The 144,179-nt window shown below is 45.6% G+C and overlaps 2 protein-coding genes across 2 annotated transcripts in view; both read right to left on the reverse strand.

The window, feature by feature from the left end:
* LOC121550864 (noelin-2) overlaps positions 1-13,912 on the reverse strand; it is a 76,620-nt gene extending 62,708 nt beyond the window's left edge. Inside the window, exon 1 of the mRNA XM_041863258.2 lies at positions 13,365-13,912. Coding sequence (XP_041719192.1) covers positions 13,365-13,421 — 57 coding nt within the window. The 5' untranslated portion in view covers positions 13,422-13,912. The remainder of the gene's footprint in view (positions 1-13,364) is intronic.
* Positions 13,913-35,692: 21,780 nt separating this feature from the next.
* Positions 35,693-120,666, reverse strand: LOC121550865 (collagen alpha-1(XI) chain-like). Its single transcript, XM_045210965.1, has 64 exons — positions 120,446-120,666; positions 103,992-104,159; positions 102,719-102,932; positions 101,971-102,133; positions 94,845-94,967; positions 90,690-91,097; positions 89,585-89,704; positions 89,340-89,459; positions 89,117-89,170; positions 88,869-88,910; positions 88,643-88,705; positions 87,558-87,632; positions 85,370-85,453; positions 85,201-85,257; positions 84,916-84,969; positions 84,548-84,601; positions 80,074-80,127; positions 79,322-79,375; positions 79,095-79,148; positions 75,314-75,358; positions 67,608-67,661; positions 67,429-67,473; positions 66,700-66,753; positions 66,419-66,463; positions 65,297-65,350; positions 64,779-64,823; positions 64,255-64,308; positions 63,406-63,450; positions 63,083-63,136; positions 62,668-62,775; positions 62,246-62,299; positions 61,858-61,911; positions 61,637-61,681; positions 60,389-60,442; positions 60,040-60,084; positions 59,587-59,640; positions 59,381-59,434; positions 58,937-58,990; positions 58,683-58,790; positions 58,103-58,192; positions 57,648-57,701; positions 57,307-57,414; positions 56,879-56,986; positions 56,543-56,596; positions 54,686-54,739; positions 54,477-54,584; positions 54,258-54,311; positions 52,664-52,717; positions 51,323-51,430; positions 50,703-50,810; positions 50,484-50,537; positions 50,309-50,362; positions 49,546-49,599; positions 48,398-48,451; positions 48,102-48,209; positions 47,780-47,833; positions 47,403-47,618; positions 47,257-47,292; positions 46,759-46,812; positions 46,210-46,528; positions 43,554-43,666; positions 43,038-43,106; positions 36,976-37,209; positions 35,693-36,580 (listed from the first exon to the last, which is right to left on the reverse strand). Exons 1-64 carry the CDS (start codon positions 120,528-120,530, stop codon positions 36,434-36,436), a joined length of 5,637 nt encoding a protein of 1,878 aa, XP_045066900.1. The 5' UTR covers positions 120,531-120,666; the 3' UTR covers positions 35,693-36,433.
* Between the last annotated feature and the right edge of the window lie 23,513 nt (positions 120,667-144,179).

Raw genomic sequence — 144,179 nt, forward strand, 5'->3', positions numbered from 1 at the left:
GCATTCTCTGATATGGTATGCATGGCCAGTGTCCGCTACATGGCCAGTGTCCGCTACATGGCCAGTGTCCACTACATGGGCATACAGTGGGGAAAAAAGTATTTAGTCAGCCACCAATTGTGCAAGTTCTCCCACTTAAAAAGATGAGAGAGGCCTGTAATTTTCATCATAGGTACACGTCAACTATGACAGACAAATTGAGATTTTTTTTCAAGAATAATACATTGTAGGATTTTTTATTAATTTATTTGCAAATTATGGTGGAAAATAAGTATTTGGTCACCTACAAACAAGCAAGATTTCTGGCTCCCACAGACCTGTAACTTCTTCTTTAAGAGGCTCCTCTGTCCTCCACTCGTTACCTGTATTAATGGCACCTGTTTGAACTTGTTATCAGTATAAAAAGACACCTGTCCACAACCTCAAACAGTCACACTCCAAACTCCACTATGGCCAAGACCAAAGAGCTGTCAAAGGACACCAGAAACAAAATTGTAGACCTGCACCAGGCTGGGAAGACTGAATCTGCAATAGGTAAGCAGCTTGGTTTGAAGAAATCAACTGTGGGAGCAATTATTAGGAAATGGAAGACATACAAGACCACTGATAATCTCCCTCGATCTGGAGCGCCACGCAAGTTCTCACCCCGTGGGGTCAAAATGATCACAAGAACGGTGAGCAAAAATCCCAGAACCACACGGGGGAACCTATTGAATGACCTGCAGAGAGCTGGGACCAAAGTAGCAAAGCCTACCATCAGTAACACACTACGCCGCCAGGGACTCAAATCCTGCAGTGCCAGACGTGTCCCCCTGCTTAAGCCAGTACATGTCCAGGCCTGTCTGAAGTTTGCTAGAGTGCATTTGGATGATCCAGAAGAGGATTGGAGGAATGTCATATGGTCAGATGAAACCAAAATATAACTTTTTGGTAAAAACTCAACTCGTCCTGTTTGGAGGACAAAGAATGCTGAGTTGCATCCAAAGAACACCATACCTACTGTGAAGCATGGGGGTGGAAACATCATGCTTTGGGGCTGTTTTTCTGCAAAGGGACCAGGGACGACTGATCCGTGTAAAGGAAAGAATGAATGGGGCCATGTATCGTGAGATTTTGAGTGAAAACCTCCTTCCATCAGCAAGGGCATTGAAGATGAAACGTGGCTGGGTCTTTCAGCATGACAATGATCCCAAACACACCGCCCGGGCAACGAAGGGTGGCTTCGTAAGAAGCATTTCAAGGTCCTGGAGTGGCCTAGCCAGTCTCCAGATCTCAACCCCATAGAAAATCTTTGGAGGGAGTTGAAAGTCCATGTTGCCCAGCAACAGCCCCAAAACATCACTGCTCTAGAGGAGATCTGCATGGAGGAATGGGCCAAAATACCAGCAACAGTGTGTGAAAACCTTGTGAAGACTTACAGAAAACGTTTGACCTGTGTCATTGCCAACAAAGGGTATATAACAAAGTATTGAGAAACTTTTGTTATTGACCAAATACTTATTTTCCACCATAATTTGCAAATAAATTCATTAAAAATCCTACAATGTGATTTTCTGGAATTTATTTTCTCATTTTGTCTGTCATAGTTGACGTGTACCTATGATGAAAATTATAGGCCTCTCTCATCTTTTTAAGTGGGAGAACTTGCACAATTGGTGGCTGACTAAATACTTTTTTCCCCCACTGTATCTGTGTTTTATCATGTTGAGGAAGTCCCAAAGAGTTGAAATCAGAGAGAATAGGCTAGTGTGTTTCCGCTCCTGGCTACATCTTGTTATCTCTATGCCTACATCAAACATATGCTTTGACTGTATAGCTACTAGCTACCTCTTTACCTTCCCAAGCATGGGCCTACAGAGAGGAGAAGAGAAGAGCCTGGAGGAGCTGCTTGATATGCGCTATCAGGCTACAGCTCAGGGGCTGACTCCCCTGACTAGCGACTTTCAAGCCCCGGCTCCATCAGGGAGGCTCCCCTCATCAACGACCCTACTGAGTGGCTGTGACTGAGTGCCCGCTGCAGAAACACATTGATAAAAAGGTTCCTCTCGCCATCCACCCACCCACCTCCACAGCGCCATGCAGCACTCGCCGTTCATCCACAAAATGAAAGCTCTCCAACAGTTAGCTTTCAGCATGAGGGTAAGCACTGTCACATTCATAATGGAAGGTGAAGAGGACAGAAATCTCTAGGAAGAAAGGTATAAGAACTATGAGAGGGAGGGATGGAGGGAGAGAGAGATGGAGAGAGAAAAAGATGGAGAGAAGGAGAGGCAGCAGCATTCACGGGGGGTTTCAGTTTAGATTTCCTCCTGGTGTCTGGATGTAACGTTTTGATTTATTTTCATTCCGTGTCAAACAGCACTAGAGAACTCATCCCCAGCTGACTGCTGGTCATTGTACTGGATGTGAATTGTGTGATATAAACAGCTTCTCTCTGACATGGAACCTGTGTACTCTGAATGTGTGCCCATGTGGAAAACTGTACTGTCTGGAATGAAATGTGTGTCCACTATCCATTCCAATGATGACATCTTTCCACTCTAAAATGGAATGCATGTCTTGTGATTGGGAATGTGAGAGCACTCTGATATGGAAATGTGTGTCTTGTGATAAAAGAGGAGGGTTCTGTAGGATAGCACTGCAGTGCAGTCAGGTACACACAGCAGCAGCCCAATCTGCTCAGTCTCCTAGTGAGTATAAAAGCTTTGTATCACAGAGAGAAGCTGTGGGCTTTAGGTGCAACTGCCATATTTATATTCCAATCTTCTTCCCAGAAACCCACATCGCCAAGCTCATAAAAGATTCATTGAGCAGAGGAAAGCAAGGTCGTCCAGAAAACTGGTCAGGAGGTACTTACTGCTTACCGCAGCATTAAAAAAAAGGCTGTGTGATCCCATGGCTGCAGTTACTACGGTTACCCCTCACGTTGCCCTGCTCACGGTTGTCAGCCTGTCCTAAGATGCTGACCGCACACCTCCACGCCCTGACTGTCTCTGTCCATCAACTGTCACCCCAACACAGGTACAAGTAGCCTAGCGGTTAGAGCGTCGGGCCAGTAACTGGTTCGAATACCCGAGCAAGGCACTTAACCCTAACTTCCTCCGGGGGCGCCGTACTACTATGGCTGACCATGTAAAACAACACATTTCATAGCACCTAATCTGGTATGTGACAATACAACATCTTGTTTTTACACCACACGCTTGTTTCTATTCATCTATTTGTGTTAAATCCTCTCTGCGGCTCCAGTGAAACACTAATCTATTTGTGTGATAGCAGTAGCTAGCAGAGGACACAGGGTGTATAGTGTGTAGCCGAGGCCCAGCCCAGCTCTGGGAGGGTGTTGTCAGAGGGATGTCACATTGGGTTAGAGTCATCCTCCATAGACCTCTGAGAGCAGTGCAGCCTGCAGCGCAGAGGGAAAGACTATCTGATATTCATCCCACCAGCACCAGCCAGCCTGCCTGACCTGCCTGGTCAGCTAAGCTAAGGAGGGGAGACATGAGCATATGAATAAAGATACTACACAACCTTAACTTTCCCCCTATAACCCTATACTAAATCAATATAATTGGGATGAAAAAGTTGTTAGCCTACACTTACTAGAATCATTCTGTGACTGCACATGTTGAAAAAACAAACCAGTGACTGGTAATAAATGATGGAATGATGTAAATCAGTCATTCTGATGAGAGTCCTCTTTAGGTGTTGTTGTTGTTGTTGTTGTTGTTGTTGTTGTTGTGTAGACACCAACTATACAGTGGCCATAATTGCTTTTAGAGTTTACCATTTGTTATTTGAATATGGTCCAAGAAACAAGGTTGTCTGGAAAATAAAAAAAAAGGACCACCAAAGCTCTCTGTACATATACTTTCCAGTGTAATATACAGTACATGTTGTAAGAGACGGTACGTGTTGTAAGAGAGGGTACGTGTTGTAAGAGAGGGTACGTGCTGTAAGAGACGGTACGTGCTGTAAGAGACGGTACGTGTTGTAAGAGACAGTACGTGCTGTAAGAGACGGTACGTGTTGTAAGAGACGGTACGTGCTGTAAGAGACGGTACGTGCTGTAAGAGACGGTACGTGCTGTAAGAGACGGTACGTGCTGTAAGAGACGGTACGTGCTGTAAGAGACGGTACGTGTTGTAAGAGACGGCAGTGCGTGTTGTAAGAGAGGTACGTGCTGTAAGAGAGGTACGTGTTGTAAGAGAGGGTACGTGCTGTAAGAGACGGTACGTGCTGTAAGAGACGGTACGTGCTGTAAGAGACGGTACGTGTTGTAAGAGACGGTACGTGTTGTAAGAGACGGTACGTGTTGTAAGAGACGGTACGTGTTGTAAGAGACGGTACGTGCTGTAAGAGACAGTACGTGCTGTAAGAGACGGTACGTGTTGTAAGAGACGGTACGTGTTGTAAGAGACGGTACGTGTTGTAAGAGACAGTACGTGCTGTAAGAGACAGATTGCTTGCTCTTACTTAGATCCATGGTTGTCTTATCATATCAGAGACTGAAACTGGCTTGGGCCTTTTGTTTCTATCTTCAAACACAGTGAAAAGAGCCAGGGTTAAACAGAGTTTAAACTAAACATGAGTGTTTTTGCAAGATAAGGATTGATTGATTGTAGTACTCTGAACTTAATGAAAGTCAAATTTATTCGCCCTCAGAGACAAAGGAAGTGGGCGGAGCAATAAAAGAGCAGGAAACTGAAGAGGGCACTATATAAGATGGAGGGAGAGAGTAAGAGGGGGTTCCAATCTGCAGATTGACCTGGCTTTGTTGAATTAAAAATAAAGTCATTCTTGATGCAACAAAAACTCTGTAAGACCTTTGATTTTTAATAAAGTATAGTGGTTATTTTCCACAACAATGGTCACTCCAACACACAGTAATGCCATTGGTCAGTGGTCCGCTCGGGAGCCAGCAGTGGGCCTCTGAGCTGCTCTGTCATGGCGGTAACAGAACAACCAAAAGGTCAGTGAGAGCTCAGAAACACCCAGGGGGTCAGTAGTGGTCAGTCTGGAGCAAACAGTCTGGTCTGGTCTGGTCTGTAGAATGCCCAGACAGCCAGTCAACTCAGGACATACTGTTGATTAGTATACTTTGCCAGATGGGAAGCATTTGCACTTTTGAGACTACATCATTGGTTAAATTGTGGCCAGGCAAGTTCAATCAAGCATAACTGAAAGAAATATCCTATTTAAACCCAGAGCTGCTGTAGACCAGATATATACAGATCTAGAATAGTGAGCGTGACAGTCAGTTTGGGACACCATCTCTCCAGGTAGTACATTTACATTTTAGTCATTTAGCAGACAGTCTTATCCAGAGCGACTTACAGTAGTGAGTGCATACATTTTTATACATGTATTTTTTCCTACTGGTCCCCCATGGGAATTGAACCCACAACCCTGACATTTCAAGCACCATGCTCTACCAACTGAGCCACACAGGACTACCAGTTACAGATGCAGAAACATTGTAAGACACTCCCGTCTCGGAGGGCCATACAGGGACAGTGTGTTAGTGTGAGGGACGAGGAGGCCCATGACCTCACACACACACTACCCAGCATTCCATCTGTTCTGATGGTCCATTACAGCCCAGGCCGTTGCCGCTCAGTGCCCATCTGAGACGCTCAGTGCAGTGGTAAAAATCCCTCACCTGTTTAACTCCTGCCTCACAGCAAAATCACTCCCCTTCCTGTACCTCAGCCCCACACTAATATCACTCCCCTTCCTGTACCTCAGCCCAGCGTCACACTAATATCACTCCCTTCCTGTACCTTAACCCAGCATCACACTAATATCACTCCCCTTCCTGTACCTCAGCCCAGCGTCACAATAATATCACTCCCCTTCCTGTACCTCAGGCCAGCGTCACACTAATATCACTCCCCTGTCAGCCGTATCCATTCTGTATACTGACCTACTTTGTAGTAGAGGTGCACCCACAGATTCACACACGCAAGCACGCACACGCACAAGTACACACACAAGCACGCACACACGCGCTCACACAAACACTCCTCTCACGGTGGATGAGAAGACATGAAAGAGCCTGAGACATTAGGAGGAGGAATGGAGGAGCAGCCAGCACAATACCACCTCCTACTCCCTCCCCTACTTGAACAGACTCTCCTTGTGACATAACCTCCTTACGCTACAGAAACTCTGGCACACACAATACAGTCTCATTAGCTGGCACTGGTTCAAGCTCTACAGTAATCAGCTATGACACACGCTATTCAATCTCCTCAAGCAGCCATGAATCAAACACAATGCTAGCTCATTATCCGCGACAGATTGTGAAGTGGTATTCTTCGATATATGATTCTAAATGGAGAGCACGTGAATGTGGTGGCGGGCGTGAGACTAATCAATCTATCGCTGCCTGTTTGTTCACCCACACGCTGCTCAACATGATTGTTTCTGTCTGTCACCCACCACAACATTATAATTAGGTGTATGTATCACTACACCGGACAAGAGACACCATCTCACCAATCAGTGTGTGTGTGTGCATGTCTGGCCTGTGCCTGTATGTGTGTTAGCTGTATACTGTATATCTCTCTAATTGTCTGTGTGTATGTGCCTTCTAGCCCACTTCATTCCCCTCCATCCACTTCCATTGGCACAGCCCTACAGAGGAGGATGGAGGATGGAGGGAGGATCCAGTGTGGGTCCAGAGTGTCAGTGTCCGGGGGTGTCGTCTCCTCCAGGTTGAGGAGCCATGATGCAGGCCGAGCCTTGTGCGTGTCCTCTCCTCTTCCTGGGAGATTTACACCCCTCTCTCCTGCAGTTTTTCATTTGTCTAACTCCCTGTGTGGCTGGCTGGGAGGTTTAGGCTGCTGCTAGTCAGAGCACGTACTGTCCATCCGCCCTGCGCGGCCTGTCTACCAGCGTCCTTGGGTCCCCAGAGCGATGCAAGGAGGACTCTCGCTCTCTTACTTCAATGCCCCTTCCCTCTCTCTCTCTCTATTTGAATGCCGTCCAACTGCTCCCTCTGTCACTTCCACCGCAATTTATAGGAATTTTAACAGCCCAGGTTCACTGACTGTAAACCATTTCATTGTGGAGGAAAGTTAAAAAGGAGTGGTTTTATAAGGTTTATGTGTCCGTGTTGTTTTGGTAAGATGGTTGTGTAATCGCCTCCTGGCCGGGAGACAAGGACAGGAATTTAGCCTGTGAGTGGTTCAATCACACCAGCCTCCACAGAGCCCAGGGAGGGGTTTAAATGGTCATCATGCTGCTTCCTCTCATTGGACGAGCACCAGGAAAGGAGATTGACTACCAGGTCAGCGGGGTGCTGGGAGCTGATCGGGATTGGACGACAGCCATGCCAGCTGTTTGTCCTGCTGCCCTCTGATTGGGCCAAGTTCTGTCCTGGGTGTCCTCTCTATGTCTGGGTTGGACCAATTAAACGCCAAAAGACTGTCCTGTACAACAATGATTGGCTCTGTGTGAGTTTTGGCTCTGTTCAAAATGCCAGGATAATAGAAAACCCTGAATGTGACTCTGCAGGCAAAGGCTGCATGCAGAAAATTCCACTAAATCAACAATGCTTTTCTACTCCTTTACAGCGTCATTTGCATTTCAATGAAGTTGAAATTGGCTTCTTAAATATAATCACCTCAACAGCATAAACACCAACTAATTTGTGATGTAAAGTGAGACATACTGTACATTTCTGTGAACTGCTATTTTCACTCTAATGTGTAGCTAGCTGTTTACAATCGAATGACTCCAACTGTTGGCACGATTTCTGTTGCAATCATCATTTCCATCTCAAACAAGGAGGAGCATTTTAAATAGGTCTAAACAGCCAGTCTATTATAGCCAATTGTTTATCGGCCTCCCTGGTGCGAGGGGATAGAACAAATTACAGAGGGAAATAAAGCTTTTGAATTATTTACAGAAGTTTTGTCTTCCTCTTTGAGAATGACAGCCAATTAGGCGTTCTCGCCCACTGCACTCGACGTTTGAACAGGGAAAAACACCAAAGCAAGTGGTAACTTCCATCACTCACAGCCATGCTAACAGCTAGCCAGGCAGCCACAGTGCACACACAGTCTTCAAGGCCAGACTGTTTCAAACAGTAAATACACCCCCCTGTCTGCCCCAGTCTTTCCTATGGGAACACTACACTGCACTCATGCTCTCCTATCAGTAAGTAAGCAGTGGTGTTCACAGGTTGTTTCAAGTACATGTAAAGACGTCCTGCCCTCAGCAGACAGCCGCTGATTAAACCAAAATTATTGTAGAAATACTGAAGTCTCTCAAGACCCCCAAAGATCTACTTCCCAAGCCCTCTGTTTTGTTCAAAGTCATTTAATAATTAGATTTGATTTTGGTGTTGAGGAAACTCTGATCTGGATTTTGGATCTGCAAAGACTTGCTACGTGCTTACTGTGTCCTTTGGGTGGTGGACTATTCTTGATACACACAGGAAACTGTTGAGTGTGAAAAACCCAGCAGTGTTGCAGTTCTTGACACAAACCGGTGCGCTTGGCACCTACTACCATACCCCGTTCATAGGCACTTAAATATTCAACTTCTGAATGGCACACATACACAATCCATGTCTCAATTGTCTCGAGGCTTAACAAAAATCATTATTTAACCTGTCTCCTCCTCTTCATCTACACTGATTGAAGTGGATTTAACAAGTGACATCAATAAGGGATCAATGTTTCGTATACTCAGTGTATTTATTAAATGAAGGAAGTATTTTCTATTAAATCTTCAAACCAACCAAGTCCCACCTACTAAGTACTAACCAATATTGGTCCGTTCTGTACCTGTCTGACACTGCCCTGGATTACTGACCTCTGCTTGCCCTGAGCCTGCCTGCCGTTCTGTACCTGTCTGACACTGCCCTGGATTACTGACCTCTGCTTGCCCTGAGCCTGCCTGCCGTTCTGTACCTGTCTGACACTGCCCTGGATTACTGACCTCTGCTTGCCCAGAGCCTGCCTGCCGTTCTGTACCTGTCTGACACTGCCCTGGATTACTGACCTCTGCTTGCCCTGAGCCTGCCTGCCGTTCTGTACCTGTCTGACACTGCCCTGGATTACTGACCTCTGCTTGCCCTGAGCCTGCCTGCCGTTCTGTACCTGTCTGACACTGCCCTGGATTACTGACCTCTGCTTGCCCTGTCGTCTGCCTGCCCTGTTTTGTTAATAAACATTGGTGATTCGAACTGTCTGCATCTGGGTCTTATCCAGAGTTCTGATAGAAACATGCATGTAGAAATGTAGACTGTGGTTTAAAAGATAAGATCCTAATAAATGCTTCTCTGTGACATCACAGGGTATGATTAAACGTTTTTTTTTTTTTTTGGATTTTCAAAACCTGCATTGAGTTTCTAGAGGGAGGGTATGTTTTGCCACCACGAATCTCAGTGTTTGAAAATCACTTTTTATGATGTTTAAAACAATTTAGCTCTGCTCAGATACATGGTAACATTGGCAGCTCTTAAAGAGGCATTCTGAAGAACCAGCCTTCATCTTTTGGATGTTAAAACGTCTCCAGAAATGTAATTCTACTACTCATCAAAGTACCTGTTTTAAAAACACATTAGATATTTAGCAAATCAAAGAATCATATTACATATAATTTTGAGAAAATATTCCCATTATTTAAATTTGAACATTGAAACATGGGATGTCACAATCCTGACCCACGTCCGCCATTATCCATCTCTGGCCACACACTTGAGGTGGTGTCCAGCGCCAAAGCGCCCGGTGTGACATTCCAAGCCAACCTAAAAATGGGGCAGGCACATCTCCACCAAAGGGAAACAAAGGCTCTTCATGAGGAACCATCTTTGCCACTTCAACCCCCCCTCAAACTGAACCTTCCCCCTACTCAGAGTGAGAGATACTACAACAGCCTTACTTTATAAGACTGCTTAATGCTGCTTAAGATTTAGGCACCACAGGTTGAAATGAAATGTTTCCATCTACTTGTACATTTTGAGATTTCAAATGGACTTCATACATAATTTAAAAGCCCATTTCATAGAGAACGTTATAAACTTTTCTATATGTAGTAACTTACTTTGAAGAGATCATGATTGGGTCTAAATAGGTGTTTGGCGATTGGTAGGCTAAATTCCTTGTATTTCTCTTTAACTGCCATTTCCCGAAAGTCAGACTCTTCCCACACGCTAAGTAATTCTTCTCAGCTTTAGACGCATCTGCATTCACCAAATGTTGTGTGGTTATACTTAGATAAATTCCCCAGACTTGTGTAGAGGGAATTGTTTATATGTTGTCAAATATAGATTTTAGATAACATTTTCTTTGGAAATATGCACCCTAAATCCTGTTTACCTACATGCTTTAGTAATTTACAGATAGAAAGATGAAAAAAGTATATATATCCACAATCTGCTCTATACAAGTCCGGTCCTGGAAATATGCGCATATCTAATTAGATATAGCCTCATTTGCATATTTTAATACAATATTTCAGAAAAGTTGTAATAAAAAAAGTATTATGTTGGTGTCTTTATTCAAATAGAAAAGTTCATTGTGATATGAATAAGGCAAAATATTGTATACTACATCTCATATATTTTATTTACTTACTTAGGCCTATGTATGGTGCAATTCAGCTTTTAGCTGCAAATATGTACAATTTAAAATAAACCATAAATATATATGTATTGTGCTGTCATTTTCAATTCTATTTAATTGCTGTGCAATTTTCTCTAAACAGCATAATTAGGGTCCATTTTATCTGCTGAAATATACATGTATTCTCTGCTCAGCCCACAAGTAGAGTTCAAAGATTACCATACATAAATATGAACTGCTACACAGACGCACATTTGTAAAGTGCATGCATTGTGTCAGTCATCTTGTGATGCGTGATTTGATGCAACACCCCATAACAATGTCGTACATACGGAGGCAGTGCCAAGGTCGAGCAGGTGCCCGTCTGGATCACTGGCTGTCAGGACTCCTGGGTTATTGTGGGTACTTAACAAACACATGCAGAGAGCCAGCAAGTGCATGTGTCTCACTAAAGCATGGTGAATATTTCATGTAGGGCCCGTGCCAAGACTGTGTGTGGAGAAGATGTGTACATATGAGTGTGATATCCCAACTCCTCCAGTGTAGAGAGAGAGTTCCTATCAGTTGGGAGATGCACCAGAAGAGTTCATCAATTCTTTATGTCTGCAGAGCTAGGCTACATTAAGGAAATGGGTAGCGCCATACTTTTTTCCTCTGTAAGGTTGATAAATATTTAATGTAAACACTTACAACAAATTGTCCCCCAAGGCCAATTATGAGCCATTGGAGGCGGGGAAACAGTTCCACTGATAGAGAGATGATTGTATCTCCTGAGGGTAAGTCTGAGACACACACATCCTCAGGTCGTTATGCCTTATGGTTGGGTGCTCACCTGCCTGCTGTCTCCTGCCCTGTGACTCCAATGAGCATCAGCGCTACACAGTACACCCCTGTAAAGGACCATATTGAGTGGGTCAAACAGATGGCTAAAGAAGTCTCTCCGCAGGTGGTTTCATATGATAAGCAAACCAGGGTTTCTCTAAATACTTGGGGGCATACCATTGCAAAATGTTTTTGCAATGGAAAATAGGACAGGTCCAGGTAGTAGCTCACCATTTCAGTCTGTTTCTAAACGTTTTGTCACTACTGAACAGGACCCAGTTCTCCATCAGTAGGTCACAGACAGACAGACAGACAGACAGACAGAGACAGAGAGAGAGAGAGAGAGAGAGAGAGAGAGAGAGAGAGAGAGAGAGAGAGAGAGAGAGAGAGAGAGAGAGAGAGTGCACAAGGACAGAGATGAAGTCTTGTATTACACTGAGATACCACTGGCTGTGCTCTGCACGTCCATCCGTGTCACTGACAGCACCACCTGCTCCCCTCAGAAGGGTCTCATTGTCACCACCACCGTTTGAAAGGAGCATGGCCTCAGGACAGGTAGCATCGGTTCCATTTCTGGGAAAAGGTCAGCTCAAGTCTCAACGCAGCAAGTAGACATGGCAGTTAACATGGCACACTTCTGTAGTAGACACCATTTTCTCAGTGCTACTGTGCATTAGAAATTAACTACAGAGACTTTTTCATTCATGGTTTGCATACAGTCAGAATACTGTATAAATCTGCAGCTATTGGTCAATATGTTAATACAGTCATCCCATTCTCATAACATTCTTGGAGGTGGGCTTGGAAACTGTTACACACTAAAACTGTCTAAGAAAGTCAAAATGGAATCCTTGGGAAGTTCCAATTTAAGTTGACATTTAAAAGGGTTAAGGTTAGGGTTAGGGTTAGGGTTAGGTACGGGTTAAGGTTAGAGTTTAGGGTAGGGACGTCCCAATGATTCCAGAATAGCACTAACCCTGTTTTTAGGCAAAGGCGCGCTGAAGCGCTGTACATGATGCTGAAAGAGGCCGCATAGACTTCAACGTCAAATCGAACTTACTGTATTTTATGAGCTATCAGTTAGTGCAGACATCTTTTTGAAATGGCAACCTTTTTAAACATTTGACTGTTGAATTAAGCCTATAAACATGTTCTGGAACTTATTTTGTCTGAAAGCTGAAGCCGCAAGAACAAATTCTTCACATCTCTTGGACTTTCAAATGCTCTCTGGGTAAGATAATTTACCTTCCTTCACTTCAATTTACAACTGTCACTTCAGAGCTCATCGTTTCAGGGAAAGGTCTGTGCTTACTGCTTCTCTGGTCCAACATAGCCGCAAATACATAACTCCAGGACATAGGCATACAGATATGTCCATACACCATGGACCATTGGCTAACGTTAGAAGGGGCATTAGAAAAGCACTAATTACAATCGTTTTACTGACACTGAACCTGACACATGTGTCCACACATTCGCAAATCACACTTGGATTGTGCACAAGCTCTGTCAACGTTGACATTCATAGTAAAGCTACAGTTCACATCGCTCGAGCGTGATGTACAGTGACGGCATAACATAGACTTCTGTTACCAAAGAGAAGCCCCAGAGCCTTTCTGTCGCTTCCTCTCTCTCAACTTTTTCTCTGTTCTGCCCCTCTTAATCCATGCTGCTGTATTCCAGCCCAGGCGGCCGCAGATGTGAGATTCTACTAGCCTACACATTTTCCCAACGATGGAGAAAAAAAAAGAGGAATAATCCAAAATCATATTTGGAGTCATTGCGTCGCACGTTCGCACTCACACATTTTTTTTTTCAAGCTCATTCCACTAAACGTGTTTTTCTTCACACTTGCTCAAGTATTGAGTTTAAGCACATTGGCATTGGCCTAATATACGCCAGCATTTATGCAACGTAACAAATAAAGAGCATTTTAAAGATGAGATGTACGCGTGTTCTTACCTTGCTGGGCATGGCAGCTAACATCACTAGTAGGAACATGGCACTGAAGAGATGCATTCTTGCCGAAATGACAGCGTTCCAGCCGACACCAGCTATTCTGTTGCTCTTCCCCTCTTGCCTGTGTCCTTATTGGGGCAGTTTCTTCAGCTCGAGAGGGATTCTGTCAATGCTCTGTCGAGTGTACACGACAAACCTCATCACCAGCCGGTCTGTGCGCTGCGTTAATTCCACACACGGACGCAGAGTAGCCCTCTGGCTCCGTAGGCTGCAATGATCAGCGCTGTGCGGTTTGGACTCGCGCCTGCTCCTCCTCCCTTATGACCAACACCGATCAGTGGACCACAGACTTTTGTCAGTGAACGCTGAATCAAATACAAAATCTTTCACGCACGATATGTGTGTTAGAAAAAGGCTATGCCTTTAACCTGCAAATGAGCACGGGACTCAATGGTATAGTAGCTAATGACAGGGGAAGAAAGTCGCAGAGGTTGGAAGGTGACTTCTGTGCTTGCAAGGTTCGGACGCTAGGAGCAGCACATCGATGCTTTGGCAACTGATTCAAAGAAGTAGCACTCTGCTGCAGCCCAGCTCGCCCGTGTGTGCGTGCATGTGTGTGTGTGTGTGAGACAGAGAAAGTGCGAGAGCTAGAAAGTGTGAGAGCGAGAGAGGGAGGGGGGGTGCATTGACTAGACTGTGTTGTTTCCTGCTCTGTATGGATTTCCAGTAGAATGACAGATACACGGAACCCAAGAGAGGGGTGACATTTAACGGAACGCATTGCCATAATCGGATTCCTTGTTATCTGCGCACCAACGCTGATTGGGGCTGATATTGCGTTGTATAAGAGCCGGATGGGGATAGTCAAAACAACATAATTCCATCAATTTAGCTCCCATCCGCTTCTAATTTGTAAATTAAGGTGCCAATATAATTCGAAGGGATTTCCCAGAATTGGGGTTTAGAGAAATTATAAGGATGCAAATTATTTTATTATGTTGCTAATTGTGTGTGTGTGCATCAGGACTCTGGTGGGCGTCGGATTCTCCTCGTTTTTGACAGCCAGAGCTAGTGGCCTCTGGCCATCCTGAACACTGTATGAATAATATAACACCCTGGCCTGCACTGCCCACTCTGCTCTTCCTCCTCAATAATAGCACTCAACTTCACTTTCACATTTCACCACTTTCCAAAGTTACATCCAACAACAAGCCACTTCACGTCCTTGCCTATAATTACCTATGAATGGCTCAAGTGTTACTTAACTACATATGATAGGGCTGGAACCTTGGCAGTCTGCACTTGGCACATGCTGTATCCTCTTCACTAACCATAATTGTTAACGCTACATCAATCTCAATACATGACACGGCGTGTGAAACATTAAATCTATCATTATGAGTGCCATGTACAGGGTACAGTAGGTTACAGTATAGGGTACAAGCAGTGTAAGACACATCCCCCCACAGTAAAGTGGTGAGTTGGAGTTCTGGCTTCCTGCTGTTGCCCTCGGATGCACAGTGCACACCCCTCCATTTACCCAGCAGGAACACACAGAGGCCTGGAAAGAGCTTGTGGTTGAGAGAGAGAGAGAGAGAGAGAGAGAGCTATTTCATCCTGGAATATCCAAGGCCTGAGGTCATCTGCCTTTGGCCTAAAGAGCAGGAATCTGGACTTCACCAAATAAATCGGAAATACAGACATTGTCATCCTACAAGAAACATGGTATAGAGGAGACGGACCCACTGGTTGCCCTCTAGGTTACAGAGAGCTGGTAGTCCCATCCACCAAACTACCAGGTGTGAAACAGGGAAGGGACTCAGGGGGTATGCTAATTTGGTATAGAGCAGACCTAACTCACTCTATTAAATTAATCAAAACAGGAACATTTTACATTTGGTTAGAAATTCAAAAGGAAATTATCTCAACTGAGAAAAATGTCCTCCTGTGTGCTACCTATATCCCCCACTAGAATCCCCATACTTTAATGAAGACAGTTTCTCCATCCTGGAGGGGGGGAAATCAATCATTTCCAGACCCAGGGACATGTACTAGTCTGTGGCGACCTAAATGCCAGAACTGGACAAGAACCTGACACCCTCAGCACACAGGGGGACAAACACCTACCTGGAGGTGACAGCATTCCCTCCCCCATATGCCCCCTAGGCACAACTACGACAACATAACCAACACAAACGGGTCATGACTCCTGCAGCTCTGTCGCACACTGGGTATGTACATAGTCAATGGTAGGCTTCGAGGGGACTCCTATGGTAGGTACACCTATAGCTCATCTCTTGGCAGTAGTACTGTAGACTACTTTATCACTGACCTCAACCCAGAGTCTCTCAGAGCGTTCACAGTCAGCCCACTGACACCCCTATCAGACCACAGCAAAATCACAGTCTACTTGAACAGAGCAATACTCAATCATGAGGCATCAAAGCCAAAGGAACTGAATAATATTAAGAAATGCTATAGATGGAAGGAAAGTAGTGTTGAAACCTACCAAAAAACAATTAGGAAACAACAAATTCAATCCATTCTAGACAAGTTCCTGGACAAAACATTCCACTGTAATAGTGAAGGTGTAAACTTGGCAGTAGAAAACCTAAACAGTATATTTGACCTCTCAGCTTCCCTATCAAATCTAAAAATCTCTAACAGAAAACCAAAGAAAAGTAATAACAGTGATAAATGGTTTGATGAAGAATGCAAAAACCTAAGAAAGAAATTGAGAAACCTATCCAACCAAAAACATAGAGACCCAGAAAACCTGAGCCTACGCCTTCACTATGGTGAATCACTAAAACAATACAGAAATACACTACGGAAAAAGAAGGAACAGCATGTCAGAAATCAGCTCAATGCAATTGAAGAATCCATAGACTCTAACCACTAGAAATCAGCTCAATGTAATTGAAGAATCCATAGACTCTAACCACTTCTGGGAAAATTGGAAAACACTAAACAAACAACATGAAGAGCTATCTATCCAAAACGGAGATGTATGGGTAAACCACTTCTCCAATCTTTTTGGCCCTATAACAGAGAACAAACAGCAAAAAAATATACATGATCAAATGCAAATCTTAGAATCAACTATTAAAGACTACCAGAACCCACTGGATTCTCCAATTACATTGAATGAACTACAGGACAAAATACAAACCCTCCAACCCAAAAAGTCCTGTGGTGTTGATGGTATCCTCAATGAAATGATAAAATATACAGACCACAAATTTAGCTATACTTAAACTCTTTAACATCATCCTTAGCTCTGGCATCTTCCCCAATATTTGGAACCATGGACTGATCACCCCAATCCACAAAAGTGGAGACAAATTTGACCCCAATAACTACCGTGGGATATGCGTCAACAGCAACCTTGGGAAAATCCTCTGCATTATCATTAACAGCAGACTAGTTCATTTCCTCAGTGAAAACAATGTACTGAGCAAATGTCAAATTGGCTTTTTACCAAATTACCGTACGACAGACCACGTATTCACCCTGCACACCCTAATTGACAAACAAACAAACCAAAACAAAGGCAAAGTCTTCTCATGCTTTGTTGATTTCAAAAAGCTTTTGACTCAATTTGGCATGAGGGTCTGCTATACAAATTGATGGAAACTGGGGTTGGGGGAAAAACATACAACATTATAAAATCCATGTACACAAACAACAAGTGTGCGGTTAAAATTGGCAAAAAACACACACATTTCTTTCCACAGGGCCGTGGGGTGAGACAGGGAGTTTAAGCCCCACCCTCTTCAACATATATATCAACGAATTGGCGAGGGCACTAGAACAGTCTGCAGCACCCGGCCTCACCCTACTAGAATCTGAAGTCAAATGTCTTCTGTTTGCTGATGATCTGGTGTTTCTGTCACTAACCAAGGAGGGCCTACAGCAGCACCTAGATCTTCTGCACAGATTCTGTCAGACCTGGGCCCTGACAGTAAATCTCAGTAAGACAAAAATAATGGTGTTCCAAAAAAGGTCCAGTTGCCAGGACCACAAATACAAATTCCATCTAGACACCGTTGCCCTAGAGCACACAAAAAACTATACATACCTTGGCCTAAACATCAGCGCCACAGGTAACTTCCACAAAGCTGTGAACGATCTGAGAGACAAGGCATAAAACATAAAATTTGACATACCAATTAGGATCTGGCTAAAAATACTTGAATCAGTTATAGAACCCATTGCCCTTTATGGTTCTGAGGTCTGGGGTCCGCTCACCAACCAAGAATTCACAAAATGGGACAAACACCAAATTGAGACTCTGCATGCAGAATTCTGCAAAAACATCCTCCGTGTACAACGTAAAACACCAAATAATGCATGCAGAACAGAATTAGGCCAATACCCGCTAATTATCAAAATCCAGAAAAGAGCCGTAAAATTCTATAACCACTTAAAAGGAAGCGATTCCCAAACCTTCCATAACAAAGCCATCACCTACAGAGAGATGAACTTGGAGAAGAGTCCCCTAAGTAAGCTTGTCCTGGGGCTCTGTTCACAAACACAAACAGACCCCACACAGCCCCAGGACAACAACAACAACAACAACAACACAATTAGACCCAACCAAATTATGAGAAAACAAAAAGAGAATTACTTGACACATTGGAAAGAACAAACAAAAAAACTGAGCAAACTAGAATGCTATTTGGCCCTAAACAGAGAGTACACAGTGGCAGAATACCTGACCACTGTGACTGACCCAAACTTAAGGAAAGCTTTGACTATGTACAGACTCAGTGAGCATAGCCTTGCTATTGAGAAAGGCCACCGTAGGCAGACCTGGCTCTCAAGAGAAGACAGGCTATGTGCACACTGCCCACAAAATGAGGTGGAAACTGAGCTGCACTTCCTAACCTCCTGCCAAATGTATGACCATATTAGAGACACATATTTCCCTCAGATTACAGCGATCCACAAAGAATTCGAAAACAAACCCAATTTTGATAAACTCCCTTATCTACTGGGTGAAAAACCACAGTGTGCCATCACAGCTGCAAGATTTGTGACCTGTTGCCACAAGAAAAGGGCAACCAGTGAAGAACAAACACCATTGTAAATACAACCCATATTTATGTTTATTTATTTTCCCATTTGTACTTTAACTATTTGCACATTGTTACAACACTGTATATATACATAATATGACATTTGAAATGTCTTTATTCTTTTGAAAGTTCTGAGTGTAATGTTTACTGTTAATATTGATTGTTTATTTCACTTTTGTTTACTATCTACTTCACTTGCTTTGGCAATGTTAACACACGTTTCCCATGCCAATAAAGCCCTTAAATTGAATTGAATTGAATTGAGAGAGAGAGAGAGAGAGAGAGAGAGAGAGGGAGAGAGAGAGAGAGAGAGAGAGAGAGAGAGAGAGAGAGAGAGAGAGAGAGAGAGAGAGCTTACAGTAGAACAGAAATAAAGAACCACAAGGAAACACTGTCATTGTTACTGCATCTCTTTGTCATTACCCAATTGCCCATGAATCCAAGTAACAGTACTATCAGGGTACAGTACAGTTCTCCTTCCAGCCTGTCCCTGGATACATACAGTATGGTATGTGGTTGTGAATAATAGCTTAGGCTCCTGCCTGCAAGGAAGAGTCAAAGTGATGTTGAGTCATTGTGTGCGGTCATAGTGGCAGCAGCATAGTGGCTAATGGCCATGCTGAGGAAATCTACTGTACTAACACATTCATCTAAAGCTCTCTTCTCTCTTTACATCTCTCTCCATGTCTCTCCATCTCTCCACTCACTCCCCTGTTACTATCTACAGTCCTGGGGGCTGGAGGATATTTCTGAGGTAGGTGAAGACAATACATGACCCATTTGTCAAGGAGGCAGCGTTTTTCAGTTTTCTCCCCGAGCTAGACCAGGCAAGGGAAGAGAAAAGAGAAGAGGAAAAAACATTTACTGTAAGTCCTCTCAGGCATAGAGCCGGTCGGTCAACGTGTCTCTCTCCCTCTTTTTCCATCCCTCTCTCTCTCTCTCTCTCCTTCTCTCCCTCTCTGTCTCTTCATGCTCTGCTGCACTCTGTGAAGGAGATATGGAGCTGAAATCTGTATCTTCTCCTTCCCTCTGGCCAGAAGGTTCATGCTCTTTGCTTTTGTTTAAAATTACTTTAACCCATAGCATCACCCTCTGATGTTCATTTTGAAGTGTGCATGCGTGCGTGCCTGTGTACAACCATGGGTCTCAACAACCATGGGTCTTAAGCATTAAAACTCAGCGGTCCAGGTGGGCCTATTTGTATTGAACCAACGCTGCCAACCCTATCATTATATAGATTTTCCATTTCTATGAGTTGATTCTCTCTAAATAATGGGAAGCTGAGGAAAATTTAAATCTCTTATGAGGATGAGAAGGATAAGACTGGAGCAGGAGAATGAAGGGTTAGGTACTGTACTATAAACTGAAAGGAGGTGAAGAAACTAGAGAATTGAGTCAGTAAGTGAGAGCTCTATAGATCGAGAGAGAGAGAGAGAGAGAGAGAGAGAGAGAGAGAGAGAGAGAGAGAGAGAGAGAGAGAGAGAGAGAGAGAGAGAGAGAGAGAGAGCAGAGCAGAGCACAAGGACAGACATGAACATGGGATTTATTTGTGCTTTCCTGTGTCAGAGAGAGAATTCCTGAATTGACTGAATGGAAAACTGAACTGATCCCAACACTGAATCAGTCTGTCTGTCCTTTGTTATTACATCACTATTGTGATGAGGCTACTGTGGAGTCATTACGCAATGGGAGCTAGAGAACCAAATGCCTGCTAAGAGTTTCCAGAATGTTCCATCAACGTTATTAAGTATTCCAATGTGCACGAGGCGGATCAAGATAATCTGATGGAGAACTCAACTCTTTGGCATGGATTTACTGTCAGAGCCACTGTCACCCTGCTGCCAACAGGATGCAACATAACATGCCCGCATGATGCCAGCCACACACACACGCACAGACACACATCTTCTGAATGAAAAGAGTTCACTGTTACATTGAAATTCAAAACCTCACTTCTACTATTTTGTTCAAATTGCCGGTATCAACGTACACTATTTCCTTACAGACCTAGTAATTGTTTTCTTGAGACAACATTCTTCAGCTCCAGAGTTGTGTCCTTTATTTCAAGGTCAAACTCAACCAGCAGTGTAAATAGCTGAACAAGGTTACTCTATCTGTATCTGCATCTCTCCGGGCATTCTAGGTTGCCTATTACTCAGCCATTGAAAAATCTGTCTATTTATTTTTCTCACCGCTCGTATCTCAGCTGAAATACTGAATACTGCTATATCAGCCCTGTTGTTCCGTTATAATATTCACATACAGAGTATGATATATTCACTTGAATGCACCTGAAATGAATCCATAAGTCTCTGGCAGTGTTGCCCCAAAATCATCTGGGGCAGGAGGTTATAGAGTGCTTGGTTGCTTTAGCGATGGCTGTCTGCAAGGGCCAGGAAGGAGAAGGTGTGAAAGCCTGATTGCTCATTGGCCGGCTGAAGAGAGAATTAAACATGGCGTTTCACACCTTCCCCTGGGCTGTTTGGCATGCACTACCTGCACGTTACCATGGAAACCGGGGTAAGGACACGCCAGGTTCACGGGGAGGTGTTATACAGTGGTGCTGTAATGCTTTGTCTCTGAGTCCAGCCCAGCCCAGACACACAAATCAATCTTCATTTAGACCACACAGAATTCTGGTCAGAGCAAAGCTGCTGTGGATCAAAACAAAACAAAGCGTTGTCCTCTACCATCTACCTCCCAGACACATGGAGAAATGAGGAGAGACACAGACTGGGCTGCCAAATAGTCCATCATCTCAAGTTCAAACATCCCAGACACAGACACACACACATCCACATAGACATCTACTGTATGGTATACACACACAGAGACACAAGGCAAGACACAAACACAGACAGGCACGCACGCACACACACACACACATTCTTGCAGAATTTGCAGAGCTGAGAGATGCTCCCTGTGTTGTGCTCTGTAGCCTGTGTTTGTGTTTAATTGGATGAAAAGATGATGCATAATGCAGTAGGAGAGAAACATGTAGGAACCAAAGTCCATGTCGCCCACGGCAACAGAAACCAGCAGCTATTTGTTGTTGACATTTTTCTCCCCAGTTTTTTTCTGCTCCATTGAAACAGCAGTAGCTTCATGGTTTTTCATGTATCTGAAGCTTTTTCCTCTGCGAGCTCAGAGCAGAGTTCCTGCGCATGACAGAGTGTCTCTCTCCCAGCGAATGCATGCATACCCTGTGTGTGTGTGTGTGTGTGTGCAGGATAAGGGTTAAGGAGCTGGTCCATATAATGTATGTCACCCACACACATACACAGCCTATGCACAGGTATGAACATGCACCATTGATGAGAGGTCACATAAGTGGCCTTGGTAGGGCAAGGTGTCTGCTACTATACAGAGCACCAAGAACACTGAGTTCCTGGTTCAAACGTACATTCTCTCAGTGCTCCGTCTCTCAGTATTCTCTCTCCCTCAGCCATTTGGACTGAAACCCTCCAGCAGCAGCCTTTCAGGTTGGTTCCTCAGGCATGTCTCCTCCTCTCATTCAACACTGCAGTTCCGTGCACCGTGCCGGTTACATTGCAGGGGACAGAGAGAGAGAGAGAGAGAGAGAGAGAGAGAGAGAGAGAGAGAGAGAGAGAGAGAGAGAGAGAGAGAGAGAGACTGGGAGGATAAGGAATGTTTTTTACACAATTAAGCAGATAGAAGCGATTACAGCAGCTTAGCCGCGGAGCAGTGAACTGCTGCACATTCCTCATTATGAAGTTAAATACTCCAAACTGTCACTGACGGCTTACTTACGCTCTACTCGGAACAATCGATTTACAGCTTTACATCGCCGCCATCCACAAACCTGCTCCTAAACACACAGACACTACTGAAGAAGAAGAGAATACCCTGCCTCCTCTCCAGCCCTGGAGCTAAAACGCTGGTGATTACAGTAACAAAATGTCCCTCCTCTCCAGCCCTGGAGCTAAAACGCTGGTGATTACAGTAACAAAATGTCCCTCCTCTCCAGCCCTGGAGCTAAAACGCTGGTGATTACAGTAACAAAATGTGCCTCCTCTCCAGCCCTGGAGCTAAAACGCTGGTGATTACAGTAACAAAATGTGCCTCCTCTCCAGCCCTGGAGCTAAAACGCTGGTGATTACAGTAACAAAATGTGCCTCCTCTCCAGCCCTGGAGCTAAAACGCTGGTGATTACAGTAACAAAATGTCCCTCCTCTCCAGCCCTGGAGCTAAAACGCTGGTGATTACAGTAACAAAATGTGCCTCCTCTCCAGCCCTGGAGCTAAAACGCTGGTGATTACAGTAACAAAATGTGCCTCCTCTCCAGCCCTGGAGCTAAAACGCTGGTGATTACAGTAACAAAATGTGCCTCCTCTCCAGCCCTGGAGCTAAAACGCTGGTGATTACAGTAACAAAATGTGCCTCCCCTGTTGGAAGCCAGGAGGAGAACACTGGCCACACAACTGAGAGTGACCCAGAGACTTACAGTGTCTTTAACCTCTCCCTGCACCCCTTTGTGTGTGTGTGCCCCCTGTGGATCTCCTATCTCTGCCCTGGCCTCTGAAGTGTTGTCCCAGTCTGCAGGTGCTCCAGAGCCTGCCTGGCAGCCTGGCTGGCGGCCTCCACACAGGGAGCAGCTAGACCAAAGAGTGCGGAATGTGGACTCAGCACTTCTCAGGAGTTACTGTCTGAGGCCATGCACCAGGGCTTTTATTCTTCAGCTTACTTTTGCATTATTGAATCAGAGCCCTTCTCCAAACCTGTGACTGGACAGCCCTGGCCCAGAGGCTACATGCAGATTTGATGAATCAATATATTGCAATGCAACCTTGTGGAGAGGAGAGGGAGGAGCAAGGGACATTATCATGATTGGAACAGATACAATGGAGCCTCTTCACTTTCTTTCTTATCTGCCTTCACACACTTCTCTCTCTCGACTACGTTTATACACACACACACACACACACACACACACACACACACACACACACAAACACGCACACGCACATTGCGTGCACAAATACAAACCCACAAATCATAATTAGGTGAGTGCTTATATGTGTCCTATTTCACATACAAGTGTGAATTATACACATAAAATGGAAATCTGTTTTTTAAATATCCAAACTCCCCCGGAGACACCCTCAGAGAGTGGGGTCATGGCCAGGGTCTGCCATTATCAACGGCGACCCTGGAGCAATTAAGGATAAGCACCTTGCTCAAGGGCACATGGACAGATTTTTCACCTTGTCGGCTCGGGGATTCGAACCAGCAACCTTTCGGCAACCCTTGAGCAAGGCATTTAACCCCTAACAACAACTGCTCCCCGGGCACCGATGACATGGACGTTGATTAAGGCAGCACCTCTCTGATTCAGAGGGGTTGGGTTAAATGTGGAAGACACATTTCGGTTGAATGCGTTCAGTTGTGCAACTGACCAGGTATCCCCCTTTCCCTTTATTACTGTCCCAACGTGCTAACCGCTAGGCTACCTGCCGACGCTGTAAATGCAGGCCCACGCTGGTACACACACAAACTTGCACCTAAGCATGCACGCACACACACACACCTCCCTCCCCTCCCTCCCCTTAAGGCCTTCATTAGATAAAAGCTGCAGTGCAATTATTCAGTGTAGTCAAGCATGTCTCTGTGTGACAAAGCAAATTGCTTTTTCAGTTTGCTGTTCCTGATACAGATACGGCTTTCAGAATCAGAGAGGAATGTCCGCACCAGTGCTCCTAACGCCACAAGAGATACCACCAGCCCTCATTTAGCCCCAGTGTGTGTGCTCAACTGTTTGTTGAGTGATGGTGGCCATGCATGTGTGCCTGTTGATGTGGATTGGCATGCAAATGTGTGTTTGTGTGTGCATTTGTATTCTGTATGGTGTGAGTGTTGGTGTGCTATATTGTGTCTTGTGATTCTCCATCTGATTGCACACAGTACAGCACTTGTTTAAGCACATAATCACTGTAGAACAGGATGTGTAGTCACCAAACATAATGGGTTAGTGACAGGATAAGACTGGCTTAATTCATAAATAATAGTCACGTTGAAGAAAATATGCAATATCTAGGCTATGTTTTTGGGGGCGGTGTAGTCTGGTCGCAGATCTGTTTCTACTTCAGCCAACTCCTCCCCATTCAACATTCATTTCTTCAATCATATATTTCTTAGTTCCAAATGATTTGTCTCTGAAGGTCTGGAACCACAACCAGCCTAGTTTAGCTCAGGCTAGCCATATCCAAAGCCAACAGATAAACAGAAACAGAGAAACCCTCTGGGGCTCATGTCTTAAAGGGTTTAGACCAGAGATGTCTAGGGGCTGAAGGAAGGAGCCAGTGTGTCTAGTACGGGAGGTGCATCAGGTGCTTTGTGGTGAGGAGGACTGTATGGGCTCTTTCTCATGGCTGGCAGATTATTATCCTTCCCTTCATGTCAGGGTGACTGAGAGAGCTGTTCATGGCCATTGACTCACTATTTATCTTATATTTCTGCTCTGCACACTCAGAGACCAATCAATACACTGGGACCAAGAGAGAGAGGGGGACGAGAGAGAGAGGAGAGAGAGAGAGAGAGAGAGAGAGAGAGAGAGAGAGAGAGAGAGAGAGAGAGGGAGGTGGAGGAGAAATCCTCTATAGTGAATGAGCAGAGCACAAGGACAGAGAGGAACATGGGATTTATTTGTGCTCTCCTGTCAGACTGCGTGGCCACACACAGCACGGGGAGAGTAATGGCCATGCTCTGGTAATGGGAAAGGAAGGCTGGGGAATCTGAAGTGTTTAAATGGACCACACGGAGGAGTTTTGTAATGATTATTGATTTTGTAAGGCATTGATTTAGTCATATGGATTAGTCAGGGATAATGTACGTTTTATGTTGGTGATTGGGTTTCGGTTAAATGAAATGGTCTGTGAAAGAGCAAGAAATGTTTACCATTGGGATTGCACATGAGTTTTCTCAACACTCAAATTGTCATTTATTTTCTATGTTTGAAATGTCTTAAGGACTTAAGCTTTGCAGTCATGCATTTACACTAATGGATGTTTGCAATATGGGTTATATGGGTTGTTTAAAAAAAAAGAAGAGCCATACAGGAATGATGTATGAATTATCCTGGCCATGAGCGAGTTCCATGAGTGAGTTATTGATTTGGAGCGGCTAGCCCACCAGGCAGAGGATCTGGGGGAGGCCTGGAGCACTGGTACATGACCAGACCAGCAGCACAGGAATCGCCTGGGCACACCGTCGCCATGGAGACCTGTTGTTGTCATGCCGACACGCTAGATAGAATGCAGCGAGAGAGAGAGGGAGAGGGAGAGAGAGAGAGAGAGAGAAAGAGAGAGAGAGAGATTCAGTCAGAAAACTTTTTTCCATTGTTTACTTAATGGAGTGCCTGCAGGTTTAAGTCCCATTTGAAAACCGGTTACCTCTCTTCGCTCCGTCCCATCTTCCACAGAGACAGAGGGTGGAGGGGGTCACGAGAAGTGCTACTATTCACACATTGGGCCGTATCAGGATGAAAGAGGTAAAACGACTGAGCGCAATCCTGTGTGCGACGAGGGAGATGGAGGCCTGGGTTGACATTGGGTGGGGGGGGCTGGAATATTCTTAACTGATGTAGCTAGCTGTGCGTGTGTAGAGTATGTGTGGGAGAGTAAGAGAGGAGAGAGGAGGAGATAGAGAGACAGACAGAGAGGAGACAGAGAGAGAGAGTTTGAAAGACAGAAAGAGAGATATGGGAAATAGGAAGCGATAGGGGGAGAGAGGGGGGCAGATAGAAAATAGAGAGAGAGAGAAAGGCAGATAGAGAAAAAGAGAGAGATTGAGTGTTGTCCTGGCCTGTGGAAGGCACTGACCACTTTAATTATCCTCTATTTTCTTCAAACATGCCGGAGCCTTTGTGAGTCTGTCTCCTGGGACACACCTACCTCCTCATTTCCACTGGGATTCAATTCCACTTCATCCCTCTCTGTCTTTTACATATAAAACACTTTCTTCAATTATTCCTCTGATGTTCATATCTGTAGTATTTGACAACCGGGCCTATTCAGAGTGACTGCTCATCTCGCCCCAGCTCTGTGTGACTAGAATCAATCCCAGCCTCATTCCAGGAGAGCCACTTTCTCTCTCTTTCACAGTGTGTGTGTGTGTGTGTGTGTGTATTGTGTGTGTGTGTGTGTGTGTGTGTGTGTGTGTGTGTGTGTGTGTGTACGATTGGAGAAAATGAGAGATGTGGAGATCTGGTGATTCACAGTGTGTGCAGCACGTACTGTATCTGTTAATGGGCATGAGTGTGTGTGTTGGTGAGTGTTTGTAGGAGACGTCCAGGCAGTACCTTAGGAATCCACAGTGTTTGAGAATGCTGTGTATTAATGAAGATATGTCTGTCCCTTGTTCTGCTCTCCCCTGGGTGGGAGGGGGATAGACAGCATGTTTTATTAGAGATCAAATGGGCCTGTAATTACATGGTGGATGCCTCTACTTCTCCATCGATTACAAACAAAAGGTGTGTTCCATCAGAGCCTGTTAACCAGAGAAGAGACACTACTCTCTGAAGCCATGGTCCTCCAGCAGCCAGCTCACTACCTTGGTATTCTTAGCGGGGTAATGTGGAATGGTTTCCAGGCATAAAGTATTTTTCTTGAATGGGTCAATGAGATCTGCTCATGACAGAAATTCATAGCTGCTCTCTAGTTAAGTCTACCCTTTATTAAGAATTTACAGTAGGCATGATAGGCCGTTCCATATTCAATGAGGGGACTGCCCTGGTGTGTGTGTGTGTGTGGGGGTGGGGGGAGGGGGGTGGCACACAGGTGTGGTTCTACCATCAGGGGACAGGTGGCTACTGGCCCGGGATGTGGAGCAGGCACAGGAGACAGAGATGAAGGGACTATGGACAGGTGTGTGTTTGTCTGTGTGCTCCTTCAGTCTGCTAGCTGACAGTCTGGCAGTTAATGAGCAGCTGTTGAGCATCACTATTCATGAGACCTGTCAGTCACCCCTCCTCTTCTCACTTCTCTTTTCCTCTCCTCATTTCTCCTCACTTCTCCTCTCCTATCCTCACCTCTCCTCTCCTCTCACAGTGCCAGCCAGCACCTGAAACCCCCAGTCTCTCATTAACTCTCCAGCAGCTCTCTCTCACCAAGCAGCTCACACACCAACACTACGGACGGCAACCAGAAAACACACCCAACACACACTTCAGCCAAGTACTTACTCAACACCCCAGTAGGCCAGATCCAACCACCAGGACCCAGGTAGTAGTTTATTCAGCTAGCTGAGCAGAGCCATCAGTGATTCCACATGAACATCCTCACAGCACTTTCATATGTATGTACATATTTTTTTATAATAGGTGTATGTATAGTGTATCTGTGTGTATAATGTTTTTGCTGCTACTATGTACATACATGTAGTGTATGTGAAACATGGGTCTGGGTAATAAGACAAGGGACTTAGTGCTGCCAGAGTATATTCCTACAGCAGATTCAGATACACTATATTGCTCTCTTTCTCAGGTTGGAGCTGATTTATTGAAAAGCAGCCGAGGGAAGTCTGATTGTACCCATTACTCTGAAACACATGACCACATCAATTCACATCTGCAGACCTACACTTCCAACCACAGAGTAAACCAGTCCCTATCTAGTACACACACAAACCAGCCATACAAAACATACAGGACAAGACACTGGAGTTTTTCTATTTATTAGAATAAACATTTTGATTAAACCACAGCGGCACTTACTGTACTGTTGAAATGACAAACAGTCCAGCGCTATCTGACTGACAGCATTCATTATTACCTTCAGTTCCCTGCTATCTCTAGCTATGTATTTCATTTATAGCAGTAAAACACCAGCCAGGCTCTCAGCAGCCCAGTATATTTTAACCCAGCTCCATACCCACTGACAGGAGGCTAGGGATGGGTCCCATATAGCATCCTATTCCCTATTTAGTGTGCTATATTTGACCAGGGCTCTCATCAAATATAGGGCACCATTTCATACTCAATGCAGTCAGACACAGACAGTCTTGTTCTGCTCACACAAAGGTTCTGCTTCCTCTGCAGTTCACATCTAGTCTGCAGCGAGGCCAGCTAAGATTTATGAAATGTGTCCAGGGCGTTCATGAAATGCTGCCATGTTGGATTCATCCTGATAGAATAACAGAGGAAAGAGAGGAGTGAAGAATGAAGAGAGGGGGTAGAGGAGAGAGAAAGAGAGGTAGAAATGAGGATCCTACTACATTCAGTTCCACAGCGGAAAGGAGTCATGCAGCCTCACTTCAGTGTGGCTTTTGACATTATCGATCATAGTCTGCTGCTGGAAAAACGTATGTGTTATGGCTTTACACCCCCTGCTATAATGTGGATAAAGAGTTACTTGTCTAACAGAACACAGAGGGTGTTCTTTAATGGAAGCCTCTCAAACATAATCCAGGTAGAATCAGGAATTCCCCAGGGCAGCTGTCTAGGCCCCTTGCTTTTTTCCATCTTTACTAACGACATGACACTGGCTTTGAGTAAAGCCAGTGTGTCTATGTATGCGGATGACTCAACACTATACACATCAGCTACTACAGCAACTGAAATAACTGCAACACTTAACAAAGAGGGACTTTGGAAAATTGCAGTTGGCTCAGAACAGGGCAGCATGGCTGGCCCTTAAAAGTATACGGAGAGCTAACATTAATGACATGCATGTCAGTCTCTCCTGGCTCAGAGTGGAAGAGAGATTGACTTAATCAATGCTTGTTTTTGTAAGACGTGGACACCCATGCATACCCCACAAGACCAGAGGTCTCTTCACAGTCCCCAAGTCCAGAACAGACTATGGGAGGCGCACAGTACTACATAGAGCCATGACTACATGGAACTCTATTCCACATCAGGTAACTGATGCAAGCAGTAGAATCAGATTTTAAAAACAGGTAAAAATACACCTTATGGAACAACAGGGACTGTGAAGAGACACACACAAGGGTATAGACACATGCATATGCAAACATTGTGATATTGTTGTATGGTGGTATTAAACATTTTGTATTGTAGATAGGTAGTGGTGTAATAATGTCATATGATGTACTGTTTTATATTTTGTTTTAATGTAATGTAAGTGCTCTAATATGTTTGGACACCAGAAAGAGTAGCTGCTGCCTTGGCACCAGCTAATGGGGATCCCTAATAAATACAAATACAAATACAAATATAGGAGCTGAGTGGAAAGGATTACTTCCCCTGACACTCAAGTGGACAATGATCCCACTATAACATTCAATCTCCCCTTCTCTCCTTCCCTGCCGCCAATGATTTATGTGCAAATCATATTTATTGAACAGTGGAGTCATTCATGGACAATGGAGTCTCAAACACACTCACTCTCACACACCACTCCCTCATGACCGTTTCTGCCAATTTGTTCCAGCTCCTGATATGGGTTTGTTCATTACAGTGTATTAATATGTTTCTCCTTTATGAACAGGCTGTGTCCACACTTAAATTGGCCTGAGTGATTCTCCCATCACTCTCCCTGGTTAGTAATAATATGAGTCTGCTGATTACCTCGGCTGTGCGTGGAGGTAGCAAAGCGCTGCTGGGATGACTGATGCTGTCCTACGCACTGAGGACTAAACAAAGTGAGAATGACATGGTGGAGACGGGCGGTGAGACCTGAAACAGGAGACAGGGGTTAGGAGGGGGACAGTGGAAGGAGTGATGCAACAAGGAGGACAAAGGGTTGGGGGGGTTGGGGTGGAGGAGGGATCCAAGGCTGTGTCTGGTCTCTCTTCTGTCTCCCAGATAATCATCTGACACTCTCAGACAGCCACAGGACCCATGCCTCTCTCTCCCCCCACTACTCACCCATGCCTCTCTCTCCCCCCACTACTCACCCACTACTACGCCTCCGCCTAGGGAATCTTTATATTTCCCTCCCTCCCTCTCCTCCCTTCATTCCTCCCACCTTCCATCCCTTCAATTCTTTACTAATGTTAGCTTTGTCGATAACCATTTTTGATGGGAAAAGAGAATCCGTGGAAATAATCTCCCCTCTTCCGAAGACAAAGAAGCTGTTGAGGGGTGTTGGCAGGAGGGGAAACGCTCACATGCATACTAATGAGTGCATGTTTGTTCACTCAGTCACACATGCTCACTAATCGCACTTTCACATGCATGCATACACACGTGTTGGATACATACATTTACATTTTAGCAGACTCTCTTATCCAGAGCGATTTACAGTTATTGCATTTATCTTAAGATAGCTAGGTGGGACAACCACATATCTCAGTCATAGTAAGTACATTTTTCCTCAATAAAGTAGCTATCAGCAAAGTCAGAGCTAATAAGGGGGAAAAAAGTCAAGCGCTAGTGTTAGTTCACGAAAGGGGGTGGGGGGGTTTGAGCAAAGGCTGAAGGTAGGGAGGGGCAGTTCCTCTTGCTGCTCCGTAGCACCATGGTCTTGTAGTGGATGCGAGCTTCGACTGGAAGTCAATGGAGTGTGCGGAGGAGCGGGGTGACATGGGAGAGCTTGGGAAGGTTGAACACCAGGCGGGCTGCAGCATTCTGGATAAATTGCAGGGGTTTGATGGAACAAGCGGAGAGCTCAACCAACAGCGAGTTACAGTAGTCCAGACGGGAGATGACAAGTGCCTGGATTAGGACCTGCTCCGCTTCCTGTGTGAGGTAGGGTCGTACTCTACGGATGTTGTAGAGCATAGAGGTCTTGGAGTGGGCAGGCCTTCCCCGGGAGGAAGAGCAGCTCCATCTTGTCGAGGTTGAGCTTGAGGTGGTGGGCCGATATCCAAGTTGAGATATCTGCCAGGCACGCAGAGATGCGTGTCGCCACCTGGGTGTCAGAAAGGCGGAAGGAGAAAAGTCGTTGCGTGTCATCCGCATAGCAGAAAAAAATCTACAGGGAGAGGAGCGAACAGGTATAAAAAACACACACAGTTGCCAAAGCTACAAAAGAGCAAAATTAGATGATATGAAAATAACTAGGTAAGATACTCAAATGAGAGAGTGTTGTGGAGCCTTCCTGTCTTTCCCTCCTCTAATAACTCCACAGAACAACTCAGCAGTACCGTCTTAGTTTTGACAACGAGACCGCCGCTGACACGACTGCCGTTTACCTGCCACTGAGAAAACAGGGGAGACTGAAGTACTAACACTAATTGCTAATTGCCTAGAAGAGGAGAAACCACTCCCCCTCCAATACAGCCACTGATTACAAAAACAACAACATTCACAAATTGCCCCGCCCCTTGATCCTGGTTGATGTGTCAACAACTATCTGCAAATTATGAGCAGTCAGCAGTCCACACACCAAGTAGGCCACTGGGAAGACAGGCAGCACTTAAAGTAGATGGCCCTAGCTAGCAAAAAGACAGTACTAGACAACAGATAAAGACACAAATTAAACTTATCACTCCTGGAGATATCAGGAGTCCTCTAGCTAAGTACATACAGCTTGCATATAAATATACAGGAAGAGTCATACATGAGCAAAGATGTATCGCAAAATGTAGCGCTTTCACAAGAAACCAACCAATCCACATATTCACACAACCCTGATGTGGATAAATAATGTTTAGTTATTGATTGTGACACAACAGACGGATGTAGTTGCATCGGGAGAGCTGTTACAGCCAGGAGTCTACAGGAGTGTTTCAAGTTCAACAGGAAATGTAGATATCTATGTGTTCACTCTCTCATGAATCTAAATGCCTGTTTAATATGTTCATCTCTGACACTGACTTGGTGACATGTTCAGCTTAGTTTCAATCAACGTCACTGTGATGCATAGGAGGGGAAAGCTGGGGGCAGGGAAAGAGAGGAGAGAGAGAGAGATGGTTAAAGGGAGTGAGGGAGAAAGAGAAGTCAAGCTCCAGCTACAGAGTAATGAGACTAGTGAGAGATGGAGAGAAAGAGAGATGGAGAGAGAATGAAAGAGATTAATTAAAGAATATCTTGTTACAGTAGCACTGAAACAAATTCTCTGTGTGCTATAGGGACTGGACAATTAGTCTACTCCAGAACCTAAATGCAGAAGGAGAAACATGGCTCGTCAACTCTGCACTACACTCTCTTCTACAGGCCCAGAGCTGAGCTGAGATACAATATAGAACAGAGCCAGATTAATACAAAGACTAAAGATCACAGCACATCAGATCTATATGTAGATATAGGTCAGCATCGCTCGTACAGATCACAGGACAGCAAAGCGAGCCCAGAGATCAGAGGGTATCAGACAGAAATAGTCCTACATAGATACAGGAGATAAAGAGATACAATACAGGAGATACTATCTTACTATCTTCTCTGCTCAACAAAGCAACATGGTCAATGGGTTGGGGAGAATAGAGGACATCAGAGATACAAAGATCCAATGGCAGCACCAGATTCAATAGTGATTGATTATACTCAGATTCAACAGCATAGTGATTGATTCTACCCAGATTCAACAGCATAGTGATTGATTCTACCCAGATTCAACAGCATAGTGATTCATTCTACCCAGATTCAACAGCATAGTGATTCATTCTGCCCAGATTCAACAGCATAGAGATTCATTCTACCCAGATCCTACAGCATAGTGATTCATTCTACCCAGATCCTACAGCCTAGTGATTCATTCTACCCAGATCCTACAGCATAGTGATTCATTCTACCCAGATCCTACAGCATAGTGATTCATTCTACCCAGATTCTACAGCCTAGTGATTCATTCTACCCAGATCCTACAGCCTAGTGATTCATTCTACCCAGATCCTACAGCATAGTGTGTGCTCTGCTCGAGAGAGAAACATGTATATTAGCCTATCGATGGTCATGATGCACTTTGCTTGATCATTATTCTGAGGCAGCAGCTAGGTCTGACCTTTCCCAGCCAGGAGCTTACACTGTGGTTAAAATTCAATTGAGTTGAAGAGAGCAGAAAGGAGAGAAATGTACTGTAACCTTTATTCTGCATTGACGCTAACCTTGAGGACTAGTCCCCATAGACGGCTGGTGGCCTTGCTTTTTGGGTATGTGAGAGAACGTGTGTGTGTGTGTGAGAGAGAGAGAGAGAGAGAGAGAGAGGAGAGAGAGAGAGAGAGAGAGAGAGAGAGAGAGAGAGCGAGAGAGTATATATTATGTCTGAATAAAGGTGAGAGGAGAGCCAGCAAGAGGAAGATGTGACAGTGTGTTTTTTCAGCCAACCAGACAGTGTTATAGCAAGAGCCAACAATACGGCAGTGTCTGTTCTGTGTATCCTCCTCTCTGCCTCTCTCCCTCTCCCTCTCCTCTCTGCCTCTCTCCCTCTCCCTCTCTGCCTCTCTCCCTCTCCCTCTCTGCCTCTCTCCCTCTCCCTCTCTGCCCTCTCTCCCTCCCTCTCTGCCTCTCTCCCTCTCCCTCTCTCCCTCTCCCTCTCCCTCTCTGCCTCTCCCTCTCTGCCTCTCTCCCACTCCCTCTCCCTCTCTGCCTCTCTCCCTCTCCCTCTCTTCCCTCTCTCCCTCTCCCTCTCCCTCCCCCTCTCTGCCATCTCTCCCTCTCCCTCTCCCTCTCTGCCTCTCTGCCCTCTCTCTCTCACACCACACTGGACAGTTCTGGGCAAATCTCAATGGCTGTTTTCCTTATCCAGAACTGTTTCATTACCACTCTCCTCCTTCCCTCCCTCCCAGGCTAGCATCTCTCCTCTGTTTCCCTCTGGAGGAATGAAACACCAGCTAATTGAAATAAATGAACTGGGAATCCAATCAGAGTTGATTACATATGCTGTGGTGGGATGTTGATTGCAGGCTCATTGAGTGAATGTTGCAGAACTAGGCGATAATGAAGAGACTTGTTTGTCTATTACACTGAGTGGTGAGAGTCCGATACAAACTACTCTCTCTCTCTGCCCCTCTCCCAGATACAGCCTAGAGTCTTTTTAACATCGTTTTTTTTTTATTCACTCATCACTTTTCACAAACACATTATTCATACTCAAGTCCTTAGAATAACTGTACAGTATATAAAATGAGTACAACAGATACTATACACAGGGGGTGGCAGAACGGGCCTGGGAATTTTACTGTACTGAATTGTTTAAATACTAAAAGACAGTGTGAGGAGGAGTAAGCTGATAAACTGCCTGTACTGTTTATGTATACAGGCTGGGAGACCAGCCTGCAGGTTATGTTGGGGAGATGATGTAGAGATGTAAAGGCACTACGTTGTAACAACGGTTGTCTGGGGAGTTTTAATGTTTAAAGCGAAAACGTGTAACCTACCCCTAACCTACCACTGGTACTGTAACCTGACTACCATACAGCAGGTTAGTGTGTGTACTGTAGTGTACAGTACAACAGTACGATATGATACTCCCTGGCTCTGAGAGCATTCCTTACCCATCATGCACGGCTTTTGGAGCACCAATAATTGCACCCTTTCTCCCTCATCCTGCCTCAAGACACACAACAACACAAACGTAGGTGACACAAAACAAAAACATTTTCTTTAGCACCACACATTATAACAAAATACATCATAAAAATTACAACACATATAAAACAAATAAACAAATACATGACTGAGGTGGAGAACAGGACACTGGATAATAATGGTACTTTTTAAAAGATGCTTGAAAACAAAGACATGTGAAATGCTCCTTGATGTAACAGACAAATGGAGGACTGGAGAAAACACAGTTTATATCCTCTTTAAGAACAACATGCTCTGAAACTCATCCTCGGGCTGAAACAGCTCCAGCTCAACCATTAAGGCCTGGAATACAGTATGCTTGTTTTCTGTAATAAAATGAAGGCCAAACTGACACAAATAGGCCACGAAAACATGGAAGGCCGGAAAGTCATATTATCGTCAGGCGTGCAGAGTAAATCAGTCCAATAAGGAAAGCAACCTTCTCCATTCAAGTAACCATTGGGTTCAATAGACTACTAGTAACATGGTTCTGTGTGCACTACTCAAGGTCATTCAGTAAGTAATCTGCAGTTGAAGGGTAAGCACTGAGCAAAGCTATCATTTCTATTATATGTTCAACGTTCTAACTAACACAGGGAATGTTGATAGATTAAATAGACTAGTATGGAATTGACATGCTACAGATGTAGGATCTTAATTTGATCACCCTGTTGCAGGAGAACTTTCCTGCAATGCAGGAAATATAAAACTTGGAGTGTATTTGAGGTTTAAAAAGGCTTCTGAAGTTTGACATTTCAGACTTGATTATCCATAATGGAAAATGTATCAACCCCAACAAAAATGTCCATTAATTATAATCCACATAATAATTCACATTTCTTGTTGCTGCAGGATTCTTTTCTTGCTGTAACAAACTGGCTCAAATTAAGATCCTACAACTGTAGATACTGCGGTACACCACCAGTTAACAAGAGCTGATGTCATTATACTGCAATATGATATTATCCTACTAAAATCCAGGGATACTAATGAGTATGCCAGATAGTGTCTCCTGCTGATTCCACTCCACTCTCATCATAATCCCTCAGGTAGCAACTCATCTCATCTGCATCCCAGGCCTGACAAAGACGGTGCCACTCAACTGACCCATACCACAGATGACAGGCTAACCACATGTCTCAACATGGGAGGGATCTGCCTGTCTTTTTAAATTGGTTGTTGTCAAGTGGAACAAGAGACTACTTCTAGTGAATATAATTACAGCACACTCAAAAGGTGAGCAAAGGAAATAATTACGATGAAGAAAAAACACTATAAATTAAATATATCTAATTGGATGAATTCCCTTTGATAAATGTGCTTCGTTCCTCCTTGCCTTTGCTCCTCTACTCGCCAATGGTTGTTATTTTCACGGAAACAATGAAACCTCACGTCCCATTGACTGTTTGAGAGTCTTATAACATATGCCACAAACCCACCACATATATGAACATATAATAATAAATATTGTGTGTGGAAACAACAGTGAAGTCCAGTTTCTTTCATTGGTAAGTTGTTGTGCAGGTCAGGTCCGGTCATTCCTTGGTTGGTTGAGACAATGTTAGTTAACCGTTGTAACATACTGGTCCCACGTGGAAGCCAAACTTTTGGTTGCCGTTTCCAAAGTCCGAGGGGGCCACGTCTATAACTGGCAGCAGCTCTGCTCTGGGGGAGTCGATCTCCAGGACTGTCCGCTCCTGACCCTTACGGAGCTACACCAGAGACAAACAAAAAGACAGCAGAGTTGAGGATCCACTGTGCCTACTAACCTGCTAGCTTTCATTCCAACTCCGATCCTATCTAACCATACTCAGATATCATATGATGAACTGATCAGATTGTGACCAGCTGCATGGCCTTATCGAATCAAACAGCAGCTGACAAAACATTGGTCAAAACATTAGCATTGGTCAAAACATCAGCATTGGTCAAAACATTAGCGTTAGTCAAAACATTAGCGTTAGTCAAAACATTAGCATTGGTCAAAACATTAGCATTGGTCAAAACATTAGCATTGGTCAAAACATCAGCATTGGTCAAAACATTAGCACCAATTACATTAATTCAGTCATTCATTCATTTTCCTTTTTCTCTGCATGGCACCTACCTGGCATCCGTCGTGTGTTGCCTGGATGAAGGGGCTCTTGGCCTGGCTCATCTCCTCGTCGTTGCTGCCCCGGAAGCGTAGGGCGTGCTGGTGGCTGCGGGTGGCGCTGTCGAACCAGCCGGCAGAGTTCTGGCAGGAGTAGGTGAAGGTCTGTCTGGCCGTGGCACTCAGCAGCTTCAGGAAGGTCAGCTGGACCACGTGGACCGGGTTCCCATCAGAGTCACTGTATTGTAACTGGTCCAGAGACACACAGCATATCAGAGTCATTGTATTGTAACTGGTCCAGAGACACACAGCATATCAGAGTCATTGTACTGGAACTGGTCCAGAGACACACAGCATGTCAGAGTCATTGTATTGGAACTGGTCCAGAGACACACAGCATATCAGAGTCATTGTATTGGAACTGGTCCAGAAACACACAGCATGTTAGAGTCATTTCATTGGAACTGGTCCAGAGACACACAGCATATCAGAGTCATTGTACTGGAACTGGTCCAGAGACACACAGCATGTCAGAGTCATTGTATTGGAACTGGTCCAGAGACACACAGCATATCAGAGTCATTGTATTGGAACTGGTCCAGAAACACACAGCATGTTAGAGTCATTGTACTGGAACTGGTCCAGAGACACACAGCATGTTAGAGTCATTGTATTGGAACTGGTCCAGAGACACACAGCATGTCAGAGTCATTGTATTGGAACTGGTCCAGAGACGCACAGCATATCAGAGTCATTGTACTGGAACTGATCCAGAGACACACAGCATGTCAGAGTCATTGTACTGGAACTGATCCAGAGACACACAGCATGTTAGAGTCACTGAATGAGAACTAGGCCAGATATGAACCACATATTAACATAGACTACATGAACCAACTAAGTTCCCATCAGAGTCACTGCATGAGAATTAGACCAGATATGAACCACATATTAACAGACCACTTGAACCAACCGGGTTCCAATCAGAGTCACTGCATGAGAAATGGACCAGGGGAAAGAAACAACTCTCAATGGGCCTCCTGAGTGGCGCAGCGGTCTAAGGCACTGTATTGCAGGGCTTGAGGCATCACTACAGACCCGGGTTCGATCCCAGGATCTGTCACAACCGGCCGTGACCGGGAATCCCATAGGGCGGCGCACAATTGGCCCAGCGTCGTCCGGGTTAGGGGAGGGTTTGGCCGGGGGGGCTTTACTTGGCTCATCGTGCTCTAGCAACTCCGTGTGGAGGCTGGGCGCCTGCAGGCTGAATTTGGTCGTCAGTTGAACGGTGTTGGCTTCCGGGTTAAGGAGCACGGTTTGGCTGGTCATGTTTCGGAGGACACATGACTCGACCTTCACCTCTCCTGAGCCCGTTGGGGAGTTGCAGCAATGAGACAAGATTGTAATTTGATATGACAACAACAACAAAATAACTCTCAATGACCATGTCAGCCACATATCAAATGTAGTAGAGCATCTGGTAAAGCACTATATAAATTCAATCTAGAATGGCTAGGGCCAGGAGTTTTTCCATGACCAAATAACCTGGGCAGGAAAACCCCTGGGCTATAGCCTAGAGGTTTTCCTGGCCACTAATGGCATTAAAGACACTGAATCCCACATAGGCCTCCAGTTTTGACTCTGTTATACAGGTTGCAGGGCAGCAGCAGTGGTTAACACAAAACCAAGCTGACAGAGTTAATGCTGGCGACAGAGCACTATATCCACCCTGGTGAACAGAGGAAGGCTAGGGTCAATTGTGTTATCATGAACCTTTTCTCTCTCTTAGAAATCTCACAACCCGAGGAGAGGAGGGGACAAAGGTTACAGTAATTTGCCTAGAGAGTCAGAATAAGAGAGTCGGAGAGAAAGAGAGAGAGTTAGTGAGAGAGAAAGAAAGAAAGAAAGAAAGAAAGAAAGAAAGAAAGAAAGAAAGAAAGAAAGAAAGAAAGAAAGAAAGAAAGAAAGAAAGAAAGAAAGAAAGAAAGAAAGAAAGAAAAGGACACAATGGCGTGGGTGTGAAAGAGTCAGTGAGAGGCATTGGGCTGGCAGAGAAGTGATTATCTCTCTGTGTTAAGGGATGTCGGGTCAGGTGCACATGAAAGGCCAGTGCTCAAAGCTCTGAATGCTCTTCAATGAGACCCCACTGCTGCCAATAGCTCTGTGTGACTCACTCACTACTGCAAGCAGAGAACACAAATACAGTTGAAGTCGGAAGTTTACATACACCTTAGCCAAATACTTATAAACTCAGTTTTTCACAATTTAATCCTAGTAAAAATTCCCTGTCTTAGGTCAGTTAGGATCACCACTTTATTTTAAGAATGTGAAATGTCAGAATAATAGTAGAGAGAATTATTTCTTTCAGCTTTTATTTCTTTCATCACATTCCCAGTGAGTCAGACGTTTACATACACTCAATTAGTATTTGGTACCATTGCTTTAAATTGTTTAACTTGGGTCAAATGTTTCGGGTAGCCTTCCACAAGCTTCCCACAATAAGTTGGGTGAATTTTGGCCCATTACTCCTGACAGAGCTGGTGTAACTGAATCAGGTTTGTAGGCCTCCTTGCTCGCACACGCTTTTTCAGTTCTGCCCACACATTTTCTATTGGATTGAGGTCAGGGCTTTTTGATGGCCACTCCAATACCTTGACTTTGTTGTCCTTAAGCCAATTTGCCACAACTTTGGAAGTATGCTTGGGGTCATTGTCCATTTGGAAGACCCATTTGCGACCAAACTTTAACGTCCTGACTGATGTCTTGAGATGTTGCTTCAATATATCCACATAATTTTCCTTCCTCATGATGACATCTATTTTGTAAAGTGCACCAGTCCCTCCTGCAGCAAAGCACCACCACAGCATGATGTTGCCAACCCAGTGCTTCACGGTTGGGATGGTGTTCTTCGTCTTGCAAGCACCCCCTTTTTCCTCCAAACATAACGATGGTCATTATGGCCAGAGGACATTTCTCCAAAAAGTACGATCCCATGTGCAGTTGCAAACCGTAGTCTGGCTTTTTTATGGCGGTTTTGGAGCAGTGGCTTCTTCCTTGCTGAGCGGCCTTTCAGGTTATGTCGATATAGGACTTGTTTTACAGTGGATATAGATACTTTTGTACCTGTTTCCTCCAGCATCTTCACAAGGTCCTTTGCTGTTGTTCTGGAATTGATTTGCACTTTTCGCACTAAAGTACGTTCATCTCTAGGAGACAGAACGCGTCTCCTTCCTGAGCGGTATGACGGCTGCGTGGTCCCATGGTGTTTATACTTGCTTACTATGGTTTGTACAGATGAATGTGGTACCTTCAGGCGTTTGGAAATTGCTCCCAAGGATGAACCAAACTTGTGGAGGTCTACAATTCTTTTTCTGAGGTCTTGGCTGATTTCTTTTGATTTTGATGTCAAGCAAAGAGGCACTGAGTTTGAAGGTAGGCCTTGAAATACATCCACAGGTACACCTCCAATTGTCTCAAATTATGTCAATTAGCCTATCAGAAGCTTCTAAAGCCATGACATCATTTTCTGGAATTTTCCAAGCTGTTTAAAGGTACCGTCAACTTAGTGTATGTAAACTTTTGACCTACTGGAATTGTGATACAGTGAATTATGGAGTGGTTGAAAAACGAGTTTTAATGACTCCAACCTAAGTGTAGATACATTTCCGACTTCAACTGTATCATACATGGGCACATACAGTACCAGTCAAAAGTTTGGACACACCTACTCATTCAAGGGTTTTTCTTTATTCTTACTATTTTCTACATTGTAGAATAATAGTGAAGACATCAAAACTATGAAATAACACATATGGAATCATGTAGTAACCAAAAAAGTGTTAAACAAATCTAAATATATTGTATATTTGAGATTCTTCAAAGTAGCCACCCTTTGCCTTGATGACAGCTTTGCACACTTTTGGTATTCTCTCAACCTGCTTCATGAGGTAGTATGGTATTATTTATGTATCATTAAGGCAAAAGTAGGGAGAGGTCAAAGGTAAAATAATAATATTAGTAATAAACATGATTATGTTTAAATGAATGTATGTGCTCTGTCGCAGGGGCTCTCAAACTGTGGCCATGGGCTTGTTATAGACACATGGTATGCATTACCGTAGTTCTTTTTTAAGAAGGGGCCTAAGCCACGCAGCCAATAGAATGATAGAATGAGAGGCTTCATATAGAAAAAAGCATTCATGACCTTTTGGAGTGGACATTGTGTGACAGCTGGACGTTGAAAAAGAAGGGTGGGGCAGAACTAAAAAAAGTTAGGAATGTACGCATGTTTTTTTTCATCTGTGTGTATATAAGAGATCTCTAAGCCAGAGAGAGACAGTTGTTCCATGGGGCAAACTCGGCTTTGTTTTGCAATAAAGTCTAATTCTTGAATTCACAAGCTCCGGTGTCTTGAGAGATATTTTTGAGTTGATTATCTATTAGTCAAATATTTCTACCACGACAGTAGTCACCTGGAATGCATTTCAATTAACAGGTGTACCTTGTTAAAAGTTAATTTGTGGATTTTTTTTCCTTCTTAATGTGTTTGAGCCAATCAGTTGTGTTGTGACAAGGTAGGGTTGGTATACAGAAGATAGCCCTATTTGGTCAAATACCAAGTCCATATTATGGCAAGAACAGCTCAAATAAGCAAAGAGAAACGACAGTCCATCATTACTTTAAGACATGAAGGTCAGTCAATGCGGAACATTTCAAGAACTTTAAAAGTTTCTTCAAGTGCAGTTGCAAAAACCATCAAGTGCTATTTCCCTCATTAAAATGCAAATCAATTTATAACATTTTTGACATGCGTTTTTCTGGATTTTTTTGTTGTTATTCTGTCTCTCACTGTTCAAATAAACCTACCATTAAAATTATAGACTGATCATTTCTTTGTCAGTGGGCAAACGCACAAAATCAGCAGGGGATCAAATACTTTTTCCTTCACTGTATGATGAAACTGGCTCTCATGAGGACCGCCACAGGAAAGCAAGACCCGGAGTTACCTCTGCTGCAGAGGATAAGTTCATTAGAATAACTGCACCTCAGATTGCAGCCCAAATAAAAAAGTAACAGACACATCTCAACATCAACTGTTCAGAGGAGACTGCGTGAATCAGGCCTTCATGGTCGAATTGCTGCAAAGAAACCACTACTAAAGGACATCATTAAGAAGAAGAGACTTGCTTGGGCCAAGAAACACGAGCAATGGACATTAGACCGGTGGAAATCTGTCCTTTGGTTGATGAGTCCAAATTTGAGATTTTTGGTTCCAACCGCCGTGTCTTTGTGAGACGCAGAGTAGGTGAACGGATGATCTCCGCATGTGTGGTTCCCACCGTGAAGCATGGAAGAGGAGATGTGATGGTGTGGAGGTGCTTTGCTGGTGACACTGTCTGTGATTTATTTAGAATTCAAAGCACACTTAACCAGCATGGCTACCACAGCATTCTGCAGCGATACGCCATCCCATCTGGTTTGCGCTTAGTGGGACTATCATTTGTTTTTCAACAGGACAGTGACCCAAAACAGACCTTGAGTGTGTAAGGGCTATTTGACCAAGAAGGAGAGTGATTGAGTGCTGCATCAGGAAAAGCAGCCAACGAGTGCTCAGCATATGTGGGAACTCCTTCAAGACTGTTGGAAAAGCATTCCAGGTGAAGCTGGTTGAGAGAATGCCAAGAGTGTGCAAAGCTGTCATCAAGGCAAAGGGTGGCTACTTTGAAGAATCTCAAATATAAAATATATTTTGATATGTTTAACACTTTTTTGGTTACTACCTGATTCCATATGTGTTATTTCTTAGTTTTGATGTCTTCACTATTATTCTACAATGTAGAAAATAGTAAAAATAAAGAAAAACCCTTGAATGAGTAGGTGTGTCCAAACTTTTGACTGGTACTGTACATTAACACTCAATTAGACAGTGGGTTCAATCACGCACATGCTCACACACATACACATCTACTCAATTATACACATGATTATTATTCAAATGCACTCCATCTAAATTAATACAATCTAGCTGGTGTTTGGAAACACTTAAATGAATGGCAGCAGTTGAAAGTGGTCAGTACCTGTTTGCCTTTCCTGTATTGGCTGAACCAGTTTCCTGGCTTCTCTTTGTTCCAGGCTGCTAGCTTCACCTGTTCACAAGAATAGAGAAGGGAACAAGGAATCTCTGTAACACAGGCTTCTGAGGATGTACAGATCTGCTATCTTAATTTGATCACTCTTGTTTCGGATCATTTTCCTGCATAGCAGGAAATACAAATTGTAGTGTATTCAAGGTCTTTAAATGCTTCTAACGTTTGTAATTTCCACTTTAAAATGTCAGACTTGATTTGCCGTAATGAAAAATGTAACCAAAAAATTATTAACCCCTAAAAAATGTCCATTAATTATAATCCACATAATAATTCACATTTCCTGTTGCTGCTGGATTATTTTCCTGCTGTGAAAAATAGGGTAAAATCAAGATAGCGCTTCTGTAAAACACCAGTTGGTCTGAGGCCAGTGAATATGTACTGTACACTAATACAGTGTTCTAGTTAGGTTGATGTGAGCAGACATCAAGGTAGTTTGAGACTCACAGTTTCAATCCTCTTGTCAGGGTAGAGACAGGTCTCTCCCTCAGCGGTGAAGTTACAGAAGACCTTGATGGCGTCCCTGTGACAGCCCTGGTTGGGATCGATCCAGTAGTCACCTGGGACAGGGACGGAGACAGAGACAGGGGTGTCATTTCAATACGGGACAGCAGATCAGGCAAGAGAAAGGGCTATTTGAGGATCTGGTGGCTCATTTGCACAATCAAATACAGTGCCTATAGAACGTCTACACCCCCCTTGGATTTCTTTAGATTTTATTGTGTTACAAAGTGGGATTAAAATGAATTTAATTGTCATTTTTTTGTCAACGATCTACACAAAATCCTCTGTAATGTCAAAGTGGAAGAAAAATGATTTATATATATTTTTTTAAATAATGAAAAATAAAACACTAATATACCTTGATTAGATAAATATTCAAACCTCAGAATCAATACGTGTTACAGTATAAACACCTTTGGCAGTGATTACAGCTGTGAGTCCTCTTGGGTAAGTCTCATATGAGCCTTGCACACTTGTATTGTGCAATATTTGCCCATTATTCTTTTCTAAATTCTTCAAGCTCTTTCAAGGTGTTGGGGATCATGGCTAGACAGCAATTTTCAAGTCTTGCCATATATTTTCAAGCAGATTTAAGTCAAACTGTAACTTGGCCACTCAGGAGCATTCACTGTCTTCTTGCTAAGCAACTCCAGTGTAGATTTGGCTTTGTGTTCTAGGTTATTGTCCTGCTGAAAGGTGAATTCCTCTCCCAGTGTCTGGTGTAAAGCAGACTGAAGCAGGTTTTCTTCTAGGATTTTGGCTGTGCTTCATCCCTTTTCTTTTTATCCTGAAAAACTCCCCTGTCTTTGCCGATGTTAAGCATACCCATACCATGTTGCAGCCACCACCATGCTTGAAAATAAAGAGGCAGTTACTCAGTGATGTGTTGTGTTGGATTTTCCCCAAACATAAGGCTTTGCGCATTTAGGCCAAAAAGTGTATTCCTTTGCTGTGTTTTTTTGCTGTATTACTTTAGTGTCTTGGAATATTTGCGTCGAGGCACAGATCTGGGGAAGGGTCCCAAAAAATGTCTGCAGCATTGAAGGTCCCCAAGAAAACAGTGGCTTCCATCATTCCATCATAAGAAGTTAGGAACCACCAAGACTCTTCCTAGAGCTGGCTGCCCGGCCAAACTGAGCAATCGGGGGAGAAGGGCCTTGGTCAGGGAGGTCCCCAAGAACCCAATGGTCACTCTGACAGAGCTCCAGAGTTCCTCTGTGGAGATGGGAGAACCTTCCAGAAGGACAACCATCTCTGCAGCACTCCACCAATCAGGCCTTTATGGTAGAGTGGCCAGATGGAAGCCACTCCTCAGTAAAAGGCACATGACAGCCCGCTTGGAGTTTGCCAAAAGGCACCTAAAGGACTCAGACCATGAGAAACAAGATTCTCTGGTCTGATGAAACCAAGATTGAACTATTTGGCCTGAATGCCAAGTGTCACGTCTGGAGGAAACTTGGCATCATCCCTACGGTGAAGCATGGCATGGTGGTGGCAGCACCATGCTGTGGGGATGATTTTCAGCGGCATGGACTGGGAGACTAGTCAGGATCGAGGGAAAGATGAACGGAGCAAAGTACAGCGAGATCCTTGATGAAAACCTGGTCTAGAGCGCTCAGGACCTCGGACTGAGGCGAAGGTTCACCTTCCAACAGGACAACAACCCTAAGCACACAGCCAAGACAATGCAGGATTGGCTTCGGGACAAGTCTCTGAATGTCCTTGAGTGGCCTAGCCAGAGCCCGGACTTGAACTCAATCAAACATCTCTGGAGAGACCTGAAAATAGCTGTAAAGCGACGCTCCCCATCCAACCTGACAGAGCTTGAGAGGATCAGCAGAGAAGAATGGGAGAAACTCAACAAATACAGGTGTGCCAAGCTTGTAGCGTCATACCCAAGAAGACTCGAGGCTGTAATTGCTGCCAAAGGTGCTTCAACAAAGTACTGAGTAAAGGGTCTGAATACTTATGTAAATGTGATGTTTTTGCTTTGTTATTACTTGGTGTTGTGTGTAGATTGATTTTAGAATAAGGCTGTAACGTAACAAAATGTGGAAAAGGTCAAGGGGTCTGAATATTTTCCGAATGCACTATACATTATCCATAGCATAATTATTAACTTGACCATGCTTAAAGATATATTCAATGTCTGATTTGTTATTGTTACCCATCTACCAATCACTGTCCTTCTTTATGAGGCTTTCGAAAAGCTCCCTGGTCTTTGTAGTTTCATCTGTGCTTGAAATTCAATACTTGACTGAGGGACCTTACAGATAGATGTTGTATGTATGGGGGACAGAGGGAGAGGTAGTCATTCAAAAATCATGTCAACTCCTATTATTTCACACAGACTGAGTCCATGTAACTTATTATGTGATTTGTTAAGCCAAATTTGACCTCTGAACTAATTTAGGCTTGCCTAAACAAAGGGGGTGAATACTTATGCAACGACTATATTTTATTTATATATATTTTTTGAAAGTTCAAGGGGGTGTAGACTTTCTATAGGCACTGTACATGTTCACATCAATATGAGTGCCAATGCAGGGTGATGAGGGGGCATATGTGTGATACGAGGGTGATGAGGTGATGTGCTGACCATCTTTGTAGTCAGGCTGGATCATCATGAGCTCCTTGCAGGTGCGGGCGGGGCTCTCAAAGGTCCCCAGGGGCTTCCTCATCAGCTCCACCTCTGTCTTCATGGAGGTGAGGGAGGCAAACACCTCCTCCATGCCCTCTGCCTCCTCCAGCACGGGTTGGTCTGCCTGCAGGAACTCCTCCTCCTCCAGATCCATCTTCATCTCCACCTCCTCGTAGGGAGCTGCAACTCCTTGCACCATCCTAGAGTGCCTCTTCCTCTTCCTCCGGCCCTCGTGGTCTCTGATGGGCAGCGGCTGGACCATAGTGGCAGGTGGACCCTGGAGGGAAGGAACACAAGTGGAAGATAGATAGATGACAAGAAATAACGGTGACTGGGAGAGGCAGAAAGAAAGAGAGAAAAATGCGGGGAAGGAGAGGCATGGAGGTGTGTGTGGTTGAACAACAACAGGTGATGAGAAGGAAAAGAGGGGACGGAGAGAAACAGAAAGAGAAAGATGGGGTGGATAAGAAGTGTGGAGGTAGGGAGGTGTGTGTGTGGAGGACTTACAGGGGGACCGGGAGATCCGGCGGGTCCAGTGTCTCCTTGGGGTCCGATGGCGCCCTGCAGAAAAGAGTGGAACAAAATCCTGCTTCAATCATCCGGTCACCTGGAGCGACTCTCACACCAGTTTGCCAAATCCCTCTTTGATCCTGGCAGATATGGTTCTAGGGTTTATAGGATTATCCAGCTCTGTGCATCAGCAGTCTGTGGCCAAAGCCCCTGCTCTCTAGATGACACACTATGGTACTTCTCATAACATCACACCGCACCACTAAATCCTATTAAAATACACTGTACCCACAGGAACAATACATCACTGTATGGGCACGCTTTTAAGGCCAAAATACATTTAAAAACACATGTAGAAAATTAGGCTGAACGATGGTTAATTTGGCGAGACAACGGCTTGTCTGGCAGCATATACTCCTGGCAGCTGCTAGCTATAGGCAGGTGTGTAAGGAGAGGAATGACAATGTGGAGATACAGTCAGATGACTTGACTCACCAGGTCTCCCTTGGATCCTCTCTCACCAACTGCACCCTAACAGGGAAAGAGAGGTCATTTTGAAATAGGAACAGTAATAGCAGAGTAAAGCAAAGACAACTATGAAGAGTTGAGTGGGGTGGGGGGACGGAGGAGGGGGCACTTACAGAAAGTCCAGGGGGTCCTGGGGGGCCGGTAGGGCCAGGGAGGCCACCCTTACCCCCGTCTCCTTTCGTTCCTTGTGTGCCCTGATTTCCGGGCAGGCCTCTGTCTCCCTTCTCTCCTAGCTCTCCTGGAGGTCCGATCAGACCGATCAGACCACCATGACCCTTGTCTCCCTTCCTGCCTGGGTCTCCGTTCAAACCTGGCAGTCCTGGGGGGCCCTGGGAACAACACAAGATCACATTTACACTACATGGTTACACATGGGTGAAACGTAATTGACGTACAGTATCACTGGAATTGACCGTATGTTATGTGAAAGAGGGGCAATAACAGTACAGTAGGTTGACATATGAACATGTATTAAGCGTGGGGGTCTTACCATGGGTCCAGGGGGTCCCGTCTGGCCTGGGGGGCCGTTTAACCCTTGCTCTCCCTGCAAATAAAAACACAGATAGGGGTTAATAAATTAGTGAAGGATCCAGCAATGACTGGGGTTACTGAAGGTCATATGAAAATATGTCCCCAAGCCTTGTTGCTGGTTGTACTGAGATGCACCATGCATGTTGATAGTAAACCAATGACAGTTTATACTAAACAAATTAGGGAGAAATCATCAGTGGAGCAGCCAGACCCACAGGCTACAGTAGAGGGAGATGTCTGTTTGAGTTAGAGTAAGGAGAGGAGAGGAGAGAGGGACTCACCCCGGGGCCTGGGATCCCTCGGAGGCCCTCTGGGCCAGGCTTCCCTGAATGTCCCTGGGGCCCCACTGGCCCTTTCCTCCCCACCAGACCCTCAGCCCCATTGGCCCCCTAAAGGAAGGAAAGAGGGGGAGAGAATGAAAGGGTGATGAGGAAAACAAAACGGAGGAAAACTGACATGTGTGGTGTACTGTATGATCGTTGAATACAATGTAGTAGTAGCCTTTTATTTTAGGGGAACTTTTTTTTCATATTTCATTAATGAGTTGAGTGTTGTTGAGTGTTCCACACTTCCTTACCTTTGCTCCCTTCATTCCTTGTTTCCCTTCTTTTCCAGCAGCTCCCAAGTGGCCCTAGTGAGAGAGAGAGAGAGAGAGAGAGAGAGAGAGAGAGAGAGAGAGAGAGAGGGGGGGCGAGAGAGAGAGAGGGAGGAAGGGAGGGAGAGAGAGAGAAGGCAAGAGAGAGAGAGAGAGAGAGAGAGAGAGAGGGAGAGATAAAGAGAGCGAGAGAGATAGAGAGAGAGAGAAAGAGAGAGGGCGAGAGAGAGGGCGAGAGAGAGAGGGGGGTAGGGAGAGAGTGAGAGAGAGAGAAGGTGAGAGAGAGAGAGAGAGAGAGAGAGAGAGAGAGAGAGAGAGAGAGAGAGAGAGAGAGAGAGAGAGAGAGAGAGAGAGAGAGAGAGAGAGAGAGAAAGAGAGCGAGAGCGCGGGGGAGGGAGAGAGAGTGAGAGAGAAAGAGAGAGGGCGAGAGAGAGAGAGAGAGATAAAGAGAGCGAGAGAGAGAGAGAGAGAGAGGGCGAGAGAGAGAGGGAGAGAGAGAGAGTGAGAAGGCGAGAGAGAAAGAGAGCGAGACATTTTTTTAGTGATCCAATTGACATTTTAGTCATTTAGCAGACGCTCTTATCCAGAGCGACTTACAATTAGTGAGTGCATAAATTTTTCATACTGGCCCCCCGTGGGAAACGAACCCACAACCCATGCTCTACCAACTAAGCTACAGGAGGGCCAAGGGAGGGTGAGAGAGAGAGAAGGCGAGAGAGAGAGAGAGAGAGAGAGAGAGAGAGAGAGAGAGAGAGAGAGAGACCCAAGGACGCTGGTAGACAGGCCGCGCAGGGTGGATGGACAGTACGTGCTCTGACTAGCAGCAGCCTAAACCTCCCAGCCAGCCACACAGACAGAGAGAGAGAGAGAGAGAGAGAGAGAGAGAGAGAGAGAGGTCGGGGAACATGAGGACAGAGTTTCAGCTGCTGGGGACAATACCCGAGTGCTTAAAAGCCTTACACTGCTTTTGTTCTCCTAAAACGGATAGAGGTCAATAAAATCCCTGAAGATATTTGAGTTTGTAGAAATATAAAATAATAAACATACACACTCAAAGGCATGCATGCAAGCCCCACACACACTCTCTCTCTCTCTCTCTCACACACACACACACACAGATCAACACTCACCCTTCTCCCGGGGGGGCCTGAAGGGCCTGGTTCTCCAGAGGCTCCTGGGGGTCCCTGAGGACAGCAGAACAAAGGGTTAGAGTTTAAACACAACCACACACAGTCTCAAAGACAACCACACAGTCTCAAAGACAACCACACACTCTCAAAGACAACAACCACAGTCTCAAAGACAACAACCACAGTCTCAAAGACAACCACACAGTCTCAAAGACAACAACCACACACAGTCTCAAAGACAACAACCACATACAGTCTCAAAGACAACAATCACACACAGTCTCAAAGACAACAATCACACACAGTCTCAAAGACAACAATCACACACAGTCTCAAAGACAACAATCACACACAGTCTCAAAGACAACAATCACACACAGTCTCAAAGACAACAACCACACACAGTCGCAAAGACAACAACCACACAGTCTCAAAGACAACAATCACACACAGTCTCAAAGACAACAATCACACAAAGTCACAAAGACAACAATCACACACAGTCTCAAAGACAACAATCACACATAGTCTCAAAGACAACAACCACACAGTCTCAAAGACACAGCGAAGAAAGCACAGAATATCCATGAATAAGTCAAGCCTCTCTGTATGTGACAAAGTACAAAGCCAATACTACAGCTTTGGTATGCATACACTTTATGTATGTAATACTGTTGAATGAGCTCAGAGAACATACACAGCTATACATGTTTATGCTGTACATATGAACTCCTGTATGATGTAAATGCTGTACTGTACTTACGGCATTCCCAGGATCACCATTGTCTCCCTTTGCTCCCGGTCCACCATCAACTCCCTGTTCCAACCAGAAACACACATTAAGAGGAGGAACAGAAGCATCTATCAATATTAGAAATGCAATTCAAAAACAGTACAAGGGGTTTTGTATTACTTGGTTCTACAGGTGTGGTACTCACATTGATCCCTACTTCTCCAGGGGGTCCAGAATCTCCTGGGAATCCAATGGGGCCCTACAGAGGACCGGGAGTTACCAATGACTGTTAGTTAGAGTAGCATCGCATAAGATTAATCTAATGCATTGGTCTACCACGAACTCAAGTACCAGTTAGTAGAAGATGAGTGGCCTAAAGGACTAGTAACTAGCAGATGAGTGGCCTACATAGAGATCTACTCACAGGGTTTCCTTTGGGTCCGTCCTCCCCTGGCATGCCTCTGATTCCTGCAGGTCCTGCTGCTCCGGAGGGGCCAGAGTCACCCTTCTCCCCCAGCTCCCCTTTACCACCCTGGGGACACCACACAATCATACAGTTAGTGGTTGAGACAGAGAGAGGGAGAGAGAGGGGGGGGAAGAGAGAGAGGGGGTAGAGAGAGAGAGAGATGGGAGAGAGAGAGAGAGAGAGAGAGAGAGCGGAGAGAGAGAGAGAGAGAGAGAGAGAGAGAGAGAGAGAGAGAGCAAGAGAGGGGAGAGAGAGAGAGAGAGAGCAAGAGAGGGGAGAGAGAGACAGGGGAGAGAGAGGAGAGAGAGAGAGAGAGAGAGAGAGGAGAGAGGGAGAGAGAGAGAGAGAGGGGGGAGAGAAATAGAGAGGGGAGAGAGAGAGAGCGAGAGAGCGGAGAGAGAGAGAGAGAGAGAGAGAGAGAGAGAGAGAGAGAGAGAGAGAGAGAGAGAGAGAGAGAGATAGATAGATAGATAGATAGATAGATAGATAGATAGATAGATAGATAGATAGATAGATAGATAGATAGATAGATAGATAGATAGATAGTGAAGAAGAGGATGAGAGAAAGGATGACTTACAGTGGCACCAGTGTCTCCAGCTGGTCCCGGGTCCCCAGCCTCTCCATCCTCCCCCTTCTCTCCAACGATCCCAGGCTGGCCCACTCCACCAGGCTGGCCAGCAGTGCCCTGTTACAACACAACAGAACCACTTGAACCAACACACTGTGACAGGAGGACTGAAATATTTAGTATTTCATTTAAAGGTTTCTTGTGTTGAGGTTGTTTTGTGTGTCTGCTATTCCCTGTCAGGGTGCTGAGACAGCAGCTGCATCATCAGCACTAGGATAAAATATTGACTGTTGTCTGTGTGTGTGAGTTTTCTCTGTTGATGCGATCTGAATAACAGAGTGTCAGTCTCTCTGTGTCTCTGTGGCAGCGTGTGTGAATGTGGAAGTGTGTGTTGGCTGTCTTGAGAGGAAAACAGTGAAAGCATCTCTCTCTTTGGTAAAGTGCACAAATTGGAGCGTGTGAGTGAGTGGAAGACTATCCTGCCTACAGTGCAAGCCAGCTCTTCTCTTTCCCACAGACTCAAAGCTTCTCTTTCTCCATTTCCCTCTCACTCCATCACCTGTATCAATCAATTTATGGATCGCTCCATCTCTACACCCTTCTATTTCCATGGCACCATATGAATCCGACCTGGGTTCAAATGGTATTCAATATCTTTCAAATAGTGCTTGATTGAGCTTTGATAGAAAAATAGAACCAATGGGATAGTCCCAAAAGTACAAAACCCGCCCATCTAGCACTCCAGGCAAATGCTTAAATAAAGTATGTGATCTATCAAATTATATTTGTACCCAGGTCTGAATCCATACCACTGAATCCATACAAGCATTTCACTACACCCACAATAACATCTGCTAAATGTGTGTATGTGACCAATAACATTTGATTTGATTTGATTTTTGACTATGTGTGTGTGTGTGGCGTGGCTTCTTTCCGGCTCTCTCTCGTTAATAATTGATTGGTGTGAGATGTTGAGAGGTTGGCCATTAATAGAGGTAAATATAACTTCCTCTCAGGGATGATTGTCTAATACTTCTTAATGATTTATAGAGCGGTAAATATAACTCCCTCTGAGGGATTACATTCTAATACCACTTAATAATTCACAGCTCCAAACCGGCAGAGGGTCTGGGAGAGGGAGAGGGATAGAGGGTAGAGAAGTGTGTGTGCTGTCTGTGAAGTAACAACCCTATTGGTGGGTGGGTGGATTCTGATAGTCAGTAATGTAGAGTTGAGCAGAAGTGAGAGCTGCGCAAAATAGTATACCGTCTTGCAACATAGACCAATCCAATACTGCAGCAAACCCAATACAGAGAAAGGTGGTCAGATAAGGTAAGAAATATACTGTACCTCTCCACCGATGGACCCCTGGGGGCCTCTGGGGCCATGTTGTCCTGGAGGGCCCTGAGGAGAAAAGAGATCATTAGCCATTGGCTTGAGACAGCACACACATGCACAAGCACACACAGACACACCTCTATCCCAAAGGAAGAGGACTGTGTGACCCACCAGGCAGCTCCTCCCTGGGTACAGTGACTGTGAATGCTAGTCATTCAGTCTACTGAGGGCCTGGTGGCTGGTGCAACATATCCCCAGAACAGAACCAGTCTCTATGATCATTACCTCACTGACATGATGAAGACACCATGAGGACAGGCCATTACCCTCAATGACACACAGAAAGGTTCTCTCTCTTTCTCTCTTTCTCCCTCCCTCTCACTCCCTCCTTAACACTCTGTCTCTAGCCCCCTCTCTCGCTCTCCCTGTCTGTCACTCTCTCTCTCTGCATCTCCCGCTCTTCATCTCTCTCTCCCTCCCTCTATCCCCTCCTTCTCTCTCACTCTATAATGAGGAACCTCTAGTCCTTTACAAGAACATATTATCCAGGCTACAGGGGAAATGCCAGTCCAGCCAGTCAGTGTGATGGGATTCCACCCCTCTGTGCACCTCAACATGGACAACAAGCTATGCATCATAACTGCTCTAACTGCTCACTTCCAGTCCAGAGTTAACGGTTACCTGTGCTTCACAAACACTGAAAACCCAATACAGTGAGAGACTGTACACACAGCACTAAGACAGACAGACATACATACTCCAGAGACTACTACATCCACTACAGTAAGCACATATCCTATAATCCTGCTACTGGAGAGCTACTCGCGCATTAGAAGCTGCAATCCTGTGAACCACAGCATTCACACATGGATGAGGCTTTCCCAGTGAGATCTCTTTCCTCCTAGCCCTCTCTCTCACATCCCTCTCTCTATCCCCCCATATCTTTCGTTCCCTCTCATCCTCCCTCTCTCTCTTTTTCCCTCTTTTGTTTTTTTGTTCCGTTTTGACGCTTCCTTCCCCTCTCCCTAATCAGGCTGAGTGTGCTGTGGCGCTAGCTGTGTGTGTAGAATCTTATTTAGCATGCGTTCACAGTCTGTGGCGTTCTGAAATGACTGTCACAATAGAATGAAGATGCTCATTAGACAGGCCCGGCTCAGGCTAATCTGATTAGCAGCTGGCACGCTGCCGTCTTCCTCCTCAAACCACCGCCCTCTCTCTTTCTCTCTCCATCCCTATCTCCCTCGCTTTCTCTCTCCCTCCTTCACTCCACTGCCTCTTCCTCCTTTCTCCCTGTCACTCTCTCACTCTCTCTCTCCTCAGAGGAACTCCTTGTTACATGTAGACACAAAGCCCTAGTCCTCTCTGGAAGTGTAGCTGGACGTGTCATGGCTGTTCTGTTCTGCTACGCTCCAGTCACTCTACAGGGAGCCAGACTCCAGACACTGCCTCCATGAAGGGTTTTACTTTAGTTAGGCTTCATACCACAATAAAGATGAGAGACATGCTTAAGGAATGATCTTTGGTGGGAGAGTCCAGTGAGGCTGCCAGGTCAACAATAGGATATAGGGAAATTATGTCATGGTCCAATGGTATGTCCAGTACTCACCATCGTGCCCACGTGTCCACTGTCTCCCTTCTCTCCTGGGAGTCCTGGCATGCCCTGTAAAGACAGAGTATGGTTAGTGGCGCAGTAGTAGGGATACTGCAATGCTATCAGCTATGTGCTGTCGATGAGAGATGGTACAGTCCACCTGTCAGCTATGTGCTGGAGTAGAGAGATGGATGGTACAGGCCAACAGAGGGGTGTCTCGTCTCGTCTCCTCACCTGTAGTCCAGTGGGTCCTGTGGCCCCCTTGTGGCCTCTCGCTCCCTCGTCTCCCTTTGGCCCGTACATCCCCTGCTGGCCCCTAGGCCCCGGCTCCCCGTCCACACCCTGAAACACACGCAGGGGTCAGTGCTGTACACACATTCAGTACACATAAACACACAATCACACACCCTTTGAATAAAGACAGATACATTGAATAGACGTACCGGTAACCCTGGATGGCCGACAGGTCCCTGGATTCCAATAGGTCCTGAGGGGCCCTGGAGAAGAGACCGAGAAACATAGATGCTGCTGACAGTATACTGCAAATCAATCATACACTGCAGGAATACACTGCTGTGTCGGGAGCTAAAAAACACAACTACTGTGAAATTGCAGCTGTCGATGGTAGCTGTATGTGATTTCTTGGCTTCTGAAAGTGTTAGACAGTATTTTGAATAGTTTGATAGAGCTACCAGGGCTAGGATAAAATAGAGTGCATGAAGTTGCACAGTGCATGCTAATTAGACCATGAAGAAATGCTTATAATGTCTAAAGCTGAATATACCAGCTCACATAATATACTGTACAGTTAATTATAACTTTACAACTTATCTCAACACTCAATTAAAAACCATTTCTCATTTATTGAGTCATTCATTTGAATTATCCTAGTGATAGCAGCGGGTGACAGGGGGAGGATACTGCCAGGTGTGTAATACTGTGACTGGTGATGTCATATCCTGTCAGGTGTGTAATACTTTGACTGGTGATGTCATATCCTGTCAGGTGTGCATGCCGCATTCAAAACAACTGGGAACTCGGAAATCTCTGACTTCCGACTTCAGTGCTTTCAAGACAACTGGGAACTCATGGAAAAAACTAGCTCAGACTGGGAAAAATCATTTTGAACGGTCATCCAAGTCGGAATTCCAGCATCTTTCTAGAGCTCCGACTTCCCGACCTGAAGATCACTGACGTCATGATTTGACATCGTTTTTTTTTGTGATGTCATATCCTGCCAGGTGTATAGTACCAGAGCAGATTTACACCGCCCAAAATCTGTCCGCATGAGATAAGCCCTTTTTTGTATGGAGGTCTATGAGAGCGTGTCGAATTACGTGAGGCTTATTTGATCGAATATAAGTTTCGTAATGTTTAGGCTGTTACAAATGTACTGATACAAGTGGATGCGTGTGGCATTCCGTCAACTTTGAGAAACTACTTAGTTGTGGCTGTTGTTCACACGCGTATCTGCCCACTTATTGGCTAGAATGGTCCCACCTGATCTCACCTTCCTTCAATCATTGAGGACGTATTTCCATTGTTAGAGCGGTCACTTGGCTATATTGTTAATATTGGTAGTACTGTGGCTGGTGATGTCATTTCCTGTCAGGTGTGTAGTACTGTGGCTTGTGATGTCATATCCTGCCAGGTGTGTAGTACCAGAGATACTGGATATAATGAAGAGATGCTTGTGTCTGCTCTAACAATGGGATTCGTTGTCCACAGAGCGGAACGGCGGGCTGTCAAGCTCCCGCCTATTCCTCTCTTTGGATTGGTGGATACATCTCGTTAATTTAATACTTGTTTGAATATTCCATGAGGAGTGTCGACGTCAACCGCCTGTATTCAATGGAGAGTGAGATGCTAGCTTCATGAAAATGAATAGTCTGTTCTCGAATTTCAACAGGGACAACTCTGATAAAGTGTTTTTTCTAAAAGTTTCCGGGATGTGACATGCATCACACTTATATCAGTACACTTGTAACAATCTAAGCATTATGAAACTTCTAGATCAAATAAGCCTCACATATCAATTTATGTTTATCTTGACTAAATTCAACACTCTCATTGCCCCCCCATACAAAAACTCTTCACCTGCTTAATAATTAAGGATCTGCTTAACGTGGGATCTCGATTCGCCTCCCTCTGTCTGGTAGTACTGTGGCTGGTGATGTCATATCCTGTCAGGTGTGTAGTACTGTGTCTGGTGATGTCATATCCTGTCAGGTGTGTAATACTGTGGCTTGTGAGGCTAAAAGACAGTGTTGTGATTGATATTTCTCCAGATGAAGACTCACAGATTCTCCTTTGTCTCCTTTACTGCCCTTCTGGCCTGGTCCTCCTGTCTCGCCCTGTAGACAACACACACACAGACACAGACACAGACACAGACACAGACACAGACACACACACATATTGCTGAGATATAGAGACACACACATAGTAACCCATACACCTCCCACCCACACAACATCAAGGCCACTAGGTCAATAAGGACAATAAATAAATTGACTAGCAGTAGAAAATCCCAGCAGTGCTTCAGGCCTTGAAGGCCAGTAGTTGGATAGCCCTAAGTTGTCCCTCTACAGTGGTATGGTACCTACTGTACTGTACGTGTGTACAGGTGTAAGTACCTTGTCTCCGTCCTCTCCTGGAGGCCCAACGGGGCCAGCAGCCCCTGGCAGCCCCACTGGCCCCTGCGCCCCGTCCTGTCCAGCCGGCCCGATGGGCCCCTTCTCTCCCTAGGGAACAGATGGATGAGGAAACATTGTTAGTCTAACCACCGCCACTACTCTAGTCTCATATTGCACCAAGACATATTGATTAATAGATAACGCAGAGAGAGTGGAACCCGCAGACACACACACACACACACACACACACACACACAAACACACACACACACACGTAAACACTCATTATGACACATACAGTACAGAGGAACCCACACATGCAGTTTATTTCTCAGTAATGAGCAGTGATGTACGTATGTCCATTTAGAAATTGACACTAGCATTGCATAAGAAAATAAATAAATAAGGAAATGATCAAAGGCTCTTACTGGCTCGCCCTTTTCTCCCATTGGTCCTCCAGGGCCGACCCCACCAGAGCGTCCGGGCTGACCAATAGCACCAGCCGTTCCAGAAGGCCCTTTCTCCCCAGTGGCTCCCTGGGTAACGACACGATGGGGGAACAGAGAGGAGGTAAGAGGACAACGTCACATGATTCACTTTTTGATTTAGTACACTGGTAATGATCTCCATGGTAACAGCCTCCCCCTCTACATGTCCTTGTTGGTTATACACCACATAAGGACCGGGATGGGGGATGGAGGTGGAGATAGGGGGGTAGTGTGGGGAAAATGTGAATTAAACAATTGCAACTTGATGAAATCCCATTTACCACTGCTCCTGACACACCGGTGGGTCCTTCTCCTCCTTTCAGTCCAGCAGGGCCCTAGAGAGAGGCAAGTATACAGAGGTGAGCCAATCAGAGCCTTCATCACAGGAACTCCAACCAATCAGTTTCCATCCCACTGTCAGAGTATACAGTCATCAGATAGGCGACCATCAGTTATTTCAAGTAAATGACTAAGGGTCAGTTTCCCAGACCCAGATGAAGCCCACTCTTGGACTAAAAAGTAGCATGGTCAATGGAGAATCTCCATTCAAAAGTGCCTTTTAGTCCAGGAATAGGCTTGATCTGGCTCCAGGAAACTGGCCTTCAGTGATTTTCACATAAAACACTGGGCGCTATACAATACAGTAGTACTTTACATCAGTGCAGAATGTAATATGTCTGTAAGGTAAAGGTCAGGAGATGTGAGGAGATGTGAGGTGGGTGCGTTAGCTCATTACCATGGCGCCAGGGCTGCCCCTGCTCCCTCTGAAGCCTCGGAGCCCAGCGGGGCCACTCTTTCCTGGAGCTCCTGACGGACCCGGGTCTCCCTGGAAACCAGATCAGACAGACAGACAGAGAGAGAGAGACAGAGTGAGACAGAGAGAGACAGAGAGCGCGCGAGAGAGAGAGAGAGAGAGAGAGAGAGAGAGAGAGAGAGAGAGAGAGAGAGAGAGAGAGAGAGAGAGAGAGACAGACAGACAGATAGGGAGGATTAGGCCTGAGTCTACCAGTGAGCCGACAGCAGGGCTCTTATAAGGTGATAAATCCCAGAGTGAGAGGAACATCCATATTTTATGAGCGGTAATGCACGGAGCATGGTGTGGTATGGAATGAGGAATTTATTTCTCCCCTTTATCAGTTTGGAAATTTGTGGGAAGGATAAATCCCTTGAGGTGAGGTGACATATCTTGTTTCTGTGAGGGTCCTGGAGGAATTATGTATGATCTTCTATAGATTCCTTTTATGATGATAATAATAATAGTGTTGAAGATGATGATGGTGAAGATGATTCACTGAAGATGAACACGACCGACTCACCTTGGCTCCCTCCTTGCCTGCTGCTCCGGGTAAACCCGTCTCTCCAGGGGGTCCTGGTGACCCAGGGTGTCCTCTGTCACCATTAGGCCCAGTCTCACCAGATTTACCCTAATGACAAAACAAGGCTTGAGTTCTCATTACCCCACAGCTCTCATTTATAGGTTTGATTTTCATTGTCACAAAAGAACTACAAATGTAGTTCTAATCACTTTGTAGTTCTAATCTAATCACTCACTCCTGACTAGATAACTCACCTGTGGTCCGATCACACCCGTTGGCCCATGTGGACCAGTCTTGCCTTGGAAGCCCTGAGAAAGGAGAGATGACAAGTGAGAAAACAGCGAGTGAAGCCGTGACCCACAGCTAAGAGCTGAGAGAGAAAAAGCCAGCCTGACAGACAGACAGAGAGAGAGAGCGAGAGAGAGAGAGAGAGAGAGAAAGAGAGAGAGCGAGAGAGAGAGAGAGAGCGATAGAGTTATTTGTGGATAGGATGAGTAGTCTTCAATATGTAGCCTACTCTTGCACTTCAATAATTCAGCATCCAAGCCACAGCTTTTGTCTTGCTTGTTGTTGTGGTGTTATTAGGGGTCATGATGAGTGTTGAAATCTATGTCCATATTTGATATTTGGACGACGGCGAGAAAGTAACTATCAACCACATAATTCCTGGGTCATCATAGAATCTCAGTTTAACTCACTGGCTCCCCTCGCTGGCCTGGATGACCTAGTAGTCCGTCTTTTCCTGCCGCTCCCTGAAAAATAATATTGTACTTTTGATTAGCATAGACACACATACACACTAGATAGAGATAAACAGTACAGACAGACACAGCATAAGACTGGAAAGAAAAACAGAAACATGTTAAACAATGCAGCTGCTTGTCATTTGACACGTCACACTTACATTAGGTCCCTTAGGTCCTGCCTCGCCGTTCCTTCCCTGTGGTCCTTGCGGTCCCTGTTGTTTCAACCAGACAACACAAAGACTCAATCCAGTTGACTATCTTTACCAGTAGGTATCATACACTGTTATGGGGAGGTTTGTATCTGTGAAGCATAATGATGCTTTTTCCTAGCAAGGTGTATCGTTGTATTATTATCATCCTACGCTAGCTATTATTAGATATGCTATTATAAAATATGCTATTATTAAATATGCTATTATTAGATATGCTATTATTATATATGCTATTATTAGATATGCTATTATTAAATATGCTATTATTAGATATGCTATTATTAGATATGCTATTATTAGATATGCTATTATTAGATATGCTATTATTAGATATGCTATTATTAGCTGTGTTATCATTATAGCTAAACTCTGTGGTTGTTAGGTTGTGTGTCAGCTTACCTGGTCTCCAGTGGATCCTGGTGGGCCTTCGTGTCCAGAGGTGCCCTGATTGGTGGATCATGTAGAGGGTGGAGGATTGGGATAGAGAGATAAACTGTTATTGAGCCTGTTGGTCTATTCATTAATTTTATGAAAATATATATATTTTTACCATTGTTAATCATTTCATTGGTGGTCTTTTGAAAGGACTGCTGAAATAACTCCTTTCAGTTTCAAACATCTAGCATCAGCAGCAGAGTATTCCCTCTTTGCACCAGATGGCATGTCATTCTGTGCTGAAGAGTAACACTTACAACAGCGCCTGTCCCTTCTCTCGTTATGAGACAGCTGTGCACTGGCCTAAACCCACCTTGTCTCCTGACTTTCCTGTTGGTCCTCTTGCTCCTCTCCCCCCTCTGGCACCCTATGGAAAAAACAACATCAGCAGAGTCCTCTTTATGACAACAGAACATCCATAGGAGAAGAATAAATGACAAGGGGTGATTGAGAGTTCCTATGACGTAAATCAGTGGTCACCAACCGGTCGATCGCCAAGGCATTCCTAGTCGATCACCAAACATTTCTGTTAAAAAAAAAAGACTTGCGTTCCTATTTGTTGTTATTTGTTTCGTGCTGTTGGTGGTATGTGCACTTGATTCAGCTGCCCTGGCGCCGGGAAGGCAAAGAGTTCCCATTTTGAACCATTTCATATGTCGGCAGGCCCAATAAGGCATATCAAATGCACTTATGGACCTACCGCTGGCAAATCAGATAGCTCAGATCACTATGTCTGCACAGTTTCCTCCCGCCATAGACTCAAAAGAAGCCTCGAACGCACAGCAAAGTTGATAATGTGAGATTTCAAAATGTTTAAAGCCATGGCTAGAGAGAGACTCAACGAATACAGCTGCTGATTTTATGAGTTAGTTCATGTTTAAGTTGTTATTTAGCGCTGTCAACACTTTGTTGAAGACTTTATAAGCCATAAAATGTGCGTTTTCCCTACTTCCGTACGCGCTACAACCAGCACTGCAGCGGCAATGAATGACTATAGCAAAATGTTTAGATAAGCTAGCGTTGTTATTATTAGCAGCTTGTGTCTTTTTTAATATCGAGGAATATTTCACTTTCTCTGTTCATAGGGGTAACAACATGAAATGGTGCATGAGGCAGATATAATGCAGTGCGACTTAAGTTTCGCCATCAGCTGGAAGACTGTGTCCCCTTTTCTCAGCGGAGGGAGGGAGAGAGGAGGGACGGTGAGTCAGGTGAGAGGCAGCTTCACAGCTGCTTCCTCTCTCCCCTCAGACTGACCATCAGTCCAGTAAAACAAAAAAACATTATTATGCTCACTCAACTGTTTTTAATTGGTTCATGTTGCATAGGGTTATGTTTTTTAAATAATGTTTTTTTTTTGTTGATCTGAGCGTTAGATCTCAGCTTACATTTTGACTCAGAAAGTGGTCTTGACTCAGAAGAAGTTGGTGACCACTGACGTAAATGAATGGTGTGCAATGTCAGTTGGTGAGAAACTGTGACAGATACCTCACCATGGGCTCAATGCAATAGAGATCAACAGACTTAGATGCTGTAAGACCAGAGGAGAAATCTAACTCACATTAGGACCTCTCTGACCCCCAGTTCCTGCTTGACCAGGTGGACCCTGCAGAAGAGAAGTCCACAATTATTACTATCACTCAGTCATCTATCACTGAAAACAGTACAGGCAGTTCACAGATCTTTGTATGGTAAGAGGAGCATTACAGTAGAGGGTTTAATACGGTTCAATATGGTTTAATACGGTTCAGTATGGTTCAACATGGGTCCTATGGTTCTCACCCGTCTTCCTTTCTCTCCCAGATCCCCGGCAGAACCGGGAAAACCCACGGATCCCTGGAGAACACACACAGAGGTTAATCATCTACAGCCTTACATTAATCATGCATCAGCCACAACATTTAATTAACTAATAATTAACCACAGTATCGAATTAAGCAAAATCTAATCCATAAGTCAAACACACTGCCTTAAATACGCCATTAATCAACCCGCTAATTAATTGTTGTCACTAATTAACTATTAATAAAATACCTATTTTTAATCAGCCATTTATCAGGCTTAATTTTTTATTTGACAGGAATGAGCCGAAGCCAGAGAAAGGCACACTTCTTTCTGTTTCAAAGTTTTAAGGTAGAACAAAGTTTTAAAGCTCTTAATTGGATTTCACCTTGGGCCCCTGTCTTCCTGGGTATCCTGGCAACCCTGGGACACCCAGTTTACCCTGAGGAAGGAGAGACAGAGAGAGAGCGAGGGAAAGACAGAGAGACAGAGACAGAGAGAGCGAGAGAGCGAGCGAGAGAGAGAGAGAGAGACAGAGAGAGAGAGAGAGAGAGAGAGAGAGAGAGAGAGAGAGAGAGAGAGATTAACAGAGAAAGAGGAGTGGAATCATGGTTGACTTGGCAACACTGCCAAAAATAAAGAGAGCATAATGCATGCAAATACTGTATGACATGGTTTAGCAGGGTGTTCATGTGATTACACTGAACACGCATATATCCATACTTCTGCATAATCCCAATAACTCATACATATTGCATAACATGACACACATACAGTAAATGTTAGACTTGTGAAATAATGTTCCTGTACCTTCTCTCCAGCTATGCCAGCACCTCCAGCCTCTCCTAGGGGTCCCGACTGACCTTTAGGCCCCTCTGGCCCATCCTCTCCACGACCCCCTGTGACCCCGTTATCACCCTACACACACACATACACACACACACAGCACAGAGAGAGAGATAGGGAGAGGCAGAGAGCGCGAGAGAGAGAGAGAGAGAGAGAGAGAGAGAGAGAGAGAGAGAGAGAGAGAGAGAGAGAGAGAGAGAGAGAGAGAGAGAGAGAGAGAGAGAGAGAGAGAGAGAGAGAGAGAGTGAGAGAGGGAGAGAAGAGAGAGAAGCAGACAGAAAAGCAGGTCAGACTAACTGAGATCTCCATCTTATTCGTTCATAATGAGAGACAGCTTTGGTCTGAGGCGTGTGTTAGTCTGGCGTGGGTACACTCTCACCCTGTCTCCCTTGAGGCCCATGTCACCTTTGAACCCGGGGAAGCCATCTTCACCCTGCGATGTGAAGAGGAGAAGGAGACTGTGATTTCTAATGATTCATGATGATTCATTAATCACAGTACTGAGATCTGGCAGATGTCTGATCTATTAAATCTCTATGGGGGATGTCATAATAAACCATGAAGTAATAATAAACCATGAAGTAGAAATGCGATACCTTTACAGTATCTGACAGTGAGACAACTGGTACTGTGACTGTGAGTAATCACGTCTATTCTTCTAGCTTTACAGCAGAATTACTGTAAAAATGACTATTTTCTCACCTTTTCTCCTTTACTCCCCTTCAGACCTCTCACTCCATCAGCTCCCTGTGAAACAGAGACATTCAAATACAAATAGAATCAGAACAGGCCACAATATCACTGATGATCACCATTCAAGATGATACTGTACTACTGTACTGTATTCATAAGTAAATAAAAGTACTATCAACAGCACACCTATTGTAAGAAACACCATGATTTGACCCTGGAGAATGACTTATGAATGACGACTGATTTGCTCTTAACCTGTCACTGCCCTGCTATTGACCAGTTATTGACCATCTATTAACGATTGCAGCCCAGGTCAGCGTGCGCCTTAATGGCAGTGACCTAGAGGTAGAATACTGCTGGTGTGAATATTACTTTGAGTGAGTAGACAGCCCCAGCCATGATGCAACACCACAACCTATCCCCTCAAGACACAATTTGAATTCCATGTGCATACACTAAATTCACACACACGCATGTACACGAGTACATACACACCCACCCACACGCACCCACCCACTCACCCACACGCACCCGCACGCACGCACGCACGCACGCACACACACACAAACACCCCCACCCCCACACATAAACACGTTCCTCTCTCCTTCAACATTGTCATTTCTACTGTCCATCAAACGTTATTCCCACTGTCATTAGATATCCTCCCGAGAATAAACCTGCTCTCTCTGAACCTGTCAACTGTCAAACATACACTCACACACACTCCCACAACATGTCCATCACAGGTAGATAGATACACACTAGAGAGATTGAAATGTCTAAGGGAATGGCTATCTCTCTCAGCATGGTACCTTTGAGGACATTTCGACCATGATCATTACATAGCATCTGACTCACCTTGACACCGCGAGTCCCTGGATAACCAACAGGCCCTTGGGCTCCAGGCAAACCCTGTATGACAAAACAACATCAGGATTCATCTGTCTGAAAAGCACTATCCATTTACAGATGCTAGTGAGCAATTGTATAGGGCTAATGTAGTCAATTCACACAATGTCAATAAGTACTTTTGACCGGACAATGACGATGAGTGTACTTTATGATAATTACGATATCGCTGATGAGCGTAATGGATTGATGTGATTGCGCAATGACGATGACATTGTTAAAATACAATGATGAAAAGGATGAGTCAACATGAGTGAGCGCACAATGATGATGATGATGATGACAGTGAGCTAATGTGGACAAACATTATTATAATGGGGGTGGAATGGAGTGTCCGATGACAATGCATTAAACGAATGTGATATGAGAATTATGATGAGTGAACGTGATTGGAGAATAGGGATGTTCATATGACAGAACAGTGGTATGATGACCCAGGCAGGTCTGGTCTAACGGTCTGTACTGTAACTCACATTGAGCCCCTTCTCTCCTGGAGGGCCTTCTCTTCCTGGATGGCCCTGCACACATTGAACAGATATAGCATATTAGAAGACTTATAATAAGACATTATAAAGGCTCACACATGTTTATAACAAGTAATAGAGCATTGTACCTTACTATTATAACTATCCACAGATTTCCATGGCTGTTTAGAAAAAATCAATGGAGCTTGATAGACAGTGCAAAGCAAAGTGAATACAGTACAATGTATAGAGAGACAGGGACTTGGAGGAGGGTGATGTGTCTATAGAACATGAAATTATACATGAATCATAAAACCTATTCACTATTATGTAAACCATGTGGTTGTAAGAGTTTAGCTAAGCCCTTTTGTAAACAGATCCTTCATTCATAGAGCTAATTGAAATACTGCATTGGAGCACTTTCCCAATGCCTTCTGTTCTCCCCTGCTGGTGGAGAAGAGGTAGCGCACCCTGGTAAGGTCAGTACTATCAGTGCTGCTGAGGAAGAATCAGATGGATGTACTTACAGAAGGGCCATCGATGCCAGGGAGTCCCTGCACCCCACCCTTCCCCTGGGGACCCTGTAGGGGACAGAGACAGATCATGAGTGGTGAAACTTACTGTATATACACATCACTCTCAAGGGTAACAACCAAGCTACAACAACGTGATATTGGGTCTTAAAATATGGTGACATTTAATTCTTAAATCAACTGAATATCTTTATGTGTTTTTGACTATGAATAGCCTCTAGTTCAGCCATACTCAACAGGTGGACCGCGGTCAGGATCCGGAAGCAGAAAGGGGTCAATATGAACCGCGGGAACCGACTCAGTCGGGCTTTCAATTTATTAATGTGGTTGAGAGTTGTAACATTAGAATGCACAAGGTAGTGCATGGGAAGTTTTCCTCTTGTTATGTCATTCACTGACAGACATTAGAGAGCTATTTATAACATGTCAGAAATGTACAGTTGATCAACTAGCCCATGTTAGCTAGGTAGGTATGCTAGGCTAACCAGCTATCTAAATATTGTAGTTATCAAGGCCAGAATATGTGCCCATTGATTTTGTTGACTCACTCAGGTATCATATGAACACATTTAAGACATGTCAAAATGTGTAGGATTGCAGGAAATTTGCTTTAAAACTGCACAATTTTCTCTCTGCTCCATGGCAAAATGTGTAGAAGAATTGCAGGGAAATGTTGTTAAAAACTGCTAAATGTTCTTTCCACCATCAAGAGGGGAGTGAACAGTCTGGGGTCATATGGGTCGTGACTTGGGAGGTGGGGGTTTGTTACTACGCCGATAAAGACAATATCCATCCGGACCTTTACCACCTTGGAAATGTGTGTAACCAGACCTTCTCAAATAGTAGTTGAGTACCCCTGCTCTAGTGTGAGGAGGCTCTGGTGTGTGATAGCACAGGACTGACTCCCTGCCTGCCTGTGTGTGTGTTCTAGTGTGTGTTTCCTGGATATTCATTTCCTGTCAAGTGTCCTCTGTAGTCTGAATAGGAGCCAGGAGCCAGGAGTGGCTGGTACTGGGTGACAACGTTCAAGCCAGCCAGCCTCCCCTGGGGGCGGAGCTGATAGCGGTCACAAGATCAGGGCTTTAAATCTGAAATGAAGAGAGGCATGGTGCCTACCTTCTCTCCTGGCAGGCCGATGGGACCCTGAGTACCAGGCAGGCCCTGAACCAGAACAAAGCATTAATCAGGTTAGGTATCACAGAGTGAGAGGACTGGGAAGTCAGATTGGAGTGTGTGTGTGAGAGAGAGAGACAGAAAGAGAAAGATACTAGAGAGAGAGAGAGAGAGAGAGAGAGACAGAAGGGAAAGACAAAGAGAGTGTTGAGACAGTGTTTGTATGGATTATGTTTTTGAAAACATGTTGTTGTGTGTTGACATTGTGTGAGGTTGTGGGTTACCTGTAATCCAGGATTTCCTTGTTGACCGTTGGGACCTGTCTCTCCAGGTGGCCCCTAAGACAAAACAACAAGAAGCATCACACACACTTTCTCTTCACACAACCCTGACCACATGGACAGAGCCCCTCATGCTAGGAATCCTAAACAGGGTCATGGGACTGCTATTCTGTCACGACTTCCGCCGAGACTGCCTCCCCTCCTGGTTCGGGCAGGCTTCGGCGTTCGTCGTCACCGGCTTACTAGCCACTGCCGCTCCATATATCATCATTCCATTTGTCTTGTCTTGTTAATTACACACACCTGGTTCATATCCCCTCATTAGTCTGTGTATAAGTGTTCCCTCTGCCCCCTTTTCCTTGTGGGTGATTGTTTTATGTGAGTTGAGTGTAGCTCGGTGGAGCTACTCGTACCTTGTATTGCCGGGGTAGATATTTCCCCTGTGCCTGTATTTTGTTGTCGCTATCCAGCGCAACTGTGTACAACGGAATAAACTCTGTATTTGGTGATTTACCCTCCTGCGCCTGACTCCTATCAAACTCATCACATATTCCACTGTGGTCAATGCTTTTTAAGCTGGGTTTACTTTAATCAATTAAAGTCACTCAAATTCCACAGGTCTGATTGTGTTTCTAAACACCATCTTTAGAAAGCTTTCATTCACCCATCATAGTCATCATGGATCAACTGTCATGAAAACTACAAGTCCCAAGTTAAGTAAAAAATACTGACCAGGTTGCCCTTTGACCCTTGAACTCCATCCACACCTGTAATACCCTGGAAGAGACAGACAGCTAATCAGATGTAACTGTATTTGATGTTATCTATGAATGTCAGACTGGTTTAAAGGGTGTAAAATGGTCCATTGGAACAGTATTAAGGTGAAGGTGTGATTTTTTTTTTTGACTTACTGGCTGTCCAGGTGGCCCAGGTGACCCTCTGGGTCCGACAAGTCCTCTGGCACCCTAGAGTCAAACACAGCACACTGATCAAGACTGTATCAGGTTCATATCAGCTCATGTGTATATATACATCCTCAAATTATGACTGAAATATAGGTACAGTATATATACAGTGCCTTCGGAAAGTATTCAGACCCCTTGTATTGAGACTCGAAATTGAGCTCAGGTGCATCCTGTTTCCATTGATCATCCTTGAGATGTTTCTACATCTTGATTGGAGTCCACCCGTGGTAAATTCAATTGATTGGACATGATTTGGAAAGGCACACACCTGTCTATATAAGGTCTCACAGTTGACAGTGCATGTCAGAGCAAAAACCAAGCCATGAGGTTGAAGGAATTGTCCGTAGAGCGCCGAGACAGGATTGTGTCGATGGACAGATCTGGGGAAGGGTACCAAAACATTTCTGCAGCATTGAAGGTCCCCAAGAACACAGTGGCCTCCATCATTCTTAAATGGAAGAAGTTTGGAACCACCAAGACTCTTCCTAGAGCTGGCCGCCTGGCCAAACTGAGCAATAGGAGGAGAAGGGCCTTGGTCAGGTAGGTGACCAAGAACCCGATGGTCACTCTGACAGAGCTCTAGAGTTCCTCTGTGGAGATGGGAGAACCTTTCAGAAGGACAACCATCTCTGCAACTGTAACGATCCCGGCAGTCTGAGTCGGGTCCTGTCTGTGGTCTAGTTGTTCTGCTCGTGATCTCCAGTTTCCCGAGGGTGCTGGAACGCTCCGGGGAGCTCTCTTGATTTCCGCACCTGCATCCCATCAGCAATCTGCACACCTGGTCCTGATCATCACCCTTCTTAGGCTCTGGCCTAACATCCATTCCCTGCCGGATCGTTAGCCATTAACATCATTCTCCCGGAACCTTCACCCAACCCCTGCCGTGCCATCAGTTAATCTGCCACTTCACCTCCACCTACTCATCTCCGCCACCCGCTCCGTCTCCTGGATTATTCTGCACCTTTTGAATATGTAAATAAACACTCACCTTCGTTCAACTCTCCTTGTCCTGGTCTGCTTCTGGGTTCTGTCTTAGAGAACCGTGACAGAACGATCCGGCCATTAATGAACCCAGCGGATCTGGACTCTGTTCGCCATGCCATTTCCCATCAGGAGAAGATGTTGGGACAACATAGCACGGCACTACAGGAGATCGCGTTGTCAGTTCGGAACCTTTCTACCGGTCTGACGGAGGTCCAGAACCAACGCGAAGTTTCCGGTGGAGGATCCACTACCGGTTTCACCCATCTCGCCTGCCGCTTCTGGAGCTGTGTCCTTCCGTGAGCCCAAGGTTCCGACGCCGGATAAATATGAGGGGAGCTGGGAAGATGCCGTTCCTTCCTTATGCAGTGTGGATTAGTGTTCGATCTACAGCCCTACTCTTATGCCACAGACAAGGCTAGGATAGCCTTTGTGATTGAGTTGCTGCGTGGTCGAGCGCTGGAGTGGGCTTCAGCCGTTTGGGAACGACAGGATCCCTGCATGGCTTCATACCAGGGGTTCACGGCCGAGATGAGGAAGCTCTTCGACCATTCCGTCCGAGGGAGGGACGCAGCTAGGCGCCTGTTTTCGCTTCGCCAAGGAACTCGCAGCGTGGCCGACTTCGTGATCGAGTTCAAGACGTTGGCTGTGGAGAGTGGGTGGAATGAGGAGTCTCTGCAAGCGGCCTTTTACCAGGGTCTGTCGGAGCAGCTCAAGGATGAGTTGATCTCCTATCCGGAGCCTAGTGACCTGGACAGCTTGGTAGCCTTGTCTATTCGGGTGGATAATCGAGTCCGAGAGCGAAGGAGGGAGAAGCAATGGGGGTCCGTCCAATCGATCAGCTTCTCAGTTCCCAGTCGGGTCGGGTGGTGGACCAGAACACGTCGATCATTCTCCACCACAAAGGATTAGTGGAGAGGTTCTCTCTCCCGATTCTGAACCCATGCAAGTGGGGCGGCACGGGTTAACCAAGGAGGAGCGTCAACATAGACGTAAGACCAACTGTTGCCTCTACTGTGGTAGCTCGGGACATTACATCTCCACTTGTTCCCGGCGGTCGTCAAACTGCCCGGCTCGCTAAAGTTGGGAGGACTTTTAGCGAGCCAGTTTCAACCTCTCAGTACCTCTGTCAGACCCCGTTTCTCGGCTACCCTTGTGAACAGGAATCAGAGCTTAGCGATTAACGCTTTTGTCGATTCAGGTGCCGATGGAAGCTTTCTTGATGCCGAGTTGGTGGAACAGCTGGGGCTTTCCAAGGAGCAATTGCCGGAAGCCATTGAAGCGACCACTCTGAACGGCAGTAGTCTGGCACGTATCACGATGAGGACTGAACCGGTTAAGATGCTGTTGTCGGGGAATCATTCGGAGATGATTTCATTCTTCATTCTGCCGTCTTCCCATGTTCCTCTGGTCCTTGGATACCCCTGGCTGAAGGAACACAATCCCACGTTCGATTGGGTGACGGGCAAGGTAACGAGTTGGAGCCTTGATTGTCATGCTAACTGTCTCAAGACTGCCTGTCCCCATTCGGTTCCCAGTCAGGTGATTGAGGCTAAACCCCCAGATTTGTCCCTGGTTCCCGAGACATATCACGATTTGGGGGAAGTGTTCAGTAAGCAGAAGGCTCTGTCACTCCCTCCCCACCGACCATATGATTGTGCCATCAACCTGTTCCCTGGAGCTGTCTACCCCAAGGGAAGGTTATACAGTATCTCCCGACCTGAACGTGAGGCTTTGGAGACCTACATCAAGGAGTCCCTAGCGGCTGGTCTCGTTCGTCCCTCGTCATCACCCCTGGGGGCAGGATTCTTCTTTGTGGGTAAGAAGGATGGCTCTCTTCGACCGTGTATTGATTATCGGGGGTTGAATGACATCACGGTCAAGAACAAGTATCCCCTGCCCTTGATGAGTTCTGCCTTCGACTCCTTACAGGGTGCTACGGTGTTCACCAAGCTAGACCTACGCAATGCGTATCACATGGTCCGGATCAGAGAGGGAGACGAGTGGTTGACGGGTTTCAATACACCGATGGGTCACTTCGAGTATCAGGTGATGCCGTTTGGACTGACCAATGCTCCGGCGGTATTCCAGAGTATGGTGAACGACGTCCTGAGAGATATGATCGGTCTCTTTGTGTTTGTTTATCTGGATGACATTCTGATCTTCTCGAAGGAACCTTCCGACCACGTCCAGCATGTCCGGCAGGTTCTGCAGCGATTGTTGGAGAATCGCCTGTTCGTGAAGGCCGAGAAGTGCGAGTTTCACGCCCACACAACATCCTTTCTCGGGTATATCATCTCCAGGGGAGAGATTAGGATGGACCAGGAGAAGGTTAGAGCGGTTCTGGAATGGGCCCAGCCCGGTACGAGATTGCAGCTCCAGAGATTTTTGGGGTTTGCGAATTTCTACCGCAGATTCATCCGGGATTACAGCCGTGTGGCCGCTCCGTTAACTGCCTTGACTTCCAGTATCAGGAGCTTCAAGTGGAATCCGGAGGCGGATCGAGCGTTTCTGGATTTGAAGAGGCGATTCACCAACGCACTGATTCTCTCTCAACCGGACACGGCCCGTCAGTTCGTCGTTGAAGTGGACGCGTCTGATGTGGGAGTTGGCGCCATCCTGTCGCAGCGATGCTCCACGGACAGTAAACTCCATCCCTGCGCCTACTACTCGTCGCCTTTCGCCTGCGGAGAGGAATTACGATGTGGGTAACCGGGAGCTTCTCGCGGTGAAACTTGCTTTGGAGGAGTGGCGCCACTGGTTGGAGGGCGGAGCAGCCGTTTATTGTCTGGACTGACCACAAGAATCTTGCTTACGTGCAATCGGCTAGACGTCTCAACTCCCGTCAGGCCAGGTGGTCGTTGTTTTTCGGACGATTCAATTTTTTCCCTGACGTTCCGACCTGGATCTAAGAACGGCAAGGCGGACGCCTTGTCTCGGATGTTCTCCAAGACGGAGGAGAGTGGGTCCAAGACCGAGACTATTCTCCCCCGGAACTGCGTCGTGGGAGCTGTTAGGTGGAAGATTGAGGAGGAGGTGATGGCGGCCCTTCGGACGCAGCCCGGTCCCGGTAACGGTCCACCCGGTCGGTTGTTTGTGCCTGAGTCGGGTTCGTCCTGCGGTCCTCAAATGGTCCCACGCCAGCAAGATGGCTTGTCACCCTGGCGTGGCTCGGACGATGGCGTTTCTTCGCAGACGTTTTTGGTGGCCTGCCATGGCCGAGGATACTCGGGGTTATGTTGCTGCCTGTCCAGTGTGTGCGCAGAATAAGAGTACCAATCGGCCCAGCCCTGGACTACTTCACCCCCTTCCTATTCCCCGGCGACCATGGTCGCATCTGGCCCTGGACTTTGTCACTGGGTTGCCCGCTTCTGAGGGGAACACGGTCGTTCTGACTATCGTGGACAGATTCAGCAAGTTCGCCCACTTTGTGCCAATTGCCAAGCTTCCCTCTGCCTCGGAGACGTCCGAGATCCTGGTTAGGGGAGGTTTTCAGGGTCCACGGTTTGCCCAGTGATATCGTTTCCGACCGTGGCCCTCAGTTTACCTCTGCTGTCTGGAAGTCCTTCTGTTTGGCCATTGGAGCTACAGTCAGTCTCACATCTGTGTTTCACCCCCAATCTAATGGTCAGGCGGAGAGAGCCAACCAGAAGATGGAATCCACGCTACGCTGCCTGGCCTCTTCCAACCCCACCTCCTGGGTCTCTCAGTTGCCTTGGGTTGAGTATGCCCACAATACTCTCCCTACATCTGCCACTGGGATGTCTCCCTTCCAGTGCCTGTATGGCTACCAACCTCCCTTGTTCCCTTCTCAGGAGAAGGAGCTCTCAGTGCCTTCTGTTCAGGCCCATATTCGTCGTTGCCACCGGACCTGGCATCGGGCCAGAAAGGCACTCCTTAGAGTTTCGGACCGGTATCAGCTCCAGGCGATCGTCGCCGGATCCCCGCTCCCACCTACACCATCGGAGATAGGGTCTGGTTGGCCACACGGGATCTTCCTTTACGGACTGAGTCTAGGAAGTTGTTACCGAAGTTCATTGGTCCGTTTGTGGTGGAGAAGGTGATCAATCCGGTGGCAGTTCGACTCAAACTCCCGAGGACGCTCAGAGTCCATCCCACCTTTCATGTCTCCTGCCTCAAGCCTGTTTTCCTCAGTCCTCTGTTGCCTCCTCCGCCTCCTCCTCCTCCTCCTCGGATGATCGGAGGTGGTCCTGCCTACACGGTGCGACGCATCATGGATTCCAGACGGCGGGGCCGGGGGTTTCCAGTATCTCGTGGACTGGGAGGGGTATGGTCCTGAAGAGAGGAGTTGGATTCCGCGGCGACAGATCCTAGATGCTGACCTCATCAGTGACTTCTACCGCCTCCATCCTGGCGCTCCGGGAGTCCGCCCGGTGGCGTTCGTCGGAGGGGGTACTGTAACGATCCCGGCAGTCTGAGTCGGGTCCTGTCTGTGGTCTAGTTGTTCTGCTGCGTGATCTCCAGTTTCCCGAGGGTGCTGGAACGCTCCGGGGAGCTCTCTTGATTTCCGCACCTGCATCCCATCAGCAATCTGCACACCTGGTCCTGATCATCACCCTTCTTAGGCTCTGGCCTAACATCCATTCCCTGCCGGATCGTTAGCCATTAACATCATTCTCCCGGAACCTTCACCCAACCCCTGCCGTGCCATCAGTTAATCTGCCACTTCACCTCCACCTACTCATCTCCGCCACCCGCTCCGTCTCCTGGATTATTCTGCACCTTTTGAATATGTAAATAAACACTCACCTTCGTTCAACTCTCCTTGTCCTGGTCTGCTTCTGGGTTCTGTCTTAGAGAACCGTGACAGCAACACTCCACCAATCAGGCCTTTATGGTAGCGTGGCCAGATGGAAGCCACTCCTCAGTAAAAGGCACATGACAGCCCGCTTGGAGTTTGCCAAAAGGCACCTAAATATTCTCAGACCATGAGAAACAAGATTCTCTGGTCTAATGAAACCAAGATTGAACTCTTTGGCCTGAATGCCAAGCGTCACTTCTGGAGGAAACCTGGCACCATCCCTACGGTGAAGCATGGTGGTAGCAGCCTCATGCTGTGGGGATGTTTTTCAGCGGAAGGGACTGGAAGACTAGTCAGGATCGAGGCAAAGATGAACGGAGCCAAGTACAGAGAGATCCTTGAGGAAAACCAGCTCCAGAGCACTCAGGACCTCAGACTGGGGTGAAGGTTCATCTTCCAACAGGACAATGACCCTAAGCACACAGCAGTGGCTTCGGGACAAGTCTCTGAATGTCCTTGAGTGGCCTAGCCAGAGCCCGGACTTGAACCCGATCGAACATCTCTGGAGAGACCTGAAAATAGCTGTGCACAACCTGACAGAGCTTGAAAGGTACTGCAGAGAAGAATGGGAGAAACTCCCCAAATACAGGTGTGCCAATCTTGTAGCATCATACCCAAGAAGACTCGAGGCTGTAATCACTGCCAAAGGTGCTTCAACAAAGTACTGAGTAAAGGGTCTGAATACTTATGTAAATGTTACATTTCCGTTTTTTTTTGTATTATACATTTGCAAAAATTTCAGAAAAGCTGTTTTTACTTTGTCATTATGGGGTATTGTGTGTAGATTGATGAGGGAAAAAACTATTTAATCAATTTTAGAATAAGGCTGTAACGTAACAAAATGTGGAAAAAGTCAAAGGGGTCTGAATACTTTCTGAATGCACTGTATGTGTGTATGTCTGTGTGTGTGTGTTTGTGTGTGTGTGTGTGTGTGTGTGCTCATCATGCATTAGTGTGTGCGTGTTTGAGAGATATTATAAGTATGTTTGAGTGTGTGTGTATGTGTATGTGTGAGTGTGTCTGTGTGTCTGAGGAAGAGCGAGTTAATGAGCCTGTGCGCATATGGGCAAGTGTGTATTTGTGTGAGAGTGAGTGTCTGTCTGTGAGGAGAGATGAAGCGGGTTGGGGGGTGTTTCTGTGTGTGTTGTTTTTGTCAGCATCACTCTTTGTACACCAGCCAAGCCACCTGTTCCAAAGCCACATCTGTGATCTCCCTTGAAGTGATTGATATGGAAATATAATCATTCAGGCCAGGATTTAATCTCTTCTATCTCTCTCTCCCTTTCCCTCTCTCTCTCTTGCTCTTATCTCATTCACCACCCACTGAATTTCTATCTCACACCTCCCTCCCTCTCTCCCTCACTCCCTCCCACTTCCTCCTCTCTTCCCCTCTCTCTCTCATCCAAACCCCCAGCTCCTCTATTTCCCTGAGTCTCGGTAGTTTAAGGGCTCGAACCACCAATAGTGGTTGCCTGCGGAGAGTACTTGCGAACCGAGTGCAAACCGATTTTACATGTAGAATCTTGCGTGATTCTGACTCAGACGGCCTCAACAGTGCGCTGAATGATCGGTAGACGATCGGTAGATCCCCATTCAGTGTGATGTGTGTGAGCCAGAACACACCCCTCCTAACATGTCTATTACAGCCCTCTATTTCTTTGTGTGCTGGGTGATCCATTTAGAGAGGCAGAGCCCCACTGGACCTCATCCTCACCTGCTGGGATAAAGATGGAGTGTGAATCGTAGACAATCAGCCTGGGCACACTGCGCACATAGAGCCACCTGTGGGGTGGAGAAATGTGTGTGTGTGTAGAATGTGCCGATGCTGCATTTGGACGTGGTTACTCACAGGTTCACCGGGCTGTCCACTCGGCCCTAAGGGTCCATCTAAACCCTAAAAAATGACACAAGAGAAAGAGTCAACAGAGAGAGAATATTATCCTATCTTCATGTGCCTCTCTGTCCTATTAAAGAAATCAGTTGACTGACATATGTCTACATCATACATTACACGCATCCTCTATATATCCCCCCTTTTACATAACTAACATGCCTTGTCCTGACCAGAATTCATCTTCAGTAGCCTAAAAATAGTCTGAAACATACTTCATTTATAATCCTGTCTGGATTTTAATCATTGATATTTGCATTGCTTGTTGTTGTCTGAGTGAACTAAAGCCAGAACGACAGAGATGTATTAAAAATTCTAGGCTTTTCTATTTTATCTCAAAGGTGAGTGCTTTGATCTGTGTGCGTTGCTCAACTATCGTAGGAGAATTTCCTCTACCGATCATGGTAATTGTGTCCTTCACTTTTACCTTGCCTCATGGAAAATGTTGTCATATAGCAGACGCTCTTATCCAGAGCGACTTACAGTAGTGAGTGCATACATTTTCATACTTTTTCGTATAATATGTACACTACCAGTCAAAAGTTTGGACACACCTACTCATTTAAGGGTTTTTCTTTCTTTTTACTATTTTTTATGTTGTAGAATAATAGTGAAGACATCGAAACTATGAAATAACACATATGGAATCATGTAGTAACCAAAAAAGTGTTAAATAAATCAAAATATATTTTAGATTCTTGAAATAGCCACCCTTTGCCTTGATGACAGCTTTGCACACTCTTGGCATTCTCTCAACCAGCTTCATGAGGTAAATCAAATCAAATCAAATTTTATTGGTCACATGCGCCGAATACAACAAGTGCAGACATTACAGTGAAATGCTTACTTACAGCCCTTAACCAACAGTGCGTTTATTTTAAACAAAAAAAGTAAGAATAAAACAACAACAACAAAAAAAAAAAAAAAAAAAAAAAAGTGTTGAGAAAAACAAAGAGCAGAAGTAAAATAAAGTGACAGTAGGGAGGCTATATATACAGGGGGGTAACGGTGCAGAGTCAATGTGCGGGGGCACCGGCTAGTTGAGGTAGTTGAGGTAATATGTACATGTGGGTAGAGTTAAAGTGACTATGCATAAATACTTAACAGAGTAGCAGCAGCGTAAAAAGGATGGGGTGGGGGGGCAGTGCAAATAGTCCGGGGTAGCCATGATTAGCTGTTCAGGAGTCTTATGGCTTGTGGGTAGAAGCTGTTGAGAAGTCTTTTGGACCTAGACTTGGCACTCCGGTACCGCTTGCCGTGCGGTAGCAGAGAGAACAGTCTATGACTAGGGTGGCTGGAGTCTTTGACAATTTTGAGGGCCTTCCTCTGACACCGCCTGGTATAGAGGTCTTGGATGGCAGGGAGCTTTGCCCCAGTGATGTACTGGGCCGTACGCACTACCCTCTGTAGTGCCTTGCGGTCAGAGGCCAAGCAGTTGCCATACCAGGCGGTGATGCAACCAGTCAGGATGCTCTCGATGGTGCAGCTGTAGAATTTTTTTGAGGATCTGAGGACCCATGCCAAATCTTTTTAGTCTCCCTGAGGGGGAATAGGCTTTGTCGTGCCCTCTTCACGACTGTCTTGGTGTGCTTGGACCATGATAGTTCGTTGGTGATGTGGACACCAAGGAACTTGAAGCTCTCAACCTGTTCCACTACAGCCCCGTCGATGAGAATGGGGGCGTGCTCAGTCCTCTTTTTTTTCCTGTAGTCCACAATCATCTCCTTTGTCTTGGTCACGTTGAGGGAGAGGTTGTTGTCCTGGCACCACACGGCCAGATCGCTGACCTCCTCCCTATAGGCTGTCTCATCGTTGTCGGTGATCAGGCCTACCACTGTTGTGTCGTCGGCAAACTTAATGATGGTGTTGGAGTCGTGCCTGGCCATGCAGTCATGGGTGAACAGAGAGTACAGGAGGGGACTGAGCACGCACCCTGAGGGGCCCCCGTGTTGAGGATCAGTGTGGCAGATGTGTTGTTACCTACCCTTACCACCTGGGGGCGGCCCGTCAGGAAGTCCAGGATCCAGTTGCAGAGGGAGGTGTTTAGTCCCAGGATCCTTAGCTTAGTGATGAGCTTAGAGGGCACTATGGTGTTGAATGCTGAGCTGTAGTCAATGAATAGCATTCTCACGTAGGTGTTCCTCTTGTCCAGGTGGGAAAGGGCAGTGTGGAGTGCGATAGAGATTGCATCATCTGTGGATCTGTTGGGGCGGTATGCAAATTGGAGTGGGTCTAGGGTTTCTGGGATTATGCTGTTGATGTGAGCCATGACCAGTCTTTCAAAGCACTTCATGGCTACAGACGTCAGTGCCACGGGTCGGTAGTCACCTGGATTGCATTTCAATTAACAGGTGTGCCTTCTTAAAAGTTAAGTTGTGCAATTTCTTTCCTTCTTAATGCATTTGATCCAATCAGTTGTGTTGTGACAAGGTGGGGTGGGGGGGTATACAGACGATAGCCCTATTTGGTAAAAGACCAAGTCCATATTATGGCAAGAACAGCTCAAATAAGCAAAGAGAAACGACAGTCCATCATTACTTTAAGACATGAAGGTCAGTCAATACGGAACATTTCAAAAACTTTGAAAGTGCAGTCGCAAAACCCATCAAGTGCTATGATGAAACTGGCTCTCATGAGGACCGCCACAGGAATGGAAGACCTAGAGTTGCCTCTGCTGCAGAGGATAAGTTCAATAGAGTTACCAGCCTCAGAAATTGCAGCCCAAATAAATGCTTCACAGAGTTCAAGTCACAGACACATCTCAACATCAACTGTTCAGAGGGGACTGTGTGAATCAGGCCTTCATGGTCGAATTGCTGCAAAGAAACCACTACTAAAGGACACCAATAATAAGAAGAGACCTGCTTGGGCCAAGAAACACGAGCAATGGACATTAGACGCGATGTGGGTGAACGGATGATCTCCGCATGTGTAGTTCCCACCGTAAAGCATTGAGGAGGTGGTATGATGGTGTGGGGGTGCTTTGCTGGTGACACTGTCTGTGATTTATTTAGAATTCAAGGCACACTTAACCAGCATGTCTACCACAGCATTCTGCAGCGATACGCCATCCCATCTGGTTTGGGCTTAGTGGGACTATTATTAGTTTTTCAACAGGAAAATGACCCAAAACACCTCCAGGCTGTGTAAGGGCTATTTTAGAAGGAGAGTGATGGAGTGCTGCATCAGATGACCTGGCCTCCACAATCCCCCGACCTCAACCCAATTGAGATGGTTTGGGATGAGTCAGACAGCAGAGTGAAGGAAAAGCAGCCAACAAGTGCTCAGCATATGTGGGAACTCCTTCAAGGCTGTTGGAAAAGCATTCCGGGTGAAGCTGGTTGAGAGAATGCCAAGAGTGTGCAAAGCTGTCATCAAGGCAAAGGGTGGCTATTTGAAGAAATTTGTTTAACACTTTTTTGATTACTACATGATTCCATATGTGTTATTTCATAGTTGTGATGTCTTCATTATTATTCTACAATGTAGAAAATAATACAAATAAAGAAAAACCCTTGAATGAGTAGGTGTGTCCAAACTTTGGACTGGTACTGTATGTACGTATATTATACAGAACAGTAGGTGGCTCTGGTTTCAACATGCAGCACACATAGAAATTGAATTCAATTTCTATGGCTGCCCATGGGGTCCATGTTTTCTGGACTTTGCTGAAGGGGATGTTGGGTGTGGTTACTCAGCAGGGTCCTGGAGTACATTAATGGTTACTTTTTGTCCTCACCTTTTCTCCTGGCTCTCCATCAGGCCCATGTGGTCCAGGCTTCCCTCTCTCCCCCTAGGAGAAAATACATTATATACTGTGTAAGGCGTATGTAGACTTGATGTTCAATGCCATTAAACACATCAGCAGTCACAAATTCTTCCCACACATAAATGTTAAACATGCACACAGTCTCAGGAGGAAAGAAAGACAGACAGTAGAGACTTGGGTTGCTAGTCCTCACTCACTCTGTGGCCCTTGTTTCCTGGGAGACCTGGCAGTCCGTCAAAGCCTCTGTCCCCCTGAGGATAAATAGACCCAAATGCATGAGATGGAGACACACAAAAGATCGAGACGCCGTCCCTGTGGACTCTCCCATCTGGCAGTGTGTTATTAGCTCTGACTGGGAACAGTGTGTGTGTGTGTGTGTGTGTGTGTGTGTGTGTGTGTGTGTGTGTGTGTGTGTGTGTGTGTGTGTGTGTGTGTGTGTGTGTGTGTGGTGTCTCTGGCTGGGACTGGGAGCCCAGAGTATTAGCTGTTCTGTCCTGTTCTGGAACCATGTTCTGACAGATAAAGACACTGCTGTCCTGTCAGAGACTATCAGGGTAGCGTCATTTATTTACCAAGCTCTTCCTGCAGCTGTAAACTATTGAATCGCTGGCGTGGTCAATATGTCTAATAAACTTAGTCTCAGATCCTCTGCTAGCTCTAGGGTTATTTAGCAAGTGAAAATTAAGACTTCATTTGACAATTATTGTGGAACCATTCATTCGATCATGATTATGTTGCTAACTCGCACAAGAACATACACTAAATTGGATCAGTCAGATGAACTGCCAGACACACCAATAGTACAGTTTATTCCAAAACAAACGATCCACTGTGCAGGTACAGTACACAACACACAAACAAACTTGAGTAGCGGAGGTTCTGCCTTAACACAATTTACTTCGATTTTCACCAACTGTACTGTGATGAATTGTGATTTTAGGGAGCTTACTTTCCCCCCTGTCTCCCCCGGTGCTCCGCGACCTCCATCCGTTCCAGCCCGGCCCTAGGAGAGGACACACATACAGAGTTAAACAGCCATCTGCCAGGGATACAGGTCACCCTAACACTCATAACACACACACTACCACTGACACTACTGTCAATGAAGGGACAGGTAAGGTGAGAGAGAGAGAAAATATTTGTTGTATTACAGTTTTTCTCAATTGCTTAAACACTAAACCCTATTGTCTGAACCAAATGCTCAGTTGCCTGAACCCACTGATTGAATCAATCACTCTTTTGGCAAAACCATAAGCACTTTTCACCTGTTTAGACATAACTTGCCAACACATTTTCATTGTGATACACCCGTGCTGCATAATGGTGAGCACAGGTGACAAAAGTCAAACACAATTAGAGCACAGGTGTCACCACTTGAACACAACAACTCAAAATTGATCACACTTGTGGCTAATGATGTGAGGGAACATATACAGTAAGCCAGTTCAGAGAGCACTGGTTTGTGAGGCCCTACAATGGATAGAAATCTGAGAGGAAGAGTTCGTGTGAGAGGAGGTCGAGGTGGTCGAGGTGGTCAGCGAAGACAAAGAACAGTAATATCTGATGAAATCAGAGCTACTGTGATTGACCATGTTCTTGTCCATGGTATGAGCATGAGGGAGGCTGGACAAAGGGTACAACCAAACATCAGTAGATTCACTGTGTCCACCATAATCCGAAGATTTAGAGAAGAGAACAGGTAATTACCTTTTTTTGACATTATAGTACAGTATGTAAATGTTGACAGCAATTACTGTATGACATACTATATACTGTACCACAGTATACTGTAAGTAAATATATGTTTCAGTACATCACTGTACCAATGTACTGTAGTATTGTAATGGAGGGTTGGTCTAACTGTTTGTAGGCCTAGTATTCCATGTATATTTTTTGTAACTCCATGTTCTCTTTTTGTAGAATTGAAAGACTGCCACATGGGGGTGGGAGGACAGGTATGTTCTCCCCACACCAAGAGACCCTAATTGTTGATATGGTCCGTGAGAACAATGCCATTAAACTGAGCGAAATTCAGCAGAAGATCATTGAGGACCATTTAAATTTTGAGGGTATCAACAGTGTCAGCCTCTCTACTGTTGATCGTGTCCTCAAGCGCAACAGACTGCGCATGAAACAGCTATACAGAGTGCCCTTTGATCGCAACTCAGACAGAGTCAAAGAGCAAAGATTCCAGTATGTACAGGTTGGCATATATCCAGACACATTCAATGTTGATTACTCTAAGTAGTGCTTTACTGTAGTGGCCTAAATCACTTTTTCCGTATCACTTACAAAACGATATCTATTTCTACAGAGGGTTTTTCAACGGGATGCAATGGAAAGACCCCATCAATACATCTACATGGATGAAGCTGGGTTTAATCTCACCAAAAGGAGAAGGAGAGGCCGTAATGTGATTGGCCATCGGGCCATTGTTGGTGTTCCTGGGCAGCGTGGTGGCAATGTCACATTATGTGCTGCCATCAGCAATCATGGGGTTGTCCACCATCATGCCAACCTGGGGCCCTACAACACTCACCAGCTCCTCATTTTCCTCAATCACATGTGAGATGCTTTGTTAGGGCAGCAGGATGAGCATCCCATCTATGTTGTTGTTTGGGACAATGTGAGTTTTCACAGAGCCCTCCAGGTTAGAGAGTGGTACAATATGAACCTAGGTTTTATCAATCTTTGCCTTCCACCGTACTCCCCTTTCCTAAACCCCATTGAGGAATTATTCTCCTCATGGCGGTGGAAGGTATATGAACGCCAACCTTACACCAGGGTAAATCTCCTGCAAGCCATGGGACTTGCCTGTGGTGACATAGGTGTGGAGGCATGCCAAGCCTGGATACGGCATGCCAGGGGTTTTTTCCCCGTTGCCTGGCCAGACAAAATGTGGCCTGTGATGTGGATGAAGTCCTGTGGCCTGACCCAGTACGGAGACATGATGCTGTGGCTGAGTAATGCACTTATTTGTATATTTTTGTACTTTATTTATACATGGGCTTACTGTACACAAGTGGCAAACGCATAAGATTTCTGTTTGTTTTTACAAGTGCTTGTCACGCCCTGGCTCTGGGGACACTGTTATGTTGAGCCAGGGTGTGTAGATCTATGTATTTCATTTCTATGTTGGCCAGTGTGGTTCTCAATCAGAGGCAACGAGTGTCAGCTGTGGCTGGTTGTCTCTGATTGGGAACCACATTTTAACAGGCTGTTTGCCCACAGTGGTTGTGGGATCTTGTTCGTGTTTGACCATTGACTGTCACGTTATCGTTTTGTTGTTTTGATCGTTTATCATAAATAAAGAGTATGTTCGTCTGCAACGCTGCGCCTTGGTCCTCCTCTCTTCCCGACGATCGTGACAGAATATCCCACCAAGACTGGACCAAGCAGCGTGTCCAGGAGCCATCGCCAGGGAGATCTCTAGCAGATCTCCTTCGCCTCCTCGACTGGGTCAAGCCGGGTGAGGAAGAAAAGGGCCGGACTTGGAAGCAGAAGGGCGAAAGTCTGGCGAGGGACATGGAGACCTGGTCCACGGGTAGGAGAGACGGCCAGAAAATTTTTAGGGGGGGGCTAACGCCGTGGACGACGGGCCAGCAGGAGACCGCGACAGAGCGGGCCAGCGGGTTGGCAGAGGAGGCCGCCAGGTTACGGGGGCCACTGGTCGAAGAGGGGATGGAAGGTGTAGAGGCACGGCGAGAGGTACTGGGGTGTGTTACCAGTCCGGTCCGGCCCATTCCAGATCCCTGCGTAGGGCCAGTGGTGTGTGTCCCCAGTACGGTCCGGCCTGTTCCTGCTCCCCGCACCAGGCCAATGGTGCGAGTCTCCAGCCCGGTCCAGCCTGTTCCTGCTCCACGCACCAAGCCAGGGATGCGTATCGTCAGCCCGGTCCGGCCTGTTCCTGCTCCCCGCACCAAGCCAGGGGTGCGTATCGTCAGCCCGGTCCGGCCCGTTGCTGCTCCACGCACTAAGCCAGGGGTGCGCATCGTCAGCCCGGTCCGGCCCGTTGCTGCTCCACGCACTAAGCCAGGGGTGCGCATCGTCAGCCCGGTCCGGTCCGTTCCTGCTCCACGCACCAAGCCAGGGGTGCGCATCGTCAGCCCGGTCCGGCCCGCTCCTGCTTCCCGCACCAAGCCAATGGTGCGCGTCGCCAGCCCGGTTCGGCCCGCTCCTGCTCCTCACACCAAGCCAGTGGTGTGCGTCGTCAGTCCAGCACGGCCCGTGCCTGTTCTCCACACCAAGCCAGTGGTGTGCGTCGACAGTCCAGCACGGCCCGTGCCTGTTCTCCACACCAAGCCAGTGGTGGGCGTCGTCAGTCCGGCACGGCCCGTGCCTGTTCCACTGGTGCCTGGTCCGGCACCGGTCAGATGCGTTACGCCCGGAGCTAGAGCAATCCGCTCCATCAGTGTGCTGTCCAGCTCCGGCCAGCGGGCCAGACCCGGACCAGGGGTACTTTGGGGGGTTGGAGAGGGAGTGGGGATCAGGCCCGAGCCGGATCCGCCGCCAAGGCGGAGTGCCCACCCGGTCCCTCCCCTGTGGTATTTAGTTGGCGCGGTCGGAGTCCGCGCCTTTAGGGGGGGGTACTGTCACGCCCTGGCTCTGGGGACACTGTTATGTTGAGCCAGGGTGTGTAGATCTATGTATTTCATTTCTATGTTGGCCAGTGTGGTTCTCAATCAGAGGCAACGAGTGTCAGCTGTGGCTGGTTGTCTCTGATTGGGAACCACATTTTAACAGGCTGTTTGCCCACAGTGGTTGTGGGATCTTGTTCGTGTTTGACCATTGACTGTCACGTTATCGTTTTGTTGTTTTGATCGTTTATCATAAATAAAGAGTATGTTCGTCTGCAACGCTGCGCCTTGGTCCTCCTCTCTTCCCGACGATCGTGACAGTGCTACATGTAAATGCACAAGATTTCTGTTTTGTCTTTTTGTACAAGTGCTAAATGCACAGGTTTTTTTTGTTTTGCAACATGCATTTAGCCTACAGTGAACAATAAACATTTATTTCTCCAGCTTCATGTCCTGAGCATTGTGTTTTCTATTTTTCTACGTAGTGTTTAGTGACTGTTCAGTAGTGTTTTTAATTTTGATTGACTCGGGGCACGATTTGACAACATAGTTCAGTTTTGAGCACAGATTGAACTGTTTTGAGGTGAAAGTTTGGTTTTGCAAGAAGAGTCTGAGGTTTTGTGAATGTAGCTTGAAAATTGGGTTTTGTTTTCACAGTTAAGAGAAAAGAGAAAAGGAGAGCAGCTTTCAAGAAATGTGTCTTAGCAATCGAGAAAAACTGTAACAGTTGGTTGTATCTGATCAAGGAGTACAACAACAGTTCAGAACATCTGTATAGAGTTACAGTCCACAGTTTGGTTTCTGGAGCATGATGACAGTATCACATAGCTCACTAAGAAGTCTCACCCTCTTTCCTAACTTCCCGTTGAGTCCTGGAGGGCCTGGAACACCACGGGGACCCTGAGAAAGAATAGACGGAGAGAGAGGGGGAGGAGGAGAGAGAGAGAAAAAAAGAATAGATGGAGAGAGAGGGGGAGGAGGAGAGAGAGAGAATAGACAGAGAGAGGGGGAGGAGGAGGAGGAGGAGGAGGAGAGAGAATAGACAGAGAGAGGGGGAGGAGGAGGAGTAGGAGGAGGAGGAGAGAGATGAAGAGAGAGGGGGGGGGGAAGAAACAGAGAGGGACAGTGAGAGAGTGAGACCAGTAGGATACATCAAAATCTAAATGGACCTTGACTGCTCTGTGGTAGCAAGTCAAAATAGAATATCCTCTTACCCTTGGGCCATGTTCTCCAGCGTCACCTTTAAGTCCAGAGGAACCAGTAAGACCCTAAACACAGAGAGGAAAGACAGTCACACCAAACAAGGAAATATAAAGAATAGCCTGTTAAGTCACAGTAGTGATGATCAGATTGCTGATTGTTTGTATGTGCATGGAGACAAAATGGGCTTTGGTTAATGTGGTTGTGGTGGACTGTAGACAGGAGAATATAGTGTAGATAGAGGATAAAGGTAGAAGTTAAGGTTGTGGCTTATGGTTCAAGCTAGGTGGGTATCCTACCAGTGGGCCTGGTCGCCCTGTAAGACCCAGTGGACCTGGAGGTCCCTTCAACGACATCTGGAATAAACAAGGGTAAGAACAACAACGTTAGATAAGTCAAGGCTCATTTCTAATGTAAAAGGAGTAATGATGCTACAGGTTACAGTAGTAGTGGCCAGGTGGACGTTACCTTGGTCTGCTGCAGGATGGCCTGAGCCTGAGCCTCCTGGGCTGACACCACAGGCCCCTTCTGAGAATCACCACCATGTTGGAACTACAAGAGAAAGGAGTAGAGTGATAAACCTAAATACATGCAGTATAAGTCCTTCTCTCCCCTCTCTCTGTCATCATGAAGTGCTTTGAGAGACTAGTCAAGGATCATATCACCTCTACCTTACCTGTCACCCTAGACCCACTTCAATTTGCTTACCGCCCCAATAGATCCACAGACGATGCAATCGCCATCACACTGCACACTGCCCTATCCCATCTGGACAAGAGGAATACATATGTAAGAATGCTGTTCATTGACTATAGCTCAGCATTCAACACCATAGTACCCTCCAAGCTCATCATTAAGCTTGAGGCCCTGGGTCTGAACCCCGCCCTATGCAACTGGGTCCTGGACTTCCTGACGGGCCGCCCCCAGGTGGTGAAGGTAGGAAACAACACCTCCACTTCGCTGATCCTCAACACTGGGGCCCCACAAGGGTGCATGCTCAGCCCCCTCCTGTACTCCCTGTTCACCCATGACTGCGTGGCCAAGCACGCCTCCAACGCAATCATAAAGTTTGCAGACGACACAACAGTAGTAGGCTTGATTACCAACAATGATGAGACCGCCTACAGGGAGGAGGTGAGGGCTCTGGGAGTGTGGCGCCAGGAAAATAACCTCTCACTCAACGTCAACAAAACAAAGGAGATGATCGTGGACTTCAGGAAACAGCAGAGGGTGCACCCTCCTATCCACATCGACAGGACCGCAGTGGAGAAGGTGGAAAGCTTCAAGTTCCTTGGCGTACACATCACCGACAAACTGAAATGGTCCACCCACGCAGACAGTGTGGTGAAGAAGGCGCAACAGAGCCTCTTCAACCTCAGGAGGCTGAAGAAATTTGGCTTGGCACCTAAAACCCTCACAAACTTTTACAGATGCACAATTGAGAGCATCCTGTCGGGCTGTATCGCCGCCTGGTACGGCAACTGCACCGCCCGCAACCGCAGGGCTCTGCAGAGGATGGTGCGGTCTGCCGAACGCATTACCGGGGGCAAACTACCCGCCCTCCAAGACACATACAGGACATCAACCACCCGAGTCACTGCCTGTTCACCCCGCTATCATCCAGAAGGCGAGGTCAGTACAGGTGCATCAAAGCTGGGACAGAGAGAATGAAAAACAGCTTCTATCTCAAGGCCATCAGACTGTTAAATAGCCATCACCAGCACATTAGAGGCTGCTGCTGCCTGTTGAAATCACTGGCCACTTTAAGAAATGGAACACTAGTCACTTTAATAATGTTTACATATCTTGCACTACTCATCTCATATGTATATACTGTATTATATTCTATAATATTGTACTGTATCTTAGTCCATGCCGCTCTGTCATTGCTTGTCCATATATGTATATATTCTTAAATTCCATTCCTTACTATTTTTGTGTGTATTGGGTATATGTTGTGAAATTGTTCGATATTACTTGTTAGATATTACTGCACTGTCGGAGCTAGAAGCACAAGTATTTTGCTACACCCGCTATAACATATGCTAAACGTGTGTGTGACAAATAACATTTGATTTTATTTTATTTGAATACACAATGTAGATTTCACCTGGCCTCATCAGCATTCAATCTCACAGCTCCACCTAGTGGCTCAGAGCTGTTACTGCCCTGCCTCAGGACAGCATCACATACTGTAAGATGAATCCCAAACCACCCCCCCACCCCTACCAACTCACTAGGAGGGCTCTCCGTTTTCACGTGTTGCTGACGAAACTCTGAGGGTGACTTCCAGAGAGTGATGATGGGATCAGTAAACCCATCAACTTCGGGACACACTCCGGACTTGAATGATGTACAGGTATAGTATAACAGTAATCAGGTTAGTCAGGATAGTACCTCACTCTGAAGCCTGCAGCCTTGCTGGTTCGGTCGAAGTGTCTATCTGAGGGTCTAATTAGCCCCTACATCCTCAATAATTTTCACTCCCTCAGCTTTGGGACACTTGTGCAAATGGGGGAGGCGCACGTGAACGCGCAAATTGAGGGCAGAGGGGAAGGGAGTGATTTGGGATTCAGCCATAGTCAATGGGAACTGAACATGAGTGTGTGTTCAGATGAGGGAAGTTTAAATAAAGAGAGTTTTATCTCATTCTTACTGGTAACATCAGCATGGTTCCTGGAGGACCAGGTATCCCATCAACCCCAGCTAAACCAGGACGCCCTGGAGGACCCTGAGAGACAAAGGGAGAGAGAGAGGGAGGATTTTAATCATGACTGTATGAGTGTGTATACAGTGAACAACACAAGTATGTACAGTATAGGCCTGTAAGTGGGAGTGTTCCAGTGTGTACATAACGCTAAACAGACGAGAATGAGCCCTACAATCCAATCTCTGTTAAAACAACCTCTGCTTCATTTCCAGAGGGCATGTTACTCACTCTCAGGTTCATATCAATTAGCTTGTCTCTAGAGAGGGGGTTGGTAGAAGATTTTCTGCTTGATGCCCCTATCGAAAGCCTAATGTACCATTAAGCACCTCATAAAGAATTAGAGGTATGAGCTAATCCCAAACTGTCAATCACCTAGACTCTCTGCAGCAGAGACGAAGGCATTTGTCTCAATAGGAACATTATTATAGTATCTGTCACACTGAGAATACTGTTGTATACTGCAAGGCATAAACAATTATGAAGATGAAATACTGTAGACAGGCAGGATTATGGAACACTGTTTTTACATTTGTTTCAGATCTGCTTTAAAAGAAGAAAAGCTTGTTTGATGATCTGATTTGATGTGTTTGATTTAAGGTGAAACTGAGTTAGAAGACCTCTATGTTTTTCTCCTACAACAACATCGTTAAAAATCCTTTAGATCACTAGAGACGACTGAGCATCTGTTGGTTTGTGTCTGTGGGAATGAGGCTGTGTTCAGGGAGGGAACACAAACACACAAAGGCACGCACACAGACACACACATACACACACACACACACATTTCAACAGAGTGAATTAGGTCAAACCCACACATGAGTCATCACCAGTCCTTTACTCCCTTAAGCCCAGTAAGGTTACAGTCAAGACCACAGTGAGGTCACAGCATCCCTGACCTGTTTGTGTAGGCTGTGGTCAATCTGTGGTCATGGTCAAACCCAGAGCACAGTCCCTGTGGACCCTGACTATGGTCATACTGTCCCTGAGGACAGTCCACTACGGGTCAATACTCCACGGGGGAGGATACTCACCAAATCACCTGGGTCTCCACTGGGTCCTCGGGGGCCCATTGGTCCTGGTCCGCCTGGAAGACCCTGGAGAATAAACACACAGTCAATCAGCATTGGTCCATAGTATCAATATGGGCAGTAAAGTGGAGTGATAGTTATGATGTACTATTATGTAGTATGAATGTAGTATCAATGTAATATCAATGTAATATGATGTAGTGGTAATGCCTGGGAGCAGGGGTCTTACCTCTGGTCCTGGGGGGCCGACTGGTCCCTCCACCAGTGTACCCTGCACAACATCATACAGATATGACAATGGCATATAAACACATACAGTATATACCAGAGATATTTCAACATAAAGACAGAAATACTCCATATAGTCTTTATAGAGTCATAAAGATTACATGACAAAACAACGACTCCTAAAATAAAATATTAAGGGCCTAAAATTGATTTACATTAGCGAAATTCTGTCTGAATACTCAAGCTCACCGGTTCAACGATGGCAGGCTCCCCCTTCTCTCCTTTCAGTGCTCTGACACTGGCCTGAGGCACAGACAGACACAGACAGACAGACAGACAGACAGACAGACATATGAACAGACATGATAGGTGATTGATTACCTACTGTGTGTACAGTAGTTGTAGGTCAGGTACAGGAGTCTCAGAAGTCTCTGAGTGAATACACTTTAACTGTATGATTGGTGAGGCCTACCTCTCCATCCCAGGTATCAGCCCCCTCTCTCTCTGCAAAGCCATATCCGTCCTCGTAGGTCTCATACTCTTCATACTCCTGGTTCTCTGTCTCGTTACTTATGTCCTCGTACTCTACAATCTACGAGTCCATTCAACATGACAGTAAATCACATGATCCAATGACCACATTAATAACTGAGCTGCTACAGAACATGAGCTTCACCGTATGAACACACAGTATATCAAAATCTCAATTCAACTGACCTCGTACCCGCTGATATTGGGACCCATTGTTACCATGGAGACTTCGAGGTCATCATACAGCTCGCCATAGAAGTTTTCGTTGAACTCCTCCATCTGGGGCTTTTTGTCCGGCCTCTCCTCCTGCACAAGGCCAGAGGGTTTAAGGTCAGAGCCATGGTAACAGAAACCATGGAGACACTGGGCAACATTATGGTCTGTCTGTCTGCCCAGTCCTCTGAGTTTGCCCAGCGCCTCCATTTTACACAGTCTATCATAGCGTACAGTTTGCTAAGCTAGTTAGCAGCACAGGTGTCGGTTATGGGAATAGGCAGGTTATACATGTAGCAAGCCTCAGTGTGTTATTAATCATCCTATGCTGATGGAATATTTCACAACCAGGTAGTGATGGAAGCATGACATGGATTGTGACAGCCATTACAGCGAGAGTATGAAAATCAGCAAATTTAGCAAAGTAGCAAAAGTAGCAAAAGATAAGCTTTAGAGACTTCTATCATGGGGACTTTCTTTGACCTACATACAGTATTTGCTGACAGAACAAATTTAGAAAGATGGAATACAACACAGGAGGCATACTGTTTTGGATACATGTATAGCTTTAAAATAAAAGGTTTGGACTGGGTTTGGGTAAGGACATAAACTCTCAGGTCAAATAGATATCACAGCAAAACTACAACACACAACACCTCATACATACCACTTACTCAGATATGTATGTTAAACTACAGGTACTACAAAAGACAGAACTAGTGTTATCCACACAACTAGATTCATATAAATGTCTTGCAACCCATAAACAACTATTGAGACAATTGAGTCACAGTTGTCTATGTGTTATAACATAGTGTAGAACACAGTCTAAATTCTAGATTGTCTACATACTCTACTTAATCTAGAACTAGAGGGATGCAGGGATTCTCCGTGTTCCATTGGGAGTCCTGGAAGGGGAGGAGGTGATTAAGGTAGTGCTGGTTAGGTTAGTGGTCACAGTGAGGAGAGGAGCAGGTTGACAGAGGGTGTAGATGAAGCATTCTGGGAGAGTGGGTCAGTGCTCTGTTAGGGATGGGATGGAGGGGGAGGGGAGCTACATCATAACTTTTCAGTCTACCTCCTCAGTGACCTTTGACTCAGGCAGTGCACTGGGCACCACGGAGGGGTCCTCAATGTCAGAGTTAGGCCTGTGTGTGGGCCTCTCTGGGATCATGGTGGTCTGGTCAGAGGCTTCAGTTGGGGTGACAGCTTCAGGAGTGAACAGTTCCATCGTAGAGGGCTTTTCAGTGGGATAGTAGGTTTCTTGGGATTGGTTTTTAGGCCAAACTGTGGACACCTGGAGGAAACCCTCCTCCTCTGGACCCGCCTCTCCTTCTTTTCTCTTCTTCCTCGACTCCTTCTTGCCCCTCCCTTTCTTGTCACGCTTCTTTTTGTCCTTTTTGCCTTTCCTGTCTTTTTTGGAGCGTTTCTTTGGCTCCTCTGGCTCGTCGCTTTGTATCATGGGATCAGGTTTAAGTTGAGGGGTCTTTTATGAAAGGGGGAGGGGGCAAGGGAGGAGGTGGGGCACGAACAAGAGAAACAACAACATGGTGAAATACCTGAAACATAACATTTTATTTTATTTTTATTTTACCTTTATTTAACTAGGCAAGTCAGTTAAGAACAAATTATTATTTACAATGACAGCCTACACCGGCCAAACCCGGACGACGCTGGGCCAATTGTGCCCCGCCCTATGGGACTCCCAATCACGGCTGGTTGTGATACAGCCTGGAATTGAACCAGGTGGTCTGTAGTGACGCCTCAAGCACTGAGATGCAATGCCTTAGACCGCTGCGCCTATGCACACATCCAGTAGGGTCAGACACAGTTCAAGACCCACTCGTCCAGCAAACTCACACACACACACACACACACACACACACCACACACACACCACACACACAGAGTAGTCGTGAATGAAACTACTGTTTATTTATCACTGTTTACCACTGGCCTGTCAACAGAGAGGACATACTTTCTCATGAGGTCAGGGGTCAGTGTGTTTATGACCCTGTTGGGCTGTTAAAATATGTAAACATAAATGTCATTTATGTCCTTTTTTAACTCATATCCATAAGGATATCTGTCACTATTATTGACAACCTTTGAATGAGAATGTTGTTGAAGGTCTGGTCTGTAAAATAGGTTGATGAGGAGATTGTGATGGTTTGTAAACAGGGTCAGTGTGAGGAGGATAGAAAGTGGGTCAGTAGAGTGAGTGATGCTAACAACGTCTTGGACACAGAGCGGGTTTCTCAGCTGTAGATCTAGAACAGCCAACACGCTCTACGTCTGATAAGGCACTGATGGACAGTCCCAGGAGCACCGCCAGGAATTGGACACACCCAGACACAGACAGAGACACACAGCCGGGCATAGGAGGCTACACACAGAACACTGTTCTCACAGACCCTGACAGTATCTCCCTGCTGGCCGCATGAATCAATATTTCTTACTTTTCCTCTCTCCAAAACACTTTTCTCAAACATAAACACACACATACAGTGGGGAAAAAAAGTATTTAGTCAGCCACCAATTGTGCAAGTTCTCCCACTTAAAAAGATGAGAGAGGCCTGTAATTTTCATCATAGGTACACTTCAACTATGACAGACAAAGTGAGGAAAAAAATTCAAGAAAATCACATTGTAGGATTTTTAATGAATTTATTAGCAAATTATTGTGGAAAATAAGTATTTGGTCAATAACAAAAGTTTCTCAATACTTTGTTATATACCATTTGTTGGCAATGACACAGGTCAAATGTTTTCTGTAAGTCTTCACAAGGTTTTCACACACTGTTGCTGGTATTTTGGCCCATTCCTCCATGCAGATCTCCTCTAGAGCAGTGATGTTTTGGGGCTGTTGCTGGGCAACACAGACTTTCAACTCCCTCCAAAGATTTTCTATGGGGTTGAGATCTGGAGACTGGCTAGGCCACTCCAGGACCTTGAAATAATTCTTACGAAGCCACTCCTTCGTTGCCCGGGCGGTGTGTTTGGGATCATTGTCATGCTGAAAGACCCAGCCACGTTTCATCTTCAATGCCCTTGCTGATGGAAGGAGGTTTTCACTCAAAATCTCACGATACATGGCCCCATTCATTCTTTCCTTTACACGGATCAGTCGTCCTGGTCCCTTTGCAGAAAAACTGCCCCAAAGCATGATGTTTCCACCCCCATGCTTCACAGTAGGTATGGTGTTCTCAGCATTCTTTGTCCTCCAAACAGGACGAGTTGAGTTTTTACCAAAAAGTTATATTTTGGTTTCATCTGACCATATGACATTCTCCCAATTCTCTTCTGGATCATCCAAATGCACTCTAGCAAACTTCAGACGGGCCTGGACATGTACTGGCTTAAGCAGGGGGACACGTCTGGCACTGCAGGATTTGAGTCCCTGGCGGCGTAGTGTGTTACTGATGGTAGGCTTTGTTACTTTGGTCCCAGCTCTCTGCAGGTCATTCACTAGGTCCCCCGGTGTGGTTTTGGGATTTTTGATCACCGTTCTTGTGATCATTTTGACCCCACGGGGTGAGATCTTGCGTGGAGCCCCAGATCGAGGGAGATTATCAGTGGTCTTGTATGTCTTCCATTTCCTAATAATTGCTCCCACAGTTGATTTCTTCAAACCAAGCTGCTTACCTATTGCATATTCAGTCTTCCCAGCCTGGTGCAGGTCTACAATTTTGTTTCTGGTGTCCTTTGACAGCTCTTTGGTCTTGGCCATAGTGGAGTTTGGAGTGTGACTGTTTGAGGTTGTGGACAGGTGTCTTTTATACTGATAACAAGTTCAAACAGGTGCCATTAATACAGGTAACGATTGGAGGACAGAGGAGCCTCTTAAAGAAGAAGTTACAGGTCTGTGAGAGCCAGAAATCTTGCTTGTTTGTAGGTGACCAAATACTTATTTTCCACCATAATTTGCAAATAAATTCATTAAAAATCCTACAATGTGATTTTCTGGATTTTTTTCCCTCAATTTGTCTGTCATAGTTGACGTGTACCTATGATGAAAATTACAGGCCTCTCTCATCTTTTTAAGTGGGAGAACTTGCACAATTGGTGGCTGACTAAATACTTTTTTTCCCCACTGTACATCATAATATAAGTCATCTCTCCCAGGTTGATCCCATTGCCCAAGCAGGCCTGGTGAAGAGGGGAAGAGCCAGAGTGGTGATATCCTGTGAGATTTACGAGGCTCCTGGCTGTGTTTGTTCAGGCTGAAGCAGCTCAACACAGCCCAGGGAGAGATGCACCGCTCTGCTGCTGGCTCACTATCAAAGACAGGGAGAGGAGCTTCTTCTGATGCTGACTGATGGACTGACTGATGTCTAATTCTTCTCTGGCCTGGCCTCCCTGTGTATTAGTGGTGTGTTCCGGGCCCCTAGGCCGAGAAGACTGGGTAGTGATAAATCATGTGATGCAGTACATGGCCAAGGCTGGGATTGGCTGGCTGGGCTACAGAAGGCGGGGCTGGGCAGGTCTCTGGCAGACACCGCTCTATTGATATGCATGCTGCTTGTTCATCGTTTTATCTGTTGGCTGAAACAAGGGGCTTCTGAGAAAGCAGCTGTAGCAGCCAGCACTGTACTGTGTAGTCAGGACCTGCAAAAAGCCTCAACATGAAACTGTATCTCTGAAATCTTGAGCCCAGACTGAGCCAACATAGATAGAACTCAAACTGGAAATATCGCTATGTGAGTTCAACTCTAAAGCAGTCCAGACAAATACACTTTCTGTTCCATAATCAAATTATGATCAGGGACCATCTGGCTTTTATAGAAGGTGTGGAATGCAATCCTTGTCTTTGTGTTCAATTGAAGTTTTACTGAGGTTGTAAGGTTGTGTGTCATGTTAGCATCTACAGTGTCTCTGTTCACTAACTACAGATGGAATTCCACCCTGGTTTCTTTTCTAGCAGCCAGAAACCCACATCATCAACTACTGTATGACAGATTATTTCATTTCATACATATATGAGAGAAGAGAGAGAGAAATAAATAAATACTGTTACAGTTTGAAGGAGGATATTTTGGGTGGATGAATCACTGATAATAAAACAAGACAGATGAAGGGGGAGTGGAATAGTGTGTGTGTGTGTGTGTGTGTGTGTGTGTGTGTGTGTGTGTGTGTGTGTGTGTGTGTGTGTGTGTGTGTGTGTGTGTGTGTGTACTGTATGGGTATGTGTGTATGTCAGAGGGTGTCTGCCCCTGGTGGCTGGAGTACTGACCTGCTCAGGGTCCTGGGCCTGTCTATTGTAGGACAGTGGAGAGTCACAGTCAGGGATGTAGTGCAGGCAGTAGTCAGCCGCAGCCTGGGCGTCCTCCAGAATCAACAACTGCTGGATCTCTCCCTATAAAACACACACACACCCCAGAAAGGCAGGTAGACAAGCATACAGAAAGACATAAAAGCATCATGTTAACCTCACAGACAAACATACAAGGATCAGCACATCACTCTGACATTGCAGTCTATGAGAAGCACTGCGATGGCCTCGGAGTACCAGGCTGAAAATGTCTGGGAAATCGAATGCTTTGTAGGATGTTGCTAGACCTCTAAGAGAATGTGTTCAATAGAGCTGAAGCCATTTCACATGAGCAATGTGAATGTCCTGTGTGTATAAAATGGCCAACACTACTGTGACTGCTGCTCCCAGAGCCCATCTGTTCCCAGGCTTCTAGCAGAGAGTTGTGTACACATAACAGTGAAATACTTCCCTCACACTCTTTCAAAAGCCCCTTTACGTCCCCAGCCTGCCCCAGAGGGCCAGAGCGTGTGTACACATAAACACACAGACAGACAGCTCCCCTCAATTAGGAGCTCTCCCCAATCACCCCCCCCCCCCCCCCCCCCCGTCTCCCCCTGGTCCCACTGAGTCCACACACACTAGCACCCAGCTCTTTAAATGGCACCAACTCATTACCAAGTACTTTTTATTAGTGCTTCATCTCACCGAGCACAGATCTCAGGCCAGTATTTAGCCAACATAAACTACTAGGTTACAGTTAATGCCCCAGAGATGAAAAGCCCAATCAACATCAAATTCTACCACACCTTTTCAGAGAGTGAGAGAGAGAGAGAGAGAGAGAGAGAAAGAGAGAAAGAGAGAGAGAGAAGGAGAGAGAGAGAGAGTGAGAGAGAGAGAGATTCTCAGCCAAAGATCAAAGGCCCTGTTCCACCTTTGGTACTGTATCCCTCCCCGCTCCCCCTAGCTGGCGCCGGCCGGCTGGTCAGCTTCGTGACTACTTTCTCCCTACACAGCAGATGTACAGCATTACAGTACAGAGCCAGAGCCACAGAGCACATCTCTAGACACGGAGTCATCCGTATCCAACCATCAGCACATTACAGTGGCTGCAAACATCTGAGGAGAATTTGTGTGTGGATGAGTTAGACCACAGTCTGGGTGTGAGGAGGTGCTGATGACAAAAACCAACAAACAGCGTCAGGTCACAGTCACACAGTACTGTCTAGTTCCCATAGCGACACACAGGCTGGCTCAGCTCCACTGAAGAAAGAAGAAAGAAGTATCTCCAGCAGGCTAGTACTATTGGATACTCTGTAAACAATGTAATGGATCTTTGATACCAACGTTTCAGCCAATACAGCTGCTCCATTGACTAACATAGGGCTAGAGTGGTTGAAAGTGGGGGCTTGCTTTATGGTGCCCAGGCCTGCACTGTGGTGGTAGTTAGCTGGTATTGATTCAGAAGGATTAGGTTAAATGCGGAAGATACATTTTAGTTGAATACATTCAGTTGTGGTATCCCCTTTCCCCTTTCCCTTTCATAGCAGCCAATCAAGGCCTTATTATTTTCAATGACTTGCTATAGTTCCACCATGTGGCCAATTGGCATGGGATTGCATGAGAGGGTGTGACCCATGGGCCTTCACCATCATGCCAAGTTGTGCCCTCCTAGGCCTTACCATCTCACAGGAATTTGCATGTTATTTTCTTTGGGGGAAGAATCCAGTATAGAAGAAATACAATAGAGTTTTACCAGCTTCGCTGCTTGAACCCCTAACAACAACAACAGTAACAACAACACATACTGCACTGAATATGACTACAACTCACCTCACTACAGTAAACAAGGAGCAATTCTTAGCTCCTTACTAGCCTGCAGGGCAACAGATGTCAAAACATCTGAATACAATCAGACATAAACCATTAGAAAGGAAGAAATGCATCTAAGACAGAGACCTTGACTAATTAATGCAGCCTTTCCAATCTCTCAAGCTATCCATGAGATTTCTAAATCAATATCAAAACCGCCCTTTTAAGATACGCTTGATAACACAACAACCCAACATCAAGCCAAGCCAACACCAAAGCTCTGAATGTTTTCTAAAGAGGCCTGATTACTTACGGCAATAATACAATTACTAAAACAGACAGACAGGGTCAGCTGTTGTTCACACATAAACACTGGGCTGGACTATATCTGAGCGTAAGGTGTGGTAAAAACACACAAACAGCCCACAGAGTGCCCAGGCAATACATTCATACTCGTGGACAGTTAAATTATTGCTTTAGTGTGTGTACGTGCATGCGTGCGTGTGTGTGTGCGTACGTGCGTGCATGCACATTCTTGTGACCGTGTCTCTGCACGTGTGTGTGTAAACAACAACCCCAACAGTCATTTGAAGGCAATCTGGAAGCAATAGAGGTATTAGGGGCTGACCACCGTACCCAAGCTCCCACATTATGTTCTCCCACGCTGGGGGAACTGGGCCGGAACACTGGCCCCCTGGATCCCTCCTGGAACAGAACCAGGGCCTGGGAACAGAACAGGCCTGAGAACAAGGCCAACCTCTAACCTCTCCCCCAGTACCAGCCTCATCCAGGTCAACACAGCCCTGACACACTGCCACTCAATATGGAAAACATGAGCTGGCCTCTCACTCACTTAGGCTATTCAGAGAGAGCAGAGCAGAGAGAGAATGCTAAAGAGAACATTGATAATTGACGGGTATTAGTCATAAGGACGTCAAAGGGATGTTTTTTTTTGCAGCCTGAGGAATGATAAATGGGATGTTTTGAAAGATGGGGTTGGGATGGATCTTTACAGTTGCTTTATGCAAGGAATGTTTAGGGGAAGCGTTGCTTAATTGGAGAAGGAAACTGTTTTATTTGGGAGATAGAGGTGTGTCTGTTAAAGTAAGAGATGGAGGTGGGACCTAATGGCATGGGAGGCTATTAAGTTTGACTTATGGAGTAGGAGAAGCAGTTGAGGTAAAGTTAAGCCATTAGGGGGAGATTGTATAATTATTGTCTACGTGACAACATCAGGGGACATCTGGTTCTGAGAGGCTGAAAGCTGAGAGGACTGAAGTGAATGTACATTAATCCATTAGGGACAGATAATAACCCTTCCTCTGTACTTTTCCAATGTCTCAAGTATGCAAAGGGGGGGCGCAAGGTTGGGATGGTACCCTGAGGGGCCTGAGAGATGGGAGGGGGCGTGCTCTGTGACCCCCTCCTACTCTCCCCCTCTGTGTCTCAGGGCCTGCGGACATGAGGAGAGAAGGGACTGCTTCTCTGCTCTGCTCTCTTTATGCTGGAGGCTACTGAATTAAGAGTGGAGCTGCATTGGAATGACAATGGACTAGGCCTGCACACTATCCTGGGAGAGACATTGAGAATGACTTATGGAACAGGGTCAGGGAAATGAAAATAAAAGAATATGAGCTTTACTTGGAATTCATTTATCTTTTTATTGTGTGATTTGTAAGCACACATGTACGGCACACACACCCAGACGCACACGCACACACACACGCACACACACACGCACACGCTTTATATTATTATCATATTTACCTACACATCATAACTCACTGTTCAGTGTCCATTTCAATTTTACGGTTCCATAATGACATTGTCAGTTCACCAAACACTTTCACCAAGCTCAAACAACCCCAGCCATCATTAAATATGTGACCTTTGCCCTCCCCAGCTACTCAGGGATAATGATGAGGACAGCAGCCCTGACGGTGTCGCCGTAGGGATAAACACTGATGACTGGGAAATTCCTCTTCCAACAAGATCAATCCTCCCAATCAGCAGGCATGAATAACACTCATACATTCACTGACACATATTCACACTCACACACACTGTGAAACGTCAAAATATAAAGCTGTCCGTTCAAATGTCAACACATCTAACATCACACACTCTCCAAAACATCCAAACTCACTCATACAAATACAAATGTTGAGTGTCATTTCCTGGTATTTGATCACAATAGAAATTATGGGGCCAGAGCAGAGCATGTGGCTTTAGAGCATCTCATTCACGCCTCAATAAAATAATTTATAGTAGGTATATTGCATTAGGGTTTAAGTTAGAGTGCTAACCTCCTCGCAGTATTCTCCATGTGACGACTCATATACACTGAGTGTACAAAACATCAGGAACACCTTCCTAATATTGAGTTGCACCCCCTTTTGCCATCAGAACAGCCTCAATTCGTCGGGGCATTAACTCTACAAGGTGGCCCATGTTGACTTCAATGCTTCCCACAGTTGTGTCAAGTTGGCTTGATGTCCTTTGGGTGGTAGACTATTCTTGATACACACGGGAAACTGTTGAGCGTGAAAAACTCAGCAGCGTTGCAGTTCTTGACACACTCAAACCGGTGCGCCTGGCACCTACTACCATACCCCCAGTTCAAAGGCGCTTAAATCTTTTGTCTTGCCTATTCACCCTCTGAATGGCATGCATACACAATCCATGTCTCAAATATCTCAAGGTTTAAAAATCATTATTTAACCTGTCTCCTCCCCTTCATCTACACTGATTGAAGTGGATTTAACAAGTGACATCAATAAGGGATCATAGCTTTCACCTGGATTCACCTGGTCAGTCTATGTCATGGAAAGAGCAGGTGTTCCTAATATTTTGTACACTCAGTGTAGATCAGTGGTTCCCAACCAGGGGTACTAGGACCTCTGGGGGTACATGGCCTATCCACAGGGGTACTTGAGAAGACTCATGAGACCACAGACTTAATGGTAAAATGCACATGAGGGGGTACTTCAGGGGTAATCCGGGCAGAGCAAAATTCAGTTGGTGGTACAGTAACCGTAAAAGGTTGGGAACCACTGGTGTAGATGACTCCAGTTTTTGATACCACAACCAGAGCAAGCTACTGAAGAGCCACTGCCGGCTAATAGCACCTGCACCGCCCCGCCCTCGCAGGGCGGTATATAAATTCATGGAGAGGTTGTGTGTTGGGCTAGTGGCCCGCCACGGAAAAAAGCATTGCCATGAAACCTTCACAAAAACGTAATTCTACTCGGACGGACCATGATGACTTGACCCTGGACCGTCTTGACCTACGAGATAAGAATAAGGGAAGAACAGAAGTGGCATGACACCCTTGCTGATGAAGCCAAGGCTGCCTCTAAGGTAGGCAACCATGGAGCCTTTTACAAAACCCTCCGGACTCTCACTGGGAAGACTACACCCCCCCCACGGCGTCAGTAAAGGCGCTCAATAGGTCTGAGTTAGAGACCCCAGAACAGCAACTCGTGCGCTGGATTGAACACTTCTCCACACTCCTTAACCGCCCTCCTCCACCTCCCTCTCCAATCCTAAATGAGCTCGCCTCCTCCTCAGTGGAAGACTCCACCATCATGTCAGAGCCCCCCTCAGTGGCAGAGATTGAGGAGGCCCTAGGGAAACTGAAGCTAGGCCGAGCAGCAGGTGCTGACAATATCCCCCCAGAACTTCTGGGGGGGCCCACCATAGTCACCTATTCACCACATGACAATCCCCCAAAGACTCATTCTACCTTTCAGGAAGAAGGGTCCCAAGGACCAGTGCAGCAACTACAGAGGCATCACACTCCTCAGCGTTTGAGGAAAAGCACTCGCCCATATACTCCTCAAACGCATACGCCCCCTACTTCTGCAACAACAGTGCCGTGAACGAAGCGGATTTACCATCGGTCGCTCCCCTACCGACCGGGTCTTCTACCTCAGACTTCTTGCAGAAAAGAGAGTTCAGGAAACTACTATACGTTACCTACATTGACCTAAAGCAGGCGTTTGACAGCGTGGACAGGGAAGCCCTCTGGAAGATCTTTAGGATCCTAGGAGTTTCAAGGAAGCTGACCGGTCTGCTGTCCCTGCTATACAGGAACACTTCACATCTCTTGTGTTCGGGTCAACGGCCAAACCTCCCCCACCTTTAATATCAACAGTGGCATTAGACAGGGCTGTGTTCTGGCACCTACCATCTTTAACACAGCTTTGTAATGGGAAGGACTGTCACCCGAAGCTTCACTGACCTGGACTATGGGGACGACATGGCAATCCTGGCCGAGCTCTTGGACATCATACACCTTGCCCTTGAGATCATGAATTAGGAGACCCACCCATCCGGCCTCATGATCAGCTGGGACAAAACTAAGATCCAGTCCTTCAGCGACTTCGATCCACCTCCAACCAGCCCTGTTGTGAACATCCACCATGTCGGCGTTGTTCCTAAGTTCTGCTATCTTGGTAGCACATAAACGACTGACTGCAGGAGCAACGCCGACATCCACCTTCGCATCGGCTGGGCAGCCTCAACCATGGCCAGCCTAAACATAATCTGGAAACAACTCTCTCTGAAATGAAAACTTAGCATATACAATAGCCTGGTCATTTCCATCCTGTACGGATCAGAGTCATGGACCCTCACCCTGGACCTCAAACATCATGGACCCTCACCCTGGACCTCGCACATCATGGACCCTCACCCTGGACCTCACACATAATGGACCCTCACCCTGGACCTCGCACATCATGGACCCTCACCTTGGACCTCACACATCATGGACCCTCACCCTGGACCTCACACATCATGGACCCTCACCCTGGACCTCACACGTCATCTGGATGCCTTTGACTCCAAGTGCCTCTGCCGCATACTGGGCATCACATGGCGCGACCACAATACGTCAAAAGATGGACCAACCCCGTCTCCTCCCTGGTCAGAGCCTCCTGACTCCGACTGTTCGTCACCTGGTCAGATCAAACCCACCTCTGGAGCCTGCCCTTATCCTCAAGGAACCATCCCCCAACTGGCCACGCCCAAGAGGAAGACCGAGAACCAGGTAGTCTGACCAGTTGGAGGACGACATACACAACCTGGGACTCAACACCACATCAGCCTGGGACCTGGCCTAGAATAAGACGGCATGGAGATCCATTTGTCGAGGCGCTATGCTCCGAGGAGCGAGCGAAGATGAGTGAGTGAATATTACATTAACATGCCAAGAATCCAGTTAAAACAAGTTCCAACAATTAATGTTGATGTTCCTCAGATCCAATACCAGAATTAACCAGTGGTGTCCTACCTCAAACACCTCCTCGTCCAGTAGTCGTGTTCCAAACACGGTCACCCCCTCTGTACTGACCAGGGGGTTGTCCCCTCGCAGTAACTTCAGAGTCTGCACCTTCTCACAGTCCAGGTACAGGGTGACTGACTTGCCCTCCACACTGTAGGCTATTCTGTGCCACCTGGACAGACAGAGAGGTAGAGTTGGGTTAGTAGTGATATATTTATACTGCAGATGTAGCAATATTAAGTGTCAGGTTGAATGTATCTTTTCCCCGCAAGGCAAGTTGGGTTCAGTTAAAAGGAGGCACCACCTGTATGCAGTATGCTGAGGAAGGGTTTTCTAAGGTCAAATGCATTGAATCACACTGTGGTATTTTACAGGGTCAAGTCAAGCCATTGACCTTGTATTGTGAGCCAAGAACTCTATGGTACTAAGGTGATCTATGTTTTTCCTCTATGGCTCCGGGTCACTTAGGGTCAAGCACATTGTGTGAGCTGTGTGTGCCACGGTCAAGTAGGGCCAAGTGAGATCACATACTGAGGAAACTATATTTTGGGTCAGGTAGGGTCACATGATAGGGGATGATATGTTACGGTGATACCCAATGGCCAACCAAATGACATGATGCAGGTGAATCTCACCCACCATATTGGGTCTAATAATGTCAATGTGTGTCAATCATAAATCAGGGGCTATAGGGTTCGGGTTTTGAGAAGTCGTCCCAGTCAAGAGCCAAGGACATCAGGCCAGGACTAGTACCCACTTTCCATCAGCCAGGTTGATCTTCTTGAAGATAGGGTAGAGCTCCGGGGAGGGCTGTCCCTGGTGGTCTTCGTACAGGAAGACAGGCGAGCGGCCCACCTCCAGCCCCAGCTGCTGTACACCCTGCTCATCATACACAGACAACAGGAAGAACTGGGAGTCCTTCTTTGCCCTCACTGTTGTCATCAGGGAGAAGTCCACAGGGAACGGCGAGTCTGGGGGAGGGGAGGAGGAACAATTGTTGTGGATGATATGGTTGACCTTTTCTACTCTGTTGTCCTCTGATGTGTTACATAATGTTACTGCTGTCACTGTTTTTATGTAAAAATACATTATGCAATATCTGTATCCAATGAAAAAAATGTCAAGTCAGTCATGCTTTTAATTTTACTAGGCAAGTCAGTTAAGAACAAATTCTTATTTACAATGACGGCCTACACCGGCCAAACCCGGACGACGCTGGGCCAATTGTGCGCCGCCCTATGGGACTCCCAATCACGGCCGGTTGTGATACAGCCTGGAATCAAACCAGGGGGTCTGTAGTGACGCCTCAAGCACTGAGATGCAGTGCCTTAGACCGCTGCGCCACTCGGGAGCCCATGCAGTCAGTCATGCAGTCAGTCATACAGTCAGTCATGCAGTCTGTCATTCAGTCAGTCATACAGTCAGTCATACAGTCAGTCATGCAGTCAGTCATACAGTCAGTCATACAGTCAGTCATACAGTCAGTCATGCAGTCAGTCATGCAGTCAGTCATGCAGTCAGTCATAAAGTCAGTCATGCAGTCAGTCATACAGTCAGTCATACAGTCAGTCATACAGTCAGTCATGCAGTCAGTCATACAGTCAGTCATGCAGTCAGTCATACAGTCAGTCATGCAGTCAGTCATACAGTCAGTCATACAGTCAGTCCTACAGTCAGTCATACAGTCAGTCATGCAGTCAGTCATGCAGTCAGTCATACAGTCAGTCATACAGTCAGTCATACAGTGGAGAACACAGTAGGTAGCAACACACCACCGTGGGGACTCCTACTCTGGCAAGACCCACTGCCCCTCCCAAAATAACAATATCACACATCTGAACTTCAATGAATAATAATAATGGCATGTGCTACTACACCCTAAGACCTAAGCCCATGGAGAAGAGGGAGAGCAAAGTCAGGTCAGTTGTGTTATAGTGAAGCTTAGGATTCACTGCAATTACCACACATACACCATGACTCAGACACATTGGATGTGTACTACATTACATATCTCTATAGATTGTTGTTACCTGGGAAGAGCTGTTTGGTGGGTGCACTGAGCTGGATCTTCTTGTCTATCCTGTAGGCCATGTCTGTCTCCTCCATGTCCTTCCTGCTGGTGCAGAGGCCAGCCTCCATGGACACCCCCTCCATGTGGTCCGACAGCTCCAGCACCCGCAGCACATCGATGGGATCAGCTGCACATGAGAGAGAAGTAGACACGTCAGTACACAGTGATACAATAACACATACTTCATATGAGAAATATGTCTTCACACCTTGTACTGAAACTATAGCCAAGCGAACAGATTTTTATAAGCTATGTGTCCAAATTTCTGTTCAGTTCCGCTAATGATACTCAGACATTTGAAGGAAAAACAAAATCATCATCATTTTGGACCGTAGGAGTCTCACAGCAGCTGTAAGTGTGTTGTTTTCGACCAGTACAGTCACCGATATGATATTTGGCTGTCTGGCTACACTTAGTGGTAGTAGGCTGTGTTCTTTGCAGCAGAGAGAACTGCCAGTTTGGGGGAGCTGGTGGGAACCTGTGTGTGTGTGTGTGTGTGTGTGTGTGTGTGTGTGTGTGTGTGTGTGTGTGTGTGTGTGTGTGTGTGTGTGTGTGTGTGTGTGTGTGTGTGTGTGTGTGTGTGCGTGTGTGTGTGTGTGTGTGTGTGTGTGTGTGTGTGTGTGTGTGTGTGTGTGTGTGGTGGGGGTGGGATTAGAGGAGACAGAGACAGGCCCACTCAGTGCTGAAAGCAGCAGTCCTGCAGGTGGCCTTCTGTTCCGTGGCTATTATTATGGGATCCAGCCATGACTCCGCCTACTGTATAATTCTGCGGTACACTACACACTGGGTCACACCTGACAGCTGACACCTGCCTAGAGCCAGCATCCCACAGCAAGACACCTCTCTCACCATCTCTCGCATTCACAACGTTTCACTGGCATGTGCTATCTTTCAGAAGTAACATGGGAATAAAAGATGTAGGAGTATGTACGAGTTCACACTGCTGTATGTTCACCCCTTGATGATAATTAAAACATGTCTGTAGTTTATTTACAGTTGGCTGGTTAGTTGTGTTTGACCATTATGATATTTTCTGTGTATAATGTGTTGTCACGAGGATGAGTCTGATCTGAGCTGTGCGCAATAAGGCTCCAACCAGCTGCTTTATGGGAGACTGTTTAAGGACATCACACACAGACAGACTACTGATGGGGGGAAAATGGATACAGTTACATATCGCGCTATTATTTTGGACGATATTATATCAATACTTTGACTCCAAGTTTCAATTAGTAATTTATTTTAGTTTTGCTAGGTAGCGCTCGTCAGCTGGCTGTACCTGCGCCAAAACTCCAGTATTTTTCATCCTATAGCTTGTTCTCCATCTTCTTTTTAAATAGTGAGCCAACATGTTCTCAGCACTTTTATTTCCCTGACTGATCAAAACTCATTTTCTCATTCTCTCTCTTGTCTCTCCGCAGCAGACATATAGTGAGCAATATGTTTGGAACACCAAATCACAATAACATCGCAGTATCCAATCGCAATACATATAGAGTCGTGAGAATCGCAATACATTGTATCGATACCTAAGTATCGTGATAATATCATTTTGATAGGTCCATGGCAATTTCCAACCCTAACACAGACACAGACACACACAGTTTATGGGGAGACCGGCAATGCAGAATTTAGCATTCCAGCCATTTAAAATGAGGATCCTAAATTGAAATTGCCCCCCGTACCTCTCTCTCCTCATCTCCCCACGCTACATGTTCTACTTTTCTTCTCTCTGTTAATTAAACATGTGGTGAGAGTGTAACTAGTGCCCACTCGCTGCTTGCAGAAAAACACCCTGTTAGCTTTTATGGCATTATTTATTTGCATAGCAGAGGCCTTTTATTCGCAGCAGCTCAGATCTCACCCACAGAGCACCCATGGCATGGTAACAGGCTGCACTGTAAATAGGTTAAGCTGTAAATTAAAGCCAGACTGAGTCTGAACACAATGGAAAACATCAGGTACTGATTTAAAGGTCCTTAAAACAGAGCAGCTTAAATTCTACTTTGATATGGGAGGCATACACAATCCCTATAAATGATTTAATTACAGGAGTTGCTGCTTGCTCCTAACAAACACAACTGTCCGAGCTTACGCACACTGTGACAGCCTTACAGACTTACTCATGCTAATGCTCATTCCCACAGTCCTCGCCTGCCCTCGCCCACACACAGACATTTATGATGTATTTTCAAATCCAGCCTAATTGCCTTGCTATGAACCAAGAAGTAAATGTCAGTGAATAATTTATCAGGTCAAGCTGGTCACACACACACACGGCGCGCATACACGGTGCACACACACACACACACAAACACATAAACACACACACACACACACACAGGTCATAAGGCAACGATGTTTGGAACAGCCAGAACTTTAATCTGCTGCAGCATGGCTCTAATTACGACAGGCCTTTGGAGTGCTGTGTTACAGACAGACTCAAAACACCTGACAACTAGACACAATACAACACTAACTCAATCACTCAGTCTAGTCCAAACTACCAATCCCAAAGGCTCTTTAGTCCAAATTCTTCAATACCCTGGGCTCTCTTGTCCAAACTATCCAATCCCAAAGGCTCTCTAGTCCAAATTCTTCAATCCCCTGGGCTCTCTTGTCCAAACTATCCAATCCTCAAGGCTCTCTTGTCCAAACTGAGCATTTCCATCGAAAAGGACCCATGAGCACCAACATGTGAAGTTCATAGGAGCATATCAAATTGGGTGTCAAATGAAAGCTAATAGTCTATATTTTGGGGAAATGAAGGCATAGATATTTTTTTCAACCATTTTCCATCCTAAAAATTAGCCATAAGTAATGACTTTGATTTCTGGTCAAACAGATGGAAAAGGGACCATAGAAAACATCTAGCAAAAAAGTCTTAAAATGTATTAGAAATACATTAAAACAAAATAATGTTGCCGTAAAGACCACTGCCAACTAATATCAATATTTAGTTTTGGATAAATTGTTTGTATTCTCTAAGTTTACTGATTTTACTGATATCAATTTTGTTTATGAATTATTAAGTGACTAAAACTCATAATTCTGTTAACAAATGGTAACAGAATTACCAAAAAATCAGTAACAGAATTACTGCAACTAAAATGGAAAATCATAATAGTCACAAACAACAGTTGGGTCACCTGCTACTGTCCTCCCTTCCACTGACATACTGTTATGTTCAGCTCATAACTGTTTTCTTTGTTGTCTGGTGGTCAAACCAAGAGTGTTAAAACAGTCTGAGTCTAGACAACCCTCCCTCTCTCTCTCTCTCTCTCTCTCTCTCTCTCTCTCTCTCTCTCTCTCTCTCTCTCTCTCTCTCTCTCTCTCTCTCTCTCTCTCTCTCTCTCTCTCTCTCTCTCTCTCTCTCTCTCTCTCTCTCTCTCTCTCTCTCTCTCTCTCTCTCTCGCTCTCTGCCTCTCTCTCTCTCCCTCCCTCTCTCTCTCTCTTTCTCTCTCTCGCTCTCTGCCTCTCTCACTCACTCTGCAGTTAATGTCAACTCTACCAGCTCTTACTGACACCTACCCATGAGCCCCCTCTCTTTCTATTTACTCTAACCAGCATCCTCACCCACTGAGCACAGACCGACACCAGACGTACATGGACGTTGAAAGGTAGTTGAAATTTAGTCAGTCCACCCTGGCCTTGATGTTACAGTTTTTCTCAATTGCTAAAACACTAAACCCTATTGTCTGAACCAAATGCTCAGTTGCCTGAACCCACTGATTGAATCAATCACTCTTTTGGCAAAACCATAAGCACTTTTCACCTGTTTAGACACAACTTGCCAACACATTTTCATTGTGATGCACCCGTGCTGCATAATGGTGAGCACATGTGACAAAAGTCAAACACAATTAGAGCACAGGTATCACCACTTGAACACAACAACTCAAAATTGATCACACTTGTGGCTAATGATGTGAGGGAACATATACAGTAAGCCAGTTTAGAGAGCACTGGTTTGTGAGGCCCTACAATTGATAGAAATCTGAGAGGAAGAGTTCGTGTGAGAGGTGGTCGAGGTGGTCAGCGAAGACAAAGAACAGTAATATCTGATGAAATCAGAGCTACTGTGATTGACCATGTTCTTGTCCATGGTATGAGCATGAGGGAGGCTGGACAAAGGGTACAACCAAACATCAGTAGATTCACTGTGTCCACCATAATCCGAAGATTTAGAGAAGAGAACAGGTAATTACCTTTTTTTGACATTATAGTACAGTATGTAAATGTTGACAGCAATTACTGTATGACATACTATATACTGTACCACAGTATACTGTAAGTGAATATATGTTTCAGTACATCACTGTACCAATGTACTGTAGTATTGTAATGGAGGGTTGGTCTAACTGTTTGTAGGCCTAGTATTCCATGTATATTTTTTGTAACTCCATGTTCTCTTTTTGTAGAATTGAAAGACTGCCACATGGGGGTGGGAGGACAGGTATGTTCTCCCCACACCAAGAGACCCTAATTGTTGATATGGTCCGTAAGAAAAATGCCATTAAACTGAGCGAAATTCAGCAGAAGATCATTGAGGACCATTTACATTTTGAGGGTATCAACAGTGTCAGCCTCTCTACTGTTGATCGTGTCCTCAAGCGCAACAGACTGCGCATGAAACAGCTATACAGAGTGCCCTTTGATCGCAACTCAGACAGAGTCAAAGAGCAAAGATTCCCACATTCAATGTTGATTACTCTAAGTAGTGATTTACTGTAGTGGCCTAAATCACTTTTTCCGTATCACTTACAAAACTATATCTATTTCTACAGAGGGTTTTTCAACTGGATGCAATGGAAAGACCCCATCAATACATCTACATGGATGAAGCTGGGTTTAATCTCACCAAAAGGAGAAGGAGAGGCCGTAATGTGATTGGCCATCGGGCCATTGTTGGTGTTCCTGGGCAGCGTGGTGGCAATGTCACATTATGTGCTGCCATCAGCAATCATGGGGTTGTCCACCATCATGCCAACCTGGGGCCCTACAACACTCACCAGCTCCTCATTTTCCTCAATCACATGCGAGATGCTTTGTTAGGGCAGCAGGATGAGCATCCCATCTATGTTGTTGTTTGGGACAATGTGAGTTTTCACAGAGCCCTCCAGGTTAGAGAGTGGTACAATATGAACCAAGGTTTTATCAATCTTTGCCTTCCACCGTACTCCCCTTTCCTAAACCCCATTGAGGAATTCTTCTCCTCATGGCGGTGGAAGGTATATGAACGCCAACCTTACACCAGGGTAAATCTCCTGCAAGCCATGGGACTTGCCTGTGGTGACATAGGTGTGGAGGCATGCCAAGCCTGGATACGGCATGCCAGGTTTTTTTTCCCCGTTGCCTGGCCAGACAAAATGTGGCCTGTGATGTGGATGAAGTCCTGTGGCCTGACCCAGTACGGAGACATGATGCTGTGGCTGAGTAATGCACTTATTTGTATATTTCTGTACTTTATTTTTACATGGGCTTACTGTACACAAGTGGCAAACGCATAAGATTTCTGTTTGTTTTTACAAGTGCTACATGTAAATGCACAAGATTTCTGTTTTGTGTTTTTGTACAAGTGCTAAATGCACAGGTTTTTTTTGTTTTGCAACATGCATTTAGCCTACAGTGAACAAACAAACATTTATTTCTCCAGCTTCATGTCCTGAGCATTGTGTTTTCTATTTTTCTACGTAGTGTTTAGTGACTGTTCAGTAGTGTTTTTTATTTTGATTGACTCGGGGCACGATTTGACAACATAGTTCAGTTTTGAGCACAGATTGAACTGTTTTGAGGTGAAAGTTTGGTTTTGCAAGAAGAGTCTGAGGTTTTGTGAATGTAGCTTGAAAATTGGGTTTTGTGTTCACAGTTAAGAGAAAAGGAGAGCAGCTTTCAAGAAATGTGTCTTAGCAATCGAGAAAAACTGTAACGTCCACAGCCGGACCAGACTGGACCAAATCTGAACCTATCATAGAAGTATGTTTGGATAGCACAGTACAGTACAGCACAGTACAGTACAGTACAGTACAGTACAGTGAGTAGAGCACAGTAGAGTACAGTACAACGTGGAATTGCCCACTATCAAATCCCTGGGCTCTCTAGGCCAAATTCTTCAATCCCCTGGGCTCTCTAATCCAAACTATCCAGTCTAATCACAGCACCAGAACAACACACTTACTTGATTACCCGAGAGGATATGAATGATGATAAATCTGAAGAGTAGTAATGTCTGAACATGGTATTCGTAAACCCATGGAAATATTATGTAAAGCATAACTAATGTATAACATAACACAGCATACATAACCAAACATAACATCCACATGACTAATGTACAGAGAGCCTTCTATCTGACCTTTGACCTCAGACAGCAGTCCAAACGTGCAACGCCATGTGGGAAAACAATGTGAAATTCCTCTTCTGAAAGAAACAATCTTCACAATGACGTGTCAAACACACACACACACACACACACAGAGAGAGAGAGAGATACTCCACAGAACTTTGTTTCACAAAGAACAACACTAAAGCCAAAGACAAGACTCAGAAATATTCAAATTTATATAAAACATCCCAACTATTTTGGACGGCAATCATTACAAATGCAAGAGATGGACTTAATAGCTGATAGAGACGCCGAGAGAATACAGAGACCAGATTATCTCTATCATTCTGGGAACAAGAAGGAAGGAATTCATCAGGGAGGGGATAAAAGGGCCAAAACATCCCAACGACCAGAAACAGACAGAGGCAAATCAAACACAGCAGTGACACAGACGGACGGCTGAGTGTTAACCTCTCACCCCCCCCACCCTACCCCTCCCTGCCTCCTACCCTACTGTCCCAGAGCCACCATTGTTCCCACAGTACAGCAGCAACAGTAGCTCCATGGGGGCATTTACACAGGCCTGGGGAATGTTCCTTCTCCTCCTCTCCTCTCCCCTGGCCTGGCGTCGTAAAGCACCCCTGGGCGAGCAGAGCAGTTGGCAGGACGCCATGTGAGGTCTGGAGCCGCCCCAACATCAACAGTGATTGACTCCTCAGAACTGGCTCTGTCTGTCTGTCATATGCCAACACATTTCTATTCAAATCTACATGTCTGTCCTACAGCGATTCTTCCTCCGCCAGCATCACCTGTCTGAATCTCATTAGACCTCCTAATAATCCTTACCTCACCTTACCTGTTGGAGTCATTACATGTTTGTAGAGTTGATTTTATCTCCCTAGTTTAGACTGAGTCAGTGATACATATACCACATCTAGTGATGTGAATTATACTGTATATGTGGTTCTGGCCATGCAGAAATAGAGATAAAGTAGTGCTTTGTTAGAACAAGATGTTTTCCAATGCCACATAAGGTCAGAGTTCAACCATACTGTACATATTTTCCACTCTCACCAAATTCCAGCACTCATCTAGCGAGCATGGCACTGAGTGTACAGCACACATCCCACATGTGACATTTGAGTCTTCTTCCTCCCGTCTCTGTGTCTCCTCTTCTGGTCCTCCCTGCTGTTCCCCTCCTCTCTAAGACCATGAATCACTCAGCCTGTGTGTGTCTGAGAACAACATGTCTTCCCTACGGCAGTTAGTACTGTCCTTTCTAGTCCCCCTCTACTCGGCCCTGGCTGACAGACAGAACAGGCCTCAGTAGGCCCCACTAACTCCCTCCCTCACAAAGCTCCCTCTGTCCACTGCCAATGTTACAAAACAATAGTGTGACAGTACTATACTACATGTTTTAAACACCTTTCATATATGTCCTGCAGGCAGGAGGATTGGCCACTATCTCAGCTCTATCACACATGGACATCATTTGTTCTCTGTCCTTGACCGCTTTTCTGAAGACATTCCCATAGTATGCTCCTAAAACTCTCTCTCTCTCTTTCTCTTTCTCCCTCTCTTTCACGCTCTCTTTCTCTGCATACAACTGAGCATCACCACCTCTATCATGCATGAACATTCATGTAATCAGCGTGGTCTCTATTCAACCTCTTCTCTGAAGACATTCCTTCCCCTCTGATATGAGTCACACACCACCTCCACTCCTGAAAAAGGACAATACCAACATTGTTCAAACACAATCACGCCTGTGAACAGGGGATTTCTCCATCTGAGCATCAGGGCCACACTGTAAAAAAGCCAATTTAACCAATTGCTTTATCAGCGTTATTGTGTGAGTTGAGTGGACTTCAAAAGGTCAAGAATTTGAGCTAATGTGTTAAAGTTTGTTTACTCAACAAATTCTGCTCGAAGTGAGCTGAATTTAAACAAGCTTGTTGAGTAAAATAACTAATTCATGTTTGCTCAAAACCACACCCATTATTTTCATATTTCTCAGCATGCTCTATTGTAGGTTTATTTTCAGAATTGTTTGTTTCAATACCTGTGTTTTTGCATGTACATTGATTTGTTGATTAATCGTATTCTACACAAACATAAATAACATACCTTTTTCTAAACAAATCCAATCTGTTAGTAGTTGGACTTATTGCACCTGCTACTGAGATAGCTGTTCCAGTTTATATGATTTAGGTAGTCTCAATAATCAATCTTCCCTACCCCGGCAGTCATTCTCAATGTAGGTTGCGGGGGAGATAAAAGTTCAAATTGTTGGATATCCTCACTTGCAGGCTTGATGAGGCCTGTAAACCAGGAGTTTCAGACTACTGTGTTAGGGTGTAACCAGGGGTGAAAGTAAGATTTCATTTCTTACTGGTACAGGATTCCCCATGTGTGCTCCCTATAAAAAAAAAAGTTTTATAGTAATCATAGAATTACATATAGAATCCCTATTAATTCCATATGATCTCTGTGGACCTAGTAGGCCTAGTAAAGATTGGTCATATAACTTTTAAAAGGTTAATGACCTTTTAATGTGGCATAAACACAACCCGTCATGATGTTTTCATCTGATTGTCAAACAATCACATAAGACAAACGCTCATGTAGGCTACCCGTGCACGTTCGTTCACTCACAAAATAATTCCAGTATCCAAACAGTGCACTGCGCACCTGCAATTTCATGAATGGAAAGAGACATCTGTTATAAAACACCTAAACGTGAATTGTAATGACATTCTGAGATTGTCATTAGGCCTAAACTTGTAACCTGAATTGCATCCACTGCTCTCCGCTAGGGTCGCGGTATAGGCCACTCATCTCCGCCACAACACAATTTGGAGCGTAAACCACCGGGTTTCAAGTCAATTCGCTCATTTTTCATGCGGCTGACATTTTAAAAAACATTTTAGTCATTTAGCAGACGCTCTTATCCAGAGCGACTTACAGTTAGCGAGTACATACATTTTCATACTTTTTCATACTGGCCCCCCGTGGGAATTGAACCCACAACCCTGGCGTTGCAAACGCCATACTCTACCAACTGAGCTACACAACTGAGCTAGACGGGACGGTAATGTTAAATAATGGTGTAATAGTCTATATTTTCTTGGCATTTCGTGTTAATTATTGTGATAGGCTCACGTTTTACCGGTACAGCGTACCCCCAATATTTATTTATCCGGGACGCCGTACCGGACCGTACCGCCTTACTTTCACCCCTGGGTGTAACTACGCCCTCAAAGGAAGGCCTTATGATATACACTATATATACAAAAATATGTGGACACCCCTTCAAATTAGTGGATTTGGCTATTTCAACCACACCCGTTGCTGACAAGTGTATAAAATCGAGTACACAGCCACACAATCTCCATAGACATTGGCAGTAGAATGGCCTTACTGAAGAGCTCAGTGACTTTCAACGTGGCACCATCATTGGATGCCACCTTTCCAACAAGTCAGTTCGTAAAATTTCTGCCCTGATAGAGCTGTCCCGCTCAACTGTAAGTGCTGTTATTGTGAAGTGGAAACATCTAGGAGCAACAACGGCTCAGCCGCGAAGTAGGCCACACAAGCTCACAGAACGGGATCGCCGAGTGCTGAAGCGTGTAGCGTGTAAAAATAATCTGTCCTCGCTTGCAACACTCACTACCGAGTTCCAAACTGCATCTGGAAGCAACATCAGCACAAGAACTGTTAGTCGGGAGCTTCATGAAATGGGTTTCCATGGCCGAGCAGCCGCACACAAGCCTAAGATCACCATGCGCAATGCCAAGCGTCGGCTGGAGTGGTGTAAAGCTCGCCGCCATTGGACTCTGGAGCAGTGGAAACGCGTTCTCTGGAGTGATGAATCACGCTTCACCATCTGGCAGTCCGGACGGACGAATCTGGGTTTGGCTGATGCCAGGAGAACACTACCTGCCCCAATGCATAATGCCAACTGTAAAGTTTGGTGGAGGAGGAATAATGGTCTGGGGCTGTTTTTCATGGTTCAGGCTAGGCCCCTTAGTTCCAGTGAAGTGAAATCTTAACGCTACAGCATACAATTACATTCTAGATGATTCTGTGCTTCCAACTTTGTGGCAACAGTTTGGGGAAGGCCCTTTTCTTTTTCTACATGACAATGCCCCCGTGCACAAAGCGAGGTCCATACAGAAATGGTTTGTCAAGATTGGTGTGGAAGAACTTGACTGGCCTGCACAGAGCCCTGACCTGAACCCCATCGAACACCTTTGGGATGAATTTTTGGTCATGTAGTGTATATAATGTAGAGTTTAATTTTAAAGATAACATATTCACTTAGACACTTGGTGAAGGCTACAGGACTGAAAGCTATTGAATACAACAACCATGTCCGGTCACTAACAAATACAGACATTGGTGGTAACTACAATTCATCAAAAGGTAAGGCACACTGGAAAATATGCAAATAAGGTAGAATCAATTCTCAAGTTGAATTGTATGTTCACTTAACCTAAAATTCAAAGTTGAGTGAACCTATAATTCAACTTGAGAATGTATGTTGGTTCAGCTCATGTTGAGCAAACTCACAATCCTATTGCAGCTGGTTGACATACAATTGTACATTGATTCAACTTCAAATGCTATTGTGTTGAGCAAACGCAACATCTTTTTTTTTACAGTGCAGAAACAAACTTGGCTGAGAATGCTTCCCAGAGCATCACACCCTGCGGTGAGGAGACCGTTCCAGTTGCTTTGGGTGTAATGTGGGATCTTTTGGGATATGCATTAGAGTTCAAATAGTATTTGTTTTCTTTCAAATACTTTGAGCGTTTGATTGGGCCTACCTGGAGTGCCAGATGGACAGGCCAGGGTCTGCACTTTTGGGACTATTCCACTGATTCAATTGCACCAAGTAGTTGACAGAAAACACATTTGAATCCAGATCTGATTTGGTGTTCTGTGTGATGTTTTGAGATATGCAGATCGCTCTGCCTTGATCTGCATATTACGCACGTTTCCGGATGTTTAAAGATCGACACATGTCAGCCATATGTAAGTCAAGTCTTTGTATATGGACACAGGCCTTCATAATCCTACATAATCCTTTCATCCTTTGCTTCATCCTTTTAACATGTCATGTTGCATTGAAAGTCCTCAGTGATGTTTCTGCATAAAAGTTGGTGATTGGTAATAAGTGAATACAGATTGATGGGCAGTAAAAGTGAAGAAACGAGGGTCAGGAGAAAGTGTCTAGAACAGCACTGACAGCATCTCTCAGAACCTCCAAGAGGGGCTAGAATTAAATCAAATGACTCTAAGACTGACCTCTGACCTCTGTAGGTCATGGGTCACTTTTGTGTGGACAGCAGAGGTGCTGAGGCGAGGAGAAGAGAGGGGAGGGGGAACAAAAGAACAGGGGCACACCAGAAACATGCTCCCACACCACCACACACACTCATGTCCACATTCATCCACATTAAACCATATTCTAAATGTTAGTTTGATTGAGCACTCATAGGCCTACTCACACACATAGGCCTATAGCCGAACACACACACACCCAGTCAAACGAATAAACAACCAAAGAGAGCACATACACACACAGTACACACAAAAACACACTTTGTAACAATATGAAACCATAATAACACACAACCCACGCCATAAAATCAGGTCAATACTATAAACATTGTGGTTTGTTGTCCGCCTCTCAGTGTATGTCGACTGCTCAATCTGCTGCTCTGTCCTTGTCTGTCCATCTGTCTGTCTATCATCGGTCTGTCTGTGAAACCCACTCTTTACTCACTTTCAAACAGAGGAGAGATAGGCTAGAACCGAGGAACGGAGAATCAGATATGTCCACCGTCAAGCGGACGGGGTTGTTAAAAGGTTTACATGGAGAGACAGAGGAATGTGTTGTGCTGGAAGAATTCTTCATGTTGATTGGGCTGCGGGGCTGGGGCTAGCACTGGGTCTGCTTTGAGTTATCACTGGGTTGCTTGGGAGCCATTCAAACCGTTGGTTGTGTGGGAGACTGACGTGGAATCCTCCGCCTGCTGCTGCTATGCTGCTGAACCCTAGCTCTCCTCTCTCCTACATGCTCCAACACACACACACAATACACACACACACTCCTCCATGCTCCAACAGCTCAGGAACACAGACAGAACATGTGTGAGCCTGACAGATCTGAGCATGTCGGTTCTTTCACTGATATGCATTCAGTCCATACTGTACTGTACAGTACAAGCCCACTTATAATAAGAGTCTCCTTCAGGCCGGCTTTGTCTCTACATTGCCACCCCTTCGCATATTCGTAACAGTGATTACTCTGTGAGTAGTGAATGTGGGTCAATAGCTAATCTCAGTGGCAAGACTTATGGTCAGTGTGTGTGTGTGAGTGAATGTGTGTGTGGAGGAGTGTGTGTGTGGAAAGTGTGTGTTGTCGGGACAGATTTGAGTTTGGTTCCACATCTCCCTTCCTCACACGTCATCCTGACATACTTCTAGCTCCACAGTTTGTTCTGCTGGTGTTTGCTCACTGCATGAGATGAGGACCAGACTGGCCTACTGCTGCTGCTGGCCCCATAGAGGAAACACCTGCCCCGGGGCTCGCACCCCCTCTCTGTCCACTGTACACACACACGGAGAGACACTCGCATACACGCACACACACACACACACACACACACACACACACGCACACAGACCACACACACAAATAAAAAAATTCAAGTCAATTCTTACAATCAATCACTCTCTCAAATATCAAAACATTGAGGTATGATGTTGTGCAATACCAGAGCTCTGGCAACCAAAACATACCACTCCCTCACTTCACAAACATGCTACATGCATTGCACATGTGTACTTGTACAGCACAGGAGGTTGGTGGCACCTTAATTGGGGAGGATGGGCTCGTGGTAATGACTGGAGCGGAGTAGGTGGAATAGTATCAAATACATCAAATGCATGGTTTCCATGTGTTTGATGCCATTCCATTTACTCTGTTCCAGCCATTATTATGAGCCGTACTCCCCACAGCAGCCTCCGCTGTTGTACAGGCAGTTTCTCTTTGTTCACTCCACTCAGATGTTGATGATAACTTGATGCATTTCTTGCTATTGTAAAGCTGACTTACTGTGGTTCACGTTGCATTATACCCTGTTAAAGTTTACTACCTGGTATCAGTGCTTACTGTAATGGACACTGACTGGACCGTTTGAAGAGGGCGTTGTATCCAAGTGAAAACAGCCAGGCCATCAGTATAATTTGACTTGTATATTGTTAAGATAAGACTGCAGATGGTTTTGGTCAGATAGCTAACTAACTGTCAAGATTCCCTAGGAGGTTAACATATGATGTATGGCTCTGATAAGGCTTAACTTGGAATAAAGGCCTGTATGACAGGCTGGAGGACACCACAGAGAGAGAGGACTGTTCATATGGGTCTCTTTGTGTAGAGAGGGCCTCAATCACCATTCTTCTAAGAGAGGCATGAGCTGTCTGATGCTCTGAAACATTGAGACCTGTAGCTGAGCTGGCAGAGGAGTGCTTCTTCTTGTTCTGTTTCTGGAAGCCAGATGTTTATCGCTTAGTATAGATTTGAGACAGGCGCCATGAGATGTTTGATATTATTTACACATATTGGATGTCAGGAGATTCCTATTCCTAACAGTTTTGCCGACAAAGGCAAAATGGCAGCCAAGATCCACACCAACAGACCAGGGGAGACATCTTGTTTCAGGTGGAGATAATAACAAGCACTTCAGCATCTTTTCATGTTTCAATTCTTTCCATTAGGAACATGACTCCTGTGACAGCGGATGCCAGTAGCACTAACCGGCATCAAACTTTCCTCTCCTCTTTTTAGTTTCTTTCTAAAATTGTCCTCTTTTTTCATTGGTTTCTATTTTCCCAGGCTCATTTGTAGCGTGATCAAAGAGGAACATGACTTGTCCTCTCCTCTGGGAGTCTGATGTAGGATCAGCAAGGCGGCTGGATCAAATAGGATTCAGAGAGGGGACTGCACGCGTGAATTCCCCTCTGTCATACTGCCAGGACGGGGAAGGCGTGGGGAGGCAGGGGGGGACACAGGAAGGGAGGAGAATGTAGATGAGGAGATGCAGCATATGAAATCAAAACAAACCCCCTCTTTCCGGTGTCTTTGAACAGCATAAGAAAAAGAAAAGAAAAGAAAAGAAAAGAAAGGAGAGATTGAAAAACTGTGAAGGAACAGAGGAACAGAGGAGTCACAAACTGTGGACGTTTGCAAGAATGTCTCTCTTCCTGTCATCAAACATGACTACAAAGTACAGTCTTGATGCTCTCCCAGGCACATGCAGTGCACACACAAGCACATGTGAAAACATTCTCCCACTCATACTTCCCCGGTCCACACATTATCAAACACCATCACTTATCCTGTACTGTCATATCAGCACAGCAGAGCAACACCATACAATTCCCCAAAGATCCAACACATTCAAGCCACCATATTATTCTCTGACTCACTCTACCACCTCTCATTACAGACACCAAAATGAACAACAGGGTCTCAAATAAGTAAGCATTTGACGGTAAAGTCTAGCCTCTATAATGGAGCACCTGCAAGGAAACAGTCAAATGCTGTGGGTCTAAGACACTCAAAACACTACCAGAGGGCATAGCTATATTGCTGCTCATTGCAGGCCTAATAGCCCCAGTGTGGTGGGGTGCCGGCAGACATCTAGTTGAGTTCAGACTCTCAGTTCAAACTGTCATCTGACGTTTTTATTGGTAGTATTATATAATGGCTTCATATCTGCAGTGGCAGGTGAGCATGCCCATAAGCCTGTCACCAGGCCATAAACATCGAAAGGTCTCACCATATCTTTGTTTTTGTAGGTAGTACATGGAGGCATGTTGTAATGGCTCCAGAACTAAAAGCAACAGAAAGCAGCTCCTTCCAATCAGGGTGTGCATACACTAATTTTGCAGCTGGTCAAAACCCAAGACACAAATTCTCGATAATACCTTATTTCCTCCATAGTATCTAATCCTATTAAAATCTGATATATTAATGAGCTGGATCTAGAATATCAAAGGAATAAAGTTAGACATAAAGGTTAATAGGGAAACTGAAATGCTCCATCTCCATTTTACCATACCAATTACACAATAACAACACTGTCATAAAGAAAGCAAAATGTGTTATAAATGAATAAATGATTAGCAAATGGCTCTAAGATAGGTTTTTATGATGAATAGTCATACTAAGCTCCTTTTCGTGAAGCCTATGTGAGCACCTTTTAAACAGCTCCATGCCAGGAATTTTAATCTACTCAGGTCCGTCAGTGTTCTGCCATTCACCTCCTTCTCAAACCAACATTAAACCGTTTCACAGCAAACCGACACTGGTCTCGAGCAAACTCAAACATGACAACCCCCCATTCAAGAATGGACATGGGTTAGAGGACACATTAATATTCAAACACAAAACGATGCTAAATTAGTATGATTAACATGCAATGACAGAAATTTGACAAACTGAGGGAACCATCCAACACACACACCGCCAATGCGCAGTGACGCAGAGAATAGGCTATAAATTATGAATAATGCTTGATTTATAAAATGTATACTTCTTGATTTATAAAATTATGTTTTACATAAAAAAAATACTTTCAAATGCCAAAATACAGCGAGGGGAAGAGTTAAATGTTGCATTATTTTAAGTGGTTTAACAAAGCATGTAATACTGCTTTCGAGATTAATGCCGAGCCGGAGCACCCCAGCGGACAAATTCAATCCAGCATCGCCAAATATCCAATGAGATCAGACGGAGCCTTTCATAATTTCATTATTATGCGGCTAGCAAAATATTACCGAGTGCGAAGTTGCGAACAAATTCACACCTTATAAAGTTTTGTTTGGTGTCTGTTGAAGTGTCCAGAACTTTCTATAAAGAAATGGGGTAGCAAGTGCAAGACAACCGAACATGAACTTCTGTAGCCTATTATCAACAAAGAAAATGAATAAAAGGGTCCACTATCCTTGTCAATCCATACAATTAAACGATCACTTTTTATTTATTAGCAGGTGGATTCCAACAGATACTTTACCAGCTTGTGCCGTAGTTGCGTGGAGCATTATAATAAGAAATAGCGGTATTCTCCTGCACGCCGCCGTCCTCTTTAAACGGTCCATCTTTCAGAGCAGAGACCCCCTTGCATCCGCCACAGAACTTTATAATACAAAACTAGATGAGAAGGAGCTACGTAGCCATGCGTAGTGGAGGGAAAGAAACCAGTGCGGTGCTCGAGCAGTGCGCATTCGCTCTGCAGTTTCGCTTGCTTAGTTTTTTTGGAGGATCCTCTCCTCTCTTCACTCTGTCCCTCATTCAATTTCTTCCCTCTCACCCTCCCTCTCTCTCGCTCCCCTCCCTCCTCCTCCTTTCCCTCCCATGAGACGGTGTCTCGCGACTCTGGGGGGAAAGGATGAAAAACGATGCTTCCAGAGGTCTACTGCTGGTAATTTGCTATGTGGCTCCTGTATTACTGATGATCAGTGATCCTGTTAGACTCAGCACCTCCTTTCACCACTACTGCTCAGTGTTACTTATCATGCTGCAAGATCTTACAAACTTTCTGTCTGTTACTGCAGGGTTTTCAACCTGGGCCCCTTAGGGCTCCGCAGAGTTACTGCAGGGTGTCCGAGTAAATATACACTATATCTTTTTTTTTTAAGTGGTAAAATAAACATTTATTTTCTTTTTTTAAAGCACATGCAAGTACCAGTTGTGGCAAGTACCACTGGCTGCTGGTAAGCTTTCTTGACTTGGTCATACATTTTTGCCAACACATGGCTAACCTTTGATTAACCAGCTAAACAGCTGCTATCTACCTATTCATTTTAAAATGTTGATTTCTCCTTGCCATTATCATTCACCTGATGATATTTTTGCATGATAGGGGTTCCTGGGTTGCCGATTTGCCTGGGCGGCAGTTCCTGGGCAAGAAAAGTTTGAAGACCCCTGTGTTCCTGGGTATCAATTTGCTCAATTGTCAAACCTGTGGATCATTCAGCAGGCTGAGGCCAGGTTTTAGTGTAGGCTTATAACAAAACTGTTGTAATTTTATGATGATGGTGATTAATTTTGATGTTCATCAGCAAAAGAGAAAAATCCATTATGACTTTGATGTTGAAATGAACTTTCTAAATGTGTACAATCGTACACCATACACCAATGTATAACCATAAACGTCCTCACCAAAAAGTGTTTCTGTCAGCAGGTTAGAGCCTTGGCTCACACAACACAGCCGTATCCGTCCAAGCTTTGAACTTCACAGCAATAAATCAAAGAGGGGGAGTGAGTCACAGCTTAACACCCCTGGCCAGTTCAAGGAGTACGATCCCAGGTTGACTCTAGAACAGGGGAGGTTATCTCTCCCATCAGCCATCACTCTAATCTCATTCCCCCATTGTTGCAATGTCATCCCTCCAACGCTCCTTCAAGCAGCAGCCTGACCGTGCCAAGTCTGGGGGCCATGGGGACCATCTCACCTATAGACTCCAGCTCTGGGAGGTGAGAGGCCATGGAGGCTGACAGGTCAGAAATGTCTGGGCCCAGTGCTACTTGTCCATACCCAGATCCCCTGCCGACTCCACAACCCCAATTTAAGGTCCGACGATCGATCATGGCGTGGTCCTCTAATTGTGGTCTACATGTGTTTGATCATGTTGGTCTCATCACCTTGAAAGAGAAGGTCTCCCTATTTGTGAAAAGATTCAGATTTCACGAAGCAGGAAAAAAGCAGTTGTATATACGACCTGTCAACTCTTGGCGGAATATTGAAGACACTTTTTGTATGTTCCCCCGATTTTCCAAGGAACATGTTTTTACAGGGATATCCCCATATTCTTTGTCCTCACAGACCTTGGTATGCTAACAATTGGGACCCTGTTGTGAGCCTTTATACAGTGTGAAGTGTCATGCCAAAAGCCCAGAAACCCATGACTTGAGGGTTCGGTTTAGACATGCTGCTCTTCAGAATAAGCCTTACGAAGAGCTCGTCTAATTGGATAATTAACAGAATTGACATCACCATAGGCCCAGGCCACGACAGGCCCTCTGTATAGGGGCCAGGAGGAACTAAGACAGTTCCAGCTCCTCATATTTAAAATGTGGATGGGCCGAGCACATGTGATGAGGTGTGAATGACGGAGTCAGGCTCAGGAGGTAAAACACCGAAATCCAGAGTTTATTCAGTGTACATGAATAAAGCGCAGCAAGCTTCAAAACGAAACTAGCACAAGGGGAAAAATCCACCTTGGCTACATACAAGGAAAGAGTAGCTCAACTGAGCTACTCACTCTCACAATGAACAATCACTCACAAAGGACAAGGGGCAGAGGGAACACTTATACACAGACTAATGAGGGAATGAGTACCAGGTGTGTGTGATTGACAAGACAAGACAAGACAAATGGAGTGATGATAAATGGAGTGGTAGTGGCTAGTAAGCCGGTGACGAACGCCAAAACCTGCCCGAGCAAGGAGGAGGGTCAGCCTCGGCTGAATTCGTGACAGTACCCCCCCCTTGACGCGCAGCTCCAGCAGCGCGCCGACACCGGCCTCGGGGACGGCCAGGAGGACGCGGAGCAGGGCGAGTCGGATGGCGACGGTGGAAGTCCCTCAACAGAGAGGGATCGAGGATATCCCTCACCGGGACACAGCACCGTTCCTCCGGACCGTACCCTTCACACTCTACGTGGTACTGAAGGCCCCCCACCCGGCGCCTCGAATCCAGTATGGAATGGACAGAGTACGCCGGCGCCCCCTCGATGTCCAAAGGAGGTGGAGGGACCTCCCGCACCTCAGTCTCCTGGAGCGGACCAGCCACCACCGGCCTGAGGAGAGACACATCAAACGAGGGGTTAATACGGATTTCAGGGGGGAGTAATAACCTATATGTGACCTCGTTGATTCTCCTCAGAACTTTGAACGGCCCTACAAACCGCGGGCTCAGCTTCCGGCAGGGCAGGCGGAGGGGCAGATTCCGGGTCGAGAGCCAGACCCGATCCCCCGGTCACTGCGGTGACGGTCAGCGTTGGCCTTCTGACGACACGCGGCGCGTTGGAGGTGAACATGGGCAGTGTTCCATGTCTCCTCCACGCGCCGAAACCAGTCATCCACCGCAGGAGCTTCGGTCTGGCTCTGGTGCCACGGTGCCAGAACCGGTTCATAACCTAAAACACACTGAAATGGCGTTAGGTTCGTAGAGGAGTGGCGGAGCGAGTTCTGGGCATATTCTGCCCATGGCAGGAACACCGACCACTCCCCCGGCCGGTCCTGGCAATAGGACCTCAGGAACCTACCCACATCCTGATTTACCCGTTCCACCTGCCCATTACTCTCAGGGTGGAACCCAGAGGTCAGGCTGACCGAGACTCCCAGACGTTCCATGAACGCCTTCCAGACTTTTGACGTGAACTGGGGACCTCGGTCAGACACAATATCCTCTGGTACCCCGTAGTGCCGGAAGACGTGTGTAAACAGGGCCTCCGTAGTTTGCAGAGCCGTGGGGAGACCGGGCAGTGGAAGGAGGCGGCAAGCCTTCGAAAAGCGGTCCACAACGACCAGGATGGTGGTGTTCCCTTGAGAGAGAGGCAGATCAGTTAGAAAATCAACACTCAAATGAGACCATGGTCGTTGTGGAACGGGTAAAGGTTTTAACTTACCCGCTGGGAGGTGCCTAGGTGCCTTACTCTGGGAGCACACTGAGCAGGAGGAAACATACACCCTCACATCCTTAGCCAAGGTAGGCCACCAGTACTTTTCGGTCAGGCTGCGCACTGTACGACCGATACCTGGGTGACCAGAGGAGGGTGACATGTGTGCCCAGAAGATCAGACGATCATGGATAAGCGCAGGCACGTACTGCAGCCCAGCTGGACACTGCGGTGGAGATGGATGGGTGCGTAATGCCTGCACTATATCCGCGTCCATCGCCCATACTACCGGCGCCACAATGCATGAGTCTGGCAGTATGGGGGTATTGTCTCTGGGCCTCTCCTCGGTATCATACAGCCGGGACAGTGCGTCTGCCTTCACGTTCTTTGTACCCGGAATGTATGACAGTGTGAAATCAAACCGGGTGAAGAATAGGGCCCACCTGGCCTGGCGAGGGTTCAGCCTCCTTGCTGCCCGGATGTACTCCAGGTTACGGTGGTCCGTCCAGATGAGAAATGGGTGTTTCGCCCCCTCGAGCCAATGTCTCCACACGGTCAGAGCTCGGACAACAGCCAACAGCTCCCGATCACCAACGCCGTAGTTCTGCTCCGCCGGGCTGAGCTTCTTTGAGAAGATCGCACAGGGCCGGAGCTTGGGTGGTATGCCCGAGCGTTGAGACAGGACTGCTCCCATCCCAACCTCAGACGCACCCACCTCCACTACGAACGGTAGTGATGGATCGGGGTGGCCCAGTACCGGGGCCGAGGTGAACAGTTCCCTCAGGTTACTGAAGGCCCTGTCAGCCTCAGCAGACCAGCGGAGCCGGGACGGCCCACCCTTCAACAGAGATGTAATGGGAGCTGCGACCTTGCCAAAGCCCCGGATAAACCTCAGATAATAGTTGGCGAAGCCAAGGAAGCGCTGCACCTCCTTTACCGTGGTTGGAGTTGGCCAATTACGCACGGCTGCAATGCGGTCGCCCTCCATCTCCACACCTGTGGTAGAAATGCGGTATCCGAGGAAGGAGACGGACTGCTGGAAAAACATACACTTTTCTGCCTTAGCATAAAGGTCATTTTCCAACAGTCGGGCCAGTACTTTGTGAACCAGGGACACATGCTCGGCGCGCGTAGCGGAATACACCAAGATGTCATCGATTTAGACCACTACACCGCGACCAACCATGTCCGAAACACCTCGTTCACAAAGGACTGGAAGACTGAGGGAGCATTCATCAAACCATAGGGCATCACCAGGTATTCATAATGCCCCGTGGTTGTGCTGAATGCTATCTTCCACTCATCTCCCTCTCGGATACACACCAGGTTGTACGCACTCCTGAGATCTAATTTAGTGAAGAAGCGCGCTCCATGCAATGACTCAACCACTGACGGAATGAGGGGGAGAGGATAACTAAATCTAATTGTGTCCTTGTTCAGTGGTCGATAGTCAATGCACGGGCGCAGACCGCCGTCTTCTTCACAAAAAAGAAACTTGAGGAGGCGGGTGAAGTGGAGGGACGTATGTACCCCTGGCTCAGGGACTCAGTGACGTATGTCTCCATAGCCTCCGTCTCCGCCTGCGACAGGGGATACACATGACTCCTGGGAGGTACAGCATCTACCCGAAGGTTTATTGCGCAATCCCCCGCCCGATGAGGTGGCAATTTAGTTGCTTTATTCTTGGAGAAAACTTGTGCCAGATCATGGTATTCAGGGGGAATCCGCACGGTGGAGGCACCGTCTGGACTTTCCACCGTGGTTGCACCAACGGAAACACCCAGACACCTACCCTGACACTCTCGCGACCACCCCGTGAGAACATTTTACATTTTAGTCATTTAGCAGATGCTCTTATCCAGAGCGACTTACAGTGCATACATTATTATTATTATTTTTCATACCCCCTGTGGGAATCGAACCCACAACCCTGGCGTTGCAAACACCATGCTCTATCAACTGAGCTACATCCCTGCCGGCCATTCCCTCCCCTACCCTGGACAACGCTGGGCCAATTGCGCGCCGCCCCATGGGTCTCCCGGTCGCGGCCGGATACGACAGAGCCTGGATTCGAACCAGGATCTCTAGTGGCACAGCTAGCACTGTGATGCAGTGCCTTAGACCACTGCGCCACTCGGGAGACAACCCTCTGCGGCCATGAGAAAGTGGGGTTGTGGAGTGCTAGCCACGGAATACCTAACACCACAGGGAAAGTAGGAGACTCAATTATGGAAAAAGTGACCTGCTCACAATGCGTCTCCTGTGTGATCATGGTGACTGGTATCATGACTTCCTTTATCAACCCGGACCCTAATGGTCGACTATCAAGTGCTCTGATGGGGCGTGGAATGGATAGGGGAAGTAATGAAATGCCCTGGCGGCGTGCGAAAGTTTTATCCATAAAGTTCCCAGCTGCGCCTGAATCTACTAGCGCCTTACACTTGGGAACTCTCATGTAATCAGGGAAGTATATGGGTATGGTACAGTGCGCAGCAGAGGGCTCTGAACAAGTGTGGGTACTCAATACCTGGGGTGATGCGAGAGTGCCCTGCCGGCCGCCTCCTGACCCAAAAGAGCGCTGACGACAACGTGTGGTGGAATGTCCCTTCGTGCCATCCGATTGGCACTGGCACTGTCGTCTTCCGCTCTCTCTGTGCGCGGTACCACCCAGCTCCATGAGCTCTGGATCCGCAATGGTCGGGGCGGGAACGGGCAGACCTCCTCCAGGACGTCCTCTGGTTGCCAGCAGGTTATCCAGACGAATGGCCATGTCCACCAGTTCGGTAAAAGACAAACTGGTGTCACGGCAGGCTAGCTCCCATCGGACGTCCTCCCGTAGATGGCACCGGAACTGGTTGATCAGGGCACGCTCGTTCCAACCGGATCCTGCTGCCAGAATCCGGAACTCCAGCACGAACTCCTGTACTGTCCTCGTCCCCTGCCTCAAGTGGACCAGCTGCTCACCCGCCTCTCGACCCTTGGGCGGGTGATCGAAAACCGCCCGAAATAGGTGGGCGAACTCCCTGTAGTCCTCCAACGCGGCTCCTCCTTCTCTCCAAACCGTGTTGGCCCACTCCAGGGCTTTCCCCGAGAGGCAGGAAATGAGGACGGACACCTGCTCTCGATCTGATGGCACCGGCCTGACACTGGAGCAGTACAGCTCCAGTTGGAGAAGGAATCCCTGACATAGATATCTGGATCCCTCCGGGTGCTGTGATGTAGGTGGCTGGATCCGGTTGGCCAGCTGGTCTCGACGGATCAGTTCCTCTTCTCTCCAGGCGTTGGACGACCTGAAGAACCCGATCCATCGCTTCCCCCAAGCTGGCCAGCATAGTGGAATGTTCCTGGACCCTTGCCACTATTCCAGGCATGCGCTCCTCTCCTGCTGACTCCATAGAGGTGAGTGATTCTGTGATGAGGTGTGAATGACGGAGTCAGGCACAGGAGGTAAAACACCAAAATCCAGAGTTTATTCAGTTACATGAATAAAGCGCAGCAAGCGTCAAAACGAAAATAGCACAAGGGAAAAATCCACCTTGGCTACATAACAAGGAAAGAGTAGCTCAACCGAGCTACTCACTCTCACAATGAACAATTACTCACAAAGGACAAGGGGCAGAGGGAACACTTATACACAGACTAATGAGGGAATGAGTACCAGGTGTGTGTGATTGACAAGACAAGACAAGACAAGACAAATGGAGTGATGATAAATGGAGCGGTAGTGGCTAGTAAGCCGGTGACGACGAACGCCGAAACCTGCCCGAGCAAGGAGGAGGGACAGCCTCGGCTGAATTCGTGACAGCACAATCCTGCTTCTCCTCAAAGCCACCTCTCAAGGGGAGCCGAGAGAAGACTCTAACCACAACGAGAGGGAAAGGGAGGATATCCCATCCAATTTCACAATCCCCCCTTTTATTCATTAATGCTAAATTTCATTTAGGACCCTGGCTAAATATGACACTGTTTGAAATGCTACAGCCTCGCTTTAGAGGAAATAGCGTGGTGTAAACAAGCAACATGTTGCATCCTTGTTGTTCCATTTAGAAAACACAAGTAAACATTTAGCAAAATTCGATAACACTCCATAAGTTCACATGCCGGACAATAGGGCATCCAGTCAATGAGGGCATGACAGTGCATTTCAGTGATAATCTCTTATAAAGCCATGAAGAATGGCAAAAACACATGAGGGAGAGTCATATCTAGAGGGACTACAGAACGGGCCTAGGAGTGAAAGGTGGAATAACTGTCACGATCGCTTAAGGAGGAGGACCAAGGCGCAGCGTTGCGGGTGAACATATTTATATTTATTGACTAGATCACACGATCAAAACAAAGAACGAAACGTGAAGTCCTTCGATACACAAACCAAAAGGAACAAGAAACCACAAAACACAAAGTGCAAGACAAACAGTTAAATATGGCTCCCAATCAGAGACACCCAGCTGACACTCGTTGCCTCTGATTGGGAGTCACTCAGACCAACATAGAAAATTAAACATAGACTTACACACCCTGGCTCAACATAACATAGTCCCCAGAGCCAGGGCGTGACAGTACCCCCAAAGGCGCGGACTCCGGCCGCGCCAAACAACCACAACAGGGGAGGGACCGGGTGGGCACTCCGCCTGCGGCGGATCCGGCTCGGACATGACCCAGGCACGGGTTGTGCTGGACTGACGACGCACACCCCTGGCTTGATGCGTGGAGGAGGAACGGGCCGGACCGGGCTGGCGAAGCGCACCCCTGACTTGGTGCGGGGAGCAGGAATGAGCCGGACCGGGCTGACGGAAGCGCACCCCTGACTTGGTGCGGGGGAGCAGGAATGAGCCGGACCGGGCTGGCGACGCGCACCACTGACCCGGTGCGGGGGAGCTTGGCCGGCCGGACCGGGCTGGCGACGCGCACCACAGACTTGGTGCGGAGAGCAGGAACGGGCCGGACAGGGCTGACGCAAACGCACCATAGACTTGGTGCGGAGAGCAGGCACGGGCCGTGCCGGACTGACGACGCGCACCCCTGGCTTGGCGCGTGAGGCAGGAACGGACCGGACCTGGCTGACGATGCGCCCCCTTGGCTTGGTGCGTGGAGCAGCGACGGGCCGGACCTGGCTGACGACTCGCACCCCGGGCTTGGTGCGAGTAGCAGGAACGGGCTGAACCAGGCTGGCGACGCACACCGTAGGCTTTGTGCGTGGAGCAGGGACAGGCCGGGCTGGGCTGGCGACGCACACCGTAGGCTTTGTGCGTGGAGCAGGGACAGGCCGGGCTGGACTGGCGACGCACCCCGTAGGCTTGGTGCGTGGAGCAGGGACAGGCCGGGCTGGGCTGTCGACGCACACCACTGACTTGGTGGGAATGGCAGGAACAGGCCGGGCCGGGCTGACGACGCGCACCACTGACTTGGTGGGAATGGCAGGAACAGGCCGGGCTGGGCTGACGACGCGCACCACTGACTTGGTGGGAATGGCAGGAACAGGCCGGACCGTACTGGGGACACACACCACTGGCCCCACGCAGGGATCAGGAACGGGCCGGACCGGACCGGTAACACACCCCAGTACCTCTCGCCGTGCCTCCACACTTTCCCTCTCCTCTGTGCCCAGTGGCCCCCCTAACCTGGCGGCCTTCTCTGCCAACGCTTTGCACCACTCTAACCCGTACACCTGCTGCCCCGACGTCGTGAGCCCCCCCCTAAAAATTTCCTGGGGGTCTCTCCTCCCCGTGGCCCAGGCCTCTCTCCCTCTTGCCAGACTCGCAATCATCTCCTCCCACGTCCATCCTCTCTCCTCGTCACGCTGCTTGATCCAGTCGAGGTTGCCACGGAGATCTGCCAGCGATGGCTCCTGAACACGCTGCTTGGTCTGGTTAAGGTGGTTTCTTCTGTCACGATCGCTTAAGGAGGAGGACCAAGGCGCAGCGTTGCGGGTGAACATATTTATATTTATTGACTAGATCACACGATCAAAACAAAGAACGAAACGTGAAGTCCTTCGATACACAAACCAAAAGGAACAAGAAACCACAAAACACAAAGTGCAAGACAAACAGTTAAATATGGCTCCCAATCAGAGACACCCAGCTGACACTCGTTGCCTCTGATTGGGAGTCACTCAGACCAACATAGAAAATTAAACATAGACTTACACACCCTTGCTCAACATAACATAGTCCCCAGAGCCAGGGCGTGACAATAACGAGGCCCAGAAACACGCAGATATCTCCTGCCCCCCACACCCCAGCACAGGGCTTAGCTCCCCTGAGTCAGAACCACATTCCTGGCAGGTTTTAGCAGATAGTTACTAAGAGTGCAGTGGTTAGTCTGAGCACTGTGTGAGAAATACTTCCAGGGCCATGTGCTGTGTACCAACAGTCCTCCCAGGACTGTACTGCACTCTGCGCTGCTAGAGACCAAAACAGATCAGACCAAGTCCCGACCTCTCCTCAGTCCACTAGAGTCCAGACTAGCTCAGTCCGTCTCTAAAGTCCCACACTACACATTAATAAACACCAAGTAGTTGAATGGTTCCTCTCTTTGTCTTCCTCTCCTTGTCTCTCAGCCCACTGTGGTATTGACCATTAAGAGGAAGCCATCAACACATAGTTGGCTTTGTTCCCCCATTGTCATTTACTGTAACCATACTTCTATCAAATACTTCCTGTATAGCCTCATTCAGGGGGAAATCAATGTGAATCTAGAAAGGAAACCTCTGTTATGGGAGTCTGCGGAAGGAAAGCTCCACGAATTACTAGTGATTCAGAGTCCTGAGGATTCCTCAAAGCACTGGGTTAAAACCCCAAAAAGACCAAAAATGTACGGATGACGGATTTTATTTATTGTATCTGCAAGAAGATAAGGTTCAATTGAACAAGATGTCTCTTGAACTCCCCTGAACCCCTATTGGACTCTTGAATAGCCTGGTTATATTTCTGACACCAAAATAGCATAGATGACATGGATTTACAGATGTATGGAAGGAGATTGATACTTATGGATAAGCGTTTCTTTGACCTTCTGTCTACTGTACATTACAGATCACTTCTCTGTGATGTGGTAAGGCTGACTCTACCCAGAGTCCTGTCTAAGGCTCGCGCTTGGTACCCAATTTAGAGGTCAAGACCAACCCACTGGGCACACCATGTAATTTCAACTTGGATAATTGGGTAATATTTGGTTGGGACATTGATCAATGAGATTACAACCTATACTGTATTCACCCTCAAAAAGACAGCCAAAAGTTAGTTGAATTTCCAATGTGTTATCACTATGCTTTTAACCATCTAGAAGCACAACCAAATTCCAATGGAAAAACCATGTCTGATTTTTGGTTTAGTTGTCACCCAAAATGTAATGTCTATCACTGTGCTTTCAACAATTTAAAAGAACAGCAAAGTTCAAATGAGAATACAATGTCAGGTATTTTGTTTATTTATACAACAGATTCATGTGTTTCACATGTTCATCTAATAGCATCTAATAGCAGAACCAAATTACCTGGATTGCAGTTAAGATTACATTAAAAGTATATGGTGTACTGTAAGTGATCAAAGCCATTCGATATTCTATGCAGCAATTGTGAAGATCTCCACAGACCTGCAAAGACCTATGCATGCTATCTTGAACATCTACATGATTACATAAGAAGAAATGTATAGTTACAGAAACCTCAAAATGTAGCCATTGATGTGTTACTCATTTTAGGGTTGAATGTTACATTAGTTTGTAAGATAGGCTGAACTTTAGGCTATTTACTGTATTAAAAAAGTAATATTGAATTGTGTTTAGTTGACAATTAAACCAAATATCAACATTTAAAGGAGATGTATCTACTGCTTGGATAGTTCCATCAGAGCCACTGGCTTAATCTCATTCTTTAACTTGTATTTTTGGTTGAGTTAGAGATGTGAATCCAACATATTTTTTGTTAACTTGTTGACAAGTTAATAGGCTAGTAGGCTATCAAAAGTGATTTTGAATTGAATTAATGATTGATATGTTGGATTCACGTCTCCATCTCAACCAAAAATCTAAGTTAAAGAATAGGACTAAATCAAATCAAATTATAAATGCAATTTAAAAAAAGTTGGATTTGACTTAGTCCTATTCTTTAACTTAGATTTTTGGTTGAGATGGAGACGTGAATTCAACTTATCAATTATTATTTGTAGACAAACTGGGAGCCAGACTAAGTCAGTGGCACAGATGGAACTATCTAAGCATAAGATACATCTACTTCAAATGTTGATATTTGGTTGCGTTGACAACCAAACACAATTCAATATCACTAAATATAATTACATTTTAAATCAACCAGAACTTGAAACCCTAGGCCTATTGTATTGTATATTTTTGTCGAATTCTGGGTTAAATTGAAACGATAGCTGTTGATAACTTCGCAAATTGATGATATGAGTGATAAAGTATGGTCGCATTTAATTTGCTCTGTTAAACTACCCTTTGGAATGACTTTGATAGCAGCAGTTAATCTATTTAGTTATTAAGTGGAGTTCTCTCAAAAGTCATTCTCATGATAGCACATTAGTAATAGTCAGTGACAAATATCATAGCTAAGCTGGGCTTGGTTAAAACCCTGGATGGGAGACCAAAGTGTAGCTGGAGATCAATTCTCCAGTAGGCCAATGTTTTTTTTTCTGACAGTGACTATAACGTTGAATATATTACTCTGTTTTAAAGGTACAAATTCAACATATTTAATACAAGGTTTGTCTATATTGAAATTTGGATACCATGATGAAATAATCCTGTTGTTGAAATTTCAGCCTCAATACAACAGTTTACTTTAGACTTTTTTCAAACCCAATGTATTTTCCATATAGATTTCATAGCAAAATACTTTGACAAATTACGTTGAAACAACGTTGATTCAACCAGTTTGTGCCCAGTGGGAAGACACTTCTACATACCAACCCTCAAAGGGACTATAACGCATACTTATAGTTATAGTTCATGCCACATATACTGTATATGGTGGGAAAAGGTATTATGTATTAAGAGGAACTTCTACCCTGTTGTCGTAGGCCAGCGGTGTGACAACATTCATTCATTCATTCATTCATTCATTCAATAGGCTGATCATGATTTAATAATGAAAATTCATATATTCCTTTTTAATTGTTGAAAAGAGAACATAAACACTGGTGTAAGAACATTGTTCAACAACAAACATGAATTAGTGCAGATATTAATTTTTCTGTTTGAACTGTTAACAAATCACCAGAATGTGACAGCATAACCTTTCTGTTCTCAACACTCTGGCAGCCTTTACTAAACATGTGGAGTACCAAGACACTACATTAAAGCCTGTGTTTTGACAGAGTATTTATGGTGTGGTGAGGAGAGAAAAAACCCACCAGTGATCAAGCCTGGCATGGGATGAATCTATCCCTGACTTTACTGAATATTAAAGGAAACAAGAGATCTGTCCCACATACAGAGAGATGGGTAATGGGATCTAGTTGGCCTTTTTCTCAATAATAAATCTGACAGGAGTTATATACTTAGTGATTTTTTAAAGCTGTAACTAATATCAGTTGGAAGTTTCTCACTGATGCACTACGACAGTGGTACTTAAGTGGTATGTAAGCTAACTGGTATGAATCATCTCCCTCCCTCTCACTCCTGTAAGTCAGTGATGATGGAGACATCTTATCATGTAATCATTGAGGCGATGGAAGGTGTAAGAGGAGAATGTGGGAAGAGCTGTATACTGTCATCATCCCATAGCAGAGATAACAGCAATGTGGTGACATTGTATCTTTACATTCATCGTAAAGTGTGTTTTGAGAGTTTGGAACTACAGAAGTAGGATCTTAATTTGATCACTCTTTTGTTGCTGAGAATTTTCCAGCAGAGCAGGAAATGCAAACGTGTAGTGTATTTGAGTTTTTTAAAGTATTCTAAAGTTATTAATTTCCACTTAGAAATTTCAGACTTGATTTGCCCTAACAAAAAATGCATCAACCCCTACAAAAATGTCCATTAATTATAATATACATCATAATTTACATTTCCTGTTGCTGTAGGATTATTTTCCTGCTGTAGTAACCTGGATCAAATTAATATCCTACATATGTATAAACCCTAGAAAGGGCTTTAAAACTGACTGCCTCCCTTTCTCTCCTCAGTAGCAGAACATGCCAGGACAGGACAGGACATCCAGCCGTCCGGTTGAAGGAATTATGCATGTGAAATCTCAGTGTTAGGATGCCACTGAGTCTCTCTGCTTGCCAGACTATTGATTTATAGACATTTGAAGGGGAATATGCATTTCAAACAATTTGTTAGACTTTTTTTCTTCTTTCCAAGTAGACTAAATATCTTACATAACACTTATATTATCTCATCAGTGCAAGCTGTGATATGCCTATGATGTCATTGGTTTGCATTTCAATACTATATACATCTACAGTATGATACACTAAAGCTAAGGCATCCAGAACCTGTTATCATCTACTTACACTGAAGGCCCATTGGGACGTATAGTAATGTGGAGGATGTGTAGTGATGCTGATGATGATGATGATGATGATTATGTGGTTCATGATGATGGTTATTATTGTATATTTGAAACATTTTGAAGGTGTGACAGATTGGTTGATATATGAAAATTGGTTGATATATGATGGTCCATTTAAAGTGGGTTATAAATGGAGATGTCAGGAACAGCTAAGAGAGTCTTCCCTCCATAAGGAGAGCATTACTAACATCTGTAGACAATATATGAGACGGATGAGACCAAAGCTAATATGTGGTCCAACCTCAAATATCAAATTCCAAAAAACGTACAGTTCTAAATATGGCTTTAGTCAGTAACTCTGAAAAGAGAGAAAATTTACGTTCATAACTAATTGAGCGAAAGGAATTTGAGAAAACAAAGAAAGGTTCTGAGTGAGATCAGATTGTTTGGCTCTGGAGAGAAAACGTAGGTTCATCTGTCAGACTCTGGTATCCTTGGCCTGATGGATGTATGAAGGTAGGTAGCTTAGTGGGTAAGGGTGTCGTGCTAGTAACTGAAAGGTCGCTGGTTCTAATCCCCGAGCTGACTAGGTGAAAAATCTGTTGATGTGCCCTTAAGCAAGGCACTTAACCCTAATTGCTCTGGATAAGAGCGTCTGCTAAATGACTAAATTGTTTTATGTAGGTAACTGCCCACACACATTTACACACACCGTCCTACATATGTCAAGCCCCCCACACACACATACACACACACCGATCTACTCCTATATATGTTAACCCCCCTACACACATACATAAACACACCATTCTATATATTTTAACCCCCCCACTGCCACACACACACCGTCGGTTCTACATATGTCTCACAGTGGGGGAGTTAGATGATGGGGCATCCATCTTGGTACAGAGCTCTCTGACTGCTGGCGATACAGACCAGATGAAGTAGATATACTTCTACAATTAGCTCCATATGTCACAGTGGAAGCTGAGGTTTATATATGATCTCAGTGCTACACGATCTTCACACCACATCTGCTGATATAAATCAAAGCACCTCGTATCTAAAGTACCTGGCCGGGGGCACAGTGAATGAACACATCACGTTCCACCACCAATATCATAATATATCATTGCCTCGTTCCATCTCGGGCACCTACACACAGCTGGGTGGTTCTGTCACGTTTTTACTCCATTCCAGAGTCTTGAAGATAGCTAAAAGATGACTGGGTAGAACTTTGGTCAAAGTGTGTACTCTTGGTCATGTGGTCAATGTGGACATTTCATTGACCAAATCCCTTCCAACAAGCTTCCTCTATAACCCTTGCCATCTGAGACTATATATCAGATCTGTTGCCGGTCTTTGCCTTTGACTGCATCCATCCTGGTCACGTCCATATAACATGTAATTAGAAAGTCCCCGCCTAGTGAACACATCACTGTGTAAATCACACTGTGGAGGATGGAGGTCTGTGTTACTAAGGACTGAATGTGTAGAGAGGTTAGTGGGACCAGTGACTGGATACTGTAACTGTATGTACAGTGCTGCTTGAAAGTATGTGAACCCTTTGTGCAATTACAGATGTTTTCAGTTTTTACCATGACATCTTCATTTAATCAGAACCAGTCTTTTTGATCTGACATAACGGGTTTATATTTACCAATACCATATTTTGGTGTAGAGGGAAAATATAATATAATATAATATATAATATAATATAATATATAATAATATAATCATGCGTGTAGTAGAATATATATATTTTAAAGGAATTAGTGCAGGTACAAAAATAAGTGAACCTCAAGTTGCATTGGTTAAATCAAGTAGGTAAGTAGAATCAGGTGGGTAAATAAGTAGTTCCCAAATGAACCAATCAAAGGAGAGATTGTTAGGAAAGAGTTTGTGCGGGACTCTGATAAATAGAGATAAGAAACCTGGTCAGTTTGGTGTTACCCATCCAGGTGAATGCAAAGCACACCATACCGAGAGGAAAGGAGATCTCAGAGGACATCAGGACGAGGGTAGTGAGAGCACATCAGTCTGGGGAAGGCTATAAAATCATCTCAAAAAGATTTGAGCTCCATCAGTCCACTGTGAGGCAAATAATGTACAAATGGAGAGCATTTAACATGAATGGTCTTCAACTCTGCCTATAAGTGGACGCCCTTCCAAAATATCCCCAAGAGCCACTAGAACAATAATAAATCAGGTAAAAGCCAACCCAAACATAACATCTAGAAATGTGCAGACCTCCCTTGCTGCATCTCAGGTAACTGTGCATGCTTCAACAATAAGAAGAACACTGAATCGAAATGCCCTTTATGGGAGGGTTGCTAGGAAGAAGCCTCTGCTGTCAAAAAAGAACCAAACTGCCCATTTTAACTTTTCCAGAGACCACCTGGACGAACCTGAAGGTTTCTGGAAGTCTATTCTCTGGACCAATGAGTCCAAAATTGACATTTTTGGTCACAATCAACACCGCTATGTTTGGTGAAAACCCAACACTGCCTACCACCAAAATAACCTTATCCCAACAGTCTAGCATGGTGGTGAGAATGTCAAGATCTGGGGCTGCTTTTCCTTTTCTGGTCCTGGACAACTCCACATCATTAAGGGAACCATGAATTCTGAGGTATACCAGTAGATTATTGAACAGAATGTCAAGCCATCAGTCAAGGAGCTAAAGCTGGGCCAAAAATGGGTCTTCCAACCAGACAAAGACCCAAAGCATTCAAGCAAATCTACCAAAGAATGGCTCAGGAGAAAGAAGATTTGTGTTTTGGTTTGGCCAAGTCAAAGTCCTGACCTAAATGGCAGGACCTGAAGCGGGCAGTTCATGCCAGACACCCCTCAAACCTCACTCAATTGGCTGAGTTCTGTAAGGAGGAGTGGGCAAAAATCCCTCAAAACAGATGTCAAAGACTGATTACTGGCTATAGGAGACGTTTAGTCCAAGTTATCGCTGCTAATGGAGGTGCCACAAGCTATTGACTGAAGGGGTTCACATATTTTTGCACACATCAAATCTGAGTTTCTGTTAAATAAACCACTTTTGTTAAATAAACAATGAAAATATATCATATTTTTTGTTTCTGTCATTTACAGTGGGGATAAAAAGTATTTAGTCAGCCACCAATTGTGCAAGTTCTCCCACTTAAAAAGATGAGAGAGGCCTGTATTTTTCATCATAGGTACACGTCAACTATGACAGACAAATTGAGAAAAGGAAATCCAGAAAATCACATTGTAGGATTTTTTATGAATTTATTTGCAGATTATGGTGGAAAATAAGTATTTGGTCACCTACAAACAAGCAAGATTTCTGGCTCTCACAGACCTGTAACTTCTTCTTTAAGAGGCTCCTCTGTCCTCCACTCGTTACCTGTATTAATGGCACCTGTTTGAACTTGTTATCAGTATAAAAGACACCTGTCCACAACCTCAAACAGTCACACTCCAAACTCCACTATGGCCAAGACCAAAGAGCTGTCAAAGGACACCAGAAACAAAATTGTAGACCTACACCAGGCTGGGAAGACTGAATCTGCAATAGGTAAGCAGCTTGGTTTGAAAAAATCAACTGTGGGAGCAATTATTAGGAAATGGAAGACATACAAGACCACTGATAATCTCCCTCGATCTGGGGCTCCACGCAAGATCTCACCCCGTGGGGTCAAAATGATCACAAGAACGGTGAGCAAAAATCCCAGAACCACACGGGGGAACCTAGTGAATGACCTGCAGAGAGCTTGGACCAAAGTAACAAAGCCTACCATCAGTAACACACTACGCCGCCAGGGACTCAAATCCTGCAGTGCTAGACGTGTCCCCCTGCTTAAGCCAGTACATGTCCAGGCCCGTCTGAAGTTTGCTAGAGTGCATCCAGAAGAGGATTGGGAGAATGTCATATGGTCAGATGAAACCAAAATATAACTTTTTGGTAAAAACTCAACTCGTCGTGTTTGGAGGACAAAGAATGCTGAGTTGCATCCAAAGAATACCATACCTACTGTGAAGCATGGGAGGGAAAACATCATACTTTGGGGCTGTTTTTCTGCAAAGGGACCAGGACGACTGATCCGTGTAAAGGAAAGAATGAATGGGGCCATGTATCGTGAGATTTTGAGTGAAAACCTCCTTGCATCAGCAAGGGCATTGAAGATGAAACGTGGCTGGGTCTTTCAGCATGACAATGATCCCAAACACACCACCCGGGCAACGAAGGAGTGGCTTCGTACGAAGCATTTCAAGGTCCTGGAGTCTCCAGATCTCAACCCCATAGAAAATCTTTGGAGGGAGTTGAAATTCCGTGTTGCCCAGCGACAGCCCCAAAACATCACTGCTCTAGAGGAGATCTGCATGGAGGAATGGGCCAAAATACCAGCAACAGTGTGTGAAAACCTTGTGAAGACTTACAGAAAATGTTTGACCTGTGTCATTGCCAACAAAGGGTATATAACAAAGTATTGAGAAACTTTTGTTATTGACCAAATACTTATTTTCCACCATAATTTGCAAATAAATTCATTAAAAATCCTACAATGTGATTTTCTGGATTTTTTTTCCTCATTTTGTCTGTCATAGTTGACGTGTACCTATGATGAAAATTACAGGCCTCTCTCATCTTTGTAAGTGGGAGAACATGCACAATCGGTGGCTGACTAAATACTTTTTTTCCCCACTGTACTTGGAATGTCTTTATTACGAATTGGGGTTTAGATATGTTTATTTCAATCTTTTATAGCAAAAGAATGACCAGCCCTGTAGGGTTCACATACTTTCAAGCAGCACTCTATATCATGGGAAAATAGATAAGACTTCTGTGCCTCCCTAAATGAGATCAGGTCAGGAGGTGACTCACATACTGTCTCAACAGGGGGGTGACTAATTGTGACTTTTTCATAGTTCACTTTAGGTCCATTGTAACAGATGTAGGGAAATGACACAGTACAAAGGAGCAGGAGAGAAATGAGAGAAAGAGAAGAGTTACTAGACTTTTAAACCCATTCTGATACCTCATATAAAACACCACATGTGAAAGTGGAAAATGTTCCCTGTTCCCCCAGCAGGTCCCAGGTCAGACTGGGGTTTGTAGGAGGTGTTAATTATGATCATTACTGATGGGGGATGATCCAGCTAATTAACATGTAGGATCAAGTCTCGTAAATAAGCTGCTCAAACAATCGCCACTACTCTCACTCTCCGCTCTCAATGTCCCTACTCTTTCTCTTTCTCTCTCTTCCTCCTCCTCTCTCTTTCTCTCTCTGTCCCTTCTCTCTTTCCTTCTCTTTGGTTCTGTCAGCCTCAGAACCCTATTAAATGTCTCATCCCTGTCTCTCTCTCCCTTCTCACTCTCTAGGTCAACTCTGTTACTTAAAGCTTTTGTTCTCTCTCCCACTCCCCCTACCACTCTCTTTCCCTCATTTATTTTCCCCCTCCTCTGTTCTCCTCTGGGAAGTTTGCATTCCACACCTCCTCAGCAGACTGCACACAAAAGAGCAGAAAGCACCACTCCTGACCTGTAGCAAACATTCCAGTCCACTGGGCTCTTTCACACAGCCACTGTTTGTGCTTTCAGAGCCAATCCCATTTGTCCCCTCCAAATTCATTCAGCTCAGCCAGTCTGGTGGACAGCACAGTTACAGGCAAGGGGATACAGCAGGCTGGACTAACACATTTAGACATGGACAAGCAATGCTATGTTTCTTTGCAAAGTTAAGTCCTGTGTAGCTCAGTTGGTAGAGCATGGCATTTGCAACACCAGAGTTGTGGGTTTGATTCCCACGGGGGGCCAGTATGAAAATGTATGCACTCACTAACTGTGAGTCGCTCTGGATAAGAGCCTCTGCTAAATGACTAAAATGTTAAGATTACATGGAGAATCACTTTTCTCACATGCATTATCACAATTTGTGCACTAAAATAGAATGAGTTTTCAGTCAAACATTAAAACTTGGTGTTTGGATTTATTCACTTAACAAAATAATTATACCCAAGAAAAACTAAAATAAACTCAATCATATATACAGAGAGTAGTGCCTACGGCCCAGTACATCACTGGGGCCAAGCTTCCTGCCATCCAGGACCTCTATACCAAGCGGTGTCAGAGGAAGGCCCTCAAAATTGTCAAAGACTCCAGCCACCCTAGTCATAGACTGTTCTCTCTGCTACCGCACGGCAAGCGGTACCGGAGCGCCAAGTCTAGGTCTAAAAGGCTTCTCAACAGCTTCTACCCCCAAGCCATAAGACTCCTGAACAGCTAATCATGGCTACCCGGACTATTTGCACCCCCACCCCATCTTTTTACGCTGCTGCTACTCTGTTAATTATTTATGCATAGTCACTTTAACTCTACCCACATGTACATATTACCTCAACTACCTCAACTAGCCGGTGCCCCCGCACATTGACTCTGCAACGGTACCCCCCTGTATATATAGCCTCCCTACTGTTATTTTATTTTACTTCTGCGCTTTTTTTCTCAACACTTTTTTGTTGTTGTTGTTTTATTTTACTTTTTTATTAAGAAATAAATGCATTGTTGGTTAAGGGCTGTAAGTAAGCATTTCACGGTAATGTCTACACTTGTTGTATTCGGCGCATGTGGCAAATACAATTTGATTTGATTTGATTTGATTCCACTTCAAATACCAAATCATCTATCATTTTCAGTGAAATTAGTAGAAACAGCATTGACAGTGAGTCAGATATAAATCTGAACTGAGGGATAAATAGAACTGATGGTTCCATCCAAAAGGCATACGTTTAGTATCCTTCAACTCAGCATACAGGAAATTGACTATTAGCCTCTTATGGAAAAGACGGCTCCTGTCAGAACTGTGACTGAACTCCCAAGAAGAGGATGAGGGTCTGATGTGGCGCAGGGCCCAGCTGGGGTACAGTGAGATGTCACTGGGAAAAGGGCAGAGGTCAAATAGAAGATTGGGGAGCGGTCTTTTGGCAACACGTTTCCTTACGGTACTTTATCTCACCTGTCTGCGTCGGGAGGGGAGGAAAGTGACAGGGGAGACGTGGTAGGAAGGTAAAGGAGGACTGAAAGATGGAGACAAATTGGAGGCTGAAGGAAGTGGAGTAGGAGAAAGTGGAGAGCGAGAAAAGAGGAGGATTTACACATGGCTCTGAGGGAGGAGTGGCGTGACAGGGGATAACAACGTGTATGGGCCTGCACCATTCCCTCTGATCCTCTCTCTCTCCTTTTCTACCTCTCTCTCTCTCTCTCTCTCTCTCTCTCTCTCTCTCTCTCTCTCTCTCTCTCTCTCTGTGTCTGCTGTCTTAAAATACAAGAGTGATAGCTAGAAGGCTGCTGACAACATTCCCTCCCCAGCAGCTCTCCTAATGTGTCTACCTCCACACACACCTGTCCACAGTCTCCCCAGGCAGGGGGAACGGCAAGCCAGGAACTCCCCCCCGCTCCTGCCCCCTTTTCACCTCAACTGGCTGCTCAGGCTCAGCCCACCTCTACCGACAGACAGTCTCTGGAGCAACACAAACACACATCAGACATTCCCACACCCAAATGTTACAGGATGGCTGTAAAGTGTCATTGATGGTTTGTGTTTTCTTGTCCTAAGTCTGAAAAGTAGATCTACAGTAGATCTACAGTACCGGTACAATTCTTAGAAATGTATGTTTTTTTTATCCATTGAGAAGATGGGGAGCACATGCGGATATCATAAAGAGTCTATCAATAGTTTGTAAATGGTTCATTATTATCATATAAACCATTTAAAACTATTGTTACCCTAACCATTATCAGTCAACATCTAATAAAAGTTGTTCTCTGGTTTCCCCCGATTTTTTCGCTTTTTGGGGGGTAGGGATTACATTGCGTAATGCTCTGTGTCGATGGTGGTAGAAAAGTGCTTCCCAACCAACGTTTTTTTCCCATTCTGTTTCTCTGCACTGGTCTACTGCTGTCTATTTTCTCCCATGTGTCTTGTATGTGTCATGTGCTTGCGGTCACATTTTTCACAGCAAGGCTAAACTGGTGTCCACTCTATCAGGCTGTTGGCTGAAGAATGACCGTTTGTGCATCCATCCAGGATTACAGTCATAGTTGACATATGCCTCCCCTCAGGAAGAATACCTCCTTTCGAAGTTATGACAGAAATTAATAACCGCCTGAGAAGGAGGAGAGGGAGGCTCTCGGCCATAGAGGCCTGTCCATAAATAACTTGAAAGAAGAGACAAACAGTCTAGCTAACCTATCTAACTTCTTCTATGTTTGACTGGATCGTCCTGTACTCATATACTGTCCTAACAGGTGTGTATGTGTGTGTGTATGTCTGTCTGTGTGTGTGTATGTGTGTGTATGTGTGTGTGTGTGTGTGTGTGTGTGTGTGTGTGTGTGTGTGTGTGTGTGTGTGTGTGTGTGTGTGTGTGTGTGTGCGTGTGTGCGTGTGTGCGTGTGTGTCCGTGTGTGCGTGTCCTCTATACCTATCCTGCGGTAAGAACAGTCATTTCTGTAGCCTATGTTACGTAATTCCTATGTGTGGACTATAAAGACTGGGGGGGTGTTCATGAATACTGTACATTACAGGTTTGTTTGAGGTTAAATGCACAAAGCATAGGAGATGGATAGATATTCTGAGAGAGAGACAGGAAGAGACAGGAAGAGAGATGGTTTCAGCTCACCTCTCTGGCCATGCAGCTGTGGCAATAACATATTGAGTGTCCAACAAGCCCTAACATGGTTGTGACCTTTGTACTCCGACCCAATCACCATCGCTACGGAAACCAGCCTGGTTTTACAATCTTATCATATGCACCTTGACACCTTGCTAAGCCCACCTTGAGCAGAATTCCCATGTTCAAACAAGGCAATGTCTCCAAGCCAAAGCAACACATAACCATTACTCAAAACTGACAGACCACTACTGCACTGACTACAAACACATGCTGCTTCTTCTACCTACATAGACTTAAAATACTGCCCCTAAAACAGCGTGACTGAATTACCATCAATTACCTTTCTTCAGCATTGGATGCGACACAGTAATAGGAATAATAACTAAATGGGAGAAGCTTCGTCTGTTCCAAACCCTTTCATAGTGTATGTGTGTAATGGTTCATTTCGCCAGCAGATGGCAGGAGAGCTCCAGCGCTGTACCGCATCTAGATTATACAACATTGCTGAAGGAGAGCTGAAGCCACACCAGTGTGAAATTTGAATATGGTGACGTGACGTTGGACTCAATGGTCGACGAAAATAGACACCACAATATTGAACTTTGCGCTTGACCTTCAATTGTTTTCACACTTTAATCTATAGGGTACTCTTTCTTTTTAAATTGTATAGTCAAATTGAAATTAAAAAGTCTAATAGCATCACACAATTCTGATATAGGTTTCTACATTTGCCTGGTTTCAGCTAAAGTTGTTTTTCTTAATATTTATTTATTTTAGTAAGAATAATACCCTATGAAATATTTGTTTATTTATGCCAAAAGTAGGCCTATAAATCTGGGTTTTATGACTACATATAAAATCAGCCAGGTCTCATAGACTAGACATAACATAGTAAATGTAAATCCGGGTTTGGTCAAATTAGTATGATATGTTAAGTTTGGTATGGTTACATAACGTTAGCTTTGGCAACCTAGACACCTAGCTAAATTGGAATT

The sequence above is a fragment of the Coregonus clupeaformis genome, chromosome 35 (genome assembly GCF_020615455.1).
Source record: "Coregonus clupeaformis isolate EN_2021a chromosome 35, ASM2061545v1, whole genome shotgun sequence".
NCBI lineage: Eukaryota > Metazoa > Chordata > Actinopteri > Salmoniformes > Salmonidae > Coregonus > Coregonus clupeaformis.

Bases quoted from the DNA above. Each gene is read 5' to 3' on its own strand.
- LOC121550865 (XM_045210965.1), bottom strand. From the start codon at position 120,530: ATGGACCGTTTAAAGAGGACGGCGGCGTGCAGGAGAATACCGCTATTT. The intron at 48,210-48,397 runs GTAAGGAAGTGT...TCCTTCCTTTAG, and splicing joins AAGGAATGAAGGGAGCAAAG to GGGGCCAATGGGGCTGAGGG. The intron at 47,293-47,402 runs GTAAGTGCCCCC...TTTCCCTGTTAG, and splicing joins CAGGACCCCCTGGACTTTCT to GGTGCAGTTGGTGAGAGAGG.